This window comes from Calypte anna, chromosome 2 (assembly GCF_003957555.1).
Source record: "Calypte anna isolate BGI_N300 chromosome 2, bCalAnn1_v1.p, whole genome shotgun sequence".
In the NCBI taxonomy this organism is placed as follows: domain Eukaryota; kingdom Metazoa; phylum Chordata; class Aves; order Apodiformes; family Trochilidae; genus Calypte; species Calypte anna.
In genome coordinates, this window is record NC_044245.1 from 103,171,476 (window position 1) to 103,298,312 (window position 126,837).

Here is a 126,837-nt window from a genome sequence, read left to right on the forward strand (position 1 = left end):
CTGGAAGTAGGCCAAGGGGTTTTGAGGGGACAGCTGACCTAAGCCAGCCAGAGATATTCCACACCACATAATATCATGCTCAGCAATAAAAAAGAAATTCCTTTTTTTTGTTTTTCCAAAGTAGCTGCTGCTTGGAGACTGGATGGGCATTGGTCTGATGGTGGGTGGTGATGAGTGATTGCATTTGCATCTGCTGGGATTTTTTTCTGGTTTTATTTCCCTTCTCTTATTAAAATTTCTTCATCTCAACCAGTGAGTTTTTCTTCACTTTTGCCATTCCAACTCTCTCCCCTCTCTGTTTGGGGTGAATTGAATGAGAAACTGAGCAGGGACTGAGCTGCTGTTGGTTGGGCTCAACCCACCCCACCAACTCACCAACACCCAACTCACGCTAATTTATCACTACCACTGTTTTTCTCAGCTGTCCTCTTAGCAACCCTATGGTATCATTTGCAGAAAGGCTGAGTACTCACTCTTGCTATGGAAGTCACAGAATCACACAGAATCACAGAATGTTAGGGGCTGGAAGGGACATAAAGAGATCATCGAGTCCAACCCTTTAAGCATGTAAAATACTGTGAGTGACTGTAGCTGGGTCACAGGGTTGTGCTGTCAGCAGCACAACTGATGTCCTGATCTCTCGGTCATCCACACACGGGACCTGGCTCTGAGTATGTCAGGGTTGCTCTTTGCAGGTTCCATACATGTGGAAAGCAGAGAGGCGAAGGGCAGAGGCAGCACTGGGGGCAGCTGAGTCTTGTGAGGCTGTGACTAGGATTTCTAAGCAGGTTTGCTAAGTGGAAAATCAAGGTGTTTTTGGGTGTACAGTGTAAACATGGACTTTAACACTGGCTACCCTGAGAAATCACAGCACTTCAAGTGATTATGAGAGGATGACTTTAAACTTTAACCTTACTATGGCTCAGCCCTACAAAATGGAGGCATTAATACTCCTTATGGCTTGCAAAGTTTAATTAAGATTTTTGAATTATGTAAATGCTACCCTGATGACAGATATGGAAGAAATCAATAATTTTATTTTCAGAGTGGAGCATGAATGTTGCACTGAATGGCACCTAAAGGAACAATGAAGAGAAGATAAAATATTAAATGGGTGCTTACTAAATTAGGTCAATCCATTTCTGCACTAAAGAAATGGAGTTACTGGGAAAAAACCATACACTAGTATAAACTAACATCCATATCAATACTATTTACCAGTAGGAATAAATATGCTTTTTCAATAATTCCAAAGTATCCAGATTAGTCAAGGTCCTGTGGGAAATCTTTCTCCTGGCATTTCCTAACTTGTGGGTGCTTCAATGCACCACCTCAGTAATGTTCTTTGACAACAATTATTCTTGTGTGGTATTTGTAAAGTCTGACAAAATGAATAAGACATGGTGTCTCTCTAATGTTTTCATTAGTATTTTCAGTGAATATCCAGTGCCCTGTAATCTAGCTGAAAGAAGCCAGAAGTACTGCATCAAAAGCAATTGCAAATATGATCTCAGGAGCAATGTACAAAGAACAATTTATCACTACCTATCTTTTGGTTAGTTTGTTCCTTTTGAAGTCTCTTTACTCTAAAAAGGAAGACTAGTGTAAGCCTGGTAATGACAACTACAAAGACTTAAAAGAGTGGCTATCTTTTATTATCATTATGCCCCAACAAGCAAGACTATGAAGGTTCAACATTCTTCATAAACAATAATTTACATAAATCACAAATGTGTTCTGCATAGTGAGCAAAATACTTTACAGTTGCAATCATGATGTTCCCTGAATTTCAAAGTTTTTTTTCTGTACTTTCTGGGCCAAATTCAGAGTTGCAATTTAATATTCCCCTGGACCCTACTTACACCCACTTGTTGAAGCACCAGGGAGTCCTGGCGGGTGTAACTCACAGGCTGAACAGCCAAAATGCATTGCAATAATGTTAACTTAATGTAGGAGGTATTCACTGCCTTTTCATTTGCTTTACTTGCTGTACTCTTCTCCTGTGGCCAAGCAGTATACAAGCCACACTTACTTATCCTCTGTTCGATTCAGGTCTTCACTGCAAGGCAAGTCTTCAGGCAGACTATGATACATCTGGATTTGCCATTAGGGCTATTGCTATACTGCTACATTATAGGGCTATTTTGCTATAACCAGCAAATCTAAGGAGCAGTCACACCTAAACTCCTGTGTTGGTGTCTGTAAGCATATTATAGCAGTTTTCACTCCCTCTGGTGCCAGATGGCCTTATGGAGACATCTCTGTGCATCACCTCACCTCTGGGAGAAGCAGCTCAGCCCAGCAGGAGTGTGCTAGAACATGCCCAGCTGTCCCTGAACTGGTGGTGAAATGTGTGGCATGTAACAACAGCTGGAGGATGCTCCTCTGGGCTGTCAGAGCCTGATTCTGAATTCCTGATTGCCAGTTCTCACTGAGAATAGCTGGAAATTGTGCATCATTGGCATTTGGACAGTCTCAAAGCATGGCAAGATCTTTACCTCCTTCCATCAACATGAACCAAACTCTGGCCAGTATCATTCTGCTATACTCCAGCTGAAGAGCTGACCCAGTTAGACATCAGGCAGTTCCTCAGGAAATCAGTATTATTTCACTGTATGTGTTGAAAGAAACACACACTGTGAACAAATGAAATGTTATTACTAATGTATAAAAATCTACTTCTGCAAACATCCTAATAGAATTTGGCACTAACTATTTGGTCTTGGTTTCACTGGCTTCAAAATTTAAGCACTGTAGCAGTAAAGGATTACTTTTCATCATGAGAAATTTTGGAGAAAAAAAAAAAATTATTGGTTTAAACATTCAACAGACACAACAGCTACAATTGTTTTAAGCAATTTTGACAAAATACTGTGCAAGGAAATTGGTCTATAAGTTGCCAGAACAAAATTTCCCCAATTTTTCTTAACCAGAAACAATTAAAAGTATGAATAGAACCCATAAGTATGTGCTGCACCAAATGCTAAAAATATACAACAGTGGTCCCTAAATATCATCTGCAGGTAATCATAATAGCCATGCTTTTAATTGCATTCCAGAATTTTGTGTTTCTTTAATTTAGGGCAATATGACTCTATAGCCTGTTCCAGAGCTTTCTTGCCTTATGCTTCCAAGAAATCCAGTTTCAAAAAGAAAAAAGGTCACAGCCATTGAAAGACAAGAACTGGAGCATGGGCTTTTGCATGATCAGCATCCAAACCATATCTAGAACACGTCTGTATCCCTGAGTAACTCTGGCATACTGAAAAGATAGCCAGGTGTTTTGCTGCTTTCAAAATCTCCTTCAGTTTCCCAGTTAATCAAAAATAGAAAGGGGAAAACAAACATCAACCTCACTTGTCAGAGACAAATCTAGATAACTAAATACTTTTAAATTATGATGCTAATTACTCAGATTAAGAAAAGGCTCATCTGTGGATTTAATAAAATTATTAGTAAATAACTTCACCATTTGTTCAGGATCAGTTACAAACTCATTACCCAGATCCAAGGATAATGTCTTCACTCTGGGCACGGGTCCAAAATAGTCATTAACAACAATATGAAATTGTTGTGGAGAAAAAGATTTATCATTAAAATATGTTATAATACTCAACTCTTACTTTTCAAATGCACATTTTGTATTGAACCCAAATGGTACTTCCTTCAGACAAATGATCTTCCACATATGGTTCTCGTGTCACATGCAGTTCTCCTCAATGATGCATGCAATTCTTTTTTCAGGTTTTTTTTTTTCTTTTAATTATTGCCCTTTGTATTGCTCCTGGGTTCAATAAGGCTGCCAATCATAAGAGAATGCCACACACATATGTACCTCCACGGGTGTCCACCAAGGCCTTTTCTAGCATCACTCAGCAGCTTGTGGTTGAGAAGGAAAGAATGATGCTGACAAAAAATTGTAGGTTAGGCTGTGGGAAAGAGCCAGGTGAGGGTAATGGGCCATTGTGAAGTGCAAAGTGAACAGGAACTGTGCACATTACCTCTGGTTTTAGATCACTTCAACAAAGTCAGCACAATTTATTCTTAAGTGCACACAGGGAGATTAAATTTGACTCTTTTTCTTTTGGGTGACTGCCAAATTTAAACACGTTTTGCAGAGCACAAGTGAGTGTAAAACCATTATAAATGCGCTTACTTGATATGCAAGCGAAAAATGTTGCAAGGAATAAAATCAACAACACACACATGGCTGGGAAGTGCTTAAAGTCACACTATGGCACAGCAACTGCAGAGCACTTGCTTGAGTACCTTATTTCAGCATTCGATGGATAAATTGTAATAGTTCCATATAAACAAGCTGCATTCAGCCAATATGTAAACATTTCTCAGCAAGGATGATTTGTTTATATCTTCTAGCCCTTCTCTGAGTCTGAATCTGGCTGCAACATGGGATCACCTTGTGACAGACAGCCACAAAATGAAGTATTTCCATGAAATTAGATTTCCCTAGGAAACAGTCTAAATTTTCCTAAAAATAAAAGAATGGGAAAATACGCTTGAAATTTTTTCTAAGATCTGTGGTTTTGACCAAGAAGAGGGTTAGTAAATTCAACCATAGCTTGAAATGAAGCTTGAAAAATATAAAAGAGCATATAAAAATTACAAGCTTGTGAAGGTCCAGGACTGGGAAATTCTAGTTACATACTGCACCCCGTATCATGTACTGTACTGCACCCTAAATGCGTTCATATTCTGTGGTTTACCCAGCTGGTAGGAATCTCTCTTGATCCCCAAGTAGTTAAGAAGTGGAGATAAAGTTTAAGGTCTGAGAGGTCCAACTTCACAGGGAGCTTGCACTTAAGAAGAAATAAGAGTGAGAGTCTGAAAGCAGCATCTAACTCAGTTGCTCAGGGTCAGCATCTGTCTGAAGCCCAGGAGACAGAGGGAAGCTGGAGAGTGTCTGCACTTGTTACCTGAAATCAAGTATTCTGGGGTATCTGTAGAGACAGAACTTAGGAATTAATTGAGCTTAATTACTTTTCAGGCCACAGGTTGTCTCTGTGTGATAGCCAGTGCCCTTGTGCCAGTGTCCTTTTGGGACAGAGCATGGACATAGAAAAGAAGAGCTGCCCAAACCTCAAGACACCACCACTGTCTAGCTCTAAGCAGGCATGGTAAAATGATATGGTTTAACCCAGAACAATAAATAGTTAAAACTCTGGGGCTTGTGATGTTACTGCCAAAAAAATATTCCCATCAGATTAGCTGGAAAAGTGCTATGGGGATTGCCACGTCTGTCGGCATTGCCCACTACAGATCCATCTGTCCATACCTTCACTGTAGCCTGCCTGCAGGACACCAGCAGCCCTGAAAAAGGCTGCATTCCACAATCCACCTCCTGTAGGTAGGATGGGGTGTTGGAAGCCAAGCTAAGTGTAAAATAAATGTCTCAGAAGACACTTCAAGGACATACTGACTCAGTTAACAATTTTCAGAATGCTCATTGAACAAGAACTGGAAATCTGGGGAGATCTTTGTCATAACCCAATTACTTCAAGTGGGTATGTGTTGGTAAAGGTTCAGGTTGTCAAGGCTGGGCTTTATTCTGATGAAGAGATTATAATACCAGAACAATACCCACAACCAGTTTTGTTTAGGCTGCCAAGTTGGTATTCTCCTCCAGTACCACACTAATTCTACCCAACTGTTTAATGTGGGTACTCATACAACACCAAACTACTATCCACAAAACAACATTTGAAAGTAGGAGATTAAAAAAAAGTACCCACTGGGGTCCTGTAGAAAGAGAATTAAACCTATCAAACACCCAAGTTACCAATGTATGCGCAATGAATTTATTAAGCATCTAAATGGTCATTAATAATTGCTATGTTAGATCTAACTTTCTTAATGTCACTCGGATATTCTCTGATATAATAGTGACAGAGATGAAAATTACACAGATAACACCCATGATTGCAATTCACTGCAATTTGCAGAGTCCTACAGTCAGGCAGCTCTGGCTGGGAGAATGTCACACCATTAGTGAGATCATTGACTGGTTCTGCTCTTAAGATCAGCTTTTACAGAGGAATGTTGCTTTACCTACCTACGTGCAGTTACTTGCAGCTGTGATCTCAAATCAAACCACAAACCACAGACCAACTGAGAGCTTCTAGATTTCCGTGCAGGCGCCGTGTGTGTGGTAAGTACTTTTGTGGGTTTTTTGTGTTAACAATGTTCACTTGCATGTTCCTATGGTCTGCAGGCCAGTAGGCATCCTTCATCCTGTTTATGCATGCTCTTCAGTTGAGGGAGGGATGCTGACAAGGGGAGAGGTCACCACGCTGGTCACATAGGCATTTGGAACAGCGACAATGGAAGGGGAGACTGGAGAGATGACCCCATTTACAGGTGGAAAGGGACATGCTTTCATTAATTTTTAAAACCAGTTTTACCTCATCTCCATGAAGTATTAATAATCTGCCTTCCCCTTCACTAATGCCAGGGTTGATAATTGGTGGTGATGGTGTCTATCTGCTATACCTTCTGCTGGTGGATGGAGGTGAGTCAGGGGGAAGAAGAAGGACCACAGTTCAGAAATTGAAACAAAAAATACGCAGGTTTAGAAGAAATATTTGACACATGAAATAGTTAATGAGTTTCCTCAATTTCTTTACTAATATTAGATTTTAAAAACAGTATTAGTAGAAGCTCTGCAGCCATTTACATATATAATACATTTACAAGAAATTCATTGCAGAATACAACTTACACAATTAAAAGAGAATATAGAAGCTTACTTCTAAATATGAAATATTTACTGTGAATATGAATATGTACTGTATTCCCACAGTAATAAATATTTTAAAATCATGAGAACGGAGGGAAATCTCAGGCCTTATGAATCAATCATAAACTCTATAAGAATTCAAAATAGTCATTGTTTTTCTCTGAACTAGTAAGGAAGATGTTTTCCCTCAGACACAGCACTTCACTCATCAGTCTCTGCAATTTTTGGTTGATGCCATTCAGTTCACTAAATTTACTGTCTGAAGCATTAGAAAAGTGTTATTGGTCACTGCTTTTGAGGAATTTTATAAATTCTGGTACAGTCCTGCTCCTTGACATTCCATGATGACACAGGTTTAAAGTCATGTTCTTTTTTTTAAACATTTCTTCTGCACTACGGTTTCAAACATAAGTAATTTTTCTTTGGAGAAATGGAGCTTCACAAACGGTTTCATCCAGTCTATGAGAATTAATGGAAATATTTCTTCTTGGAAACATACTCATGGGCCTTTGTTCAGGATTTAGATACATTTTTTAGTTTGGGAAACTGAATAATATTGATTCTTCCAAACAAAAATTGTGAGTTTACTTAGGATCCAGACTAAATCACACAGCTAAGCAAGCATTAATTTGTCTTACAAATACTGGAAAAGCTGTGTCCTAATCCAACCCAGTATTACAGGACATCCATAATTACCTCATGACTGCATTCAAACTTAAGTATTTCTACAAAAAATCAATATTCCAGTCAACTACCAGAGTGTGAAGTAAAAGCTGAGTCAAGTCTCTTTGATATCTGAGCCCTGCTTTAATGCAGCAAATGGCTACTGCAGCTGGTGTCCAAGTATTTCCAGCAATCCTCGAACTCAGTGAAAAGCTCTCAAGTAGATGTCAACTCAAGCCATCAGACCAACTAGTGGAATTCAGATTTCTAAATCTGTTCTTTCTTTTTTGCACTACAGTGTCTACTTTCTATGGATTGAATCCTTCTTTCTTCTCTTGGGTGAGATCACACTTGATATGTTTATATTTTGTTGTTTGGTTGGGTTTTTCTTTTTGTTCTAGTGTTAAACTACTGCTGTGATACTGCCCCATGTCCTTTCTTGTACATTATGATCCTTACTGGGGCCAAAGACCAACTTAGAAGTCCTCAGAGTATAATAATTTCTTTGGGCAACCCCACAATTCAACAGACTGATACACCAATAATTGATAAGGCAAAATTATGTGTTTCTTCTCTCTGCGCTGGTGAAGACTCCCTTATGCTTTTGCTACTTTGCCCCCCCAAAATGGTGAACATTGCACTAGCTCTGCTCCATCAGCCATTAATAGCCCAAGTTAGATCACAAACCATCTTGAAGTTATCCCTGTCTTCAGTAACCTCAAAATGGGTAAATTTGCAGAAAACCACAGTGTGCCTTTCATGAAAACGGGAGCCTGGAAACAATCCATTATTCCTGGCAACATCCAGACCTAGAGAAATAAAAGACGAATGGCCTTTACATCCCTAATCCCACAGATATTTACACACATTCTTCAGCTTGTGCGCCACGCACAATCCTCTTCAATCCAATGGGACTACTCGTGGTGCCTCGTCCAGCACCAGGGTGAACTCGGTTCACCCTGCAGCCTCCTCCCAGCTGAGTGCCCCCCCTGAGCTCCGGCACCTCCGGTCCAGCGTGCCACGGCGTGGGGAACGCTGGGGTGCTCAACCCGGGCGCTGTGACACTCGAGGACAGCCGTCGCCTAACACCACGCGGGTGCCTAACATGTGCGTGGGGAGAGCAGGGCAGAAGTCCGTTCTACCTCTCCTTAACACCACATCCCACCCAAGCTCCCCGGTCACCGATGGGTACCCCCGTGAGTCTCTTCCAAGGGGCAGACCCTGCTGCTCCACGGCTCCGCACCCCCGGCAAACCCCACGACCCCGCAGGGGGTGTCACACCCCCAACCCCAGCCACCGGCGGGGCCCCGATCCCGCCCCCGCAGCCCGGCCCCGGCCCCGGCCGCGGCCCCTTCCCAGGGGCGGAGGGAGGGAGGCGGGGCCGGGCCGCTGCTCCGCGGGGCCGGGCCGGGCCGTCGCGGAGCTGGAGGCGAGAGCGCGGTACCGCCGGCGGCCGAAGAGCGACGGCGAGCGGCGGAGGCAGCGGCAGGGGCCGGGACAGGGACAGGGTCAGGGACACGGGTAGCGGCCGGGGCTGCGCAGCAGGGCCGGCGGCGGGGGCACGCCCGGCCCCCCGGCATGGCCTGGCAGTAGGCAGGGAGCACCGCCCGCCCCCCGCCCGCCGCTCCCGGCGGCAGCCCCCGCCGCGCCCCGTCCGTCCTATGTGACCCGCCCCGGCGCCAAGATGAAAGGTAGGGACGGCAGCGGGGACGCAGCTCCGCCGCCCGCACACGTGCGCCGTCGGCACCGGGCACCGGCAGGGCTGGGCAGGGCGCGGGCAAGGATGGGTGATGGAGGGGACGGCAGGATGAGCAAAGTGCGGGCAGAGTGTAGGGATGCGTGTGCCGGCGGGGTGCGGGAAAGGAGCAGGCAGCGGGCAGGGTGCAGGCAGGATCGGTAGGGTGCGGGCAGGGTCCAGGTAGAGCATCGTGCGGACAGGCTGGAGCTAAGAGTTCGGGCAGGGTACAGGCAGAATCGTTAAGGTTCGAACAGGGTGCAGCCAGGGCACCACGCGGAGAGGCTGGAGCCGGAGGAGTTTTTTCTGGCAGTGTGCAGGCAGGGTACCACGCGGAGAGGCTGGATCTAGGGGAGATTTGGGGCAGGGTGCAGGCAGGGTAAGCCGGCTGGAAGCAGGGTGCTGGCAGGACGCCGTGCGGGCAGGTTGCAGGCAGGGCAAGCCGGGTTCAGGGAGAACAGGGGCAGAGCAGGGGCAGCGGGTGCCGGGAGAGGCGGAGCGGGGGTCTCACCGCGACCCCGGGGAGCGCATGGTGAGCAGAGCCCCGGCCCCGGGGGTCTGCGCCGCCGGTTCGGTTTGGCTCGCGTTGGTCAGTGCCGGTCCGGAGAGCGGCGTGTCCTTGTCGCCCCCTCTCCCCTCTACCCCCTCATGTGTGCTCTCCCCAGCACGTTTTCTCTCGGCACCCAGTTTTCATCTCCCCTCTCCCCGGCGTCCCGAGAAGGCGGCTTTTATTTCTCCCTAATTTATTTGTTGTTTTTTTTTTTGCCAGCGTTTTGCGATGTTCTTGGTGTTGCTTCTAAACATCTGGCAGTGATTAGGTGCCAGTAGAGGCTTAACTAGCTTGTGAAATGTATTTGGCATATTTTTTCTCAACATCCACCGACTGGAAAATATTTGGTCTTTGCTTTGCATCTGTAAAAACTGAACCTTAGGTTGTTTTTTGTTTTTTTTTCCTTTTCTCTTTCCCCGCCTCCCCCCCATATCTTGTTGGTTTAAATGGGTGAAACATGCCGCTTCCACTGGTTGACCCCGTCCTACGGAGTTGTGACTGAGAGAGGTATTAGATAGTAATACCTTTTACATCGGATAAAGAAGCACGTTGTCACATTGCTGCACTGAAACTTAATAAAGATGTATTAGAGGGGTTGCAAGAAAGCCTTCTGTATATGAAAGCTGATAGGCTTACAGCAAAAAGCAGAGACTTTACATGCTGAGGAATAGTTACACTGAAAACATCAAAGGACATTTTGGAAAGTTTAGGAAGTAGTTGGGAGTTAGTGAGAGTTGAATCTAGTTGAAGGGTGGAAGGAAAAAACTCTACATATAAGAAAATTGCCTTTGGGCACCAGTATGCCTGTGGCTGGATTGCAGAGTTTGAAAATTCCAGATGCCAGGAGACCAGTAAACATCATGATAGTTAGTTACACTTAGTTTCCAGAGTCCTGGACACCAAATGATGTGATTATTTATTCACTTCCCAGAGGAGCTGCCTGAAGGGAGGAGAAACTTTTTAGGGGGTTTTATTTTTGCAAGCCCACACACACTATTTAAGCTACTCCTGGCACTGTGACATGGTGTCTCCACAGGGCCATGTCACATCTTAAAAATAATTTATTTGTAGTGTTCTTTATTTGTTGGATAGTCATGCCAAAAGTTTTGTCATCAGCTTGTCATTATCAGCATAAGTGTAATGGCAGGAACAAACCAAAGCAATAGGGATCCAGTAATACAAACCCATGCAAGTTACCACTGAAAGCCTTATGCTGTATTATTGCTGGGAATGAGACTGTGCCATTTCTGAGGGGAGGAGGGACACAAAGGACCAAGGATGGAAATAATATGTAATACTACTTGTGTATCCTTCCCTTCTGCATCCATTGCTCTTTGCAAAGTGGAAAAGTGGCATTTGGAGGAAAGATGTTACTTCTGGGATCACATATTGATGCCCTGCACTCCAGCAAGAGGGAGGTGGTTCACTCTGGTTGCTAATCCTTGCCATTCATTTTCCCTAGGAGTGGTCACTGCCATCTTGTTTCTTTCTCCCTCAGAGTTAGGGAAATCAGTAATAGAACATGCAAAGAAGTATGCTTAAATTACTGTGCTAGCAGCAAGAGAAAAGAGAAACTTCAAACAAACCATCACATCAAGTGCCATTGCCAGGGTTATGGCAGTCAGAGAACCAAACCAAATTTTTACTCTCTGATTTCCTTTTCTGGGTACAGACTTTATTTATTTATTTATTTATTTATTTATTATCTCTTCAAACTTGATGGTGGTGATAATTGTAGGACTTAAGAAGCCAGTGTAGTTACATATTTTTTCTCAATAACAACAAAACGAGCTGTTGATTGCAGCTGTCTCTGTATCTGCCCTCTCTGGAGAACGGAGGAATATCTAAATAGTTACATCACTAAGAATCTGTAAGGAATAAATTACAGTTTCCATTGCTAGTATTTGTAATGTGTTATGTTTTAAATCAGTAAAACAAGTTGAAGTATATGTTTAATATTCTAGCAGTTTTATTTCCAGCAAACTACACTGAGCTCACGAAGTTTGTGATACTTTTAAGTAATAATTCATGTGATTTATAAAGGGACTTGACTGCTTTAGGGTCAGATGTATCTTTATCAAATGATACTTCTAAGTTGTAGTTATTTATTGGGGTATGAAGGAGTAGTTGCTGCCTAGGAAACAAATGAAAACAGCTTCCTCATAGTTGAACACCACCACATGTTCAAAAACATTGGCCCTAATTTAGGACAGGGACAAGAGCTGTTAAAACTGAGAACTTCATTTTATGTATATGTGATGTGCTTGTAACTGTGTCTTTAAACTGTGTCTGTAGACACTACTGTTGTGGTGGTTCTGGTGATAAGTATTTTCACCTGAAAAGTGGGTATCATTAGGATAATGTAATACCCAAAATCAGGCTGTGACAAAGCCATGGTGGTCACTTAGGGGCTGTTGCTCCAGGATGAGAGAGGAGCTCTGCATCAGAGCACCAAGGCTGGCCAACTGCTGATCCTCCTCCTTCCTTTCTGCCACCACAGGGACCTTCCTATGTACTGCTTGTATAGCAAAGGTGCTGGAGGATGAAACATCTGGTGTCTTGTGCTTGAGAACTGGAATGTGACCAAACACCCCGTCCTGTGCACTTCTGTGCACTTCCTCTCATTTAAAAAAAAAAAATAAAAAATTCACCGAGTGAAACAACAGGAGAGATTCTCTCTCCCTTAGTTTTGTTGGGAGACATTGAAGCTGACCCTGCCTCCAGATTGGTCTCATTTGTATGCCCAGCTTTTTTAGGCTGGACCAGTTTGCCTCCAAGGCAGCTCCAGGTACCTTGTGCACAGAGCTGTGGGTACACAGAGTACATTTAGCTGTCATGGGATATGCCAGTTCAGCTTGCCTTAGGTTTCTCTTATACAGTGCAGACTTTAAAAGGCAATTAATGATGAATTGGCTCATACTGCTGAAATAATCCCTTCTGTGTTTTAACTTGGATCCTGGATGTAATCTGCAGATAATACTTCCATTTGCAAAAGCTGAGTGTGCATGCAAATTCAGTTGCTTGCTCTTGGCTCCCTTGAAAAGTCTTTTAAAATGGTTTATTTATATGATGTCTACCTTCTTGACAGATTTTGGTTTTCTAACTGTTTTGATGCCCTCACTATTTTTTAAGAGTAAAAGGAATAAAGATCCTAATTTTCTAACACTGGAGAAAAGAGTATCTATCTCTGTCTCCAATCTTCATGAGTAGAAAATCAAATTGATAGTCATCTGCAAATAGATCTTTCCTGGATAGAAACTTCAAACTACACATTTTTTAAAAATCCAGTCTGGAGCATTTTGTGGAAACCAGAATGTGTCTGATAACCACTGATTAGAAGTGGAGTGATCCAGTAACCATTACTCAGTCCAGTATAACAGAGTTTGTATGAATATATTGACATAAACATGAAACATATGCAGGATCTCTGAGTGGTGTGTGTTGGACATGTCACAGGACCCTACCACAGAAGTTCAAAGGCATGAGCAGTTATAATAAATGTGTGATACAACACAGAACAAATCCTGAGCAATGCTACTATGCAGTCAGTGTGGATACTGAATTTATTGGTAGCACACAGGATTTTAAATGTCTGGATGAGAAAGATGATCAAGCATGTGCCAAAGGATATTCTTTTTAACAACATAGAGAAAAGCAGCGTGTTAGAAGCTGTGAAAATACAAGAGAAATCTGTTATTACACAGCTAGAAATATTACTGTACAGCTTCAGTGGATATTGAGCAGAATTAGTATATAAGCTGTTTATGACAGGAGTATTTTTGGTAAGAAGTTGTAGTTGTTCATCTTAGCTTTCAATATTTTACTTTTCCCAGCCATGTAGAACTAAGAATAGCACTGGTGAGCCTATCCCTGTGATGAAGGGAGTTGTTTAAAATCTCTTGGTTCTCCTGCTACTTTGAATAGCATAAATATATTCTAGACTGATCTTGCTACATAACTGAACAGCCCTTTTTTTTTGTCACAACTGCTGAACAGTTTGTTTAGATCAACATTCAAAGGCCATTGTGCCCAAGTGTTCAAACACTTTGGCCTGCTAGGATAAAAAGGGAAAGGTAGTCTTGCAGAGAGATGGAGCTGGTCAGGCCTTGCAGAGCAACACCAAAGGAAAATAAAGAGAACTGGAAGAAATGTCAAGGATGAAAGCAGTTCAGTGCTGTGAAGGATGTGTGTCCAGTTATCTGCAGCCTCACAAAACGTTCCTTATCCTTAGGTACTGTGTCAGGACAGATATTCCCCCCTGCCAGCCCTCCTCCTTGGAAAGCAAAATAAAGACAGTTTTTACCAGGCACTGAAAGTGAACCTGATCCTCCTAATGTGAGTGTGGTCTGTACAAGTGAGAGAGCAACCTAAGATGAATTGTCTTCAGAGTTTGCCTTCTTCCACCTAAAACTAAAGTCCCTTCTGGTGCATAAATTTGAGGTGAAGACTGGAACGTCACTGGGGAACAAAGTGGATGAGTTATGGGAGGTAATAGAGACGTGTGTTTTTAAGGAATGTAAATGCCTTTTAAATGCTGGTTTTAATTGCCTTTTCTAACATACAAACAGGGAGGCACTATTTTTCAGTGGACTAATGAGAACAGATCTGTTTGCTCTTAAATCATGACACTGAAATATGATATGATTTAAACTTTTAACATCTAAGGTTGACCCTCTCTGCACCATGCAGCAGGTCCTGACCCCAGTGCTGCAGCAAGGCTCTGTAGTGCTTATGGGCTGACACGTTTTGTTCAAGAAACACCCCTATTTACTGTCTTAATTTTGTGCCTAAAAAACAAAACTTACACATCTGTTTTTTTTTAATCTCCCATCTTTTTTTGCCTTGTTAATGTTAGCTCTTAGGTTTTTCAGGCATAGGAGTTGGGGGGGCTACATTGAAACTGGAGTGTTAAAAGGCACCCATTTGTCATTATTCTTTTGGGTTATTTTTTGTTTGTGTTAGGTGATGAGAAAAACAATCTGAGTCCTGGGTTACAAGTGCCAAGAGAGGGTCTCTGGTCTGGGACCTTTCCTCTTGTTTTCTTAGGATGCTGAAAGTGGATAAATTCTGACATTGGTGGCTTAAGAACAGAGGTGAGGAAAAGCCTCAGTCTCATTGCCAGAATCCAGGCTCAAACAATATCCAGAAAGATTGGGATGTGGGGATGTGAGCTCTGAACATCAAGACTGAACCTCTGCCACAACTGCCCTAAAGACCAGGTAGTCTGCAGCCACAGAATCTGTGTAATTCCTGTCCGAAGGAGCTCACAGTGGGTCAAGTCAGGCAAAGGAGCAGGTGGGAAAGATGTGCATGACATGCAGAGCTGACAGCCATGCTATTGAGAATGGAATGTCTCAGTTTGGGACCTCATCAGTAGGAAAGGATTTCAAATATGGGGTAGGTGTTTATGAGGGAGGGCTTACCAAAAGAGGAGAGAAAGACTTGAACATGAAAAAAGGGCTGGAGGGAAAAATAAGAGGAGAAAGGAAGAAGAGGACAAGTGAAAAGAAGCATCTGTGATGAGAGAAGGGTATGTGCAGCCCATTAGCACAAGCAGGAGGCTGTCCAGAATAAAAGCTATGAAACCCAGTGGAACCCAATTAAACTGATGAAATCATCAACATCTGAAGGCTGCAGCTGCTTGCTATGCTTCTGCTGGCTCAGTTTCAGCTCTAGGTCAGCACTTTGAATGTAGACCTGGTTAATAGTGACCAGAAATGCATAGAAATCTGGTGGCAGCTCAAAAAACTTCTGAAATGTGATATGAGAAAGAAATTGGTGATCACTGTTCTCATCTATCTGAGCAGCTGTTAATATTACAGAAACCTCACAAGTGGACAAGTTTTGCCTTCCCATGAGACTACTGAGACCGAGGGCACATAAAAGTAGCTTTTTGACACTCTAAGCAGTTCCTCATGATGGAGATGCACTTGTTACCTGGTTCTGAGCTGGGTTCTACATTCGTGCCAGTTTACAGGTTAAAGAGAGGAATATGATAATTTTCAACTAACAGGCACAGCATCTTTCCAAATGGTACTAAAAGAATCTGTTCTTGATAATATTAAAATAAATCTTACAGAGTTTCACTGGGGTGTAATTGTGTTGTTCCTATTAAATCAGTGGGAAAGGCAGGGTCCTAACTGATAAAGTTCTTTGAGAGACAGATGTATTTTAAAGGAAATTCTTATACTGGATGTTATTGTTGCTACAAATTATTCTTATAGTCTTAGTTCCCAGCATGGTACTTGGGACATGGTTCTCATGTATTGTAAATCCAGTTTGCAGGGGGACTATAAAGTAGCTTCTAAAATCTGAGTTGAAACTCAGCATGACCATTTTCAGCCCAGATGCCTCATTTTCTCCTGCAGTATATTTCCCTGGATTTTTGACATGCAGTGCAGAATATTGGTGTCTTTTCTTAAGTCTTCAAGCAAAGTCATGAAACAAAGACTATAAACCCGTATTTAGTGCACACAAAAGTTTTAGAAATTATTGAATACCTCATGTCTGCAGCAACCATATGACCTAACATCTGTAAGGGTTCTGAGGTCTAGTTTGCTTCATTAGTTAATTATGTGTAAATGGCTGAGCAGGCTGTATTGTTGTTAAAAGGTCACAGATGACCATGTACATTAGCAGCTTTCTGTATCACCTTCTGTATGCCAATAAAATGACCCCCACAAAAGGAAAGGAATAACGTGACCTAATATCACCTTGCCCCAAAGGCTCATCAGAGCTCAGCAGCAAAGGGACCAATCAGTGCAGTGCTTATAGGCCCTATGTAGTCCTAGGCCAGACTTGGCATCCTCATTGGCTCTAGGCCAGCTCTGTCTTACTTGACCCCAGAGTGACTCCTAAGTGGTCCATGATTAATTTAAGATTTAAGAACAAGAGCTAGAAATTACACAGTTCTACTCCACAGATTTTTGCTTTGCCTCTAGCAAATTAATCAAACGAGAGTCTAATTTGTTTTAGATGAAATGAATTCCCTCTGTTCACTATGTTAATCCCCAGCTGAACTGCCTTTTTACAATTTCCATTCCCTTGAAGCACTGTACTGTAACTTATTTAACTCTACAACTGTATTTATTAGACGCATTGCAGTAATAATTTATAACTGGAGGGCAGGCAGAATTTGGCATTGCTATTCAGTGAGGTGTGGATACTGCCAAACTATCTCAAAGCCTTTTATTTTTCAACCAGAATTCTTGCTTTGTACTGACTCCCTAAAATATTTGATGTACTGCTGCCCAGCTACATCAAGCCACTCATTTTTGGGGGTTTGCTGGAAGCTCTATGTGACAATCTGTTGTAGCCTCCAAGGAGACTCTTGTAAATCTGATGAAACAGGAGATCTCTGGTGGTCCTTTCCCGACACAGTTAAATGCAGTTGGTTGCTCACATGCATTTCCATTCTGTCCAAAGTTATGTTATGGATTCCCTCTCCTTTAGCTCACAGCTGAGAGCTTGTTAGGTAGTTTATAACTAAATTATGACTGGTCTTGCCAGCACAAAAATGTTAATTCTTCTGGTTGGGATGTAATGTCAGGTTCTGCTCTATTATCCACTTCAAGAAGAAGGCTGCCCTTCATATTTTTCAGTCAGGAAAATAAGCCTTGCCTCTGTATAGATTTATATGTATGTCAAAAATACTGCATTCATCCCAGTCCTCTTTGCAAACAAGAAGGGTTGTACTTATATTAAACTAAATATCTCTAACTCACAGGTTTCACAATGTAAAACAAAACCCTCTTCTATGAGTTTCAGCCCCTCTCAAGTGTATGAGCTCCACTGATGTAAAATTTCCTTTTTTTAATATCAATTGCCAGTGCTCAAACCCCCTGAATTTCTTCCACAATGATTTCTGATACTGCCTTGAAAAGCATTAGGCACAAAAGCATGCTGAAGATTTTCTTGCTATCTGCTTTCCTACTTGGTGTGTATTTTCTTACCTTTGTAATTCATCATAGATTACAATTTCACAGCTTTCTCTAGAAAAGCTGTTCCCTTTTCAATGAAAACTTATTTTTTCCTTTATTTTCCCGATTCAAATGTATCATAAAGCTTTAACATTCTTGTAAAACTTGTGACAAGACTTTAATATTTTCAGCACCAGAACAAGGAGCTGAGGGCAAAGTTTCTGGCACCTCCAGTGAGCTCAGCACTGCTTGAAAGGCACAGGAGGAACAAACTGGAACATGAGGGGTTGCCTCAGGATTTGAATTTAAAAGCTTGTTTGTCAACTTCATTTTTAATATTTCAATCACAGATCTCTTTTAAAGCTGGACTTTCAACCCATCCTAGTCTCTTTTTCCAAAGGATGCAGTGCTGTTAATTTCTGAGCATTTAGTCTTACCCTATTTGATTGATTTCTTCTTTCCATCTTTATTTTTCTTAAATTTGGTACACTGTGGTTAATACTGTAAAATACTATATCTGCATGTGATTTGAGCTGCACATGATTATATCTGCATGAGTGGCAGTTGTGACTGAAAGAGTGCTGAGATCAGTCCTATAAACAATTTTAATAGACTTCCCCTAAAATACATTGCTGCTTATTGCTTTATCAACTCACAGAGGTTAAAAAATATTTTACCTGCTGTTTTAGATTTAAATGAGCATGGAGCCATGTCACTTGTTGACAAAACTCTCCTTGGCTGTCTCTGCTTCTTTGTTTCAAATGCCTCAAGCACTCTTCAGGATTAGGAGAATAATTACAAGTTACTAAAGGCTTAAAAAAATAATTCATCCCTAGCAAACACACCATGCAGTGTTGCAAATATAAAAAGTATATGTATGTATTCTAAAACTACATACATGTGTGTATAAATATGTATTATATACATATACGCACAATATGTGTATAAAACATACATATATGATAAATTTTTAAAAGTCCACAGGAAAAAAAAAATATTATAAATTTGTGGCCAGAGGGCAATGCTGTTGGGCTAAGCATGAAACACCAAACAATTGGGATAGAGGCTGGAAGCCTGGCAGGAAAGTGTTTGAGATGAGCTGTAGGCTGAAGCCACAGGGTTTAAACACTGTGCTGCACACAGCAGATACGGGTGGGATAAGCCAGGTTACACTCCTGAGAAACAAAGAAGGCAATTGTGTTATGGCCCTGATAGCAGGAGAGGGCAGGAAGCTAGGGTTTCTGGGGCTGATACTCTTTCTTTGTGAAGCATTTTATCTTTGGAGCAAGAGGGGAAGATTTTTCCTGAGTAGTTCACTTGGTCGTGGAGTGTTAATGGTTTATTAGTATGTGCCACGTTTTGCAGGGTGACCTTGTCTTCAGATAATGTGGTACAATTTTGAGGGTTTGTTGGGTTGGGGTTTTAGAGGTGTTTTTTCTTCCTTCAAAACCAGGATGTGTTTATTTTGCCTAAGGACTGTCCACTTGTTGCTCCATTTCTTAAATGCACCTCCGAAATGTTGGTCTTGCTTCAGGTAGAGACAGGAGTGTGTCTGGCAGTGAGCAAAATGTGTGTTACCTGGTGAATAATATGAGTTTTAACAGCTGTTTAGTCAAAAGTGCTGCCTGAGTAAAGGGTTGATGTTCTGCAAAATGATGAATTTCATAGACTCCTTGCTGCTTCAGGCAATGCCTTCTTCCCTCAGTGCATGGCACCTTGCAGGTGGGAAAGAAGCACAGGTCACATTTGTTGCTGGTTGTACACTAAAACAACACAGGCTTTGTTGATGTGAGGACCATATCTTTTCTTCACCTTTAAATTTGTCCCCTCAAGGCTCTGTTGTGACCTGAGTTGGCTGAAGCACCAGTTAGCCCAGTTGCATTATGCAGAGCAGCTAAGGCTGTGGACAGCAAAGGTCTAGGCAAGCACAGACCTCTCCATCACATCTGCTCATCTGTGTTGAGCGTGCATTTCCACTGCAGCTCGTTATATGTTCCCCTCTGCTGAACCCCTTGACTGGCCTTTCAGCTTCTGTTTCCTTCTCCTCTCAAGTCTGGGAAGGGTCTGAGTGGAGAGGTTGCAAGTCAGGGAGCTTCCTCAGCTGAAAGGGTGGCCCATGGTGGCGAGCAGTTGCTTGGGTGCTGTGTCTGCCTCTACATCACAGTAAGGCAAACAAAACCCCAGGAGTTTTGAAGAGGGGAGGTTGCTGTCAGTCCCCAGCAATGTTTTTCACAGCATGGAGACAGGCTTGCTCAGGAACACAGCAGAGATGATGTGGTTCCTCAGCACTGTGATGGGATGCGCATCACCAGCTGCTGCTTGGGGAGCCATGTCCGAGGTCCTCTTCAAAGGGGGAACCTCGTGGAGGCTTCCTCATCATGTGTATTGGTGCTTATGGGTATGGGAATGGGATTACTCTGCTCCCGCCAGGAAGAGGGAGATGAGCAGCTGGGGCTATGCTGCTGTCCCCAGCAGTGGGTTGACTGATGCAGAGGCTGGTGCTGGTGATAAGGCAGGACTCCCAAGTTCCTGACTCAGCAGAAAGAGAGGTTGTCTTGGTATAAGGAGGCTGAATACACAAGCACAAACATATCCGTTTTTTGGGCTTTTTTAAAGAAGTTGTGGGTGTATTTCTTCTGCTGATGCCAGCCTTTTCTTTTCCTACTGGAAGGAAGTGGGGGGAAATTAAGCTTCTGACAAAATAGAACTGTGATTATGAGCATTTTACTGCTTACTAGATGGTGAAGTTGAGAATGGAAGGACTTAAAGGGCTTTTATTTCTCTCATTTCTCTGAGTTTGTGTGTTCTGTTTTCTATCAGATCTTGCCCCTTCAGGCCAAGCTAGTGCCCGTGGGAAGTGGTGGATGGATGGACAGCCATCCCCTCTATCTCTTTTCTCGTTATTCAGCAGAGCTACATGGGACACTGTGCAAACTGCCCAGCTGGTGGGTGTATAACCTGAGCCTGTCTGGATGATGCAGGCAGCTGGCTGTGCTCAGGGTGTCATGTTGGTGCCAGTTGTGTCCATCATCATGATGAGGGGCATGTCTGCTCTGGTCTATGCTTCGGTGGCCAAGCAGGCTTCAGGATAGATGCCAAGTGATAAACCATTTGTGATGTGGATTTCTGCCAGAGATACTGGTGTAGAGGAAAGTCTTCAAGCTGCCTTTTCTTCCCAGGGACAGAAGTGGAATATGGGCAACAGAGTGGAAGATCAGCACCAGACCTTACAAATCAATTAAACTTCCAAGTAGATTAATTTATAAATGTGCACCTGTAGAACTTTTCCCTGTCTATTTCCAGTGTCAGAAGTCATAATCTGTTTCTGTCTCTTTCTTTCTTTCTCCAGACGATTTTGCAGAGGAGGAGGAGGTTCAGTCCTTCGGCTACAAGAGGTTTGGTAAGTGACACGAGGTCTTTCTGCTTGCTTCTGCTTAGGTTAAGTCAAACACTTGCTATGAAAATCTCCCTTGCTGGCAGCATAAAACACACAGGTACAGTCCCATTACCCACTGCACTCTAATATCTGCCCAGAGGAAGGTGTCATTCTTAGGCTTGATTTATTTTCTTGGCAAAGATAAGGCTTTAGAAATAGCTCTGATTGAAAAACAAGAAGTGGTTGATTTCGTTGTTTGATCATTAGTATTACAAAAATGAAGCCCACACCTGAACAAAAATGAATGTGCTGGCTGTAAGAAAAGGTCCACGCCTTTTACATGCCCTATGCCCAGCTGGGCTCTCCTTTGGCCCACAGACTGATGTGTGGCTGGGTTTGAAGTTGTTCCCAGGAGCAGCGGTGTGAGACCTCCTGTAGACTCACAGAAGTTGTAGCCAGAACATATGCTGTGTGCTTCTCTCAAAAAAGATTTTGAAGTGTATGATATGAATGTCCTCTCTTGTAAAAAAATTATTAAAACACTTGGTCACTTCCTTTCCTTTTTTCCATGTTTGTTCACTGAAAATGACCTTCTTGTGTGAAGCAGGTTGGGCCATGCATCTCTGCCCAGAGGACAACAGCCTTCAAGGCTCCCCTTGTCCAGGCTTTTGTGCTCTCTTTCCCTCTGGGAAATATTTCAGCCTATGCAGCCAACAGCTTTCACTTGGGGTAGGCTGACTCCTCTGAACATGGGGAGGTGATATGGTGTCTCTCTGAGTTTCTGCAGCACCAACTCTGTCTCATCATCCAAGCTGCTAGCTGCCTTTTCAACTCTAAGCCATCAGGATGAAAATTCACCCCTGGGGAAGTGACTGCAACAAGAGTCACTTTCAGCATCTCCACTTGGCAGAATGGGTACGAAAGGCAGGCTGAAAATAAAAAGTAAGTCAACAACTCTTTCTGTCCCAAAAGGAGCCAGGGGTGGCAGTATAAGGAGATGCGGTGTTTGGGAGGTGGGGATCACATTCGCATGACCTCCTCTACCCCCTGAACTACTCCACTGCTCCCTGCTGTTCTGCTTTATTTTGGATAGGTCAGCCAACCACAGAGCCAGCATCTGTGGCTTGGAAAGTCCTGCCATAAGGCTGCACACAGGGCTTTTTCCAAGTCTTCTCCTTTTTTTGTTGTTTTGTTGTTTTTGTTTTTTGTTGTTTTGTTGTTTGTTTGGTTTTTTGGTTTATTTCTTTTGTTTTTTGTTTGGGTTTTTGTGCTGGTTTTTTTTTTTTGCCCTTGAATTAAGCCCTGGAATAGCAAAAAAAAGAAAAAATATCTTCAGAAATGGGAAGAAATGTTAACTGTTCATTTCTGTCACCTCTAGCTGAGTAAAAATTATTAGGATTCAATAACATTTATAAAAATATCCCTCAGTTGCTGCCCCTGGTCAGCATACTCTCTTATGAACTGTGAAAGGCTTTAGCAAGGATCAGGTACCTCGCTATCCTTAGTGTCTCAATAGTGAGTGAGTTGTAATGCCATGATGGGATTTTTGTGTGTTAACTTGCTTTAATTTCTTCCGTTCTCCCAGGTAATGTGGTGCCACTCATGGGATCTATTTCTCCCCTTAGAAATGCAAAGTTTATCTGAGCAGTTCCAGGAGTGTTTGGTGGAGCAGTAGGGAGGGAGTAGGGGCCAGCAGTCTGGTGGTGGCAAGAGGAGGAGATTTAGCCACAAAAAGAGGAGGCAGGGTAGTTCCATCCTTAGGAAACAACCATAACCCTCTTCTTCATGAAAACAGCATTGCTGTGGTTAGGGGGGTTGTCCCAGATGTCTGCTATAAAGAAAAAGAGCCTGGACTAAAGGGCAAACGGGGTCAAGAAGCCATAGCATTGGCAGTTGTGAGAGTTCTGTAATTCAGCAGTGTCCTGATCCAAGAAGCTGCCTTTGTCCATGCTATTTTTGAGCTCAAGCTTCCTCCCATACCCTCTTCCTCATCTTTTCCAGCATTGTGGGGCAGAACAGGGAGGTGCTGGGCTGACCTGGTTTCCATATGTCCCCGCACCATCATTTGTGCTGTGTGCCTGCAAGTGCTCATGCTTTTTATGGCCCCTAAAGTGATTGTTTCCAGTCCCCCAGACAACCTGACTCAGTGTGTTCCCATTTCTACGGTTCCTGCTGCATTTCCAGGCAGCTTTTGAGCAGTGGTGAGAGTGGGAGCCATGTGCCCTCAGCAGCCCTTGCTGCTTCACCTGGCACCAGGCTCCTCTGTTCAGAAAGGTGACGTGCACCTCTTTTAAAAACTCCAAAATCACTGGCCAGCTGGGTCAGCATTCCCAGCAAAGCACCAGAGGTAGCCCTTGGGGCTGAAATGCAGCTGAGCAGTTCAAGCTCCTGCCTGACCTGTATGAAAAGTTCTGGTGTTCCTTCGTGGCCCTGTGTCCACACTGGGTAAGAGAAGGCGATATGGGAGAAGCCTGAGTCAATAACCAAGTTTTGTTATACAAACCCTTAATAAAAGGTCATTTTGAAAGGAGTCCTATCCTGTCTGCTTGGCTGGCACTGTAGAAATTCCAGCACTATTCATGTAGAGCCTGTTGGAGTGGGAAGGGATAACAGCAGCAGTAAATTTATTTTTTCAGGAGCCACGGTTAAAGAGCAGTTGTGTTAATATACTGTGTCTGGAATAGGGCCTGTATGCCCCGTTGACATGAGACATGGTAGGAGGACCATGACTCAAGTGCCTTTGACTCCATAGTCTGGAAGCAGGAGGCCTGTTTGGAATAAAACGTGCTCCGAGGGGGAGATGGCTGAAGCACGACTGCTTCATAAAAAACATGGCTTGTGGTGAGTCACTGCTGGCAGCTGGGAACATGTGTTGGTCAGCACTTGGCAGGCAAAGCCTTAACCAAACTGCTTTCCTAGAGTTCAGCTGAAGAGTTTATTATTAGCTGCCTTGTTGCTGGAGTCTGTAGTTTGGTTCAAGGAAGGAAGAGATCTGCGGAGGGAAGGAGGCATCCTCCAGCAATTCTCATTTTGGGGAAGAAGCTTTTAAGAAGAGGACTGAATACATGCTGTCCTGTGCTGCTTCTCCTTTTTCTGAACTTTTCTGTCCATCCTCCTCAGATAACTTAATTTCAGATAATTTATCATGCTACTTTATTTTGAAGTCAGAAGAACACAAGCCAGACATAGTAAATATGACACATCAACATATTAAATCACAATGGAAACAGATGCAGACAACTCCAAGATGCTAGAAAAATACACACCAGCGACTTTTCTCTTTTGAGCTTGGGACAGATTTGCTGCAGGGGGTCAGGGATGTTGAGAAAAGGCTTTTTCCAGTTGACTGATGCTGTTTATTTCTTCTCAATGGATGCTACAGATGTGCAGGGATGCTGCCAGAAGTGCAGTGCTCAGCTGCAATTCTTCCAGATTGCTGTGGTGAGAAAGCACGTGAGGAAGCATGTTTCTTATCACTGTTACTTCATCGTCAGTCACTGCTCATGCTAGTTTGAAGTTATCTGCTCCAGATAGCAAGCTACGCTTCTCCACTGGTTTTGCCACTGATGTTAACTCTTTGGCCAATCAATGTCATTGGTTGCACCCCACCATCCTACTTTGGGAAAAAAATTAAAAGGAAGGGACAAAACTTGATTTTCAGTATTCACCACTTTTCAATGCTAAATCTTAGGCTTGAGAGCTCAGACTGGTTTCTAGATGTTTCTGTTTGCAGCAAGGTTTTGACTCCTGCCTCTGAGATTTGGACTCAAGGCATAGCTGCAGGCAAGATAAATGAATGGGACTAATGGACATCAAGGTAGCAGATGTCATCTTCCTAACTTGTGGTATTCCCAGGTAATAGATACAGAGGTCCCTGTGAATTTTGTTTCTTTGATTAAATGTTTTATAGCTTAAAACCTGCACTTTACTGAACAGAGTACTCAATGTAGAAATTTCAACATGAAGTTATTCATTGCACAGTTTGAAGCTAAAGTACAATATAGAACAGCTGAAAGCAAACTATGGTCTTTGAACTATCAAGAGAGGATGGTCTTTGAACTGTTGTGAAGCACACTTGTAAAGTTTTGGGAGACAGGCTTTGAAGAAATGAGCTGAAAGCTCTGCTGATGAAGAGAAGCCTCCCAAGGAAGCCAAAGATAGGGCCAGTACACTATAGATAAGTAGAAGACTAAACAGCTTAAGATAATCACCCTTTGCCCTTGGCAAACACAGCCAGAACTGCAGTCTGTAAGCCTGTCCTCCATAGTAGGACCCATCTCAGTCACCCCCAGTGCTCTGGACCACATGAGTCAGAATCCTTCCTGCCTTCATCTTCCTGACCCCCCTGCCATGGCAGTGGACAGTCCCTCATCTCCCTGAGTATCTTCAGTGCACAGCAAAGCCATGGTCCTCCCACCTTCCCCACATTGTGTAGGTCAGCAGCTGACAGGAAAGAAGGGATAAAAATTACTTTAGGCCCCCTCTCAGGTGAACTAAGTACTTTTTTAGGTACTTTTCATGGGATATGCAAGAGATGACTGGGTTGTGATGTCACTCTGTAAGCTTATGATGATCTAGCACCTGAGCATCATTCAGGTACCAGAGTTAAATCTAGGATCTTCTGGACTAGAAATGAATGAATCTGTATCATGCTGTCACACTAATGAAATCTGCTACACTAGAAGAGGTGAGGGGGAAAAAAAAACTGGTTTAAAAACATATTTGGAAACTACGATTTTGGTCCCTGATGAGTGCCTTGAGAGCAGCTTAACTAGATCCATTAATAATTGTTTTCTCACTATATATTGTTTATAGCATTTTGTACAGCAGGAAGCTATATATGGAGTCTCCTTCTCTGGAGACTTTCCAAACCCACCTGGATGCATTCCTGGGTGACCCTGCTGGAACAGGGGTGCTGGACTTGATGGTCTCCAGAGGTCCCTTCCAGCCCCTGATGTTCTGTGATTCTAAGATTATTTCTCCACCTTTTTTAAAATACAACCAGAGAGTTTTAGGAATATAACAATTGAGAAAAGCCTAATGAATAGTTTACAGTGAAAAAAATTAAAACTTTGAGATAGAAAACTTTTTCAGAGAAGAGTTTTAAAAAATACATTTTTTTTTTCTACCTTTAAGTAGCAGGTCATGCATAGTGGTGGTAAGCAGAACTTATGGCTTGGAATTTTGTGATAATTCAGGAATAGCATTTATTCATTAATACTGCACAGACACTGTAATTTTAGTATTGACCTCTGGATAAATCCAGGCCATTGCTCGCTTCTATCATAACAGGCACCAAAAAAATGTCTGGTATCATGTCTGGTCGTATGCTATATCCATGCAAACCTTAAGCCCCTAACAAAAAAAAATAATTCTAAGCTTTAGGAATTTGTCAACTTTTTTTTATGGTTTGTAAATGGCCAGTGAGGGATTTCAGGTGCCACAAGCCACATCCCTCTCAGAGCATTCTTTCAGATGTATGCCTGCAGCATGTAATCATATGGCTTAATAAAAAGTTGCAGGGTCACCAGTACTCACAAGGCCAGAGGAAAGTCAGGCACATTGCTTCTGGTTCACTGCTCTGGCCATATTTATCAAATGAGGATTTTGTGTGCCTGCATCCTGGGGTAATTAAATCCCCACTAAATTATGGCGCCCGTGTGGCTGTTCATTTTAGGCTGAGAAATTTCATTTGGAGCAACCCTTTTATTTGCCATGACCAGTAAGGTGGAAGGGGGCTGAGCCTGGGCTCTCCTGGGGTGAGCCCTGGGTGAGGGAGAGAGCCCAGCACCCTCTGGTTTCCTGGGTTTGCCCTAGGCTTTCAGTCCTGTGCATCAAGAGCTGTATTCAGAGGGACCCCCTGTGTAAGGGGTTCTTTGTCTTTTTTGTCTTTTCTAGTACATGTTAAGGGTACTGGACAATTAGCAGGGAATTTGAGCCTCAGTAAATAACCAAAGGCTGGCGTGTGTGCAGTACTGCCATTGCAGAGGAACACCAAGGTGCTCATGAGCTGTCTAGGTGCCTGCTTCTGGTGACATAAAACACGTGAATGATAAATAAGATTATTGCTGATATGTCCAAACCATGAATTTAAAACAGCCAGTCTTCTTAAAGACAGAAAATAGTTGGTTCACGCTGATAAATACATCAGTGTCAAGCAGTAAAAGCGAGATCCAAAAAGTTATTGGACCTGTATATCCTGTGCTAACTTACTTAGGAACTGTAAGAGCCATCCAGGTCCATGGGTTTGGAGCTGCCCCTCTCCAACCTATCCTGCTGTGCTTGGCTCAAGGCACTTCTCATTCTAATCCAAACCCATAAAGAGGCCTCCTGGCTGTGCCATGAGGACTAAAGTCATTCCAGCTGTGTGCTCTTATGTAGGCAATTTATTTTCTCTTCGTCATGGGGTTTTTCTATCTAGTAAAATTAAAATTCTTGACATGTTTCTTCATACATTGCATTTGCACTCTTGGAGAAATACCTGCTTGACCAATCTGTCTTTTACAGAGCTGCCTTGAAAGGTGATATGGTCACCTTTATGTGGGAATTTTGCTCGTTTTCATTAGAGCTGTAACACAAGTGTGTGGGCTGAACAGAGGATTGTATTTACAAATGGGATGAAAAATACTAGCCACACTGTAAGCCACACCCAGGGATTTTATATTTACTCACTGTAAACTAATTGGGCAAATAATGATGTTTGTTAACATCAAGTTGCTGCCAAAACACCTAGGCTGTATAATGGGCTGTTCATAACAAAATCACCTGTGAAATTACTGCCTTGGAACCTAACTAAGAACTGTATTTTCAGCACTTGATACCGTTAGTTCCCATGCAAAGGAGTAATGCAGGAAAAGTGTGAAAGAGATGAAAATTTCAGATAAGGAGCCATTGGAAAAAGGAAAGGAAAGACATAATAGTTGGAAATATCTGCTAGTGGACTTTCCAGCACTGCAGTGGGGTTTTACTACACCCCAGCCTTACTCCTGAGCTCCTCTTAAATTTTATTCAAAATACAAGTCTGCATCTGTAGCAAGCTGCTCTTAAATTCTGCTCTTTACTGCATGTTATTAACCACAAGGTTGTAAGAGCCCAAATGTTCCTAATTGGTCTCTGGCTTCTCTGTACCTATTTCAGAGTCATTTCCCATCAGAAGCTTGCCATGGTGTGCTGACTGCTGGCAACAGAGTTTTGAAGGACACACACTGGTGTCTTACGAGAGAGATGCTATGTTCCCATGGGAGTGTGTTGTGAGCTATAACTCACAGCACTCAAAAATAAACCACATGCCTGTTGGATGCTGTTTACGTTGGTATCCTAGATTCCTGCTATTCCTTGGAGATTGCCTCAAGATATTCTGGAGCTCTAACACTGATGTAAAGTGAAATTCCAGAGGTGACATCCCTGCATTCTGCAGGGCACTGAGCTCTTTACAGACACTGCTCAGCACCCATTGAGCCAGACCCCCAAGTGGGCAACCAGGACCAACCAGGTGCTGCTGCCATTACTTTTGTCAAAGATTTCTAAGCAGCAAGTCTGCTGACAGCAAAGAGCTGTGTGTTTTAATCAGCAGCGACCAAGACAAATAGTTGATACAAGTTACCCTGACAGAGGTGTTGATAGACAAACTCACTGTCTGCAAGCCCCCAGCTCTCAGATTCGGAAACATCTCTGCCTTTGGCCACCTTGCTCAGGAGCCCCCATAGCCGGTTAAAGGAGCAGTTGTGTCTTCTGACATCCATTTCAGCAGCATCCCAAGGGAGGGAATAGATCAGATTAAGTTGTTAGTACAACATTTTGTCCAATGAACTCTCAGAAGTGTTAGAAAAAAAATGCCACAATGTTTTGATGTAAGATGTCATTTAATATTACAGTCAAACTTCCCATCCATCTGCATGGATGGTGCCTGGGTTCCCACACTCCCAGGGGAGCTGCTGCAAGGGAAGTGTGAAACCTCACTAGCTTAACCTGAACCTGAACTCAGATTTGGACCCAGACCCACGTCCAAACCCAGTGGTCTCTCCTGTCCCCTACCATCACACTTAGCAGCCCTGAGCCTGGCCAGTGTCCTGGGACGGGTGACACCACAAATGCAGTACATCACATACTTGGCTAATTTCTTGATGGTTTTCAGAGAGAAAATTTCACATTTGAAGATTGACTTCCATGTGAAATCTGAATATATGACTTAAGGTGGGAGTCATTTCACCTACTTTTAAGGGAGCCTAGACATCCTTAGAATGGCAGTAGCAAGAAGAGACTAATTCTGAACAAAGACACTTCCATGCTTAGTGAGAGCTTTGCTCATGGTCTATTGAGTTAGGTGTTACTTGAGTTACTTTGACTCCAGAGCTGTGTATTAGATCCTATATAAATGCTGGGGAAAGCACATAAATGCCTAAATAAGCCTGTGAGAGACAACAGTAATGGAGACAGCACAAACAAAGAATCTATAAGTATCTTAGGCTGGTTCTGCCTGTTGCACAGTAACAAGCAACATTCTGTTGTTCTGCTATGTCAAAACCAATCCAAACTCCATTGTGCTGCAGTATAACTGATTAACCAAAGAAGAGCTGGAATAAAATGTTATCCAGCCTCGATTAACCTTCTTGTATGGGTAAACTCACATGAAACAGCTGCAGAGCTGAGAAGTTTCTGTTTGTCCTGTTTCAGCCTGGGTTAAGAGAGTGGGCTGAGATTCTGGAAAGTGAAGCAGGGGTGAGGGGGAGGTGTGAGCAGGAAGGAATCTTGCTCAGTGCCCAGAGCCATCACAGACAAACGTTATGCAATGGATGCATGGAGAGGTTTTTGTCCTGCAGATACTGTTCAGCTTGGTCAGGAATGCATCTGGAAAAATCTACCCAGCCAGAGAGAGAGATTGATGCCTTAAATAAATAAAAAATTAATGTGGGGATTTTTTGTGGTTTAGCTTGTGACTCTTGGAAGCTGAAGGTTTTGTAGGAGGCAAAAGTGCAAGACTGGGATCTGCCTCTCTTCAGCCAGGCTAAAGCTCACTAGGATATTTTTGTGTTAAAAGTCTGGTGCAGACACTCAGCCTACCTTAAGCAGGCCTTTTGTAGCTTCTTCTCTGGCACCTATTTTGTAATACTATAAAGGTGAAGTGTCAATAGGATCATAGAATGATAAAATGGTTTGAGTTGGAAGGGATCTTTAAAGGTCATGTAGTTTCAACCCCCCTGCAGTGAGCTGGGACATCTTCAACTAGATCAGGTTGCTTGAGTGTTTCCAGGGATGGAGCTCTGTGGGGAACCTGTTTCAGTGTTTCACCACCCTCACTGTAAAAAATGTCTTCCCTATATCCCTATACCCAGTCTAAAACTACCCTCCTTTAGCTTAAACCCATTGCATCTGGTCTTATCACTGTATTGCTAATGAAGAGACTGTTCTCATCTTTCTTACAAGCCCCTTTTAAGTTTTGAAAGGCCACGATGAGGTCTCCCCAGAATGTTCTCTTCTCCAGGCTGAACAACCCACACTTTCTCAGCCTGCCTCTGTAGGATTGGTGTCCCATCCCACTGACCATTTTCATGACCCTCCTCTGGACCCACTTCAGCAGCTCCATGTTTTCCTGTGTTGGGGGCTCCAGAACTGGGTACAGTATTGCAGGCGGGGTCTCTTAGAGGGGGAGAATCCCCTCCCTCAGCTTGATGGCCACACTTCCTTTGATGCAGCCCAGATTATGATAGGTTCTCTTTTAAGGATGTGTGGAAACTAGGATCTTCATAACAGGGTTTCACTGCATATCTTTCCAAACTTGAAATTTTTAAAGTAGAGAAAATGCTTATTGATATTCTTTATGCGATATGTTTCTGTTTGCTTGTTACCAGGTCTTGTCTGGGAACATAGAAAATTCTACCAGATTTTATATTTTGAACTATCCCAGAAGTGGGCATAGATACTCTTACTTGACAGACTTTCTAGGGTCAATATACCCTACATTTGGAATGGCAGAAAAAATACTTGCCTTTTGTATTTTGCTGAGGTTAATATATGATTTCAGACCATCTGTGTATGTAGTGACAAGTGGTAGCTGAAAGATTCCTTAAATACATTTCTGGTTTATCATATAATGGAGGACAATCTGGTTTCAAAAAATAATAATACATTGAGCCAAGGGATATTTTTCTTCCTTCCTTCCTTCTCCCTAAAAGTTAATTGCTTCAGGTGGAAATACCACAAATAATGCCTCATGTAACTGATTATTTCATTTTAAATCTGACCTGCAAGACTCAAGTTTGCAGTGGGGGAGTTCTTGTCTTTAATTAACATTTTTAGCAGTCAGAAGCCAGAATAATCCAAACAGTCACTGTCCAGGTTTCAACACAGCATCTGTGAGCAGATAAATTCACTTGTCTCAGAAAGTTATTGCATGCCACTGCTTGTGTGCACAGATGTTTATATTTAAACCTACATTCTTGATTTCATACAAGTATATCTTAATTAGATTTGGGTCACTGTGTTGGACTGCCTAACATCATGACTCCAAATATACAATAACCAGACCCCCGGACATTTAGATTGCATGTCGGTTCCATCTAGAAATTTGTGTTCCAAATGTGTTCCTGGGCATATTGTTCCCCAGGTCTGGAAAGCCAAAATTCTGAGCAGTAGTTTTTGTCTTCACCTTGTTCCAAATCCTTAGTCTCAAGTCATATTGCTACCCTGAACAATGACACTTTCCTAAAACTAAGGAAGTTAGACATTGCTGCATAACTTACTTGTCTCCTTAGGAAAACAGATCTCTGCTTGATTAATTATAGTACATATTTAACCTCTTTTACAAATTTATAAAAATGGCTATATGCATTTTTCAGTGTGAGGCAAAGTTTCTTTTACTAGGTGCCTTGCAGAAAGCAGCACAGATGAGGACTGGGGACTACACAGTGTGACTCCATTCTAAGGAGAAGCAAAAAAATCAACATCTGGTTCTACTGCTCAATGGAGCGGAGCTGAAAAAGCTTTCCCAAGTATTTAAAAGTTTAAAACTGCTGCCTTTTCTAAATAGTTAGGGTTAGCTAAAAATAGAGAAAACTTCAAGGTGGCAAAGTAGTAAGTTTGGGGTGTGTGAGGAGCTGAACCAATTGAAATGCTGAGGGAAGATGAGGAGCATTACATGTCTTTGTTGTCTTTCTCTTGGGTCATCCACCAGAACCCACGTATGAATTATTTTTCAGAAATCTGTAATTCAGCCCTCTTTGCTCCATCCCTGCTGGGCACAATCAGACACATGCTTTCTGCAGGGTCCAAAACTGCATGAAGCTCCATCCATGAAAGATGTCTCTAAACCACATCTCAGGCTCAGTGCTGAACCCACCAAGGGAACACAGCAGGGAAATTTGGTAGCTGCAGGAAGTACCTGCCATTGTCAGAGGGTGAACAGCACCCTATAAACCCCATAAACTTCACAGCTTGCCTCTTGCTTCAGCAAGCCTTGGCTCTGGCTCAGGAGCAGATGCAGAGACAGCATGAGTTTTAACCCCTTTGCCAAGCACATTCCTGCTGTGCACACTGACACGAGGGATGAGAAGGTGTTAGCTGGGGCCCATCTTTGCAGCAAAACCCACATCTGCTCCTCTGCTGCAGCTCTACATCCCCACTCCTGAGAAACTCCTATTCTTGGCAAGCTGCTTTGTGAAATGTGGCATGGTGGGGCTGTTTTTATTCTCAGTCTTCTATGGAAGAGGTTATGTGAGTAGTTCTGTGCTTTAATACAGAGAAATGGAGCTGTATTCTCTAAAACAAGACCTTTTTTATTACCCTGGGTTTGAATAGCAACTGAGCCTCCAGTCATGTCTCCAGTGGAAAGAAGACTCCTTGTGAAAGCCTTTAATTTACAGCAGAGGATTAATGTTCACATGTGTGAAACCAGATTACCAAAAAAAAACCCCACAAAACAACCAAAAGAGATACTAAGAATATGTGTGAATCCAGTGGGTGCTCAGGGTGGCCCAGAAGAGATTAAGTGGAAGTGTCTTTGTAAAAAGGAAGCAGAAGAGCTGACTCTGAAATTAAAATGCATCTTACCTCAAAGGCATACTTATGTCACTGTAGTCCTCTTCATTTTGAGTTTACTGGTTGTGCTGATGTGGCAGTGTAGTGATTTCACAGCAGTATTTTAGAAAGAAAAATGAATAATCTCTAATGTCTTTTCAGTTGTTCTTCTGGGAAGAGTTGTGGTGAGTTAAAAGAAAATATTGAGTGAAGCTGTGAATGGTAGACATTTCCATGGTGGGTGTGTTTTGAGGTTTGTTTGGGTTTTTATAATACATTACTCCTATGTCTTTTTTTTTTTTTTTTTTTTTTTTTTTTTTATGGTTTTCATATGGTTTTAATACAGTAGCCACTGAATTAAGAAACTCCTCCAAATTCTACCAGTTATGGAAGCTTTGTAGAGTGATATGTTATAGGACTATCACCACCTTTGCAGATGTGCCCTTACGATAGTTCTAGAAGGAAGCTGTGGTTCCACTCTAGTCTTGAAGGCTTCATTTGAGCAAGTTCACAGCAAGGATTTTTTGGCAGGCACTCATCTCCCCTTTTGCTGTCAGATTTGCATACAAAAGGGATTCATAACCTATAAGTGGTGACATTTCACCTTTTGAGATTGCTCTTTCCAGGATGTCAGAGTTCCCAGATGGAACCAAGAACAGTGCTCTGCCCTTTACGGTCTTGTGAGGGATTCCTCTTTTCCCCAAACACCTTCAGTTTTGAGATCCCCTATCTTAGTCCCCTTCTCCCTCACCCTGAGAAACACCACTTCAGGTCACAGGCAGGACTTGCTCCTCTGATGCAAAGTGAAAAGCCAACATCTTGGTTTTAGAGGCAAATCAGTACTTGGAGGAGCTGATGATGTGTTTGCACTACTTCCCTTGAGATGTTTTAAAGAATTTACTCCCAGCCCTGCAGAGCTGGGAGTTATTCTATGAATGACTGCCTGTCCCCTGTCTGATGGATACACTGCATTAACTCAGCCTCCAAAACTAAGCAGTCGAGGGCACAACTGGCTTTTGGAACCAAAGTCAATAAAGGTCAATGAGGTCAGCGAGGGTTTTCCTCCTGTCCTGTGCTGGAAGTGTAGTGCTGAGAGCAGCAAAAACAGAGAGCCAGGCTGCAAGGCAATGAAAAGGCTCTGTGGATGGAAGGAAGCTCAGTCCCTGGCTGCAGCCTGGTGAAAACACGCAGAGGCACCAGGGAGCAATGGGGGATCCTAAAGCTCATCCCAGAGACACCTCATGAGAGTTTGGCTACTATTACTTGGATGCTGTTCATCAGGGTTCATATTTCCAGGCCCATTCATAGAAAGCAGTGTAGAACCCGTTGGACCAGCATCTGTCAGAGCCATTCCCATGCTGCCTTGAATTACTTTTATTTTATGTACCAGGCTTAACTTCATCAGAGCAGAGCATGCGACGCAGGCGCGTTTCAGGACAGGGTTAAAACCATCTGCAGTCTGGAAAGCAGCAGGTCCCCGGAGAGGGTGTTAAACCCAAGGAGTGCTGATCTGTTTCCTGCCTTTGTTATGATTTCTGCCCTGTAACCCAATCTCGCAGCCATCCAGTCCCGGCCTGGCCCAGCTGTGTCAGCAGGGCACCAACCCACTGCTGCTGCCACCCCTTACATCAGCACGCCCGACCTCCAAAATCCTGGTAATTTGCAGGTTATTCCATACTGGGTCTGCCCAAAAATTGGTGGGAACTCACTGCCTTCGCCTGCCTGCTCAGAAGAGAGGAGAGTGAAGGGGGTGCTGGGGTTGCATGCCTCTCTGGAAGGGATATAGAGGGCTATAAACTTAGCTCATTGCTTTTTACATATGTCCCTGCACGGCCCTTTTGGAAAATCCCATAGGAACTGAGTATGGCATTTAAGACTCTGGGCGGGGGCTCGTTTTCCCATGCTGACCTCCAAGGCTTTTAAAAGGCTTCATGTTCTTAAAGGAAAAAGAACATTCTCCACATGTTTTCACACGTTTTTAGCAGAGCATGGGCTGTGCAGGCTGGCAAACATGAACAAATAAAATGTCAGGTGGTGCAGGGAGGGCCAGGAGGGAGAGGTGCTTCACCTCTTGCCCTTGGAGGCTGCCGGGTCTCACGTGTATACATCAGTTACCTACCTCCAGGAGAGGCCTGAATCCTCTCACTGATAGTCAAAGTAAGCCATCGACCAGGCTTGCTTCCCTAACCCAGAAGCAGCATCTCAGCAAGAAGGGTCATTGTGAGGGAAGCCAGAATAAAGTCCAGTGAACTGGTTTGGGGAGAGGGATGAGGGAGAGCTGGATGGAGCGATCCTCCTTGGGCTGTGGATCCAGGCCCTGTAGCAGAGACACTGCATTGCACCCTGGAGCCTCACCTGCAGGTGGGCAGCATGGGATGATGCATGGCAAAGAAAAAATTATATTTTCATTTTGTGTATTTTCTCCTCTGGCCCCGCCATCTGATCCCCTTTTGATCTTTTTCTAGCATGGCTTGTCTGGTTTTTAAAGTGTTTTGCTGCCAGGGCTGACCACTACTGAGAGGGAGAAAAAGCAGTCAGCAATCTTCCTCGTTTAAAAATCTGCTGGTTTAAAGCTTTGCAGATTACATTGCTTGTTTTTCAACCAACTCATAAGAATGTTGCCAGGAGATTTCCAGTAAATGAGAAATTTAAGTCAAAGCGGCTTCTTTGAAATATTTGAGCAGTGGCATGGGGAAGGTTTTGGTGAATGATGGGAGGGAGGATGATCTGTAATTTATCTTCAGCTCTGCCTGGTGCAGATGAGATATCCACAGCAGACCATCGTTCTCTTTAGGTTACAGTTTGTTACAAGGATTTGGGATTTTCCATGCTGATTTCCCAGGCCTTAAAATACTGATTACTCATTTCAGCTGTAGTGCAGTAGGTAGAGAAATGTATTCTTTTTCTGGGGTTTCTTGCTCTAGGCTCCTTTTGAAGCTTATGGGAGCTGTCTATAACATCCTTTTCTCATAATAATTTTAAATGGCTTTTAGAAATCTGAGAACAGTGGAAATTTTTCTGCCCATTTCTCAAAAATTACAATCCTAGGTCGTAGACAAATCTGCTGTAAATAGGTACAACTCCACTGATTAAAGCAGTGTTGTCCCTGGCAGTGTTGAAGTGTGAAATGACTCAATTACATTTGTGTCATCCTACTGTGGGCAGACAGGTTAAATGGTGCTTGTGCAGCCAGATGAAAGGCTTAAATAAGTATATTGCTTTAAGTCACAGTAAGTTTCATCATCAATTTTCACTGTATTTAGTGAATTAGAGTCTGTCTGCCAGCGAAGCTTTCCTCTGCAATCACACCCATCATGCAGTCTGTTAGTTCATTAGTTTACGTTGCTGTGATATAATATCTATTTTAAAGTCACATAGGGTCCTCTTTCCCTATCCTCTAGTTCAAGACCTTGATATAAATGCGTAAGCAAGATTTTGCTAAAACCCGAATAGCAGCAAAGTATTATTGCATCTCCCTGTGAATGTTTTAAAGTTTTGCATTAGTACAGTTAATCCTATCCCAGAATTTTGCATCAGGTCAGTATGGGATTTATAAAAATAAATAATATTTTGTTCAATACCGGATCCTCTTAACGAGCAATAGTGTTGAGAGTCAGTTTCCCATTATTTACTTCATAAGCTGGCATATACTGCAAGCTGATTTGAGAGGGATGTTCATACATTCTGTATATTGGATTATTAATTTTTAATGAAAAAAAGGGAGTTGAATGTGGTCTTAGATGACGAGGTGATAAAAGGACTAACGGTTAAACTTGGTTTTATGCTATTTTATGTTTCAAAACTATATTCGTCTCCATCTATATTTGATAATCTATATTGCCCCATTCTGTATGTTCCTGGTATTTTCTTAGCTTTTATTGAGGACAAGGTTATAAAAAGCCAGCCAGATAACTCAAGAGTTTGGCGCCTTGCTGCTCTGGTCTCCAAATCTTTATTTCTTGCTCTGTATCAAGGAACTATGCTAGTTACTTCTCGTTATTCCCCAGCTGACTTGCAAATACATACCAAAGGAGAAATAGCAAGGATCAAGCTTATCTTACTTCCTGAATTTTGCTCAAAACAGCATCGATATTCACTCAGCTCCCTTGAGGCAGTCCTCTGTCTTCATCTCAATTTTAGAAAAATGCTCATTGCTGCTTTAAGTAACCATCCCGCCAGGCCATCCACATGTCCCTGCTTGGTAGATGAGCTGCTGCAGCTGCATCTGTGCTCCCAGCAGAGCTCTAGCACCCCTCTCACCCTGCCAGGGTGGGCTGCCAGAAGACCTGGGCTTGCTTTTGTAAGGCTACTTGAACCGCCGCCCAAAATGCGCAAGCAAAAAATGGGGACTTGAGCAAAACAGGAAGGCTAAGCCTTGCTTCTAGCAAGAAATGTCTTCACGAGTGTCTCCAGCCTCTGTGAATCGTGAGCTCATACCCATTCCCTTGATGGCATTTCCATTGCTGTGGAGAGAGCGGAGCACCTGCCTTGTCCCCTGTGCTGCTCGTTGCAGGATCACTGCAGTCTGGGCTAATCAGAACTGACAGCAATTAAGAATAATTGAGGTAGTCTTTCTAACTCAGTGATTTCCCTGTAGCTTTTAATAAGGAGAAATCAGAAGGAAAAACAAATGCTGTTGTTCACTAAGCTCTCACGAGCCGTTCCTGAGTGTCTTGGGATTCAACATCTCATTAGATGGGGAATTGGCAGTGCTTGGTTAGAGTAACACCAGTTTTCTGCATGTCTGTATGATGACATTTTTGTCTACATTCTTTTAACATATGGAATGTTAATTTTTCTATTTTTTGTGTGTGTGTGTGTGTCTTGGTATAGGATTCTAGGGTTATTTTGAGCCCAACTTTGTTTTCCTCTATTATGTAAGAAGTCAAGATAATAGGAAGTGTGATGTACTTTCCTCACGTGATGCTGCAATTAAAGGAACTGCAAAGACAGGCCTGGCCAAACAGGATCCGTGTTACAGACTTCTGGTCACAATAAATTGCTGGCTTTGAAAAACATACAAGAATACGGGGGTTTTTTTGATTGTTTTATTATATTGTTTGTGTTTAGCATAATGAGAACAAATAAATGACAAATAGATTGCAAAGGTGAAACATATTTGTGGTAGTAGCAGCCTTGGCTAGGCAGCTGCCTCACCTGCAGCCTGTGTGCTGGGCGGTCTCTCCTGTGACAGTGTCAGACATACCAAACTTGTGAGCAGTGTCCAGTGTCTGCCAATGAAAATTAAAAATGTCCAGAGAAATATTTCTCTTATCCCCCTGTCCCAAAATGTGTATTTTTTTTTTCCTCCCAATTTGTTTTGGCTTTAATTCAGGACCCCAGAGCAAAGACTGTAAATGGCTGGTGAGGCAAAGAAGGATCTGTGGAGCTCTTCATGCCCTCTGGCCAGAGGATCCCCTTGCCACACCATATCTGTGGGCAGATATTTAATATTAATATTATTAATATTAATATTATTAATATTAATATTAATGCATACCTACAAACTGGGATTATCAATAGCCTCTCTTCATAAAGTGCAACTGAAACAGTGAATCCTCTACCCTGTCCTCCTTTTTATTTTACAGTCAAGTCATTCTAACCTAGCTTGAGGTCACTGATGAGCTGTGGTAGAGAGTAATATAATAAAGGGGAAAATTGTTTGGAAAATTGTGGTAGTCAGTGCATAAATTTTTCATGTAGAAGGGGGAAGCAGCTGCTGTTAAATTCTTAGAGTTACCACATTAGAAGATTCTCATTTTCTTGACATCAAGACTTCACAAATAAATGCTCATAGACTGATACCTTCATCAGATACCCATCAGGCAACTCAGATGCTATTTTGGAGGGTCCATATACTATCTGTAAACCAAATACTCACATCTCCTAGAGGAAGCAAACATAATCTAAGATCTTTACCTCTGATTAGCTGACTTTGAAAATATTTTGTCAAAATGCAGTTTTCATGTTTAGATAATAAACTGCCATGTTCTTCCTGCTTATGCACCACCTGTCTCACCCAGGTATTGATGTGCATTATTATTGCCCTTGGTGAAGGCATGTTGGCTGTCTCTGATCATATCCCTGTCTTCCATACATTTCAACGTAACTCCCAGGAAAGTTCCATGGTGTTATCAGGCATGGAGGTGATGCTGACTGGTTGGTAGTTCCCAGAGTCTTTCTGGTTACCTTCTTTAAAAATGGATGCAATATTTCCTTTTTACAGTCACTGGGGACTTGACCTGATTGCCATGATTTTAAAAATATGACAAAAAATGGCTCAAGCACTACATCAGACAATTCCCTCAGGACCCTGGAATGCATCATGTTCAGGTTCCTCAGGTGGTCTTGAACCTGATCTTCTTTTACGAGAGAGACTTCATTTGCCCAGGCCCTTCCTTGAAGTTTAGGAACTTGAGAGATGTGGAAAGATTAATTACCACTGAAAAATGAGGCAAAATAGTTGTTGAATACCTCATCCTTATCCATCCTTGTCACTAGTTGTCCTGTCTTACATACCTGGGGAGGATATGTTTTCTTCTACACTTCTGTCACATCAGTGCTCAAGGTACTGACACGTGGGCTTCACTCCATGGGTCCTGTTCCCCTCATCCATCTCAGTGCAGAAGTTGCCAAAGCAGATGAAAGCCTTTCTATCTAGGGCAGCATCCTTTTGCTGAGTGCCCCTGTCACCAAGTGATCAAATGTGACAAGGAGCAAGATATCCTGCATCAGCAAAACATGAAGTAACTTGCCTCTTCTTTGGGCTGCTGTGACATAGATATTGGCCTCAATGCAGAAGGATGAAAGTCCAGAATTTCACACTGATGTTTCACCTGTAGACTTTTAGCAGGACCTTGGAGCAAGACTGAGTGGAAAAAGGTATTTTTTCCAGTCTATTTGCACCATGATTTGTGATATGGAAGTTTTGAGGACAAAACTGGTATCGTTCAAATCTCATTTTGGGGTTTACATACTACAAATACGACTGCATTGCACATCATTGAATTTCAACTGAAATTCCAAGTGTGCTATTTTGTTTTTCTATGCAAATACCTATGTTCAAAGAGAATGCAATGCTGAAATATTGCTCTAATATTAGACCTTGTTAAAAATTGTTGACTGTTTTGTCCCAGAGAAAACTCTGGTATTTTAACTTTTTTCTTGTTGCCCTGAAGAGAGACTGCATACGATTTGGCTCACACTTCCCTCACCACAAAGGGGCAGTTGTAGAAAGCATCACCTCAGAAAAGCCTAGACTGCTTTATTTTGACATCTTCATTTGAAGTGCAATTTCAGAATTCCTGAATGACTGAGTTATTCCACTTTTTTCTGGTCTGATTTTAAATTTTGTCTCATGGGAAAAAGCAAATTAGATAAATTATATCTTAGTTTTCACCTAGAGGTTGGGCTCCCTAGCCAGAGATGCATGTATCACAGTGATTTGTGTAGAAATGCTGTCCAGTTGTTTCCTCTTTTTGTTACTTCAAAATAAACACATAGCAATTGTGTAATCTAATTTTGCAGTTTTACAGAATGTCTTGATGTTTGTTCATTATAATTACTTTGTCCAGAATCTAAGCATAACCTACAGCTTATTTTAGCTTTTCTAAAAGAAAAAATTGAAAATGTTTGTAAAATTAAATCTTTCAAAGGGGAATGCTTTGTTCCATCGACACAGTGCTTAAGTGGTAACATCCCAGGGTTTTATTTCTCTCCCCCAAAAGTGTCACATTCTTCACTATTGTTTAATCAAGAGCACCCTGCTCTAAAAAAATACTACTGACTATGGTTTCATTTATAGAAACCATATATTTCATATGTACAGAAGGATCTGAGAAGTGACTGTTCATGCTTGTAGTGAACACCTGTTCCTTTTCCAGCATCTAAATGATGGGCTGTAGTTGTTACTCATGGTGCCTATTTCATTAACAGCTGTTGCTAACCAAAATTCATTCTAGGGACCAGGCAGGTACCAAAAAACTTGTGGTCTCAGGAGCTAAGGAAAACAAAAAGTGGGCAATAACCAGTAAACCAAAGGAATGTGGTAGCAGCAATCGGTACAGGCACTCTGCTGGCTTCTAGGACAGAGATCTGAACAGAGTGGAAATAAAGGGCAGCAGAGTCTAGTGGATGTTGAGGTAGAATTTTGGGGGCATCCAGAATGCCAGGAAAGCCTCCCCACAGAGTGACTGAGTCTGCAAGCCTTTACGAGCAATAAATAAATTAGTCCTCCTGCTAGCTGTCATGAAAAAACATATTTTAGTCTATATTGCTTTCCACAAAAATTACTGTGAACAACCAATTGCTTCTAGATCTGTTTGTAAACAGCTTGCAAACAGGAGGCTGAAATATTATCCAAGCAAATTACTTTTTTTTTTTTTTTACTTGTTTGGGTTGTTTCATCTAATGCGTCATGATCTGTTAGTACAGGTCAAAAAGGGTCTTTATGTATGAATCATTGTCATCTCATTTAAACTTCATAATTTGGAACCAACACAGGGACATTTTACTAAGAGGTTTCCAGTTACTTTTTTTTTTTTTTCAGCTTGAGTATCAGAATACAGTGTGAGTTTGTCATGCACAGTCAAAAAGCCACCATGAGAATATTCAGTGGAGCTCAAAATATGGTTTCTAGATGCACCCAAAATAGGCCTTGGAGAAAAAAAAATCTCTGAAATTTAAGGAACGGAGATGGAGGATAGGGAGGGATCTTGTATTCCTGTTTCTTCTAATCAGTTCAGCAAAGGTTTTTTTATCACTCAAATGATGTGGCTGTGACTACAAAACTGTTCAGCTTCCCAGACAGGTCAAGGGTGTATTTGCCCCCAGTGTTCTGTTCTGCAAGAGAACTTGTTGACAGACTCCTTGGTGCAGCAGCATCACAGAAGGTATTACACCTAATTCAGTGTCTCTGGCAGGGGTTAGGCAAGTTTGAGGCTTCTGTGGTATCACTGTGCTTCCACGTCAGCATTTGTGAGAGCAAGCTTGGCCTTTTTTTGAGCAAATATAAACAAACCAGCTCAGGTTGTACAAATTCCAGGGGCAGTACCAGCTCTCACAGCTGAGGCAAAGCAGACCTGTCCAGAACAGAAAGGCTCTAAAAGCAGACAAGATGGAACCTGCTGAAAAAACATTTTTACCCTGATGGAAAAACATCCATCAAATTACTGCATTTTTTGATATTTAACTTATCATCTGAAATGATGTTATGTCACCTTCTGTAACTGTGTCAAAGAACCAAGTTTCATGTGGGAAGACAATTTTCAGCAGAAATAAAGAAACTTAATTTTATTGTGAATTAAGAGAGCAGCAGGTGAGATCTGACCCTCACACAGTCCTTCTTGGCAGAAATCCATGATATTCAGTTATATCTTTGTTCTGGGACTGTGGTGTCTGCTGAACCTGATGAAAGTCTTCCTTTGGATTATTCGTGCAGATGAGTCCAACAGCTCTGCCTTTTGTTTTTATTTGAATTAGGTTGAATGTGATATAGCCAGGTATAGTAAAGCAAGCTGGATAGATCAAGCTTCTTTACGATGCATAATCTATTTTGGAGAGTTTCTTTTTTTGAAGACTTGCAGCCCATCCTGCTGGTTGTTTGTAGGTGTATGCTGACTGTCTTTGCTTTCTTGGAGAGGCTGCTGTGAGATCTTCAGCTCCATAGAAGGAAGTCAAGCATCAAGGGCTCCCAAGGCATGTCATGGAGTGGTTTGGGAATTGTCTGCAGCATTATGGCTGAGGTTTTGAGTGCCCCAGCTCCCAAAATGTGTAATGTGGCCAGGATGAGTATTTTGCTTTTTCTAGTGAAGTCTGAAAGGACTCTGGCTGCATGTTCCTCTCCAAAAGCTTTTGGACAACTTAGAGGAGCTACAGAATGGAGGATTAGGGATTAAAATGTGCAAAAGGTTTTTAGAGTCATTTTAGGGTGTGCTCACTGCTGAGGGCTAATAAAGAGTATCTGTCAATGGCTAAGCATGTGGTGGTAAAGTAGAGGGCTTATTATCCCTCAAATAACTCAGGGGGATGGAGCTCTTCAGGGAAGAAGATCTACCATGGGGGGACCAGACTGCTCGAGCCTTTGCACCCTGGTTCTGCCAACAAACGTGCTATGGGCTTGTGCCAGTGGGTAAGTAACCTCCCTACCCAGCAGGAGCACTCACAGCTTGCTCTGGCTTCAGGGCTTGCTTCTCTCACCCCCTTCAGCTCAGGACTTCTTCATGCACAGTCAGTTTCTGGCTCCTATGCCTGGCAGTGGGCCCTTCGAGTGACCCTGTTCCTGTGATGGCTGACTCTTTTTTTTGAAAGATAATACCAAGTTATTTAGCCTATGGGCCAATTCCATGTAAATTAAATCCTCGTTGCCTTCCCATGGGTGGGGGTGGGGGGGCAGGGAGCATTTAATTTAATTTTCTATTCAGAGCACTTTTGGGGTTGTCAGAAAAGTTCTGAAACTTGCACAGAGTATAACCCAGGCAGTGTTCAGTGCATAGACCCCTCCTTCACTTCTCTGTCCCCAGCTCCAGACAATGTGGTGACAGGGTGGGTGGCAGAATGGCCAGCTCCAGCTCACCCCCTCCCCACACCTGTGGTCAGCAGAAGGGGTCCTGGAGCCACACTCTGGGTCTGCCCCTGAATTTGACCCCTAACCCTGTCAAACTGGGTAATTTTCTCTTGATCCATCTCACTGATCTAACACTTGTCTCCAGTGCCAGGCTCTTATGCCTATGAATTTTATTATGGCCAGCTGAATTTAAGAGGTGTTGATGACAGAGAATTTTGTGTCCTAGATCCTCCATTAACTATTATTTAAGGATGACTGTGAGCTGCAGGCTTTTTCTACTTTTCCCTAGTTTTCACAAGGGTATCTCCGTGATGAGATTTAAGTAACCTTCCTCAGGATCTGGGAAATGGGGTGGAGGAAGCAATGATTTGGAAGAAGGATAAAGCAGCCTGGAAAGATATGTAAATCTGGGCACTGAAAGAAACTCAGGATTCTTTAAAATGTTTTTCAGGGGCCATCCCAAAGCCCATGTAGCTTCAGTAATCCATGATCTCTTCCAGCTGTTAGCATGAGCACCACAATATAATAATCACCTCAGTGCACATTACTCATTCTCCATTTTATGGTATGGCTCTTTACTTATTAGATCATTGACAGAGGGAACAAGCCATTCCTTGAAGGAGACCTGGATGTAATTATGCATAGTTCAACTGGATCCTATTAGTGCTAAACAGCAAAAGATGTTACATGTTATCTGAGTTAGTAAGCTAACACTGAGGAGTACAGCAGAGTCAGGAAGACAGGGACTGATGCTTGTCAGAGACTGCTGCATGTGGAGACAGTCCTGATGACATATGAGCCATGATGCATGTTTGCCATGGGTCATCAATTTTGGCTTGACATTCTCTCCAGGTATGAGACAGAAACACTGAGATTACTCAGGAGGAGCTGACTAACAATGACAAAACCTGGGCTGGCACAGAAGATCAAGCCAGACTTAACCCAGCCTGTAATAAGCGCATGCTCAAAATATGAGAAGACAGAAAATATTTCAGGCGGGTGCCTCTGCTTTGCCACAGGAGTGGACATGAAGGTCCTGGGGAATCCTCTGGCCCTGGGTAATGAGCAGTAAGATCCAGCCACGTGGCTATCAGCAGACCCCCAGAGGTGCTGTGCATCATGCAAGGTGACCAGCTCAGCATTCACAAGGCTGCTATGTAACTCCAGAGCTGCACAGGGACACACAAACTCGTATTAAATAGTGCCAATTGCACTGGGGCTGGCACTGCTTGGTTCCTGCAGGAGTCTCCAAGGCAGACTGGTTAATCCCCAGCCCTCCCAAGCACAGAACTTCTTTTCTGACTTTCATCCCATGTGCAGTTCGCACCCAGGCTTAGACTTCTGATAAATTCAACCCGCTGAGGTGCTCTTAGGGATCAGTTTTAGGCTCTGGTTAGATGCAATTATTGCCAGGGTATCTGTGCTTAAAGACTTAATGTTGAACAGATTTCCTCTTAGCACTTGGAGACCTGTAAGTGTTTAAGTTGAAAGGTTAGAGGAGAAAATCCTTCAAAAGCCAAGCACTTGGTTTGCCACTTAATATTCTTGATAACAAGTGCAATACTGTTGGCCAAAAGTATCAGTTATATTCCACCATAAAAACGATAAAAAAGGATACAATGTTCCATCACTTGTACAGTCTTTCCTTCTCTATATGGTTGTTAAAAGAAGCTTCCTGATCCTTCAATAAGCAGAAACAAAATAGCTGTGGAGTTCAGTTTATATCTCATGTGTTCCAGCACAGTGAAACAAGGTGGGAATTAGGACCAAGAGTTACAAGTGCTGCAGGCAGTGATGGTGAATATAATACCACTGGAAATATGGAGTTATCCTGATTATTATTAGTTTTGTTATTACTGTTTCATTAAAGGCCATTATCCTACAATTTTTCAAACAAGATTTCAAAATTGATTAAGGGATTTTCTTTATCTAGGCATATTTTAGAAAATGCCATTCCTACAGCGTGTACTTAGAGACGAAGATGCTCAGTCACAGTTCGCAAATCCGTTTGACCTATTAAAGACACCTGAAGCCAAAGAAGATATTTTATTAGCCACTCATCTTTTTATCATATAAAAAAAAAGAAATCTGTCTCCAGAATGAATCTTTCAGTTTCTCTTGTCATTGATAAACTCCATATTCATCAGTAAGGTGAGGAGAGATGAAGAGGTTTTACTGAAATATTTTCGTCAGCAACAGTAGGAATTCACTGGTCATTTCATGGTGATGAGTGATCTTTTCAACAAGGGAAATAAGTGTCATCATCCTTTTGGTACAGGAGGGGACAATGAAGCTGAGGCAAGGAATTTGCTCACAGTCACAGCAGGTCAGTATCCCTGCTGTGGAACCAGTGGAGCAATTAGAAATTAATTTGAGCTCAGATACGGGTCAGGAAGAGAGTCAGGACATCCTGATGGTCTTCTAGCCCTAGTGAGAATTCCTGTGTCATGTTGGGAAATTCATTTAATGTCTGCCTTAAAAGGTAAAGAGGCAAAAAGGCACTTCACAGCATTTGTGTGGTTCTCCACCTCTGAGAACAGCAGACCACAGAGCTCAGAAAAAAACGAGGGAGCTGGAGAAAAAGCAAGGCTGGTGAAGGGCCATTTGAAATAGGTGATCATATTTTTTTGCATCCAAATAATTTATTTGTCAATGTGCCAACTTTTTTTTTAATGACACTGAAGAACAACTACATATTCTGTACTAACTAAACAAGTCTGTATTGAAATCATCTGATAGGGGTTTGCTGCTGTTTTCAGAAAATCCATAGTGCTGTTTTAAGATAAGAAGTTAGACTGTAGGAAATAAACTCAACCCTCCCAAGTCCTGTGTTTGAGAAGTATCATCTAGACTGTAGGCCAGTATGTTAAAAGATAATGTGGTCTGCCAGGTAGACTGTGCTATGTAGGCACACAGGCTTGGTCCTGTACTTCTGTGTTACTTTACTTGTGGCTTGAGAAAGCTGGTGGTCCATGAACAGCTCTTGCTTTGTTTCCAACCATATAGTAGTAGGCAAGTGATGTGCAGACCGAGTTAAGAGCAGCTTTCAGCTAATGTTAGTATCTGCTGAGAGGCAGAAAATTGCATTCACACATGTTTTATCAACAATATTGTATGCAGAACTTTTTGCAATTATAACAATAATGTATCCTCTTGTTTACCGAGTTGTTGATACATTGCTTTCTTATCTAACCATTACAGGATGTTGGGATTTGGTGAGGTGTTCAGTGAGGTCAGGAAGGTTTTTTTGAAACATGAACCTCCTATCAGTGAGGCAGAAATAATGTCTGGTAACCCACCTCCCAGGTAATAAGTTTGTGCTGTTCCCCCAGCCCCTCTCTGGGATTACTGAAGCTGCCATATCCATATGATGGGAGTAGTCTAATGCATGTCTCCAGATCACTGGAACTCCATATCAGCCCCCATCCAAGTTTATATGGGACCTAGGATAGAAAAGCAGGCACTTGAGGCAGCAAGGAATGTGCAACTCTTGTGCTGCTTGTTGCTGAGAGATTAAAGACTAAAATCTGGTTTTAGAGTAGCAAGGATGAGATCCAAGCTCTTTGGTTCCCCTTTGTCAAGGATATTCCCTCTGGTTGTTAGTGTTCGTGACTCTCCTCAACCTTTTAGAAGCAAAGAGAAAATGTGGAGGAGTGTTTCATCTGGTGAAATGTTTGCTTGCTGAGCTGGCTGAACAACATTTCTTGCTTGTTTAGCTCAAACTCTTAGCACTTCACGAGCTGTTGAAAAAAATACCTTACTGACGCTCAGCCAAGGTGGCCATGGAAAAGCAGCATGGCTTGAAGGGCTGTCATAATTCCTGAAATTGTCTTAAACACCCTATGCTACTGTGGGAGAAGTAACTTTTGAAACAATGTGAGTCCTTCGTGGTCATGTAACCTGGGCAGTCAGTGCTCCAAGATGTTTTGCAGGCTGCTGGAAAGAAGGACCCCATGGTCTGCCAAGGCTTGGCAGTGCTGTTAGCTGAAGGGGAATGTCACTGCCTGTGGTACCAACAGTGACCCCAAGGGCTCTGTTTCCCTCTTTCAGCCAAGGACCCCAGAGCAGATTTTCTTGGTTACACAATAAAATAATAAGACTGCAAGTTTAAATTTTGAATTAGTAAAGGACTATTTTTGGCGTTCTCAGAGACAGCATCTGTAAATAATCAGGCAGAAGCCTTTCCATAAAACAACACAGAAAAACCTCAAAGAGCATTTAGATTCTGCAACATTTAAACAAGATTTTTAACTCATGGGGAAGCCAAAATCAACACAATGCTTCCTGCACATAAAAGCATGGAATTTCTTAGCAGTGTGGGGGCAATAAATGACTATCACATTTCCCTCCGTTCTAAAACTAAATATTTTTCAATGGAAATAGTAATATTGATGGAAAAAGAAAAGAGGGCCTTAAGTTATGTAAGAATTGATTTAAGTTCTGAACCCCCATACGTTGCAAACTGGAGCTTAAGCTGTTCGGTTTTGCTCTAATTGTTCTCCAGGCTCAAGAGATCAAATACTCTAGCTGAGATCCTTCTTGAAATCATCCACATTCATGACCCAGGTTTCAGGTTCATTCCCGCTGCTCTCAGCCAGGTCCATCCATAATGCAAATAAAAGAGGTGAATTATATACTCTTAATTATGTCCTCTACAAAGACAAGAGAAGATGATGACTAACAGCTACACATATATATGCTCCTAGCAACCTATAACCACAGTGTTTGCCCACAGTGTGTGTGAAATCAGAAATCTGTCCATAATGAAGTACATATGGATGGGTTATTTACTAAGGAAAAATGTAAACCTCGTCCAAAGGTTATTATTATTTAAAAAAAATAATACTAAAAAAAATAATAATACTTTATTCAAGATGCTGTTACCTTGGTTTCTTTGCTCTTGCAGAAGGAGTGCTGTTGGTTTAAGGGACTGTCAAATCAGTCTGTCGTGCATTTCAGTGGAAAATTGTTTATGAACCGCCAGCTTCGTTTATTATCATTAGGTTGACCTGATTGAAACCTATAAAACTCCAAGCTGTGGATGAACCAGTAAATACCAAATTTGAGGGGCTATGACCAGTGCAGGAAAACAGAACTGAAAAATGTTACAATTTAATATGGCTCTGTGAGCAAGCTGTGTGGTTTCATGATCCACCCCTGGTTTGTGAGCCACTGCTAGAGAAGGGCTGAATTAAGCATTTATTTAATCTGTGTGAAACTCTGGGTAAAAAACACTCACAGTATTGCAATTCCTGTTTACCAGTCTGGTTCATTTTTAGCATTAGTTCCGAAGTTGTTGTTTAGAGTGACTAATTATCTAGCTTCCCGCAAGTGATGAATTTGTGTCTTTTCCCAGATGAGGCACAGTTATTAGAAGTTCTATAGTAAAGGAGTCAAAATCATGGCACGCCAAACTGTGCCTGAATTTGTTTTTCTCTGCTCAATTATTTACTCATTTTGATGTTGAGAGATGCCAAAGCAATTTCCCACCCCAAAATAATGTTTGCTTGGTCAGTAGCTTTCAGAGGAAACAAAATGCTGTGGTTCAGACATAGGAAAAGATTGTCACAGATACTGAGCTTACCAAAGTGCTTCCAGTGTAATTAGCTCCCAGAACCCGCGGGAACAGATCAGTGAGGGTTGATGGAACCTGGGAGCCTGGCACAGTTGTAACTCTTGGATGAAGGAGGCCACATCCTGCTTCCTGGCTCCCCTGGGCAGGTAGCGCTGGGTGCAGGTGCACAGAGCTCTACCCCTTCCCAGCTCATGTGTGGTCTCTCTGGAGCTCATTGCTGATGTTTCCAAAGGGACAAAGGACATCCAAGCTGTTTTGCACCTTTGAAAATCCTGCTTGGGTCTACCACCACACAAAAATGCTTTGACGAAAGTAAAACATGAATGAAGAGAAACTCTGTCTTCTGGAAAATTTTTACTCTGTCCCACAGTAACGATTTCTTCTTCTTTTTTTTTTTTTTTTTAACTTTGTCAAGTTTGAGAGCACAATAAATCAGTGCACTTTGATCACAGCACCATGTGGAAACCAAAAGTTTGTGCTGTAATTACCTTCTCAGTATAGCTTTCTTTTCAAACCAATGTAAGATGCCATCAGAAGGACAAAAAGCTGGTGTGGAGTGTTTGTTATTAGGAGACTGACAGACCTGCAGTGATCAAAGTGTGTGTCATTTCTCGATGTGTTGTCTGCATATCATTTACATGTTAATATTGTGTAGTTTTTAACACTATAGCACTTAAAATTTGAGAAAAATACACTGTCAGGGTGTTTTAAGAAAGTGACACTTGGGAACTGTTCCCCTGTAAGCAGCAAGGATGCTGAGCAGAGGAACTCACACGGGAGATAACTGCTTAAGTAGGAAAATCCTGCAGTTCCTCAAATTATTAGAGTAAGAAAGTGTTACTTAGCTACAATGCAGTAAATGAAAGGTTTGTTAACTTGGTTAACATATATATCTTCAATATAGAATTTCTCCATATGACAGTGACAGTAGATTTTTGTTGCTTAAACTGAAGACATGAAAAGCAATGACATTTCCCTAAGTTATTTGACCACACCTGTCTGACACTGCTTCATTTTCCTAGAGGTATTCCAACTTTTCACATTAAATGCAGTGGCCATGCAAGTCAATTTCTCATAGTATGTTTCATGAGTACAGAAAGTTAGGGTAGGACAGGGTTGATGTAATCTGATAGTTCACATAACAATGAGTGAGATTATTTTGCTCAGGTATTACAAAACATTTTCCATCATCTTAAATCAATACGTAATAAGGTCAACACAGAAGAAACAGTATACAATATGGTTTTGTATTTTATGTTCATATCTTACCCATTCACACTCTTCATTCCATGTGGGTAGCAAACAGATGTATTACATTATACTACATTAAGTCCTGTGGAGGCAATAGTCTTAAGTACTGTGTCAAATATTTATAATGTGGAATTATTTTAGGGCAGGAGCCAAATGCAATATGGCATCTTTCACAGTGTCTCTCTTGTTTTTGTAAGAAGCAGAAGCTCAGCTACCGCCTTACAAATATCCTTCTTCTCTAACTTTCAGCATCCCTTTTCATTCGTCTCCATCTGAATATGTTTTAATTACTATCATGTATTAGAGTATCTATTGCTTCCTTTATTGGTTCTCTTATTTATGCTGGGAAGAACCAAGTTTCCAAGAGCCCCTTTCTAGCCCTGCTGCTGCTCACCTGGCTGAGCCAAGACCTCGCTCTCCCATGTCCATGAGGCACAGGATGGGTGCAGGAAGCGTTTGCACCCACCCTGTGCCTCCCAGCAAGCCCACTCTTATGGACCAGTTGCTGGGAGCCTCTAAATCACCAGAGCAGGCTGGGTATGGGTGGTGCCATAGCCCTGGCCACAACAGGGGTTCTGGGACTGAGCTTATTGATGCTCCTGGCCCATGGGTGAGGGGGGGAGGGGGTGGGAGGGTCCAGGGGAGATGGGACAAGGCAGCATCCTGCCAGCTGCTGTACACTGTGTGCAGTGCAGGGAGGTTATTCTGCTGAAGACTAGGTTCTCTTTGATGCATAAGACACTAATAATTTCATTAGCAAGAGGAATTTCCACTTTGAAATCTGCTCTGTCTGCATAATGCTGTGTTTCTAGACAATGTCCTGCTTTTCTTTTATTTTGCAAATATGAAGACCCAAGCGATAGCAGCCTGTCCGGGAAACATTCAAAATATCTGCAACTATTTTCTCTTCAGAAAACTGGAATGTTAAAGGAGTTTGTTGTTCAGACACGTGTCTTCTATTTATGAGTCTGTTTAAATGCCAAACTTTTGCATGCTTCTTGTTCTTCTTTTGACTTCTAAGTTTATCCAAATCACTTTTTTTATGGAATTAATTCACAGGTCAAGTTATTCAATAGAAATTCTTTCCTCAGAAATATTGGTAATGTTTTTTACTCTTTATTCAGAAATACTTCTGTCTCAACACATTTCTTACTCAACCAGCTGTATGATTAACTTCATAATTGAATTTTTCATTTCTTTTGATTGTTGTAATAATTCACCCACACATGTAGAGTCCCAGTTTCACAGTTAGACATTCAACAGAAGAACATCCTTTTGTTTGTAGATGGTTTTCTGAAGACAGGCATAAAATATTGTTTTTTTCATGTAGATGAAAGTTTTGAAGCATCATCCTTTGCCTACAGTAATTCACAATGTCTCAGTCTGGTAGAGGATGGAGTCTGTTGCAGTGTCTCAGTCTGTGGAACCAGCAAGATGCTGACCAACACGCTCCAACATACAAGCAACCCACAGACTGCCCATGTGGCATCCAGTGCAGCCTGCCCTGTTCATTCCCATTTGTCTTTGCTGTAAAGATGTGGCCTTGCGTAACTTAGGTGTTGGTTTTCTTTCTCCTTCCTCCTCTTTTGTGGTTATGTACTTGAACATCTAATGTGGTGGCAGATGCATGAGTCAGAGCTGCCAGAACAGGAACATTTCTCTTCATCTCTTCATAGTGTGCTTCCCTGAGCCTGATGAAGAGGCTGATCTTTGCCTGTGTGTGTGGCTGGCGAAGCACAGAGGATGCCCAGGCTTTTACACAGGGTTGTAGTGGACCAGCTTAGTCTCATGTAGCAACATATAAACAGGGATGTTGGCTATCACTTGAATTAAGACTTTTCACTGATCAGCACTGGCACAGCTGCAGCTGAAATACAAGGTGAGATAGATGAAATGAGATGAAGAGAGCACAGAGCTGAGTGATGAAATATGGCTTTGTTCTGTACAACAAATGTGTCCTCTGCCAGATATTTTCTGAGCAGTGGCCATTCTTACCTCTGCAGAAGAGGGCATACGTTCACTTCAGTGAAATCAGTGTCTTGGAAATTTTTTTCCACAATTTGGAGAAGGTGTTCATGCACATCTTGGTATTTTATCAATATTTGCTTGCCTTAGAGCTGATTTCCAATCTAGAATCAAGGACTTTTTTGGTCTAATTATTACTGTAGTATGAAAGGGGATGGAACTAGGAGCCGAGTATAGCAGGTAAAACGAGGACAGCCTCCAAGCTTCTCTATAAAGAAGAGAAACATTCAATCCCAAATCCTAAAGTGAAAGTACGATAACTTTTATCACAGTATTTTGACAATATTAATCCTTTCTGCTGGCATAGGTACTCTTCAGACCCTTTCTCCTGTTTGAAAGAGGCTTCAGGGAACATGGAGACTCCTATCCGCTGTTACTTTAAAAAGGCAACTGAAGCCTAAATATCTTGGAATAGTAGTCCAAGTCAAGCTAATTTTTGGTTTCTCAAATTCAGTGCAGCATTTTCTCATTCCGTAAGAAAGGAACGCTGTCTGAGGTTTCCAACTCCTCTGGGTGGGCTCATGAGCCAGTAAACCAGAGGGGTGGTTTCTACCAAACTTGGCTTGGGTCTTGTGTAGCAGCTCATAAACACTGAGATTTGCATAAACTCTCCAGCATCTGGGGAAAAGAGACTGTCATTCAACACTTCTGGCATGTCAGGGTCATTCTTAACACATTTGATCTGGAAGGGCACCAATAGGGTGAACTTCATCTCCTTCCACTGATATGACCCACATACCATCTGAGAGAGGGAATGATGTTTTCAATCAAGTCAAAATGAAGCTGACTACAAGTTGAAACTATTCAGTCTCTGAGCCTTTTATCGCTCAGACTTCGTATGTGATATTCTTGAAGCTATCTAAATTTGCAGGTCTCATTGAGACATAAAATACCCAGACTGTCAGTCTGGTTCTCATTTACACTTCTTCCAGCTCTGCTGTAATTGAGAGCAGGCCTCATACAGTCGATCTGTAGCTTCCATACACAGCTCTTAGACCTCTTTGCTTCCTGGTTTCACACAGGGTCCATTAGAACAGCAATGAGAAACAATTTCAGGGAAAAACAAAATTTAAAAAACCACAAAGCAAACAAACAAACAAAACAGAAGCTGTGCAGAATATATTTTGCATTCACAGTCTATTTGACTAGGTGATCCTGAATAAATTTTGCATTTTTAGTTCATGCCTGCTTTCAATCTCACAAGATGACATTTTTCACTTGTGTTTTAATGCTTCTTTGATTTCAGCAGGATTTAGTTGTTAAGGCACTTTTTAAAGTCACAGAAGGTTTGTATCAGTATTTTTAGATGATAGAAAACTTTGAAGAAGCTGTGCCTGCATGGCTTGCTCTGAGCCCCAGTAGAAACCTGTGGAAGGATGTTGTCCATACCAAGCCAACATCCTGGGTCCTTGGCTGGTTTTCATTGGCTGTACCAAGCAAATAGGTACAAGAGAGCAATGGGTATAATTCAAATTAAACTATTTACCAAAAGAATTAGCAAGGCAAATTGCTTTGGCATATTTGTCACATCAGGGTCTCAATCTTTCCTTAATCTGGTTGTCACTTCATAGGGCACTTAAGAGGCATTGCAGTCCCTGACTAACTGGAACTCCTGCTTTCATGCTTTCATGAACTTGTTGTTAAGTGCTATCCCTCTACTCTTCCCAGCAGACTCTTCCCAGAAGAGGGAATTCTTTTAGTCAATCCTTTTGAGGGTTTATCCACTGCCCTATTCAATGCCTGTTATGGCAAACAGATCAGCTTCATTCCTGACAATATTTCCATTTGCCAGTTGTTCTTTAGGGTTTTCTTTCTGGTTCACTTTAGGCATAAAGAGCTGTTGGATGCTCTGGTATAACATATTTTATATGATATGGTATATGATATCCCTGAAGTCCATTTTGTGCCTAGTATTACTATAAAGTGTTTATTTTCAAAAGCACTCCCTATCTATGTCTTTGATAGATTTCCATCCTTCCCATCCACAACTGAAATAAAAAATATCTGTGTTGGAGGTTTGTGCTTTGGTCTTTCAGCAATAATTACTTGCTGAACCATCTATTGTTTAAAGTGGCAAATTCAGCTGTTGGTGTGCCAGTTTGTGGCCTCATCTCCTTTTCTCCTTCTCCAGGAGGACAACATGTTGTTCCCAAAGTATGAAAAGTATTTAACTTCTATTATTAATTCCTATTTCCAAGTTATATTTCTACTAAGATATCACCTAGGTTCTCATTAGATTATTTTTTAAATATAAAACTATAAATACTTTAGTTTTGTGATGCTGCACACTACTTAGATATTTCCATGTTGGCTGGGCTGTTACTTAGAGGAGCAGGGCTATCAGCAAAACCAAGGCTATTGTTGATAAACGTTCTGAGAACTGTGTTATAGACCCACACATTTATTTTTCCTGAAGAGCAAAGTTCAAGTCAACTACCAAAGGTGCATACAGGGATGCTGCTCGGGATAGTCCCATGCTGCTGGGCTTGGGAAGGATGTGCGTGCCCAGGGATGTGACCTGCACAAGTTTGTCATGGCTTTTTTGGGGAAACACTGTTACCCCAAAACATTTAATATAATTAATAAACAAGTTTGAATTGGATGTACAGAGAAGAATCTGCTTGTAAAATTAAAGCCAGATCCAACTTTAGATCAGTGTATGACAATGCTGTTTGAAGATCTGATTGAATTAATCAGTTTAAAAAGAGACTGAAATGCCAATATGATGAACATCATTTGTAAAGAAAAAGTTAAAGCAGAAAGGAGTTCAAATGCACATCCTTTTTCTTCATTTTGAAGAACTTATTTTGAATGAGGTCCAAATGACAGAATCAGATTAGTTTTCTGGTGCTTTTTGTCAATTGATTTTAGCTCCTTTTGACAGCTGCATCCTTGTGCAAATGTAAAATCTGAGCTCCCCACTGAGCCCTGAGTTTGGAATAATTCAAACCTCATCTGAAACTTCTTTTCTAAGCTTCAGTACTGCCATTCTTTGTATATATATGAAGTGCAAGCCTTTTTGTTACATGAAAATGACTGAAAGAAAATTTTCTTAACTGAAGACTGGTTGAGTCATGTTTAATGTATTTCATTCCAAACAATCAGTTCCATGTGTGATTATAAAACGCTTTGCTTTGCAAAAAAGTGGGCATCTCTTTATTACAACTTTATAATGCCAACACATCTTTCTCTCCCCCAAGTCTTGAAGACTAAATGCAGCTAGAAAGAGTACTAAAAAAGGTCCATGTATATATGTGTGTACATACACATAAAACATACATGAGTGTTACACTTATCTATGTTAAGCAGTATCCTGTAGAGTTCTAGGTGCATCGTTTGCCACAGCTATGTTGTTTAAGGTGATGGTGGGTTTCCAGTCATTCTGAGTGTGTCACACTGAGCAACAATGAGAGCTTTCCAAAATAGTTTAGATGCTACATAATTATTTTAGCAGCTGTGGTTTCAGTTACCTTTAATCAGTTTCCCCTGCGGCTCTAAATAAAGAACATCTTCTGTTAGATGCAGTTATTTTCTTCTGCAGATGGCAGGATAAAGCGTGGCTACTCAGAAAAGGAGGCTACTATGCAATGCACAGCAAATTTGGGGCTCTAAAGAAACATGACTGTGGATTAAGGACAGTTTCTACATGGATTATTCATGATTTCCAGTCATCATGGTTTTAGGTCAGAATGGTCAGCCCTAGATTTTGTGCCATCTGGCATTTCTAAAACAGCTTAGATGCTTATGAGCTGGTGAAATAACCCTCCACCATGAAAGCAAATGGTGTTTTGCCATTGCCCTGACATTTTCCTAAATAATTTACTTGGTTGAGTAACCCTGGCACTTCTAGAGAGAGTGGCTTTAAGTTCTCTGAACATGTGTTAAGCAGACAAAAAAGTCTCCTACAGAGTATTTCTTTTCTCTTACTTATAGGACAAATTCTCAGACCCCATTCAGGCCAATATGGTTTTAAAACATTTTGGATGGAAAATATAGGACTACAATCTGCCTCCATGGGACTCAGTGTGTGCCTACCTGCATCCATAGAACCAAACATAGGCACAACTTCTTTCTAGTGAAGATTTCATATCATCATTTCTTACAGAATCCTTCACGTATTTCAAGTCTATCAACTTGGTGATTTTTCAGTCTTTAAGGCCACAGAAGGCAAAGCAAGGGGTCACAGCAACACAACTTGAATTTTAAGGGCTAATTTTTTTTTTTAATTTTTGAAGGTAAAATTACTGCTACTGATGGACAAGGAAGGATGGTAACAGAATCGTGCCTTTATTCCCTAAGAGTAAGTTTCAGCCTGGAAGGCACTTTAAGATGGAGTGGATTTAGTGCAGTAGGTCTCAGTGGGCAGGAAAGCTCTGCTGGCTAGGTTCTGCAATTTCTGGATTGCTTAATTAATTAAAGAATTGTTTCTGTTGCAACCACAAATGTTCCAGTTTGCACTGTTACCCAAGGTCAGAGCTCGCCTGACCTCCCTGGCAGAGGAAGAGTAAGGAAATAGGGAAAAAAAACCAGAGAGTAAGCAAATCACTTCAAGGAAGCCTTGTTTCCTTTACCCCCAAACCAAGCAGAGAAGAAAAAGCTGAATTGAAAGAGAAAAGAGCTAAGACTGAGATTGATTAAGAGAGGTCCAGGCTGAAGAAAAGAGGAAGAATGAAACAAGTAAGACAGAGAAAAATAAACTACATTAAGAGTGAGCTCAGATGAGAGAGTCGGCTGCTGGCCAGGAGAGAGCAGCTGCAGCAGGAAGGTCCGGATCCCATTGAAACAGAAAAGGGGCCATCTATCTGTTGGAATGAAAGGGAAACAAAAAGATAATTCACCTTTAAAGGCATAGAAATGGGATTCAAGGCTAGGGGAAGGGCAGAGCGGAATGGGAATTTGTGAATGAGATGAGTTATGTTTTTCTGAGAGCAATGCAATGGTTGTTAAATCCTCCCAAAGAGTTGCGTGATGGAGCAGATAAATCAGAGTGGCCAGAGAGGGTAAGCTCAAAGCAGCTTCATGTTGTGTTAGGATTCTTGAATGAATGCTGAGCATCAAGCAAATTTCCTCATTTTTACCAGGGGAGATGAGGCAGATGACATACCATACTGATGACATCATGCCTAGGTCCAGATGTGAACAAAAGGGAAGAAAGTGTAAGATGAATATTTCACCACAAAGCAGAGCAGTCCTCAATACTGAGGGGGAACATGAGCTTGCAAATCTCAGCACACTAAGGATCAACAAAAAGAAGGACAAGAGAAAGCAAAGCAAAACCTTGGGTGGTTCTGAGCAGAAATCTCAGGTTCAGGCAACAGAGAATGGACCTCTTGAATTGAATACTTGTGCCTTCTGGAAAAAAACCCAACCCAACCCAAACCAACAACAAAAAAAACCCCAACATGCACAATAAGTGAAGGTCATAACAAAAAGTTATAGTGCACTGTGTAGATTTGGCTATTTAGGCCTAGGCTGGAGGAGAAGCAAAGTGCGTGGAGACATCATTTCCCCTGAAAGTGTCCACAAGGAGCTTAGTTAGAAAGCTACAGTGGTTTTGGATATGTCAGAGCACTTAACTGGTGTTAAGAGAAAGAAGACTGTTGATGTCCCACAAAAAGAACTGTTTCAGCCTTGTGGTACCAGAACTGTATGTTTTAGCTCCCTGTATTGGAAGGCAAGGAAAACTTTGAAGTCTATGTATCCAGTGAATGTAGAAGCAAAATATGTTCTTTAAAAGTCTGCTGGGTTGCAGCTCCTATCTCAGAGCTCTTCAAATCCCTCCTTCCTAAATTGTTCCATTGATTCCTGCTAAATAAGATACTGGACCTTTGCTTCTTCAGGTGAACTGTGCTATCTCTAACTAGACTATGATAAGGTTGAGACTCTTTAGCTTGATATATCAGAAAGATGAACAAATCCTGGGAAAAGGGTCAATTTTTGAACATATATACTGAAGTATGGGAAATGTATCACGTAAACTTGGCTCAGGACATCTTCAGAAAGGCCATTTGAGTCTAGGAGAAAAGGAAGTCAGTAACACTGCTGTAAATCCTGCAGTAATGCAAATTCTGTGTGGAGGTGTTAGCTGTAGGGTACCACCACCTTTTCTTTTTCTTGATTTCAAAGCTTCTTATACTCTTTTTTCCCACAATGGTAGAAACTAATTAACAGCTACCTTGTTTGAATCTCTTGGTAGTGTTTCTATAATCTTTTAATATCCTGTGTGCCCTAATACTGCAAGAGCTCACAATTGGATCAGAAATAGTTGTTTCTCAGTGCTGCATAAATTGTCCTCAGATTTATGCTGACAATCTACACGAAGGCATTCTGGAGTTTTGCAGTATTGCAATGAATGTTAAAGCCCTCCTATAAACTATTAAACCTTAGGTAAAGAATGGCCACCATTTTTGCAGTTTGCATCTTTTGCAACATTTTCCCAAAATCCCAAGTACTGTTGTAAACAAACAAACAAAGCCACAGGAATGACTACAATTAGGCAGTATAAACAGGCTGCCTCCAGATCAAAACAAGGGCTAGCTAAATTCAAACATTTATGGTTGCATACTTATGCAAAAGAGGTTGGTTGCAGTATGAAGGATCTTATCATTGCTAAATTATGCCAGGCTGTTTACTTCTAGAAGCTGTAGTTGGGTGAACTAGAGGTTAGAGTACAGCCCTGAGAGCTTGTGCCTCAGCTTTGACTCTCTGATATCTGGCACGTGCTTAGGGATATGGTTTAGTGATGGAGTTGGCTATGCTATGTTAATGGTTGGACTTAATGATCTTAAAGATCTTTTCCAACCAAAGTGATTCTACGATTCTCTGATACCTCCCCAATAACCACAGCCTGGTACAGACCTTCCACCTTTCAAGGTGGTAACCTTATACAGCATCCCTGCTCAACCTGGTGCCTCCTCTGAGCCCTATCCTGGTTTCCCAAGGAACATAGACACAACCTGAGTTACAGACCATCAGTTTCTGCTCAGTCCAGTGAGGCTCAGCAGCAAGCAGAGAGCTGTGGAAGTAGCAGCTCTGTGGGGACTCCAGCTTGCGTTTCATCCTTGTGTGACAGGACCCCAGCAAGAAGGGACAGGAGGAAGGCAGAGGAGCCTGCAAATGAGGTCTGTGCAGAAGGAGGCACCAGGATGATCCTGAGATAAGGAAGGAGCACAGCAGAGGGCTGAAGCAGTGAGGTCCACCTTTACAAGTCTTGGGATTTCATTGCACCCTAAAGTGGGATGGTGCTTAAGCTTTGTGTGGATCAAGCCCTCGGTTTTCCAACTTTGGCAGGCTCCTGCAAGGATGCCAGCTTCCTTGTGTCTCAGATAGTCTAGAATAATGCAACTTTGAACATGAGAGATGCAAATCTGTACAGTGTGTTGAAAGAGTTGTTGTGACATGTTGCCTGTGGTGAGCAATTCCTAGCAAGTGGGAAGCCACAGTCTGTGGCAGATGTGGCCTCTGAGTGATCTTCAGGAGTAGCTCTGAGCTCGAGTGCATTGCAGTGATTACATCTTGAGGAAAAATTAAGCAGAAGTAGAAAGCTTCTCTTTACTATGGCAGGACCAGAACCTGAAGTAAAGGTTATAAAGCCTTCAGTGAATTAAAGCCTTCAGTGAAACAAATATGTGGGTACTTTACCAGGAGGCTAGATCCTATTTCTAAATCATGAGCTGCTTCTGTGAGAACAGCACCAGAAACAACCCCTTCCAGTCCCTAACTATCTTTCCCTCCTGTGTGTCAGTCATGTACACCTCCAGCATTCCATCCATTGTCAAGATTCAGGAAAAAGAATTAAGTCTGGTCCAAGTTCCACTGTGAGCCAGAAACTGGAGAGGAAATGTGTACTGCACTTCAATCTAGGAAGACTTAAAGTACACACTTGACCTCTGGGTACTGTGGCAGCCCCCTAGCACTTATTGAACTGGACCAGTGGCACTAAGGTGTACAAAATCAATTCTGTACACATTTTTAATATCTCATTTCATTTCTTCAAAGCCTATTTTGTTAAAATACTGTGGAGTGTTCATTAACTTTTCATGTCGATTTGCATGACAGAATAGATATTTTGTATATACTTATTGCCTCTAGATATTTTTTCCAGTGTCACATTGCAGTGCAGTTGAAGCATTTTTAATTCAACCCCAAGTTTCCATCATTTTCTCAAGATAGAGCCAGAAATTTTAATTGCAGTCAAATTTCATGCCAGTTTGCTAATAGGAATAAGAGAATTGAAGCAGAGTTAAGTTAGACTTAACTTTAGTTTTGACCTATCTTTACCCAAGGGCTTTCTCCTTAAGCTTTTCCAGATCTCTATATCATGTTATTAAGGAACATAATGCTTGTGAGTGGCTATATAAACATCCCCCCCCTCCCCAGTGTGAAACGAGGTGGCGTGCAGAACGTGTGGTTGAAGTTGTCAGCTAGAGATACTTCTCCACATGAAGAAATGGAAATCTTGGTGACATTCAGCTGTTTTCAATCTGCTGAAGCATTTTGGTTTGGGTTTACTGTTGTGGTTTTATTTGTTTTTTGTTTTTTTGGGTTTCGTTTTAATTCTTTTGGGGTTTTGGTTAAATTAAAAAGATGACAGACACCTTATAACTTCTCTATAGAATTTATAGTAGATGTTTGTGTCTGTAATTGATACATCACACAGCTATGCTACAGTAAGTAGCTTAAGATGAGTTTTTGTGTGCATGCTCTAAGACTTGGAGTCTGGCATTGCAGGTCCCTTCTCTGTATGTCCCCTCACTGAGACATTCTGTGAATGCAGTGAAAGCTGCAGCACCCCCATTGGATGCTGTCACCCTTTCAAAATATTCTTGAGCAAAATGAGGCAAGGAGGCAGTCTTGGGATTCTTGATGTTTCTTGACATCTCACTGAGACTTTAAAAGAACTTTTTAATTTGTTGAAACTCTTTAGTTTAAAAAAAAAAAAAAGTTAGAGATGAATCACTGCTGAAATTATTCACTGAAAAGAAAAAAAAAACACGGGGCTCTGTTTTGGCTCAAAATAGTGAAAATTATATGCACAGATTTTCAAGAGGGTTAAGAATAATATGAAGCTATTTCCCCTTTTGCACAAAGAAAAACCAATATACCTTAGCCTTTGCTCCAGAATGGCAAAGGTCTTGATTTGATACTGAGAATTTTCTCTTTGGTAGGGTAAGGAGGAGCAGTTGTGAGCTGGCTAGTGGCTGTAGAATCAGACTTTTAAATGGCTTTCCTGAACACTGAAAATATTGAGCATAGCTGCTATCTCAGCATAGTTGTCGCATGGCATGAGCTGCATCTGAGGCTCAGAATGTGAGTGGAAGCTTAGTCCTGCATCTGACAGCTTCATGTCCCACAAAAAGCAGGCTTACTTTGAGCATCCTGTAGTGATGCTCATTGCAGGATGAGTGAGGAGGAGTGTATTATAGCATAAAAATGCTATAATACAATGCTCCTCTGGTCATTTAAGTGGAAAGACCCCGGAGGACTTTCTCTGCACAGTAATATTTGAAAAGCAGGCTTTGGTCTCAGGAGGATATCATCCTTCCACGTTACCAATCAATCAGCATGTTTCATTTTCAGATGCAAAGGCATTTGCCCAAGACCACTGCCATCTCTTCCTGACCCTTCATTTCTTTTCACAACGCATTACAATTGTAAAAGGATGCACCTTTGAAGTTGTCTACACAGGAAAGTGAAAGCCTTTTTATTCCCCTGAATAAGAGTAACCACATGAGGACTTAACATGCTTTAATTCACATGCAACATGCTTCATGTGTCTAATTGATTTATCTTAGCTTTCCCACGTGCCCTCACAGAGACATGCCTCAGTGCAGCTTAAAAGGAGGGAGTGCAGCCTTATGGCTGAAAAGCTGATGGTAAGTAATTAAACCTAGCAGCAGCAAGAACCCCTGAGACAAAATCTTTGGCAGTTTTCTACACCATGTAGTGAGCTTGGGTCACCAAGGGCCTGTAAATAGCATCATAATGACTGGTTCCTCAGCAGGGATAAACATGTGCTTTGAGTTTTCTAAATGATTCAGAGACGTGCTGTGAGATAACTACTGATAACAAGCAGATGTGAAGTTTGCTTTTCAAGACAGGGAGGCCGGGGGGGGGGGAAGTCGATTTTGGCTTATGGTGCCCTCAGAAAGCCTGATACTGGAAGATAATTGAAGCTGTGAGCTTTTTGCAGGGGAGGAACTCAGCTGTGTCCAATGAAGGTAATGCTGTTTTAAACCAGTTCTTGTGAGGGCTAGGGAGATGCTATAGGCAAAGCTTTTTGTGAGTTTGAACCTGAAGGCAAAAGTGAAACATTATTTTGCAAGATTAGGCTTATTCTATAATTTTAAAATCCATTTTACCTTATGGCAGTATCTTTCCAAAAGCTCTCTCAAAGCTTGCATCTGTGTAAGACTTTTTCAATTTAAATAGTGCCTAAGTGTTGAAGGATGCATTTCATCACACCAGACAGCAGGATGCAAAACAAAGGTGCTGAGTTCATGTGTCCATGCTACTGCAGCAGTGCTGCTTAGCACCATAGTTGCTGTAATTCTGGGGTGATGTGAGCCCAGCCAGGGACAGAGTCAGTGTTAACTTGGGGCTCTCAGCACTGTTGCACGTTAGCAGGACAGATAGACAGGCAGTCCTGTAGGATGATGCATTTGCAAGATCTCAAAGGAAATCTGTTAACCTCCCGAGTCAAAGGTTCTTACCAACAGGTCTTCTTTCTCAGCGAGGTTTGGAGTTTTGCTAGTGTTGTACAAGTGGAGTAAAATAAATTATTTAAAAAGCCCAACATATCAGTATTTTTCTCTATTACAAGAGTTCCCAGCAAACTGAAAGGTGAGGTGAAAGGTCATTCTGTGCTCAAGCAGACTGTGAATCATCTAACTAAATGTTAAAAATGTCACAGAAAAGTGACTGTAGACCTCACCTATCCACAATGACTCCTATGCAGTATGGAAGCTCTGATGCTGGAATAGTTGTGGGGATGTTGTGGGTTTGGTTTTTGTTTTTTTTTTGAAAAAGCAATTCTGTGTACTGTTTAGGAGTTTCCTTTTAAATGTCATACTCTAATGCCTCACAATACTATGAAAAAACCTTTCTCCTAAAACAGCAAAGGAAAAGGAAAAGTTTCCTCCTGTTCGTTTTTGAGGGGCCAGAGAGGGAAAGAAATGAAAAGACATCACCAACCATATGGGGGTTCAATTGCTATATGTGTCTGGTGCCTCTCTGAGTTCCTGCTTTGGCCCTGATTTCCCAGCAGAAATGCAGTGATTCCTCCTGAGCAATGCCCATCAGTCTGTACTGTGGTGGTAGCACTCTGTTTTTATGTCTGAACCTCCAAGTGCCCTGGTGGGGGCAGGTACACACTACCCATATAGGAGCTTGCTTTTGGTGTGAGGGTGGAAGGAGCCAATGAGTTTTACAGGCTTGGAGACTCCAGCACAGTGGGGCTCTGGCAACATCTGAATCCTGCATGCCCAGTCTGAATGTGACCAGCCTGACCCACCTGGCTTTGCAAATATAAGTCCCAGCTCAAGGCCAATTACTAAATGTGAGGGAGAGGTATCCAGGGAGGCTGCTGGTGCAACAGGAAAACTGGATTAACATCTCTTCAAATGAACAAAGGGAACAAGCACAACATATTATTAATATTTTCATTTCTGATCGCTTTGAACCCAAGGAATCCAGCATGGCTTAGGCAGCCTCTGTGCCCTTAGGGAGTCTTTTTTCACAGACATCCATGTGGTATCTATATGTTTGCTTTTGCAGATGAGTCTGTGTGCTATAAGCGCAGCTGTTGCAAGATCCCCTCTTCGGCCTCTCCATCTGAACAGTTATTCATTTTTATAACCATACAGTTTGGTGCAATTACCTGTTTTCAAGAGCTTAGGGTGCTTAAGAAATGCATAGGCTTGTAACTTTGCAACTAAAGGGGGCCATTATGGTCATGCTGCTTGACCTTTTGCATAATAGAAGAAAGTAATTGCTGAATGATGCACATAGCTTTTTTTTTTTTTTTTTTTTTTTTTTTGGATCTAAGGCATATCTTTTACAAAGACATCCAGTCTTGGTTTTAAAACTACATGTGACAGAGAGAATCCATTAAGTGGGTTTTTTCCACTGTTTCCCGTTGTTAATCATCTTCTCTGATAAAAATCATCAACATGTCTTCTAGTAATATGCTTAGCTTCACTGTCAACTACACTGGCTCTTATCATGACTGTTTACTAGAAAGCCCTGTGTTATCAGAAAGAGTCTTATTTATGAATAAAACATGAAGGAGTCATCTTAGCTTTGTCATTGATAAACTCAGTAAAACGAGGTTCTTTAGCCCCTCATTTTAACGCAGGTTTTTATCAACCTTTCATCTGTACTGTCCAAGTCAGTGCTGCATTTCAGTTTTTAGATGAGTGGATGGAAAAATTACACACATTATTACAGTAGCCTCACCAGATGCAGTTATACTACATCTCTGATCTTGCTTATTCTTACAACTATTGCATTTACTCTCTCCTCAGTTACAAGGTTTCCTATTGTAAAGCTCTGGAAGTCACCCACACTGCCTTCACCCACTTTCTGAAACACAGAAGTGACTGGGCTCTTGGGTTTTATATTTAGTTGACAATATTTAGGAAAAACAATGCTGGCTGAGTGAAATCGGTTGCCCCATAGTCCAGTTGTTTTGTAGATCTGACTCATCCATACTTAAAAAGTTCAAATCCTCGGGTGGGGTTTTCAGCCATGACCACAGCTCACCAGGCTGTGGTGAGCCCTGTGAGGCATCCACCACAACTGCCAGATATTTTGAGCTACACAGACAGATCCTCTCTATCCTCACACATCTCTTTGGAGATTTCAAAATCATCCATTTGAAAGGATGTGGTGCTAAACAGGGGGTTCCCATCAGGCTGTTTCTGGCTGGGCGCCTCTTTGATGTGTTCTCTTTCAATGGCCAGGTGGGCTGGAGGTCAGTACAAAAGCTCTTCTGACAACTGCAGCCTTCAGATAATGAGTTTATCAGTGCAGTGATAACTGTCTTTTGGTATACCCTCAACATCTGTTTCTGTCACAGCCTCTTTACATGACATGATGTGATTTGGGGAAAGCAGATATTCTTCTGAGCCTTTGTTGGAAGTGGTATTGCCATGGAAATGGGTGGATTTCTTTGCCTCCTGCTGTTCTGGGAACTGGGGGTAGAGGGGTGTTGGGGGACTCAGGAGTTATTTTTAACAAATTCTGTTCTGTAGTGTTTCAAAAGACTGTCAAGACTCCAGTCAGTGCAGCTATAATATTATATTCACCAAGTCATTTATAATACACTTTAGCCTGCATTGTTCAAACTGTAACATATTCAGTTATTCCCTGCCCAGAATTGCTTCCAGGTTAGGGACAGGAATATGAGCAAATCCAGAATGTGTCCAGAAGCTGATGCCTGTACAACCACTGGATCTCAAGGACAATGCAGACTTCTGAAGAGGAGTGGGGAGGAAGGAGAAGGTGGTGGAACAGGGCTGGAGCTCTGTGAGTCTCACAGGAGGAGAGAAGACCCAACTTCCTGCGGTGTGTCAGACGTTTTACAAGTGAAAGATGGGGAGAAAAAGGCCAGAGTGTGAGAAGAAACATATAAGGAGAGGGAGGATGGCAGAGAACAAACCTCTGGGGCTACTGGCAGGCCCATGTGTGTGTTCCTGAGATGGGGAAGTTGGGACATAGCAGAGGGATGCAGAAAATATGATGAAGTTGGATGAAGTAGAGGAAGTTAGCAGCTGCCATGGAGCTCTTCTGAAGGAAGTCAGAAAGAAATACAAGGAATTTGGTGTTGAGGGGATTTTAATTGATGAGTCAAGAGGTGGCCAACCTGGGGGGCAAAATTCTAGCAGAAAGACCATGGGGAAAGCCTGTTGTTGAAACTTAAAAAAATGAACCTGTAAGATTCAATGACAGCTTCAGCCTGAGTTAAAAATCTGAGATTTATCCATAAAGCAACAGGGAATGAACCACTGACATGCTCTCTTTTCAAACAACTCCGCTGGCCCAGCTTCCATCCATTTCCTCTGGTCCTATCAGAGTTCCCTAAGGAGCAGAGGCTGTTTCCCTCCTCTTTCCAGCCTCCCTTGAGGCAGCTGAAGAGAGCCATGAGGTCTCCTCTCACTTCCTCTTCTCCAGACTGAACACCTCCAGCTCCCTCAGCCTCTCCTCACAGGACTTGAGCTCCAGGCCCTTCAGGAGCTTCCTTGCCTTTCTCTGGACATGCTCCAGCACTTCTCTGTCCCCCTTACAGGGAGGGGCCCAGAACTGAACACAGGACTCAAGATGTGGCCTCACCAGAGCTGAGTACAGAGGGACCATCACCTCCCTATTCCTGCTGGCCACTGAGTTCCTAACACAAGCCAGGATGCCATTGGCCTTCTTGGCCACCTGTGCACACTGCTGACTCGTATTGTCGACTGCCAACCAATACCCCCAGGTCCCTTTCCACCTTACAGCTCTCTAACCACTCTTCCCCAAGTTTGTAGCTCACCATGGGGTTGTTCTGACCCAGGTGCAAGACCTGGCATTTGGCCTTGTTAATCTCATGCAGTTAACCTTGGCCCATTGGTCCAACCTGTAAGACTGAAGATAACTGAATCATGGGTTATTGCACCACGTGTGAATTAGTCAATTTTTACCTCATCTGGATAAAACTCAAAGTCTGTTTTCAGAGGGGTCATTTAGCCCAGCCTAGTTCCCATCTCTCTGGTGTCTACTGAACTAAGTAAATTAAAAGAAGGGCCTGGGACTGGCATAGCAGGGAAGCTGGATCAAGATGGAGGCACGTGAGCTGGTATTACATGATTCTTCTAAGTCTCACTTTCGTAAGTATTCACTTAGCTAAATGATGTGCTATTAATTATGAGGCATTCTCAATGCAGATAACTTGCTCAAGCTGTTAGGCTTCATATTTTTCTCACATAAAAGGCACATAAAAGAGGAGGATAGTGTAGATACAGGAGGCTTTACAACAGTGCATGATGATCTTGTAGAGAGACTCTATTTTGCATTAATTTCTCCTAGGAACATTGTTCCCTACAGCCCAGACTTTATATTTCAGGTTTTCAGAGTCCCTGAAGATGTTCCTAGAAGAAGTACCTTGACAGGGAACCAGGAAGGACTATATAAAGATTGGGTCCTGGGAAGATAGGAGATGATTTTGAACGTAATTGTTGTTCTGTACTGTTGACCTATTTTTTAAGTCCTTTTAGATATACCACGCCAAAGCCAGAGCTTTGGGACGTGGTTTCTACAGTTCATTTCAACAAGAATACTTTAAATGCTTCAGGTGCTGTTCCGTTTTCTCTTCTGCCAATCTAGATCTAGAGTTACTGCCCTGGTTTTGCATTGATGTAAGACCTGAGAATACAGGAAAGCATAGTAAAAAATTCTCAGAAAATGTGTCAGAATACTGTAGATCTGGTGAATTTGACATGTTATAGGGTTGAAAATTAGGTTATGCCAAAAAACAATTTTGAGGCAAAATATTTGTTAGTAGAGAATTTTCTGTTGGAGAAATGTCAACATTATAGACAAAAAAAATTTTAAAAGTCTGTTTTCTGTTCTGTGGTTGCTGAATCACAGCTTTTTTTCCTCATTGAATTCAGTGTTTGTCCCAAACACATTGGTTTCTTTTCCCAGAGCTTTTTTTCATTGTCTGTTCCACCAAAATCATGAATTCCAGTCACTGTGATTGACAAAAATAAGTAAGAAATTGGGGTTAATCTGCAGTCTTCAAAACAGGGGCCTTGTCTACGAAGGCTCTTGCTAAATAGCAATGATAGACCAAATTTCAAAAGAGCTGAACCACCAGAAACTTCAATTAACCTCATCTTCATGTATTTAATGTTAAACTGTGTCTTTGATGAATGGTCCCAGTTTCAATGAGTTGCCAGGTAATGTTGTAATGTAGGCTGTTTATTTAGTAACTCCCCTGAACCTGGAAGTGCTTTACATTCTTGTGGGGCAAGAGCATCTCTTTCATATTCCACACAGAGTCAAACAGTGTGTCAATACTGAGGAAATGTTTGCTTTGCTGACCAGCATGTCAGAGGAAGACACATTTGAAAAACTGTAGTGAGGGCAGAACCAGAAAAACCCACTAATTTACACATGCTTCGTATTTTTACCAGCAGTGGTGTTTTGAGTTAGATATCCTGAAACTGTGTAATAAAACATATCTAAATAATCTGTTCACTTGAAAGTCACAATACATTAATTGTGTCACCAAACAATTGCAGATTTAGGGACAAATTCTGCTAATTTTCAAGTGCCTTCAGCTGCAAGTAAGTCAGTGCATCTGCATGGCCATGTGAATACCACACTTGATTTTTGAGGTGTATTTACACTACAGAAAGTGATCTTAAATCACAGTAATAATATTTCAAAGCTGAGTTCCAGTCTGTAATAGCTGCTAAGCAAATTCAATGTTATTTAATCTTGATTAAACAAAATAAAAATATGGATTTTAGAAGCAGTGCCTTTAGTAGTTGTCCTGTAGAACTGAAGGATGGGCTGTCCTCCTCTATTTTAAAAAGAGGTGAAAAGATAGGAATGAGCAGCAATCAACACAACAAATTTTCATACAAGGTTTATCTGTGTGATGACATTAGCTCTGTAAGTTTCCACTGAAGCACGTGCAAATATAATGTGGCTTTGCTACTGAAAGAAAGTAAAATAGATTCATCTGCAACTTCTCTTGAAGATCGAGTGAGCCAATGGGAACTGGCACTGAATCCAAGCACTGAGCCTTGCTGCAAATCCAAGACAATGTTTTTCACTTTGTAAAATTGCCAGGTACTATTCAGATAAGTTAAGAAGACACAGGCCCTCAGTCTTCCTTTTTGCAACACATTAAGCATCCTCATTGAAATGCAGCACTGTTAATTTTCGAGACACCCGCAGTACTACAGTGGCATTTTGTCTGCTAATAAGTGTCACGCTGGATAATATAGTATGTCTGGCCACTCAGACTTTCACATTTTGCTACCTACTAGATGAAAAATATGGAAAAACACCCCAACAAAACAGTAATAGACCTGCAGCCTGCAGAAGAACTCTGCATGAGTGTGAGCATCCCTGGAGCACGTGGCCCTGAAGCAGAGGTGGCCACACGCTCTCTGCAGTGACTCCCCCCTTCAGTGACAGAGTCGCTGCCATGCTGCAGATTCCCAAAAGTGCCCTTACCCCTTCTGCTGGCACAGCAGAGTCATGGCTGGAAGCAGAGCACAGCCACCCCCAGCTGTGACTAACGTGGGGAATGAGTCAAGTTACAGCTCAGAGGGAGGCAGGTTTCTTGGCTGTAAAAGACTGATGTGTTGATTATTCCTTATGCCAAGAGAAACTGGCAAAAAAAAACCCAAACCTTTTTGTCTCTGTTCTCTTGTGAGTTGCAGGAGCCATCCCAACAGATGCAATGAAAGAAATGCTTGTGAGAAAATAGGCTATGATGTGTGAGCCTTCGTGCACAGTTTTCCTGTACTTATAGCAAATCTCCAATATTTGGTTTATTATACAGAATCACAGAATTGTGGAATGGTTTGGGTTGGAGGTAACCTTAAAGTTCATCTAGTTCTAAGCCCCTCTGTCATGTGCAAGGACATCTCCACCAGACCAGGTTGCTCAAAGTGCCATCCAACCTGGCCTTGAACACTTTCAGGGGTGGGGCAACCATAGTTGTCTTACCATCTCACAGGAAAGCAGTTCTTCAGAATATTGTCTTATCACTGCACACCCTTGTGAAAAGTCCCACCCCAGCTTTCCGGTAGACTGGAAGGCTGCTAGAAGGTCACCATGAAGCCTTCTCTTCTCCAGGCTAACAACCCCAACTCTCTCAGCCTGTCCTCACAGGAGAGGTGCTCCAGCCCTCTGATCATCTTCATGGCCTTCCTCTGGACTTGCTTCAACAAGTCTGTATCTTTCTTGTCTTGGGAGCTCCAGAACTGGACACAGTACTCTGGTTGGGGTCTCACAAGAGCACAGCAGAGGGGCAGCATCACCTCCCTTGAACTGCTGGCCACACTTCTTTTGATGCAGCCCAGGATATGGTTGGCTTTCTGGGCTGCAAGCATACATAGCATGCTCATGTTGAGCTTCTCATCAACAAAAAAACCCAAGTCCTTTTCCTTGGCACTGTCCTCAATCCATTCTCCTCCCGATGGCGGTGAAGATTGATTGGGATTGGCTCTATTCATGTGCAGGACCTTGCACTTAGCCTTGTTAACTTCAGCAGTTTGCATATCATATAATTCATTACACATATTTGGTTGTAATCAAATCATCCTGAAGTGCAGCATTTAATTATTGCCATAACAGGTGCAAATACAACAGAAAGTGTGCTCAGAGTAGGGACTATAGGAACTGGTTGGATCTCAGTAGTTTTTTGTGAAAATCCAGTGAGCTCCATCCTAAAAAGGTGCTTCAGTAAAATGCTTCTACAAGCCTGTCTAAGTTAGCAATTTCCAGTGACCTAGAGATTGCTCCTGTTTCACATCCTGATCTGAAATCTTTACTTTCAATACTGTCTTTTAGTAGTCACTAGCATTGCCATCAAATGTTCATTGATTTGTGTAGTCATGGTACATGGGGTTTAGTACTATTGCATCTTTCTAATCTGATTTGGCTGAAATGTCATACTTTCCTACAATTTGACAGAAAGAGCTTGCCTCTAGAGTTTGGTGAGTAGCTCTGAAGAAGGTCCTGTAGACCTTCTTCAGGACTGTGATTTAAAGAAAAAGAAGGACCAAGATAAGAAATGTATCCTTTCACCCTTAGGAGAGAGACATGTACTTGCCTTGGTGTTGTCTCTCCAGGTGGATACCCAAATGGCAAGAGACCCTGGCTGAGGACAGCCAAGTTGCACTCTGGAGATGGTGCTCACTTTTAGGGAAAGCAACAGAGTAGAACAGAGTTCTCAGTAGCAGTGCTTAGCAGACAGGACTGAAAATAAGTCACCAAAGTTTTTAGCATTTTTCTGGCAGTATTACAGGGCCATGATTCAACATAATGGACTTGTCCCTGAGCAGTTTCTCCCATTGTGGTAATAGAAACAATATTTTAATTGTCCTCCAGCCTTTATTTCTTTCTATTCACTTTATTTCATTTCTTGAACAAGCAGGCTGACTGCATCCTTTATAAGAAAAAAAAAAAAATCTCTGGTTTTCCAGCATGCAGAGCTATGCTGACCCTTACCATCTGCTATCCCCATCCAGTGCTATAAAACATGTGGGAGGGTTATCTGCTCACCCCCTGCCTTAATTCTGAGCTTGGCTAGATCCAAAAGGCATGTCTCCCTCAGGGCAGTAAGACGCCTTGTCATCACCATTAATTTCCCCTACAGACATATATTTTCTGTGCAGCAGGCCAGAGCAGAGACACACCTATTTCCATTTGTAGGGAACAGAGCCAAAAACACTTAACTACCCTGACCTCTTGTGTATGATAGGCCATACAATTATATCCAGTTACTTCTGTCCAGAGTCCAATGACTTTTTTTTTTGGCTAAAGCATATCTTTTAAATGAGGAGTCAGGCTTGATCTAAAGACATTAAAATACGGGGAATCCCCTGTGATGGTAATTTCTTCCAGTTGTAATCACTCCCCCCCTGCCTGAATTTTTGCTTCATTTCCAAGAGGCATCTCTCTACCTCTGACTTGGGCTGTATGTTACTCCTTCTCCCTCATAATAGAAGTGCCCATTAGTGCCAGGGCTCCATTAAAGCACCTGGGGTCTACAGCCAAGTCTTCTGTTTTTCCTTTTTTTTTTTTTTTATGTTTTCCTCTGAGTAAGAAAAGCATTTATTTCAATTTAAGCTTCTTTCTGTAAGCCCCAGTCCCCTGGTAAGACTTAGCATTGGGGGGCAATGCCTGGTAAGACTGGCAGCCTCTCCCCCATACATCCATCAGGTGCTTCATAGCATCTTCCTTCTGTGTGTGCTGCTTTGCAGCCAGTGGTCCTCAAAGCTTCCGACTCCACCAGGAGACCTCCCCCAGGAGACCTTTTCTTTTCATGACCAGCCTGGCCCTGAGCTGCTGAGCATGTCCAGGGTTGTCCAGGTTCCAGGTGTGGTTTCCAGTACGAGAAGGCTGGCAAGACTCAAGAGTTGGCTGGACTTTTAAGGTCCCTGTGTGAAGTTGGGTGCCCATCCACTCTGCAGTGCCCAAGACCTGTCTAGCTGCCTCCTGACTCTGCCCTTTTTTCTCTAGTATTTACTCTGTGGTAGCTTTCTTGTCATCTCACCCCTGTTACCCTTTTTGGAGCCTCTGCTTTCAAAGCACAGCACACAGGGTTTAATCTTTTTGTTCCCAACATACTCTTAGCTGCTTTGAGGTTCACTTACTGTAAGTGGGCCCAGCTTAACCTGTGATTCATCTTTGCTTGAATGGCTGCCCTGTTCTCATCATTAGTTCTGCATTAAGTTTTGTGTTCCTTTGGAAACCTTACAGAATTTCTGTCTATGGTTGCGAGAGGCCAAAGAAGGATCTCCCACAAAGCTGGATGCCATTTTCAGTCAGTTCAAAATATTATGGAGCAGCTAAGCAGTTTAGTAACTAATGAAATAATGATTAAAAATTAAGTGCTCTTCTGTCCTCTGGCTTCTGTCCATGTAAAGCAAAATTTTGACCTGAATTTGTTCATGCACCTTGGCAGAACACTTACAGGAAATTTTCCTAAGTGCTTCTAACTTTTCTCTAACAAAGCTCTTAACAAAACAAGGGGTGGAAGAGAGAAGAACCTGCATAACAAATTAACAAATAACCCTTACAATTTCTACAGAAGTGTAACACTGTCACTGGGCATATCCTCTGTTGTCTTTTGATTAACAGCTACCAGGACATTTATCAAGTGGTTTAATCTAATTTGGGATTGCATTAGGATTGTGTGCAAAGCTGTGCAATGGCATCTTCTTGAACTTGTGTAGACATTGATCTTCCAATAAAAAATAGCATTCATGTAACAGGATGTGAAGGAGCTGAGTCCATTCATTCACCTTAAAAACATTTTTTTTAAAGTCTTTGTTTTCACAGCATTAAAGAAAGTCTTCTCTAAGCCATTTAAATAGAATAATACATACTTCAAATGAGCAAACAAGATGTGACTTTCTTGTGGATCAGACCAGAAGTGTAGAACAAAAAGAACATACAAAGTAGTGAAAACCATTAGTCTCTTATGTGAAAGAGCTACACCTTATGTGTCCAAATATCTCTTCTTTGTGGAGGCTTAAGATTCAGTCAGAGCACCAACATGTGATGTATGAAGTGTGCTTAGCTAACAAAATGCATCTTTCATTAAAGATGTTCTACTCCCAGTGAAAGCTCTGCTTTTTGTGGTCCTCTTTATGATCTATGCTTTTACTTTATGTTTTTCAGCATTTCCAGCTCTCCTTTCCTGGAGTATGTAGTTCAACCATGGAAAAATTCATACTGGGCTGAAATTTGGCGTACAAGGAATGAGCCAAGAAATAAATGTTCTAAGTAAAATAAAACTGCTGAGAAACAGACATATGTAGAAAATATTTTTACTTTTAATGCATGAAAATTATTTGTCAGCCTGTTATACTTAGAGTCGTACAGAGACACAGTGCCTGTGGACTCTGAAGACATGAGGAAGAATTAATTTGAAGTTTATTGGATTTCTCCTAAGTAGGTTATAGTGCTATGTGTTAATTTTTTTTCATCCAGAGTCTCTACCAGACTGCCAGTTTGGCTGCTTCACCTGCTCTTCTGTTCTGTGCTTTTAGCTTGACGTGGAAGGAAAGAGATTTTCCAGTTCCCTGGGTGAGGGATACACCTGCACTAATACAAATTGCGTGTAGCTCTCTGGAAGCTGGAAAGGTTACACTTGTGGAACTGAAACTGTGATAAGGAACAAGAGTGTTTAGTGCAGTTTAGTGCTGAAAACATTTGACGTTTGCATTGGGCAAATAAATTACGGTGTCTCCACACTTAGGTTGAAAGACTGTGGGTCAAGGGTGTGATGTATGTCTCTGCTGGAGTTCAAAAGAGCAGCTGCAGAGTATGCCATAAATAACAGCCAATATTGACTTCTTTGGGAGTGAAAAAGCAAGATGTGTTGACCCTGAAGTTAAATATTGACCCCAGGTTTGCTTCAGTCATTTTTTTGCTCTGAGGACTAATCTTGGTATTTGGCAAAAAAAAAAAGGGTTGGAAAACAAAATCAGGCTTAACACAAATGTGTGTAGTTCTATTAACTTTCTAAGTGTTTTCCAGTTTTTTACAGAAAGTACAGAAAAGCACCATTTTTCTTGTTTTTTCTGTGGTGTGTTATATCAAATTAGGGTAACCTGATTTTTACAGCCATTATTTGAGACTTCAGCATTCTTCAAATAGTTAAAGATATGATAAAGTTAAAAGTCTAGAACACTGGAAACCAGTGAAGAAGTTATAAGAAAGCTATTTAGGTTTGCAGTCTGAAACTTCTTGGCATGAGCTTCAGGAAGAATCATTTTTCAAAAATAAAAATTTGCACATCTTGCCTGTCTGTGTTCATTCCATTTCCTTCTCCTTTTTTTCCTGAACTGTTCCTCTCCAAAGAAACAAACATTCTTTTCAGTTGCCTTGGGACTGGTTTTACTGAAACACAAGCTAAGATTTTGGTTTTGTATTTTTAAGTATGTTTTTTTTTGTATAGGATTGTACCTTTCTCATGTCTTTTAATAACATTTTTACTCATCAATCAAGGAAAAAAAATGAGGTCTCTCATAAGTTCTAGTCTAAGATAAATCTTTTCAAATTCCCACTCGTAGCTGCAGATTATTGTTATGCCTTCTGCCTCTTAATGAAAATGTCCTTTAGTACATGGGGTTTTCTCTCCATTAAAGCACATAAAGTTTACAGTGAAAACTTCTAATTTTTAAAATTCATTCTTCTGGGTAAGAAAAGCATGTAGCTTTTCTAAGCTAGTAAAGCATTATTCCCCTGATAAGACACATATCAATGAACCCAAAATGCATGGGAAATCTTGAGTCCTCTGTCTGCAGATGTAGAATCATAGGAGCTCCTATGGCCTCAAGGCAGCCCCCTCTCCTACCTTGCTACTCTGCAGCCAGAAACTCTGACTCCATCAAAAAATATTTTGCAAATACTTAGTTTTCTATAATTTCATAATCTCTCAAGCCAATAATTATAGATGCTCTTTTTAGCAAAATCAGCAAGGGGTATATGTTACCAGAAGATGATGATGATGATGATGATTGTTGTTGTTACTATTATTGCAGGTATTTTTATTATGATTATTGCAAGTATTTTTATTATTATTGTGGCTGTAGCAACATGTTTTATGCTTTGTTAGGAGGTGGTCTAATAAATTTCCCAAGATATGAAAAAATGGCAAATTTTACAAAAACTTAAAATTAAAAAAAAAAAATCACAAAAAATTTACAAGATATATGTACATCTTACAGATTTAGAAGGTGAAAGCTTTTAATGGATTTGTCAACTTCTTTATTTCCATGATTGCAGTAGAGTTTTCAACTACTTAACACCGTGATTAAACTGGCATTAGGAAGGCAGTGGGTAGGTGCTGTGTTGGTAGATGATGTGTTTTTTGTTGTACTCCTGGCTTGCTATCTTGTCTGTGACTACAGTGCTCTGGAGGCCCTTCTGCATAGCTTTTCCTCACTTGTAATTCAGCAGTTTCCAATGTTTGTCAAGACAGCATAAATTTGTACATTGGAAGGGAGGGAAAACATGAATTGCTCTCATCAGTCACACTTCTGCCTCTGAACAGAAAATTTCTTGTAGTAATATAAGGAATAAAAATTTCCTCTCTAGATACGGGTGAATATTAATAGGGAAAAATCACAGAAATTATAATGGTATTAGATGGAGAAAATCCATTTATCAGGACTGTTTGCTTCTGAGGTTGTATGGCCACTGCACATTGACACAACTGAGTGTGAAAAATGTTCTGATTGCCTGAGGAATTAATTCTAAGTCTGCTTTTCATCCAGAAAATTGGATGCTAGAGAGGTGTGTAGGAGTCAGGATGTAGGGAGAGCTCTGGAGGCAGAGATATTGCAGGACACAGATAAGACAAGAGAGAGGGGGAAAGGGAGAACAGAATGAGAGAACCAAAGGATGGCAGCTGCTTTGGGTCACAGTTCTTCCTCTCAGCTTAGAGAGTATCCAGCTTCACAGAGTAAAATACCTATTTTGGAAAAAGTAATATTCGGGAAATGGAGGCAGAGACTGAGGTTGGCTGGGTTGGAGGATAGAAACAAGATTTATTGTCTCTGCCATCATGCCTGCAATAATTCTGAAGAATTAGCCCTACCTTTAGAAAGTGGTTTTAGAAGGGCAGTGAGGTGAAAAATAAATCCTAGCCCTGCTATCCCCTCTCCTTTGGAGCTGATTTAATGCTGTGTCTCGATTCAGCCAAGAGTAAGCCAGCACACTTCCAGTGTTTATACCTGGATGTAATTTCTCTCCTGCACTTGATCATGGAGCCTCGGGAGATTAGGAGTGAATTTACTGCCAGTGGATTTGTGCCCGTGAGCTGCGTTCAGTGCAGTGCCTGCAGGGACCCTTTCTTCTCCTCAGCCAGGCAGTCTTGATGCCATCATGGAAGTGCCTGGGCAGAAGTGGCAATTTGCACTCACAGATGTAATTAAGGGAGTAGAGCAGGCTTCCATAGACTTAGTGTTTTCTTCATTCACTTTCTTCTGTGAGGTCTTACTGTGTTCTTCCTCATGGTCCTTTTCATTTTGGAGGTGTTAAGTCCAGTCACGTGGCCCCACTCCAAATAAGATGCCTGTTGTTAAGTATCTAATGGAAACACCTTCACCTGTTCTTTTATGTGTACATAAGTCTTTTAAATTCCAAGTAATGCCCTCAGGTAGGCTTTTCAGTTAATGAAAAAGTGGCTTTTTTTTTTTTTATTAGAATGCTTCTTAATAAAGGCAACAGAAGCCTTAATACTAAGTCCAGTGAAGGGTAGATAAAGCTTTGTGTATTAATTTGAGACATCAAATCTCAATTAACTTTATTCAGTTCTGTCAATGTTAGCTTTTCACTGCAACATTCCAGCTGGAACATGTAACAAAACCTGTAGATGAAGAGGAATCTGCATTTTAATGCTAAAAAATCACAGTCTTTAATAACTTTCTCAAACTTGCTTTTTTGCATGAAGTTGAACCTTCGTAGCCTACAGGCAGTTATTTTTTTCATGCTGAAAGTCTCATCAAAAGCAACTCTGTATTTTGGAAGAAGAGGAATACAGTTTTTATGCCATCAGACATGATTGAAACTTGATTTTATTCCACTGCCGCAGATATGGGAGAAAAGGGGAAAAAAAATCACAAACAAGAGAGGCATCCAGTGTGTTTATGACTATATAGTGAAAATCAGTTTATATTTATGAGTTAGAAGAGTTTACAAGCACACTGTGCAGTGACACATGGGACTTTATAATCCCCTCAAATGAACAAGCTGCCTCAGCCCTGATAGAGGTACACGTGTGTGTGTGTGTGTGTGTATGTGTGTACCTGCACAGAAACTGCCAGGGAACAGATGGTCTCTGAGTGTTCCTGCTTGACTTGTGCAGGCACATGAAAAAAGTTTAATTTCTGTGGGTAGCTGGAGCAGCATTTGTGGCAGCATCTGTGAAGAGAGAAATGTTGCCCCGTTGCACGTGCCTGTAGTCTTCATTTGGCAAAGGCAAGCTTTTCTTTGGTCTGTAAAGCAGTAATCCCATGGTTTTAGCATTGTCCGTAGCAGAATGTTAAAAGTTGCAGAAAAAGTCAGTAAAACTGAGGGTGAAAGCTTCCTGTGAAGAGAAAGGCTTTGCAGCCTGTAGTCTGGGTGACTCCACCACGTCCCCAGTGAGTCACTCCACAGTACAGGTGTCACTGCTGGTGGTATGGGCACCTTCCATCCTCACAGCCCTGGATGAGATCATGGTAATGAAATGTACCTCAAGAGCCAGAAAGCACAGAGTTGTTATTTTTTCTATCTGCCAGTTAATGTAACAGTTATTAAGGCCACTAGCACCTAACTGTGTGTTGTAAAAATGGACAATTCTAGGGGAAATAGACACTTTGAGTGTGTTACCATTTTTCTTCCTTTCAGTCTAATATAGTTTTAAAATAAGATTTAAAATAATGTATATCATTAATCAAATTATACCACTTTAATTAGTGGCTAGGTTTCATTAGGAAGGTTGTTTATTTAAGAATGGAGTGCCTGGACTTAGACAGTAATGGTATTACTTTGCCATGTGGCTAAATGCCATAGCTCTGAAGGATGGATCTCATCTGTGACTTTGCTAATGCTTTGTTCACTCTAGCTTTAATTAAATTATTGGATGGAGTATCCTCAGGTTGTCTTAGGAGGCTGTTGCACAAACCAAAGATCTGTCTTTGATCTACCTGTAGATCTGGTTATGCATCTTCTTGTGTGTCAGTCTCAGATCTTCTCTGCTGGGATACGATTGGAGAGGTTCTCTTTGCTGTGATGTATCGTGGCTGTCTTGCCTGTCATTGAACAAGACTTTAATTCATACATGATTTTTAGCTTCTTGTGAGTGTTCTAGTTTTTCTCTCATCTTCTGAACAGCCTAATTAGATTTTTGAGTTTAGTTCCAGATACATGCACTGAGTGATCCCTTGCTTGATTTTGAGTAACTGAGGTCAGACACATCTCTCTTATTCCAGACAGTTATTTAAAAGCACCAGCACTTACTGTTTTTTCATTCTGGTTTGAGTTAAGCCCTAGACATGTATTTAATCTACTAGTTTATGGGTTGTTGGACCCTCTGGTGGTGTGATATTCTTATCACAGTGCTATGGCTGGACCTTAATCTGTTGTAAATTCATAATTTTTCTTAAAATGTCCCATGCTAGTCCTTCAGCTCTGCTCAGAATATACGCCTGACATACAGTTCAGATATTCACCAGTCTTTGTTTAGCCTGTGTTGTGGCTGGGATTTTTGTATCCTTTCAATTAGGATATTTAGTGTTTAATCACAGTGGGACATTGTTTGGTAATACTATATCATTAAATGGTGATGGTTGGTGAAGTGTATAATCAGGATTTCTGACAATTCATTGTGAATCTCTGGTCTACTGTGAAGAACAAAGCCAGAGAGAAAATGCTGGCTGGGTTATATAAATAAGTGAGAGATGATGGTCAGGCTGAAAATGAGGGTTCTCCTTTCCTTTAATGAAAGGTTTTGTGTACATTACATAGAATAAAGTATTTCTTAGCCTGAAAGCTTTCCAGAGATAACAGTGTTGGCCCTCTGAGGCTCTCTGTTATGTCAGATGTGGGATGTGGATTTATGGGAGAGGCTGCTGCCTTTGACAAACTCAGCCTTGTGGAGGGGGATTTGCCCAGCCTGTCCTGTCGGCAGAGCTTTGGGCTGCAACCTGTAGATTATCAAGGGTGGGGGTTTCCTGGGAGTCCCAGAGAGGGAAAGCACCCAGTTTCACTTAAATACCCTGGGCTCTCAGGAGAAAGTACCCATCTTGTGTCTCTCTTCAAGGGGACAAGGGACATGGCCTCAGCCCCACCACTGCCCCCTGCAGTGTTGAGGGTAGCTCTTTAGGGGCAGGATTATAAAAAATCCTGTAAGTGATGGATCCCTCTACTGTATTTTGACCTTCCGCCTGAAGGAACATCTCCTTAACACTGTTTTTTAACAGTCAAGGGATATGCTGTTCTCCTGGAATGCAACCTGAAAGTCTCTTGTAATGATACAGCTGCAGGAGAAGGGGGGGCAGGGTATAAAAAAATCCTGTGGTGTGAAGCTCAGGATAAAATCACAGGCACTGGCACCACTCACCCCAGCAGGAGTCATGCAGCTCTTTTGAGGCATAAATTCTCAGAACAGGCTTTTGAGGGGTATTTTTTCCTCTCCAGAGGTTATTTGTACAAGCCGATGTCCGTGTAGCAGGGTGATTGGGTTAGGTGGTACACTGGAGAAACCTGTGAGGATAGAGTGGTTTGAGGTTGGTCCATTTATTTATTAATTTCTGAAGAAAGAGGCACTGTGTCTTGCAGCTTGAAATACAGAGTGGCTGTTTCAGCCACTGTCTTGCTGCCATGTTCCATGATTTTCCACCTGGCATAGGAAAACTGGCATGAGTTACAGGAGTACAAAGCCACTGCTCAGATTTCCATTTTTGCTCCTTTAATTGCTTCCTAGTAAATAACCAGAAACCTTTCCAAAATGAGTGCAACTTGCACTTATCCCTCTTTGATTACAAAACCAGAAGCAAAACTAGTAAACTCTGGAACAAATGTCAACAGTTTTGTACCCTTTTTTTTTTTTTTTCCAATGGCAATGTAAAAATCTGACATAAAGTGAAGAAGGCTGTTGCAATCCTCCTACCCACAAGCCAGCGTGACACTACCTGGGTGAAGAGGACCATTGCCACTCGAGAGGCAGGGCTTGCAAAGATTGTGGGTGTGAGAGGAAGGCTGGCACACACATTCCCCCGAGGGCTGAACAGAGAAGAAATCGTGGCAGGAGAATGAGAGAGGAGTGAAGAATGGGGTGGCAGCAGACACAATAATGATGCCCTGAGCCCAGAGCAGGATCACAGCTGAGCAGGAGAACACTTGAAATGCAGGAGAATAGCATCCCAGTCAGTAAAACAGCTTCAGTGGGGAGCCTGGTTTAAATACCTCTATGCAAATGCATGTAGCATGAGGATCAACCAAGAGGAGGTAGAGATGTGCAAGGCTGCAGGGCTGTGGGCATGGTGGCATGGTGGGATGACTCCTACGACTGGAGCATGGGAATGGATGGGTACAAGCTCTTCAGGAAGGACAGTCAGGGGAGAAGAGGAGGATGTGTCACCCTCTCCATCAGTGGCCAGCTGGAGCCCACAGAGCCCAGCCTGGGGATGGATGAGGAGCTGACTGAGAGCTAGTGGGTCAGGGCTAAAGGAAAGATGATATCTCGGGTGATACCATAGTGAGGATCTGCTCCGGGCCACCTGACCAGGAAGACCAAAAAGATGTGTCCCTGTATAGTTCACAGGCCCTGGTCCTCATGGGGCATTTCAGCCACCTTAATATCTGTTGGAAGGGCAATGCAGCAAAGTACCAGCAATCCAGGAGGTTCTTGAAATGCATTGATGAAAATTTCCTTCTCCAATTGGTAGAGGAATCAATGAGAAAAGGTGCAATGCTGGACCCTCTTCTCACCAACACGGACAGGCTGGCGGATAGCATGAATAATGACATCCTTAACTGCAGTGACCACAAAGTTATGGAATTCAGGATCATTAGGGAAACAAGGAGAGTGTGAAGCAATCTTACTGCCCTGGACCTCTCTACCTTCTTTGGGCTTGCTTCAATAGCTTCATGTCCTTCTTGTGTTGGGGGCTCTAGAACTAGACACTGTACTCCAGGTGGAGTCCCCCAAGAGCAGAATTAGAGGGGCAGAATCACCTCCCTTGACCTGCTGGCCATGCTTTGTTTGATGCAGCCCAGGACACAGTTGTCCTTCTGGGCTGCAAGTGTTTATTGACAGCTCATGTTGAGCTTCTCATCAGCCAACACTCTTGAGTCCTTTTCCTCAGGGACTTTTCAATCCATTCTCTGCCCAGCCTGTAATTGTGCTTACGATTGCTCTGACCCAGCTGCAGAACCTTGCACTTGACCTTACTGAACTTCATGAGGTTGCCATGGGCCCACCTCTGAAGCCTGTCAGGGTCGCTCTGGATGGCCTCCCTTCCCTCCAGTGTCAACCTCACTGCACAGCTTGGTGTCACCAGCAGACTTGCTGAAGGTGCACTCATTTACACAATCCATGTCTACAACAAATATGTTAAACAGCATCAGTCCCAGTACCAACCATTGAGGAACACCACTTGTCACTGGTCTCCATCTGGACACTGAGCCATTGACCACTGCTCCTTGAGTGTGACCTTATCAACTCCTTATCCAACAACCGGTCCATCCATTGAATTCATATATTTCCACTTCAGAGATCAGGATGTCGTGCAGGATAGCCTCAAGCACTTTGCACGAGTCCAGGCACATTACATCAGTTGTGCTCCCCTTGTCCACTGACACAGTGGCCCCACTGTAAAAAGCCAGCAGATTTGTCAGGTACAATTCACCTTCACAATCCATGCTGATTGCCACTGACCACCTCCACATTTTCCATGTGCCTTAGGAGACCTTCAGCAGGATCTGCTCCATGAGCTTGCTGGGGCTGGGGTACTGTGCAGCAGGTGGAGGGGAATTCCTGCTCAGAGAAAGCCCAGTAGGTGCTGTGCTTACTGTGGCAGCAGCATCATGCTAAATGCCAATGCAGTACCTTGGGGATGGCCATGGGCCATTAGCAAGGAAAGATGTAGGGCATCAATTTACACCCAGCTTAAGTTACAGCCTTTATAGTGTAATAACACACTCTAAATTGAAGGAAAGAGATTTACTTCAAAAACCAGTATTTTAAAAACCTTAAACCAGTATCAGTTTTTGCAATTTATAATCACAATAAAGAACGATTGGTTTCTGAGGTAGGTTAGACATATGGAGTTCTCAAATCATCAGTTTTGCTGACAGCAGCAAAACCACTCAGGATGACTCACAGGAATTGTTTTTGTGAAGGGGAGGTTAATAATCTGTAACACCACACAGAAGACAGAAATCTAACTTTGAATTTTGTGGTTGAATAGGTCCAGTAATCCCATAGCTATGTATTTTTTTTTGTTGTTGGCAAAGATGTCTGCTTTCAGTTTGAACGTAATATGCTGGGTTTATGTCAGTACAAAAGCTTCTCTGTAAAAAACATACACACCCATATATTTTTCAGTATATTTGAACATATATGTGTGTGTGTGTGTATATATACACACCTACATGCCAGAATTTAAAATTCTCTCTGTCCTAAGAGACAATCTTATTTTCCTAATGGCTAGTCATGCATATTAGTAAAAACCTACTGTTTTACACTTGGGTGCAGAATTTAGGCATCTACAGTCGGGTTTTTCAAGGCATTTTAGTTATTTAAACCTGGAGATGCATTCCTCATGGGTTTGTCATTTGTTAATGAGACAGGCACCCACTGGGAGCTTGTTGCAACTCTGTATGATTAAATACCTCTAATAATTTGACTCCTACCTACATGTTGAATCATGGGATCACAGAATGGTTCCGGTTACAAGGGACCAAAAAGATCATCTTGTTCAAAGCCCTGTGCCATGGGAAGGGAGATTTTCCCATGTTAGGGGTGTTGGAACTAGATGTACACAGTTTGCTCAGGCCCCTGTACATACAACTATTTGATCTAGTGCTCATCAGGTTTGAAAACGTGAGCTTTGAGGAATTTATCATTGGAAGGCTGCAAACTATGCTTGCAGTCTTCCTTCTGAAATTCAAGGGTAGTTATCTCTTTCTAATGAATCACACTGAGGAAAACCCCTGCTAACTAATTTAGATATTTTCATTTCCTATACCACATTTCTTCAGTCATCTGTACATTTTTTGTCAAGAGTTACAAAGGGAACCTTGCATCTCTGTCAAAACTGAGCTGCTAGCAAAAATGCTATGAGGCTACCTCCAATTCTGCAGCAATAGCCAAGAAAAGGAAGCAGAGGCAAATACTTCTAAAAGAATTATTCAGGAAAAAAGCATGTGTGCAAATCATATTTGAGTGTTCAAAGATGTGCTTCTGCAGCCTAATAAAGTTGAAGAGTCAGACATTTTGTAAGGTGGTTACTTTATGTCAAAGAGCAAAGTTATTAAAAAACACAGAACAACAACAACAAAAACTACTGAAAAATCCAGCTTCTCCCCCAGCAAAATCTCTGCTTATCTGGAGCCCAAAAGGAATCTGCAGATGTATACCCCCTGCATGAGAACAAAGTCTTCAGTCACTGGAATGCAATGCTATAAAAACAAATACTACAAAGCCTGGTAACAGGGGGATGTCTCACTTGCATATTTTTTTGTGACCATCTTAGTTTGCAGAGAAGGGGGTCCCCAAAGCATGTGAGCCAGCAGGATCCCTTTGTACTAGGTCGCTGTCTGTTTGGCCAGATGTCTTCCCAACAGTGAGATAGAAAAACCAGAGCTCTTATTAAAATAAGTTGGGGAAAGGAATGGAAAAAACCATGTGTCCAGCAAAACGAGGCACATTGTGTCCCATCTGATATTTATTAAACATTGATCAAATCAGCAGTGAGAAATGCACATCATGTGGAAGTGACCTTGGCTCCCTTGGTTTGGAAGTTAGTGACAAATGTCTGGGAGCAGACCAACATTGAAAACACATGGACAGGACACAGAGAGGAGTGTGCTGCACTAGGAGCAACAATAACAGACAGAGAAGAGCTGATTTTGTCCAAGTACCCCCTTTTGCAGGTTTGACATCTCTTGTGTCAGCAGAATGGGGGTATAAAGTTTTTCCCCCTGTACTTACTCTACAGCTCTCTAGAGAGGTTACATGGCTCCTGGAAGAACACTGCATTTTAAGTGAGCTATGAAAGCAAGAAGCTGAACAGAGAAAAGTGGAGAACTTTTATCAAATTAAAGCCTAAGCATGGACTCCTTTGAGTCTTGATTCAGCTTTTGTGATAGATGTATATAGTTTTGTATCAACCTGCTGAGGTTTGTGCAGTCACAATGAGCATTTGAAATATATCCCACCTCTTGTTGCCCAAAGTCCTGGCTATTGCATCTTTTCAGAGCAACCCTTCAATAACAATAACTATGGAGTAAATACATCTCTTGTATCATCAGAACAGCTTATTTGGGTTTGGTCCTTAAACAGGGTAGTGAGGAAGAGCAACAGGCAAGCTGAAGCCAGGCTCTGCACATTGGGAGGTTGTGGAGCCCTGATCACACTGCTGTAACCATGCACAAAGTGTTGCATTCCTAGCTTTTTACCTTACTCATAACCTGGTTTATTTAGCTTCACAGAAGGAGATCAGATTGAATCTTGCGAAGTTTTTCTTCAAGATACCTCTACCCTTAGTATTTTTTGTATGTTTAGTAAACTAGAAAGCCAGCTATTAACTAACAGCAGAGTTAAGAGCTATGTATGTGCACTAAACAGTAAATTAAATAGCTCTAAAAGATGTTATGGTGTCCATCTTTAGGCAAAGGAAAATAAAGGAGCCTGTTAAAGTTCCCTGGTTTTTCACTCCAGCCCTGGGCATGGGACATGTTAGATGGAAATATCAGGGGCCCGATGGCAGTCATATGCAATTTTACACTGATGGGCAGAATGTGCCAGCAGGCAATACAATACTATACACAGTTCCAGCCCAGCTAAGTTAATGGAATCTCTCCTGCCTGTATGATCACTTTCAGTACTTTGTGTTTATGTTATTGATACCAACAGTGCTGGACTGTTAAAGGATGGAAAGGTCTGGCTTTTGTTGGGGTGCTGTTCTGATGTCAGTTTGAAATATGCTGAAAGTAAAAGTTCTGAAAAGCCAAAGTGCTGTTTTATTGAACCAGGGACAGGGAGGACTCGGAGAAGTGAAACAAGATCCTTAGGAAGCACTGGAACATACATGATGCTAAATGCTGAACTGCAATACATCCCGTGACATCAGTGAAGTTTCAGCTCATTATGCTACACAGGAAGCCAGAGTACAGTGACAGAAAGCAGGTCATGTCATAAAATGAGTAATCTTAATATGAGACTATAATCAAGTGAAACTTTTCTCTGTGCAGTTGCTGTCAAAGGCTTTGTTTTTGTTTCTGCCACTCTCTGTGCTTTGTACCTCTGCAGTCTATCAGTCTTCCCAGTTATGGGTCTGGTCCTGCTTCCATTAACAGTAAAATATGGAGGAACAAGCTTTTTTCTTCTCTGTGTATTTAGAAGGTGAAAATGATGTGCTTTGTTCCCCAAGGTTCTTCTGGTTTTTGATATGTGTGTTATTCACAGACTTATGATTGGAATATAAGTTTTAAACCCTTCAGAGAAGGAACCTTGCATTCAGCACACAGAGGCTCAATGAGTCCCTTTTTACCAGCTAACAGCAGCAAAAGGGTGCTCTGGACACCACAAGTTCCCACTGTGAAATAGTTTCTGATTGCAAACCCTTAGAAAACTGTGCTTTGCCTCTCCAGCTTTTTCAGCAAGAAGAGCTTTCCCACTAGCAAAATCCTTGAGACTATAAACCAAACAAAGAAAAACAGCCCACACATCAGGATCCACAAGCAAACTTGGCTACTGAATTATGTATGGACCCTTCACCTTTTCTTTTGTGGTACAGGAGCTAACAGCCTTCCAAGTCCCAGTCACCAACAAATGGGCTATTGGACTGTCCATCTCTTTGCCAGCACCCTTCCTTCCCACCTGCACAAGCAGGAAAGAAGCCTTTCCCTCTGGAGTTTCTGTTCTTGGGTGCATGGTTACAAGTTTTTGTCTTATTATAATATTCCTATTCCTGAAAAAAGAACCAGGTTTCCACCACCTGATCTTATGCTTAAGCCCCGAGGAACTCCATCTATGACACTGCTTTTGTCACATGGCAATGAAATATGATGTCACAGATGAAAAGTTTAGAAAAAACATATGATGACATAATGTGGGAACTGGGCTAACCTGTGAGAGATGTGTTTCTGCCTTAGCCACGCCTCATATATATGCAGAGGGAATTGAGAAAAATGCAAATAAACACTGTATAAATCCTCTTCCTGTGTTGCTCCAATATGGTAATCCCTCCTTCAAGTACCCCAGGCTTAAGGAAGTCTCTGGAAAATGCTGTTCTTTGTGAGAGAAATACAGTTGACTTGATATGTTGGTCACCCATCCTCCATGAACCCGGGGGAAGTGGCTTGTGCTTTTCTCTTAAAAATTAAAAATAAAAGACCACTCTGCAGAAGGTCATGATTTGGGAAAAGTAAAATCAGCTGTGGGTTAGGCCTAGGGAGAAATATAAGCTACTCATAAAAAGCTACAGAGGAAGCTTTGATTAGTTAAGTTATCTGGTACATAGAATTTATTAGAGCTTGAAGTTTTCCTGTGGGACTTCCCTAATAGTTCACAAATAGAGTAAAATATCAAAGAAATGCATTTTCTGACAGACACGTAAGGCTACCCTCATGCTCTCCTGCTTAAAGCCTGTCAGAAGGAGGGATAAATCTAGCCCATTTGTTCCAGCAGAGTGGTCAGGTTTTCATGTTTTTACATGTTTGTTTTTCTGATTAATTTCTTGGTAACTTATTCAACGCTTCCAACTCTCCTGAGTTCTTCCTGAGGACCACATAGAGATAAGAGGAATATCTTTTCCCTAATAGACTCAAAGATATCAAACCATTCTGCAAAAGGGTATAAAATAGTAAAGGCCTGTTTTTTTCTCATCAACTTGAGGCCTTTTTTCTTAAACTTGTCCACAAGGGAAAATTCAGCAGCATTTTTCTGTTGGTATAGATGCACCACTAGCTTCACCAGTAAAGCACCCCTTCTCCAGACCCCTCAAAACCAAGAAAAACATTCTCTCTCCTTATGGAGAGAAAGTATTCACACAATAAAAATTGGTGGTAGGTAATGCCTACAATGCAGGACCAGTGCCCCCTCCCAGGTTTTCACAGTGCTATTTGATTTCTGTATTTTTCTTTAGCTGGAGCACTTACTGTCTCCTGTTGGCCCTGTAAGGTGACTGAATGCTGAGAAGGAGCTGCTGCATCTTGATGCCTGACAGAGGAGATGCTAATAAACATTTGACTTCCAAAGCTCCCCACAGTCTTGTTAGTACAACTTGAAAACAGTCCTGTCTCTCAGGAAAGCCACAAGTTTTCCAGTGAGGCTGAACCTACTTCTCTTCCACACACCAAAACCCCCAAAGTGATTGTAACACTAAGCTGATGCTTTAACCACCATGAAGATTAGCAGAATAGGCAGATAGACATCCATATATCATCTGCTTACATACATAATTTGGGTTTTAGAAAAGGCAGGAGAGTAAGTGGGGTGATAAAACCAGCAATGTGTTCTTTTCCATTATTTTAAAATTCTTAAAATCTTCTTTTGCAGGTATTCAAGAGGGGACACAGTGTACCAAGTGTAAAAACAACTGGGCACTGAAATTTTCCATCATCTTATTATATATTTTATGTGCCCTGTTAACAATCACAGTAGCCATTCTGGGATACAAAGGTATGTATGCATTGAGTGCTATGTTTCACTTTCAGCCAAGCATCCAAGATACCTGCACTTACTAGATATGCAGGCAGTTTATCACATTTTCACCTTACGTATCAATACCTTGGTAATGTTTGTTGTACACACTTGGTCATTCTTCCACTACAAAGGAGAAATGTAGGAGTACTAACTGAAAGACTCAAAGCTCTGTAACATGTGCTATACCTTGATTTCCCTGGGTCTTTTGCATATGTTGCACCTTTCCAGAATAAACATCTTTCTTGATGGAAGAGCCAAGAATAGTCTTACCTATTCCTTCATCACAGGAACAAAGTGTAAGATCAGTATTTGAAATATCTGGAAGAAAGATTGAATGAGGAGGTGCCAGTGTATTGAGTTATCTACAGTTATTTTGATGAATATAGAGGCTTAGATGCTTTTGACAGTAACTTCAAAGGTTCTTGTAGCTGAGCAACTCAGAAAAGGAGAAAGTTTCACTTGTGCAAGTCATTGGTAGGGCACACTGGAAGGTACTGCTTAAAATTTCCATACATCCTTGGCACTATTTGGCTGTAGACACTTATGCATTCTTACAAATGGGTTGATGTAGCTGCCTGCTTGTTGTGCAGCCACAGCTACCATAACTTAAATAAATAAGAGGTGAGGTTCTAGCAAGGAAAAGGAAGTGAGTAACATTGTTGTGAGTATTACAAAAAAACATTGCAGCATGTTATGGAGAAAGCCAAGTTAGCTGCTTGAGTATGGCTCTGAGAGTAGCTTCAAAACCCCTCCAAGAAGCTGGGTGAATATTCCTCTGATTAGCATGCAGTGCATCCTGTGCTGCCAACAGCTGCGCTCATAGCAGAGCTGACATCACCTCTGGTCCTGTGCCAGTGAAAGAAAAGGAAATTGTAGAAATAGGAAGGGATAAATACTTATTTAAGAGGATTTGGTACAGTTTTAAGTGGGAAGACAATTAAAACTGTTTGGTTTATATGGAAGATTTAGGCAGGGCAATGAAAGAGTGTGAAGAACAGGTAGACACATATGGGTATTACTTTTTCATCATAAAGCAGACAGAATGTGACATTAAAATAAAATATAAATAAATGTAGTACAAATATCACTGATCAGATGTCCTCTTGAAGGATGTATAGCTTGTCTCTAGAAGTCAGACTCTGAGGAAAAAAAACTTTCTGAGATTCAAAAACCTGTTCTTGATCTATAAAGATAAGATCATGTGGTTATATGGACTAAGGTAGGAAAATCTTGGGCCTTTTGCAGCTACAAATCTGCAGAGCTCTATTCACAGCAGATGAGTATGGCATCCTTCTGGGCTGTAACACAGCCACTATACAGCTGGGATTTAGCAGAATTTTCCTCAATAGAGATTTATACACCACTGTCAGTTCTGGTGCTCACCAAAAGACTCGGGACTCATCTGAAATCACAAACAGCATATCAAGTTGGAGGGTCTATTGCCCAATATGTTACTTTGGCAAACATTCATTCATGTGTGTAGGAAGCAATAGCAACAAGGAAACTGTCCAAAGAATCTCTCTGGGAGAGGGAGTTTCTCTTCCTCATTTCAATGCACACTTTTCAAGCTTCTTTCTCTATGGGAGCCTCTAGCACTTTTCCCTTTGCTTTTGAGTCCCCATCTTTGCTACACTCATTTCTAAACCTCCTTCTTGAACTGAGAAGGGTGATTGACTAGGGAAAAGATTATAGAAATGTGGATAATGCTGATCTTGCTCACAGGCCTTAAGACATCTTGGTGACTACTGCTCACTCACTTGGTGACTGCTCCACTTGAACACCAAGGGAATGAGGCATATACTGGAAAAAAAGTCCTGTTCAGTCCAAGTTATCCCATCTGTAACACCAAACAACAAATGCTCATATGTCAGGCATTCATTTTGCCTTTGGACCTGCAGCTTCAGAGCTTCATCTCCACAGTGACTAAGGGCTAATTTGCAGGGGAAATATGAGTTGCATAAAAGCCAAGCTGATGGCATGTAGTCAAAGGAATTTTTGTAATATTTTTGATCACTGGGGAGGAATTAGGCCTTAGAGGAAGAGCAAAATTCAAAATTTTATATAGCCCTTGAACTCTTCTCTCTGCATCGGAGTTTAGGTTGTCTTTTTTATTGCAATACTACACTGAAAGAAGGAATTCTGCTGGCATCAGGGATTCTTTTAGTTGCTTAGCTAGGTTTCCATGAAATTTGCCTCCCACACTTATATTTGTAAAGCCCAGAACTACTTTTAAAACTTTCATTTCCTATGTGGTATTTAGATATCCTTTGTGATTTCAAATGTTAAAACTACTAATCAGTGGATTAAATATGGCGAGCAAAAAAATAACTCAATGGGAGGCAAAGTCAACACAGAACAAACCTCCAAAGTGGTGATAAAAATTACATAGTAGTTTGGAGAAACCTGAAACCAAAACATGAATTAAACATCAAGGTCATGAAGGAATAGCAAGCTGAGTTTACTATTAGTTTGCTTTGAGGAGGCATATTATTGTTAAAAACATTAATAAGGTAGTATGTTATTTTGGGGGCGTGTTTTCTTAAATTAAAAGCAAAATACAGAGTTATAATTTTTCTGGCCCCAGCCAGTGTCTAATTAACCTATTGAAGGTGAATGATCTTCTGGTGATTTACTCCAGTGAGAGAAGCAAACCTGCAAACCCAGCTGGTAGTTTCTGGTAGTTCTCATTCTCTGGTCATTTGTTTTTAAGCTTCTTGACTAATTGCAACCATGACTTTCATCTACTTCTTTTGCCTGTCTCCAGGACAGAGTTTTCCTGCCATTACCAAGGGCCAACAATCCCTGGTAAGAAACCCCTGCTTCTGAAATAGGCATTCAGATGCAGGCAATCCTCACTATTCCTGTTAGCAGCTACTTGAAATTTTGGCTTCTTTTGGAGGGTCTTTACCACATTTTCCCCAGTCAGCCTGTTAGATGACAATGTAGACAGATCTGACCCAGCTGGGAAGGTGAAGCTACCCAAAAGCAAGATGAAGGCATAGACAGACTTTACATTTTTAAGAGCATCAGACTGTTAGGAGCAGCAGCGTGGTCTCCATAAGGGATATTATGACTAGTCTGCCTGTTTTGCTTTTGCTTTTTTTCTGAAGAAGATAAGAAGTGGTTGCTCAAGCCTGGGGTACTCCCCAGACGTTGACTTCCACTCCAGAAAGAGCTCCACATGCTCACCTACCACTGAAGACTTCACCCAAAGGTTGTGGTGGGAGCTACTGCCAGGGAAGGAAAGGCATTCCCAATAATAGGACATCCATCCATATGACCCCTTTTGACAGCAAGAGCAGTAACACCTACTTTGGCCACAGCTCTCTACCCATTCTATACAGAGTTCATCCTTTCCCCCTGCAGGGAAGTAGCAAGAAAGTAAATAAGCCACAGTTTGCTTGGGGAAGGAAGCAGAAGCTCACATCCCTTAGACCCATGATTTGTTTGACTATGGAAGCTAAGATCCTGCCCCTGTATAGAGCAAATACATGCATTGGTTTGTCTAAGGGGTGCCAAAATTCGGCTTAGCCTGGATCACTGGAAGTCCTTGAGCTAACCTTCCAGTTCACTTCTACTGTTTCTGCTGCTGGAGTTGGGTCGTTTGAACTTGGCTCTGGCCTCTCTCCTCTGCACTTCACACGACAGGACTATAACTGAATTAAAATAAAGGAAATAGTTTGCCTGATACAGCTAATTCTGCTCTTCACATCAGTTCATCTGGGTAAGTCATTGACAGCTTAGTGTCAAATAGACAAAAAATCAATACCTTGAGTATTTGAAAGCAGCCTTCTCTTCTTAGCCTCTCTAAACCAGCATCTTCCAGCTATGTATCCTGTGTGAGTCCCTCCTGATCCAGAGCTGCTGTCTGGCATCCAGTTACACACTAGAATGAAAAGCTTATGCTTTCTATAGGAGTCAAGCTCTTCAGGACAGAAATATCTTTTAATAATGCTCATTAGTGATCTTTCAGGCACTGTCCAGGCACAGTCTTCCCCACATATCATGGCCAATTGCCAACAATACCAGTAAGGCTTCTGATTAAAGTCCTGCTTCAACAAATTTTGGGGGTGTTCCACACAAAGAATGTCCATAGCTACACACCAGCTTCAGTCTTCTTAGTGCGTTGTGGGGCTTTTTTTACTTGGCGATGAAAACACTCTGAGCTGTTGTATCTTTAATTCTACCCACCCTCATCTAACAGCCAGCAGAGGCTACTGCATGTTGCAGTACTATTTTCATTTGCTTTGGACTCTTCAGGGGAATAGTTTAACAGAAGTTTCCAGTGTTAGATTTCATTCAACCGTTAAAACATTCCCGTTGTTTTAGGACAGCATAAAATCTCAGTTTTACAGACTTCAGATCTGAAGTACCAACTGGTTTTTATTTGAACAACAAAAGGAACTAACTACATTTCCTTTTCATTATTGATAATGTATGCATTTGCCAGCTCCGAGTGTATTGCATAACTGGAGGAAACAGGTGAATATTGCACTCAATCTGAACGAACAGGACCCATAGGTGACATTGCTAGTCAGGGCAGAGGCCCAGCAAAAACACTTTGAGTAGGCCTGTTTTTTAAATCCAGATGCTTTCACAAGGTCCTGTCTAAATGCCCAGAGCAAGCCATGTCTTTTACAGTGACTATCCAGAAACAAAGCAGAACACCAGAGGCTGAACAGAGAGCTGCCTCGAGCCAGCCAGAAGAAAAAGCCAAGTATGGTCCCCACACTCACTGCATGTGATGCAGAGGTGTATACATTGAATCCTTGGGGTCTGAGAAGTATCTGAAAACTTTTATTGATCTGGGCAGCAACCTGGAAGACAGCTGGGCAGAACACACAAGAGAATCAGCTTCATTCAGGAAAAATGAAAGCAATGAAAGCCTGATGCATAACCATGGTACCCAGAGTCAGAAAAGGAAGAACAAAAGTTTAAAAAGAAGGAGCACTCAGTGGGTAACACTTTAAAGATCTGGGATTCATGTCATTTCTCATGAGAGTCCTCTGATCCCCCCAGATTTCCACTTCTAGTATAAAATGAAGTCTTTACATAGCAACAACTTCTATGAGGCTACTTCCCAGCTGTAGATAATCTCATAGACACAGAATTAGCAATAGCCCTTACCCCACACAGATTTACAAAATTGGCTTCACTATCTTGGGACATGGGAAACTCCTTGTTTCTTTTCTTTGAAAGAGAGGGCTGGCACAGTAACTCATGTAGCATCTCCCAGGGTTGGTGCAGATCCTTTTGTTCCTGATGTAGCAAGAGAGCTAAATAACTTGCTGATGAGAAGAAAATTTTGCCCCAGTTTTGTTTTGGATGCAAAAGTGTATTAAATTAGGTTTGGCATGGAAGCTGAAGGCTGCCTCTCACCTTGCAGGCATTTCACATTTTTATCCCTGGGAGCCACTCTGGGCTCTTAATTGGTTGTTCTGCTTTTTCTGGTTCCATATCAATTCCATCAAATAATCAGCTTGTCTGAATGACAAGAAAATGACTCAGACATTACAAAATAAGGAGCACATCAGCCATAAATCTGCATTTGCTGAATAACCATCATTTCAATCTTAATGAGGCAGAATGGTTTCAAGACCATTTTGAGTGATCTGTACCGTTATCAAGATGTTTAAAAGTTGATCCACAAAACATATAGTAATTACAACTTTAAACTGCTCTCTCAGACCAAAGTTTGTGAGCCAGGTAGCAACTTTTGAAGATTAACAGGCACAGTGAAAAGAACAACCAACCAACCTGTTATTTTCAATGAGAAATGGCTGACAGCAAAATAAAAGGAAGTATTCTGAGCAGAGCTCAGCTCTGCTTGGAGTAGGGAAATATTGTTAAAAGAAAAAGACTTGGTTCATGAGGAAAACCCTCAAAAGGGGATTTTCTAAACTCAGGAGAGAGATTGCTCATGAGAAAAGAAATGTTTGGAAACTGTTGGCAGACTGAAGAACTGAAAGAATGCTGGGTCCCACCAGCAGATAGGAGCTCATCCTTCCAACAAGTCACAGAGCAGCAGCAAAGTGTAGTGGCAAGCAAGGTAACTTTAAGGTGGGGGGGGTTGTTTGTTTGGTTTGTTGGTTGGGGTTTTTTATTATAATGGTGAGATTTTTTTTTTTTTTTTGCTTTATTGTTTGTTAGACTTTTTTCATAATTATACTTTTCTTCTTTTCATAACATACTGTTCTTTTTCCCCTAGTTGTAGAAAAAATGGACAATGTGACAGGTGGCCTGGAAACATCCCACAGAAGATATACAGAGAAGCTCACAGAGGTGGAGAGTGACCTGAAGAAATTAGGTAATCTACACACAAGCAAAGCCCTTTTGTATTATGGTTTGGGATGTTCTCCAGGCAGGCAGCAGCAAATTTGTCTGAAAAATCTCTGGATATGACAAGACACGGCACTTCTATACCAATTTTTCAAGTACTTGGGAAAACTTTGTAAAATAGTTAAGATCAGCTCTACTTAGGGCAGCATTTTAACCATACTGTAGTATTTACAGATCCCACTGAAGTAATTTATACTACAATAAACAGACACTTAAAGGTTGTCCTCAGGAGAGAGTTTTCTCTGAGGCAGAGATGTAAAACAGCAGAAGCTGTTGCATGGAGCAAGATATTCTACATAGAATGAAAATCTGTCACCCAGCCTTCTTGATGCTGTTTTAGCAATCAGTTTTCAAAACTGAAGGTTAATTTAAGGACTGCACAAATAATCAGCTGCTCAAAACTCATGTGTGAGGCAAGCTGGTTACTTCCATAAAATGTTTTTTTAATCTTCTCAAGGAATACAAGACAAGGTTGTTGTGAGTTCAGGTCCCCCAGGTGATGTCACAGTTCTCTTTTTCTCAGGAAGATGAAAAAAGATCCTGGGTAAAGAGTCTACTCACTAAGTGTACATTTCTACATTCCTTCATTGTTCAGAAAGGAAGCAGAACTGTTTATTATCAATTTAAATTTACATAGGCTTACAGTCTTTATAGTTAGTTTTGACATCGCTATTGATATATACACGCATGCATTTGCTTCTTGAAATAAATTTTGTTTAGCTTAAGAAACCATGTATTGAGATATGTATTTCTAGATGAAAATTCTTGCTTGCTTGCAACTTGGTCATAATTTTTTTTTAATTTTTGCCCTCAAAAATTAGCTGCATTCTGAAGTATTTGCACACTGCATTTCATTCAAAGATACAAGATGATCCAGTGGAATTTACTTTTGATGATGCGTATAGAAAAGTAAATGTTAGACCTTAAAGCCATGAAAATGTTAGACCTTTTGGGTTATATTTGCATTATTGTATTATTTTGATTAAATTGTCACAACTTGGGGCACCTTTGATTCATTCACACTCACAATTTTTACACGCTGCTGGATGGATGGCCAGTGAGATGCTCAGGACCAACAGTTCCCATTTAAGTGGACTTGCCGTGGAGAAAGGTAAAAAAGTTATGGGGCAAAGTGTGTATGGGAAGCATAAAGGTAAGAGAAATGCCATAGGGCCAGTAGGGTAACAACATGTGGGGAATGAGAGACAGCCCTTCAGGGATTAGCTGAGTGTGGACCTGGCATTTGTTAGAACTGTGTGAGGAACACAATATAACCTGAACTGTAGATAACAGGTAAACATAGGGTCAGAACTTAGAAGATCCTGGAGTGAGGTAAGTGGCAGAGAGAGGAACTGTGCTTGGGAAGATGCCCATCCAAGGAAAGAGACCATAACCTGTTCAGACTGAAGTCTCACAAGTTGCCATCTGATGTTTGCCATCATGACTCACTGGAACACACCAGAAGAAAGCTCCATATGCAGCTGTATTCACTATAGTTTATGAAAACCATCCTAATCTCTCTTGGAGTTTTGTGACATGATGGACTTCAGACTGCCTAATTCCTAAATATAGTTGCACTTAGATGAAGACAAAAATATATGGAGTATGTGTAGGAGAGGGAAGTGATTGAGTTCAGGAAAGGGAATCTTCCCTGAAAGTGAGTGTTGATTGCTGATATCCTTGGTTTCTGTGTTCTGGCTATTGAGTTGTGCAGCCTTAAAAACTTAATCATACCAAGGCAAGCTTCCAGAAGTATTCTGTAGGATAGTGTAAGCAAGAACATAAATATTCTTCAAAGATTAAAGATTTTGGCATTGCTCAAACTCAGGACATGAGGAAATAATAACAACAAAATAAATATCATTAAAAGTAATAGTAATATGTCAGAGAGAAAACCAGAAATATGCTGTGATATCTGGAGTAGCCTGCTGGCAAATCTTTTTGTCTCTAACCCATATTGTTTTTAAATAAGTATTAGAACTTCTTAAAAACTAAGGCCAAGATTTTGAAAAAGTGAAACATATGTACATGCATATATATGTGTCTTGTCCCACTTATGTCACTCCAGAGTGTTCTCAGCTCTGATTCTATGTTTACCTGTTGTTTATAGCACACATTATATCATGTTCCTCTCACACATAGCAATGAAGAAATTCCACCTGCCAGGAAAAGGATGAAGAAAATACAAACAGCTAAAATTTACTTCTGCACTTTCAGCAAAATCCAGTTGTAACTTCAGAACATACACTTACTGATGCCACTTTAATATTCTAGATTCTATTTACCATTTAGAATACAAAACTCCTTGACAGCATATATTCATCAGTTTCTAATGACAGTTTTTCCTGTATATGATAATAGAATCACAATTCTGTTCTTCTCAGCAAAACAAAAGAACTTCATTGATTCCTCTTTGTTGTTTTTTTTCTCTGTGTAGTGGCATAACTTTGCCTAGTGGTTTCTCTTTTCTGGGAAAGACAGACATTCTACTAACAGAACATTATGACAAGCTGACTGTACTTAAAATACATTGTACTTTTTATACTGTGATTTAAAAAGCTTATCTTAAGGGCTTTCAATTTTTTCTTCCTGTACAACAGATGACCAAGCTGGACAAAAAGCCATGAATACTAACACTGAACTGTCTAGCTTCAGATCGGACATTCTGGCTCTTCGTCAGCAGCTTCATGACATTTCAGAGAAAACTTCCAGAAACAAAGATACACTGGAGAAGCTGCAAGAGTCTCGAAATGTGTTAGATGATAGACAGAGTCAAATGAGAAGTACCTTAGATAGTAACTCCTTCATGATCATCAGTGTCAATAAGACTCTTCAGGCATATACCGGCTATATCAACAATCTCCAGCAAGACACTAGTAACATCCAAACAAACTTGCAAAACCAAGTGCATTCTCACAATGTGGTCATCATGAACCTGAACAACTTAAACCTGACACAGATACAGCAAAGAAATCTTATTAGTGTCCTGCAGAAGTCAATGGAAGATACAAGCTTGGCTATTCTAAGAATCAAGAATGACTTTCAAAATCTGCAGCAGGTTGTCCTTCAAGCCCGGAAGGACACTGACTGGCTTAAGGAGAAAGTACAAAATTTACAGATTCTGGCTGCCAACAACTCAGCATTGGCAAAAGCTAACAATGATACACTTGAAGACATGAACAATCAGCTCAGCTCCTTCAGTGGGCAAATGGAGAACATCACCACAGTTGCCCAAGCCAACGAACAAAGTTTAAAGGATCTTCAGGAACAGCATAAAGAATATGAAAACCGAACTTCTGCCAAATTCAACCAGATAGAAGAGAGGTTCCAGGTCTTTGAAACCGATATAGTCAGTATCATTAGCAACATCAGCTACACTGCTCATCATCTACGGACACTGACCAGCAATCTCAATGAGGTCAGGACAACTTGTACAGACACCCTAAGTAAACATTCAGATGAACTGATTTTTATGAACAGCACACTAGCCAATATTCGCTTAGACTCTGCATCTCTCAAGGTGCAGCAGGATTTGATGAGGTCAAGGTTAGATGTTGAGGTTGCCAATTTGTCTGTAATCATGGAAGAAATGAAGCTGGTAGATTCCAAACATGGCCAGCTCATCAAGAACTTCACCATCCTACAAGGTATGAAGCTTCCCTAATGATGCCTATAATTGTTTATGCCTAATTCCTGCTTGCCTTACCTCTTTAGTTCTGTAGAAGTGAGTGCATGATGGTAAGGAGTCCTGGTGTTTTCCATTATTTAATCCTAAACTTTGGAAATGTAAATGTGGCTGGGATATTCTTTACTAATTGTCTTATGCCTTCTTTACATACCTAGAATAGGGATGTTATGAAAGAAGGTTCTGACTTAGCAAAATTTTATTCTGACTGACTGATTGGATCTGCTTTTGATTTAGGTTCTAAAATAAGCTAATGAAGGTGTGGAACCTCAAGAAACCAATCCCTTGTGAGGAGGAAATGGCTAAAAAATATACATTGGACCATTCCCAGAAAGGTCCACCCTCACTGAAAAACAAGTTGCTATTTCACTTTAAGCCAGTTGTTAGTCTGCCAGAAAACATCCTACTTTGCTTAGTTTTTAATGCTGAGATATTTTATTTTCTCCAGAAATAAATAGCATTAGGTTTAGGAGGTTTCTCCCAGCCAAGTATTATACCAAATTAAAAGAACACTCATATTTCAAACCTGATGTGAAGCAGTCAGGCCTAAAACTCTAATCACAAATATAAATCTGTTGCTCCAAATAAACTAAGGCTGAATTAGAGCCAAAATCATATGTCAGTAACTTTAACCTTTTTCATGTCAACCAGGCCTAAATGACTCCAGGTTAAGCACTGATCTCTGGAGGAGTCTAAATGATGTAGATTGGCAATTAAATTTGCTCATCCATGATCGGAATCCAAAATTATTTTGTGGTTTATTGCAGTCACAATACTGCCATTTACTGTCATATGTATTGTTCTCTTTCCTGTTACAGCCAGATAGTTAGCAAATAGTACTTCTGGTCTTTCCCACAGTTGGCCAATTGCTCGCTATCGTTTGTCGATATGAGTTCATCATTATATCTCTTCTTGACAACCTTTTCTTGACAGAGCAGGCAACAGGGTCATTGCAGGAGAAAAAGACTTGTGGTCTAAGAGCAAAGAGATGGGACTAGAAGGCAAAGGGAGGGCAGCAGAGTGAGAGAACAGGAGCATCAACATTCAGGTCTACGTGCATCAACAGCACAGAGTGTGTCTTGCAGGGAGCAGCTTCTTGGCTGGCCACCTGGGGCTGGTCACACTGGCCAGTTCACAGGACAAGGAGCATAAAATGATTTCCTAATGTGCATCAGAGGATTTTCATCCGTAGCCTATATTCCATGGATGTTCAGGAAAGAGCAATGGTTGGAGAAGCAGTACTTACTACAACCACTGCTTGCAGTAGCTGTTAGCCTGGTTTTCACAGTGCTGAATATCCAGTGGTGTTGTTCTGAGATACATTCACCAATGATCTGAGATACATTAACCAGAAAAGCCCCCATGTGGGCTTTTTGTTGTGAATTCTCTCTATATCTCCAATTTTAATGCTCACATTGTTTCAGGCCCTCCTGGTCCCAGGGGACCTAAAGGTGACAGAGGCCCTCAAGGTCCTCTTGGCCCAGCTGGCCTAAAAGGACAAAAAGGGGAGAAAGGAGAGCCCGGACCACCAGGACCTGCAGGTGAGAAGGGCCCACCTGGGCCAGCTGGGCCACCAGGAGAAAAAGGAGGGAAAGGTTCCAGAGGATCACCTGGCTCCAAAGGTCAGAGAGGTTCTCCTGGCAAGACGGGTTCACCTGGACCAAGCGGAGACCCAGGACCACCGGGTCCACAAGGCAAAGATGGCCCACCTGGGCCACAAGGCCCACCAGGATTTCAAGGTCTGCAAGGAACTGTGGGAGAGCCAGGGGTACCAGGACCTCGAGGACTACCTGGGCCACCTGGAGTCCCTGGGCTACCTGGTCCAAAGGGCCCACCTGGTCCACCAGGGCCACCAGGTCCAGGGATTCCAATGGCACTACAAAGTGAGCCTACATCAGAGCCCGAGGCTAATGGTAAGCTATCAACTCACCATGTTCATCTTTTAGTGAGATACAAATATACCTGGGGGAGGGTGGTCACCTTCAAATAACCTCTGCTCCCTTGTACTAAATATCTCGGATTTATCACAAAGAGCCCTCCCTGTTAAGTGAAGCCATACCTATTGGTCTTCCTTCTGATGAGCTTAAACTGATTTAAGTTAATGTTTACAGCTAGAGAAAAGGCAGGAGTAGTGAGAGTAATAAATAATGCCCTTGAGCACATGGTTCAGTCTTGATTTATGCAAGTCAGTAAACCCTTGTGTTTTAGATAGCAGCATACTGTAGATGGGTGTGGGATCCTCTACTTGTTACTATGCAGAAAGTTGTCACTGGCATGTAGATTTATCAGGGACTGGTTAAACATCCCAAAATTTGATATGGCAGGCTGTTCTCGTCATTGGAAGAACTACACGGAAAAGTGCTACTACTTTTCAGTTGAAAGAGAAATTTTTGAAGAGGCAAAGTTATTCTGTGAAGAGAAGGAATCCCGCTTGGTTATCATAAACAACAAAGAGGAGCAGGTAATTGCCTTCTCTTTCTGTTTTTCAAGGAGAGAGTTGGGGGTTATTTAACATGTTGAAGCCACAAGGCAACTGGGAAGCTGAGAGCATCGTGAATTCATACAGTGAAGTAGGGACAGTGATTGATTCCAGTGGCTCTCCGTGTGCAGAAGGGCAGAGTGAGCTCATGGTAACCCTCAAGGTGATGGACACAGAGCAGAGAGGAAGGTTGGCAAGAATTGTAGGAGCTTTTAACCTTTAAAGATGGAATCCATTAGGCCTTACATATAGTCAAAGTGTATTCTTTGCACTGATCAAAATAGTGTAATTTTAAATTGTTTGGTTTAATACATGCAGCCTAAGGCTACTGTGACTCAAAAATACATTTAATCTAACTTTAAATTCTAGCTATACTTTTGCTATTCTTCAACATAATTATTTGGTATAACAGTGGGGATGTTAGGATACTACTGCTTACACTTTGTGTTCTTTCATTTTGTAGCGATAAAATGTTGTCTGGCTTTATGTCAGCCTAGTTTTCACAACTGGGTCTCTTTACCTGACATGCAAACACTGCTATAGATTCTAGTGTGAGGAAGGGGTTGCAAGGCCAACTCTTGCAAAATGTCTTCAGCTTAGAAAAATGTCTCTGTCCCTTCCTATTCTGATAACGAAGTTGCTCATGAAACCCGAGTAACATACTGGCTCCAAAGACGGCTGTGTTTGTTTGTTATGGACTAAGATCTCTCTTCCACAGCAATGGATAAAAAGGCAGATTTCTGGAAAAGGCAGCTTCTGGATTGGACTAACAGATTCAGAGAAGGAAAATGAATGGAGATGGCTGGATGGGTCCTTACCAGTTTACACGTACGTAAATAAAAAGCAATGGTGTTTATTTTCTGCAGATGCTACCACTCTTGCTGACACTTCTAAGAGCAACATCTAGAACTTATCCAATGGATTCAGAGGGTTGTAGGTGCCAATGAATTAATTTGTAACTGAGGGTGCTATCGAACTATGTTTTTCTCTCTTCCTTCTCCATGCACAAAGCTTTCTTTCCCTGCCAGAGGGAAAACTGAATGTTGAATGAAAGCATCATAGAACTGCATAGCACAGTGTTTCTTGCCAAGACATTCTCTCCTGACTTTTATTACAAAGTTGAGATGGAAAGCACAGACAGTTTTGCTGTCTTGGTTTGAATTTTCCTCATTTGCATTACAACTGGCTATAAATAGAGTGCTTGTTCTGATAAAAAATGACCAGCCTTTAGATAAAGCCCATATCCAAGTGGAAAGAATGAAACATAAAGAAAATGTATGAAACTGGGGTCTCTAAGCTTGGGCCAGCTGAGAGCTGAATTGGCAGCTCTCCAGGAATTCTAGGGCTACACCTAATTTGTCCTAAATGGAACAGATTGTAGCCACCCAAATTTTTAATACTGAGGAGCGGACTACACACTTTATAGAGCTGAGCATGCTGTGCTGCAGAAAAACAGGCTACAGTCAGTCAGATGTTACGAAATGATTAGCTGTGATCTCACTGGTGTTCATTTTGATGAGAAACATGGAAAAAGTCAGATGTACTTCAAATGAGCCGTAATATTTTTCCCTTTTTCTTCCTCCCTGTTTTCGTTTTTCTTTTTGTTTATAGCAGTGCTGTGACTGATTCTCACTTCAGCCACTGCTTTCAATGGGTTTCCACTACTCTGTGGTTTTAGGTGCCCTGTCGTAACCTCAGAGCTGTCAGTTACTGATTTTCAAAGTATTTCCTTACTTCTGAAAAGCTGAGTGTCCTTCCAGGTGCCTGGTCAGACACTCTGTGTCAGACAGGCATGTTTTTTAGCTGAGCATGGACCGTGTCAGCCAGAAATCACGAGCTCCTGTCAACAACCTGTTTCTTCAGGAAAACGGAGCTTTTAAGTCCCAAGGTTGGAAGTGTTTCACACTTGTTAAACAAAAACAGGATGAGGAAATGCTTGCTGCAAGCTTTTTACATGCTGTGTTAAGTTTCACCATCAAAGCTAACAGTCTGAAAAGATAGGCGTATATATACTTCGTACATTCCTTGTAAGTCAAAAAATTCCCTTCCCATCCAAACACGGGTCTGTAAAACAGATAAATGTTTGCTGTGCCTCCCAAAAGGCCTTCCTGGGTTCAATCAGAGGGCTGAAGCCCCTTTGCAGTGAGTGATGGTGTCCCGGGCAGCACTCGTGATCCGTCCGGCTCCTCTCGGTCCCATCTGCCGGCAGGAACGCAGTGCACAAGCTTGCAACCTTGGAGCAATGCACATGGAGCACTCTCACTGTATGTGTGTGTACATTCAGAACCTAAAATAAAGCTCATTGCTCTAATTTTAGGTCTCTTGAGTTCTGGCAGCCCGAGGCCAAATAGATTCCCTTCTCTGTAATACATCTGTTTCCCATTTCCAGCAAGAGTCGCGTATTGTTTGTTTCAACGTGTATTTCCCGTTCAGAACAGATCTCATGATGTTTTCGTTAATTTCTTGTGGTGAAAAACTGTCACGTGTGCTGCGTTGTGCAATCATCTCTCTCCCTCTTTGATTGAAAGAAACTGGAAAAGCGGGCAACCTGATAACTGGAGCCATGGGCACGGGCCAGGGGAAGATTGCGCTGGGTTAATCTATGCTGGGCTCTGGAATGACTTTTACTGTGAAGATGTTAACAATTTCATTTGTGAAAAAGACATGGACAAAGGTAAGCAAGGTGCTGGGTTTCCTTATTTCACCCTACCTCAAATTCAAGTAAATTTGCCACAGCTAGGGGGGAGAAGATCCAGGCATAAGGCTAGATGCACTGGCAAGTGCCTTGTTGAGAAAGGACAACATTTGGAACACTTCTACTCAGATCCAGCCTAACATGGTCCTTTCTGACACTCTGAGTAATGCAAATTCTGGCTTTATTGCAATAAATCTGGTGTTCTTTTGCTGCAAAAGGGCAGCCTTCAAGCTGGTTATAGGCATACATAGCATGCTCTGCAGCTTGACCATCTCCTCTAGGCTTTAAACACGCCTAAATTTTCAAGTGGGATTTGGCACACGTGCCAGATCCCGGCCACCCTGAGAGCTGTTTTTATAGACTCAATGGCTATGTAGGAGGGAAATCTGGCTTTTGGGATGGCTCAGGGACAAACACTTCAAAAAACAAATAGATTCTATTTGGGGGTTTTGTGTAACAGGAGGCACTTGGTGACTGCTAAGGAGGTCTTAACATTCCCACCACTACCAGGAGACATCCCAGAGGGTTGAGAGGCTGGGTCTGGAGGCCATAAACAACTCATCTGTTGCAGCTGGAGTGAAGGACTCATAAACTGCCCATGTGGCCCAGCAGACACCCTGGTGATTGCCACAGGGCATCTCTTTCTGGTTACACAGGCATTGCTGCCAGAGCAGAGGGCAGGTGGTTTATGTGTCTGCTTTGAGCCCATCCCCATCATCACAGAGCTGGGTGGTATTTGTGTTGCTGGTGGGGCTCTGCCCAAAACAGTCTCTCCTTCATACAACCTATGTAAACATTGCTTTGCCAGGGGTGCAGACCATAGGCTTGAATTTCAGTGAAGGCAGATGGAAATGTCAACTAGAGCCAAAATTAAATCCCATCCATGAAAAATGCCCCCCTAAAACAAAACAAAGCAAAGTGCTGAATAAGCTTCAGGTGTGTTTAACTCTCAGAGTCCAGTGTGAAGGACTGTGTGTAAGTAACATAATTTGCCCTAGTTTTCCTACATACATTTGTTATTTTAGGAAAAATTCCTGGCTTACAAACATCCTCCAGGATTTGCAGGATCTGAATATGAGTCCACTTAAATTTTTAATATACCTTGACTGCTATAATTTTTCCTTTTGGGAATGCATTTAATCTTCACAGGGTTTTTACATTATGTTGGTTTTTTTTTTTTTCTTTTTCTGTTTTCTCTCATACCATAGGGCAAGTATTTGGAGTGTAATAGGCTGGGACTTTAAAGATACCTACATATCATGGAAATTTACTTAATGAAGAAGAAAATCCTGGGAGAGAGCAACATTGCCTACCAAAACTGAAAGGAAAAAACCCAACAAAATGACAAAAGCAAGTGCTAAAAACTGGTATAAATGCATAAAGGAATTCAGCAGCAACTCTTTTCCAGAATCCTGCAATCGTTTGAGGCCTTTCAACCCACAGCATCAGGAAATACCGTTGGACTAATCCTGTTATAGATTTTCTTCCCAACCAGTAACCACATACTTGTGTCTCCTGAGAAAAGACATTCTGTTAATTTGAGTAAAACTGTTGGTCACTCATATAGAAAAACATATAAAGCAACTGTGTAAACAGTATGTTTCATTTGCTAAAACCCCAAATGTAGGAAAATTATACTGATAAACAAATATATAGATTTTATATAAATATATATATATAGTCCAACTCTTATCAATAATATGGAATATACTTTTAAGAGCTTTTAAAACTTTGTATTTTTGTACAAAACATTTGCTTTTTACAATTGTTCTCTTTTTTACTGACTTTTTTTACAAAGATAGTGCACAGGGGCCAAAGAAAACAGTAAAGGTACTAATAACTCATTAAGTTTTGCTGTCAGGCCGAGCTCAGCTACAGAGAAATATTTTTCCCATTAGAAGTACTTGTACTTTCCCAGATGATTTGTTCTGGTTAAATAAATTTTAAAGCAGATTTTAGATAGTGTTTTCCTTATTATATGCAGTCTAGTCTATGTGTGTAACAATTAAGTTGAATAAGGACTAGATATTCATTACAGCTCTGTTCACAGCCAGTATACTATCAGGGTATTATTCAAAGATCATGCTAACAGAAGCTTTTCCTTCTTTTCTTCCTACCTACCTGCCCCCCTGCCTTCTTTCTTGCCTGCTTACCTACCTTCTCCCCAGCCTGCTGGCTTTCCTGCCTCCCAGCCTGCTTGTCTTCCTTCTACTCATGAGAAAATTGCCACAGAAGTAAAAGGCTGAGTTTTCAGAATGATTTTTGAAATGTTTTTCAATTCCTTTTCCCTTCTCTTGAGGAATTCTACCCCAGTAGGTGTGACCCAGGTTGCAAGTCTAGCCCGGGTGAAGGATTGTATGAAAACAGAAAGAAAGGAGGTGCACACATTGAAATATGTTTGGGTTTAAGGCAGATTTCTAAATTTGGTAAGAAAAAACATGCCATGCTCAGAAAAGTCTCATCAGCTTGCACTTCTCTTGCTTTGTAAATGGATCTCTCTGTTTTCTTGGACCGGTATGTCCCTCCTAAACAAACTAGAAAATAAAATATGCTGCAAAACAGAAAGTAGTATGGCTAATGAGATGATATCATCATCCAGCCAGTTTCCTCCACAGTCCCTTGAGCCGTTGTCTAGGCAGCAGTGTTGCTTATCAGGAATTAAAAAAATTAGCAACCAGTTCATTAGCAGAAACCCCTGGTTTCTGTTCCCAGTTTTTTACTCTTTGCACAGTCACCCCCTGTACCATGAAGGAAGTTGCTTTGGCTCTTGGGAAGGGGAGTTGTTTTTCCATTGCCTCCTGACCTGCCGTTTACCTTGGCTGAATGCAGATAAGTTTGCTGAAATACTGCAGCTCTGTTGGAAGGAGACAAGATTTTGTACTTGACATTTGCAAAAATTGCTCCTAAGACCAACCAATTAAAGCCTTTTGTTTTCCTACATCCCATATTCCCTCAAATGCTCGTTCAAGGGGGGAGTGGCTTTTTAATTTTAACTGTAATTTCGTTAAAGAAAAATACATAAAATGTACATATTAGATATAAGACAGGAATAATATGAAATTTGCATATGTTTAATTAAAAGTGAAAAGTCTGTGTATTAGAGCTGGAGAAACCATGTGTTGCTACCTTGGAGGCAAGGCTTTTCATTGGACAGCCTGAGGTCCCTGGGACTTTTCATTTGGCTTTTTCATCAGGTTTTGAATGCAACATGATTCTGCCATACACCTTGTCACGCTGTAACTAAGAGTTGTGTGTAGATACACTCTGTAGTGTTTACACAGCTATTTTGACAGTGTCTATGGAGATAATGTTAAAGTACTGGTTTCAGATAACGTGGTACAAAACTATTACTTTGTGCACCCAGAGAGCCTCACAAACCCTGGTGAGTGGAGCTTTGCTGAGCCACATTGAGTTAGGAGCCACTGCTACCTGTGTTTGAAATACTGGCTTATTTAGATTAAATAAGCCTATTCTGAGCATCTGCCATGTTAAGTGAAGATCTTGCTGTTTACTGATGTGATAGATTTCTGTCCACAGAAGAAGTTTATGAGAAACCTCTGTGTAAGCCCCAGCCGTAGTGCTTCTTTGCCCTGATTTCATCTTTCTCTCTCCTCCTTCAGCAATAGCAGTGCTGATACATATAAAGATTACACCCAGGAGTCATCTGGTGTCCTCCACTCCCTCTAACAAGGTCATCAACAGCTAAAGCTGCACTTATGTCTGAATGAGGTTACAGAAATAGCTTTCTATCAGCAATAGCTGCGTAGCTCTTTGAAAACTAGCACAGCAGCTGTGCTAAACTATGGGCAGTTGGGTGACTTTAGTATGAAAATTACCATTGAACTAAAACAGCTTAAAGATGCAACATGTTTATGAATTGCATACTTGTTTCCAAGTTAATTTCAGTGCTGGATTGTGATTATCTGTAATAATGCTTTCATTATCCACCTCAAACTGAAAAACCAAATGCAAAGCTGCCTGGAGAGGGATGCTGGAGTTGCATGCCTGGTGTGTTCATTAATCCTTAAAATATGGCCTTGAGCAGCCAGGTGGGCTGAGACAGACCATCCTTCTGACCCAGTATTCCTGCAGGAGGGAAATAGATGTGTCAAATGGCAACAAAGATTGAAATCATTGGGAGGACAGGAGAGTGTTAAGACTGCTCAGAAACCTGTCACAGAAAGGAGATACTGGCTGGGATGCAAGCAGGACACCAGAAAGGGCCAAGATATTGTCATGAAATGTACAGCTGCCACACAGAGTCTGGAAAACATCTAGGTGGAATCTGCTTTCTGTGCGGTTTGAGTGGTAACAAAGGTTCTGTGGAAAGTTTTAAGTGATCGGAAATAATTTTTTTCCAGCTTGAGTTTTGGCTTTCCTTCTTATGCTCAAAGATTGTAACTTGACATACGGAGTACACGTTTCCATCATCCTTTTTCGTGTTTTACATCATGCTAAATGCAAGTTCATGTACCCTGGCATGTACTGGGACTGTTGCAAGAAGGGGAGGGGAAGGCAGACTGTGGGCAATGCCACTTACATCCAGTGCTGGATTTCTTCATGTAATTTCTGACTCGTTTAATTAATTTATTTGGAAACACCTCCAGATGATTAGAGCGTATAAATCTCAAACACTCACCCCCTTTGATGTCTATAAATAATACCTGCAAATGTTCCAATAAAGGAAGCACTAAGTGGAGACATGGAAGTGAATGTTGTTTACTCTGTGCATGTTTGTGTAACCAAGAGAGATGTGAAGATTAGAGACATGGAGAGCCAGAATCATTCAAAAGTATTAAAAACCAAATTGATGAAAGCTATTTTAATTAAGGCCTTCCTTCTCACTTACACTATCCTAGTTCTACACAAGACAGTGGCTATTTTATCCCTTCATTGCAATTTTAGTGTGTTGTTCTTGCAGCACCTAGGTGCTAGAAACTTGCTTGAAAGGTCTGAGGTGGACAAGACCCTTAGGAAGGCCTTAAGAAGCAAGAATTACCTTTTACAGCTCACTGTCCTAGCACTCGAAGCACCCCTGAGTGAAGGATGTCTCAAGCAGAACATGAGCAGTCCCTGGATGAGCCATTATTGCATCCAGCTTAAACCAGCTGTTCATAATGGCTCATCTGATCTTGCTGTTTCTCTCTCTCTCTGATGGCTGACCACTTCTTTAAATTTTCTGTTCCTGACAAGCAGCTCCTCTGTTTTTAGCAAGTAGCAAGTATGGGTCTCTGATGACTGGCAAGGAAGGAGTTGCTCAGAGTGCAGCCGTGGGCTGTCCAAGGAAACTGCTCTGCAGCAAGGAGGGGAAAGGCAGCTGAGTTCATTCACACATGTCAGAAAACAACCCCCTTTTCCCCAGTGCAGCTTCCTTGACTAAAAGCACAGCAGCTCATGCAGATGTGGCATCCAAAAGGAACAAAATGGCTCCAGTCCCAGCCTCCAGATTTGCTTTTATTTTTTCCCCCTCACTTCTGCAGGTGTCTCTGTGCACCCAAGAGATGTTTTCTTCTCCGTGAACACCCCGCTGCCTTTGGAGCAGGCTCTGCTCTGCCCTGTGAGGGCACTGGGGCTCACATTGGTGAGGGACCAGCAGTAGGGACAGCCACCCATTCCTGGCATTCACCCTGGCTGGGACCCCTGCTCCTCCCAGGGCCTGGGCAGGACCCAGGGCAAGGGGGAGTCTCTGGGGCTCCCAGTGCTTACTCACACTCAGGCAGAGGTAGGCTGGGTATCTACTGATAGGAAAGCACAAAGAGAAAACCCTTGTTCCCCAGAAACAAGGCCTTCCTAAAACCAGAGCCTACTCATTCACCATCCCCCTCTCACTTTTTCCATGCTGTTTAGTGAAAAGTAAAAAGAAGAAGAAAAAAAACCAAAACCAAAACAAAACAAAAACTTGGCTAAAATTTTTTTTTTTAAGTTCTCATTTGTTTTCTTTCTTAGGGTGGAATACGGTTGGTTTTACTTTCCAGCTGGCTCAGAGATGGAAAAAAACATTCTTTGATTTCTTTTTCAAAATAAACTCAGTGTAACAGTCCAAAATCTGTGTAGAGATTTTTATTTTTTTCTTAATACCAGAACAATAAAAGCAAATCATTAGGCAAATAATTCTCTTTTTAGAGATGAGGCTTTTCTTACCCGAAGGACTTCACAGAGGCATGTAAGTATTGCCAGCCCCATTTTGTGACTGGAGAAAAAAGGAGATTTTGAAGAATATGATTCATTTTCATGTCAGTTTTGGGATTTTTGTTTTCCTTTGTTGGCGAGGTGATTTTAAGTAATTATTTTTTCCAATAAAACCAACATTGGCATAGAAGAAATTATTTTTAATAGACCTCAGTGAAGGGATTGAACTTTCCAACACTAAATTAAGCAGAATCTCCCACATCACCATGCCTGGCAGGGTTATGGAGCAGATCATCCTGGGGGCAGTCACACAGCACCTACAGGATGGACAGGGGATCAGACCCAGCCAGCACGGGGTTAGGAAGGGCAGGTCCTGTCTGACCAACCTGATCTCCTTTTATGCTCAGGTGACCCGCCTGGTGGATGAGGGGAAGGCTGTAGATGGAGTCTCCCTGGACTTCAGCAAAGCCTTTGACACCGTCTCCCACAGCATTCTCCTGAAAAAGCTGTCAGCCCACAGCTTGGACAGGGGCACTCTGTGCTGGGTTAGGAACTGCTGGAGGGCCAGGCCCAGAGAGTGGTGCTGAAGGGGGCTCCATCATGTTGGCAGCCGGTCACTAGTGGTGTCCCCCAGGGATCAGTGTTGGGCCCAGTTCTGTTTAATATCTTTATTGATGATTTAGATGAGGGGATTGAGTCCATCATCAGCAAATTTACAGAAGACACCAATCTGGGGGGGGGAGTGTCGATCAGCTGGAAGGCAGGAGGGCTCTGCAGAGGGACCTGGAGAGTTGGGCTAATTCCAATGGGATGAGGTTCAACACGGCCAAGTGCCGGGTCCTGCACTTTGGCCACAACAACCCCATGGGGAGCTCCAGGCTGGGCACAGAGTGGCTGAGAGCAGCCAGGCAGAAAGGGACCTGGGAGTCTGGATTGACAGGAAGCTGAACATGAGCCAGCAGTGTGCCCAGGTGGCCAAGAAGGCCAATGGCATCCTGGCCTGTATCAGGAACTGTGTGGCCAGCAGGTCCAGGGAAGTGATTCTGCCCCTGTACTCAGCGCTGGTGAGGCCACAGCTTGAGTCCTGTGTCCAGTTCTGGGCCCCTCAGTTCAGGAAGGAGATTGAGCTCCTGGAGCAGGTCCAAAGGAGGGGCAACCAGGCTGGTGAAGGGCTACAGCACAAGTCCTGTGAGGTGAGGCTGAAGGAGCTGGGGGTGTTCAGCCTGGAGAAGAGGAGGCTCAGGGGAGATCTCATCACTCTCTACAACTCCCTGAGAGGAGGTTGTAGCCAGGTGGGGGTTGGTCTCTTTTCCCTGGCAACTCTTAGCAAGACAAGAGGGCACAGTCTCAAGTTGTGCCAGGGGAGGTTTAGGTTGGACATTAGAAAGAAGTTCTTTACGGAGAGGGTGATCAAGCATTGGAATGGGCTGCCCAGGGAAGTAGTGGATTCTCCGTGTCTGGAGATATTTAAGAAGAGCCTGGATGTGGCACTCAGTGCCACGGTCTGGTAACTGCAGAGGTAGTGGATCAAGGGTTGGACATGATGATCTCAGAGGTCCCTTCCAACCCAGCCAATTCTATGATTCTATGATTCCATGTTATGTAAGGCAGACGTTTCTTCTTCTGTTTTAGAGAGTAGAGCTGAGTGCCATCACAGCAGAGCAACATGAGACCAGTAGAGAGTAAAATTTGTGTGGGTAAGAGTTAACAAATCACAATAAATTACCAAGGAACCCCTTGATCAGAGAGAAGAAGGTTAAAGGACTGCTGAAACCATTGGCTCCTCAGCATCCCAACTTTGATAAATCTTAAAAAAATTTACCACGTTCTACTTTAAAATAATTAGGGGCTTCTTTGCCCCTTTAATAATCCTGTCTGCTCTTCCAAAACTTCATTATTGTCTTTTAATAACCACCATGAATGCAATTCTGTCCAATTTAGGCACATTTGTTCTCATTCCAGTGTCATCCTTTAGCTTAAATAGCATCTCTCCTGGGATCATCAAGCAATTGTAGTGGTCAGTGTGGAGCCATTCATCTTGAGAAGCAGTAAGGGATGGTTGGAAACAAACACATCCCTCTGACCAGCTGGGGAGCCCTGACAACAGAATCTGGCCATGGTCCCACTGTCCAGCCCCACAAGGGATTATCTGAGGACACGTCTGGCTTCTGGATGAATGGCGGAAGTTTCTCTACTCATTTCTTGTTAGTTCTGCTAAAGAACAGGGAGCAAGAAAACCAGTATAGAGGATGGCTTCCTGCCAAATCAGACTAGAAGTGCTTGGTTTTTTATGAGATAGTGCCAGGTTTTATGAAGCTTTGGATAAATTAGTCTGTACGTCTGAATTCAAGCACACTTACTCTGGTGTTACACCAGAGCAGAATCTAAATGCAGGTCAGACATAGGACCTTTATCTTCAAGAGATTAAAATCTCTAAATCAGAGATTTACATGGGACTTGAACTTTTTCTGATCTGTCTTGCCAAGGCAAAATCTTCTGCTCAGACATCACTGTGGTTCCACTCTGAGAGCTGCTTCCAAGCTTCCTGCATTTACAGCCATGCTCCTGCCAACCTTGCCAGAGGTCCTGCTGGTGCTGCAAGTCTGAAATGTGACTTTGGAAGAAGTTTGTTTGGGAATCCCTCATTCAGAAATCTGGGAATATTGCAAAAAAGACATTTCCTTAATTCCAGCTCTATTATCCACACTCACATAAAACAGATGATGAATTATTTTTCTGAATGGTAACAATGTATTTTTGCCCACTTTTTAAAAAATGTCAAAATAAAAGCCTTGAGGTTGAAATTGGACAAACTATCCTTTGGCATTGAAGTGTCCCACTGTAGCAGGCAAACAGTGTTCTTGGATTGATGCCTGTGAGAACAGCATGCACTGATATTTGAACAGCAGACAGCTTAGTAGTATCTGCTCGTGGAAGCAAACAAAACTGCAGGTACAGCTTTGCTGCTGGTCCATCTTCTGATGGACAGGGGCAGCCCTGCAAGCCTGCAGTGTTTCAGAGAAACCGTGAGAGATAAGAGAGGAAAAAAGGTAAAGAGAAGATTTGAGAACAGAGGAAAAGAGAGAGGGACAGATAGGGAGAGGAAGAGACATAGATGGAGCATGACTGAGGAAGAAAACGAACCCTGATGTTCTTCTCATCGTGGTTTCGAGCAAGACCAACCACAGAGGAGCTCTCTTCTCAGAAACAATGTTACAGGGCTCCATGGTGGTTCTGGTAATTCCCATTCTGAATTGTGAAAAGAACACATCCTTGCCTTGTGAGAGAAGTATGACATTCACTACATGCCTGAAGTCATGTAGTACTTTCCCAGCACAAACAAAAATTCCTGGTGGCTCCCAGGTCTCCAGGGAGGTGGGCTGAAGCTTTTGTTTTGGTGGTGAGTTGTTTTTTCCTACATGTCCTTTTCCTCCTACACAAGTTTTGAAACACAGAGTATTCTCTAGTTTTCCAGCTGTATTAGAAGTACAGATCTCAATTTGGAAGAGAGATTAAAGCAAGAACATTCAGCAGGTCTCCAAGCAACAAAATGTCTGCAGTGGGAAATTGATCCACAGCAGTATTTGGACTTTTAACTCCAGTTTCCATGCTAAACTCTCATTGCTATCTGCATTTGAACAGGTGCACCTTATGAAAAGATAAACGTGCATCTTCAGTTATCATAAATAAAAAGCAGCAGAAATGCACAGGTGTTGAAAAAGATGAATTATTGAAATAAAAAGGGGATAGCTGGAAAAAAAATTTAAAATAGAATATTGTTGAATTTGAACATCAGAAATGGTTCGATTTAAATACCTAATTGGTTTTAAAGGTGTCATTTTTAAATGAGTGACCACTGGCTTTACCCACTTCTTAACTTTAAGGGGCAAAACCTGGAGCCTCAAGGAGACTCCCAGCAGTAACCAACTTGTGATTTCAAGCAAAAGTTAATTTCAAAGTCAGATCAGATCTCTGTGTCCTGTTTTATCCAGAACAGCCAAGTTACGAGTTGTAAGTTAGAAGGCAGTCTGGGTCAGGGTACTTCACTAGCTGAAACAAGCTCTCTCTTTCTGTGTATTTTGCAATGGTAGATAAGGAAGAAAACATTTTAAACATGTTTCACTCAAGTATCACTGAAAGCACTTCATTTATTTAGCAGACATCAACACGAGGTCTCCCTGTGTGCATCCATCTCCTGGCATTTTACATATGAGAAAAGTCTAAAAATAAAACAAACCAAGAAAAAAAAACAGGCAGAACAGCTGTTGTTCTGCCCAGACAAAGCTCTGAATGAAAGCCATTATGATGGAGCAGACTCTGCAATTGAAAATCCATTTACATTTTCAAGTCTGATTCCAACTGTAAATCTTAGGTTATATATATGACAGATTAAAAGACTCTGGCCCCTCTACACTTCTCCCTGAAAAGAGAAAAAACATCTGCACAGCATCACTCGTGGTTGCTTCAACTCTGTAGGTACACATTTTTAAATGACATGGTGGTTATATTTTTTTCTTTTCCCTCCCTTCATTTTCACATGCAGCAAAATCACGTCCACGGCATTTTTCCCAGCCCTGTGGTAGCTGGCACTCTGGCTGAGGAGACTGATGTGTATTTTGATTTGCTCTTTTCCCTCAATTTGAGGGGCTACTGCACTATTTCCTTTGTAATCACACTAGCCAGGGTAGAAACCCTCTACGAATATAAAATGGCTGTGAAACCAGACCGAAAAAAAAAAGCCAGAAATACTGCTCTCTTTCCAAGCACAGAAGAAAGTGAAAAAGAGGGTACACCATGTAACAGGCTGCACAAACCCATCTGGAACTGAATCCCAAATCACTCCAGTCTATCTCTGGGCCCTGTGCTCCTCATTCCATGGGTATCCCATTCCATGGGATGAAGGATGACAGTCCTTCCATGTGGCAAGCCAAGAACTTCCCAGAGCTCAAGCCAGCCTTTTTTTGACAATTCAACCACTGCCTGAGAAGTGTATGGTTCTTGCACCACAGCTCTTGGGGGGAGCTCCCCCACCACAGCTGATGCTCCAGCCAGAAGTGTTTCCACACTCAGAGAGAGCTGGGTCAGCTGCTTCCCAATGCACATGCAAGCAGCTTGCAAGGTTCAGCTCTACTTTTTAAACATATTAAAAGGAAGATGAAGAAACCAGGTGAAGGATCTGAATTTCTGCTGGGGAAAAAAAAAAAAAACAAATAAAAAAGAAACCAAAATTAGAATGACAAGTAGAACTTCAGGAAAATATTGTTTATTATTACTTATTGTAGGTGTGATAATGACTGAACAGGCACTGGAAAGGGATATACACCAGGGTCTTCTTCTCAACATCCCAGAGGTCAGAAAGTGTAAAATCTGTGTGATGGCAGAATCAGACCTGTTTTTTCTGTCAAAAGAGCTCACTGCCTGAAAAAACAAACCCAGAGGGCACAGAGTTTCTTTGGACACTTACTCACAGATGCACAGTGCTCGAGGCCCCTTCTGCTGCCAAGGGTATAGTCTCAGGCTATGTCGTATGTGCCACCCTTGTGTGAGCATCTCAGCTACTTTACACCACCCAGTCCCTGTGGTTACATGACATCAGAGAGTGCTCAGCAAACACACCACCAGTGCCACGTAGCACCACAGACAACCTTGTCCTAGTTTGGTTTGATTCACATAATAATAAGGGTATAATGGCATAAATAGATTGAATTCTAGAGCATGAAGAGTGCAGTTGAAAAAGCATTAATTAAAACATCAGCGAAAGGATTTTCAAGTTGGCTTCTAAGCCTGCAATTAATACAGCAGGCCAAATTATGTCATTGACATGCCAACCAGGGAGGTAAGAAAAAAACTTAGAGTGCTGTGATAAGTGTAACACTTCAGCTCTTGAATTTAATGGAGAAGCAGTAGTTCTGTTGGTTTAGTAGTGCTCATTCTGTGGTTATGTGTGACTCTGAATGTCATCATGCAGTGGCACAGGACAAATCACTGGTAAAATATGCTACAGACCCTTACAAGGTGCTATGGGGTGAGCAGGGAAAGCTTCTTTCTTTCTCTGGGGAAAAAGACAGAAGGGGGTGGATTTAGAATTGTATTAATTTCACTAGAAAATGGTGAGACCCCATTATCCTTGTAACTAGAGGAGTATACAAGGAAGGAAAACCACCCAGACTTACACTCAACAGACCTACTCCTAGAGCCACCATTTCTTGATGAACCATCTTAACAGCAAGGTCTGGGCTTCCTGAACAGGCAAGCTTCACATTCAAAAAGAAAAAGGCACTTTGATATTTAAGGGCATCATTAGAGGTAATTCAGGTTGAGCTATCTGAAGGCAGCCTGATCAGTCTGAGGCTTGCATTGCACTTTGTAGGGCAGACAGCACTGGCTGCCACAGGAAACAAAACGCACCAAGAATATTGCCTTCTTATGTCCTGTTCATTGACATTTACCCTTTTCTTTCTTCCAAACTAGTGTAGAAATGCCTTGCACTGGAACACATCCTTTAATGAAACAAAGTATTGATTTTAAAACAGACTGTACCATAACTGAAAGGGAATAACTGAATGCCAGTGCTGTTTAGGCAACAGAAGCTATCCTAGTATTTCACATTTCAGGAAATCAGGTTAAATTTGCATCTTATTATTAAAAATCTGTAGCCTGACAATAGAGAATTTACCCAGCAGACATCCACCCCTCTGCTCCACAGGTTCTCTGCAAATTCAGTCTCTAGGGTCCTTTCTGCAGGGGAGTCAAACAGATTGAGCTCCATCTTGTACTGCTGTCCCACAAGACTTCCATGTGCAGAAGTCTATCACAAAACCAGTTCATTTTTCTTCCCATCTTATTAGATTATTTTTTCATTAAATTTAAACAGACTTTGCTTAATAATTAAAGCCTGAGCCTGGCAGAGCTGTAGGACCTATGGGTCCATAAATTGTCTGGATGATATTTGGCAAAAATTTGAAGGCCCGGTGTGGTAAATCAATTACATTTGTGCTTGGCTTTAAACAGATCACTGGTGTCATTGATCACTGTCTAAATGACTCTTCACCCCAGTTTCTTTCACTGTTCACTACAGATGCTGTTGAAATTTGCCAACCAAAGAAGGTTTTGTGAGTATTCCCACAGAAAGACCTGCAAAATACTTTGAGAAAGTTGGCTGGAAGATGGACTAGAAATATAAGAATCCTGAAAACTCCACTAGTTCACCAGATATTTGTAATCAAGAAAGTCAAAACATCCTTTGCCTCATTTACCAAACAGACAGCAGCTGACTAAATCAATTACAGCTTCTTTTTAAATAAGGCAAGGGGTGAGGAGCCTGTCCTGAGCAGATTGACAGAAGTTACATATCTGCAGTTAGGAGAAGGACTTTTTAAGACAACCCCTACCCATCCTTTTGGAAAAGCAGCAAGGATGTTGTGATACCTATAGAGAAAACCATGAACTTTCATTATTGCCATGTATACTGCTGAAAAAAGCCTGAGTCTAGCAGCCTTTATCTGTGAAAATGGGGACACAAGAGCAGTGAGATATGACAAGACTGACTGGCTGACAATAGTGTTGTAGGTAAGTTGTATGTTTAAAAAAAAGTGATTGATAGAAAGTTGTAATCAGATTTTATTTTTTGTCATTTGTATATTTCATCTTCAGCTTGGAAACCACTCCATTATCGGAGCATCTCTCCTACTCTGAAGCACAGGGACACTTCAGATTACTAACCCCTCTTCAAAGAAATCAGGGGTACCATATTTCTATACCACTTTCTTTCAGTGGACTCACTTTGTTTGACAGTTCTTTGCATGTATTTCTTCACTTAATGAGTTCCCTATTTTCTTCTCCTACCCACTCTGAAGTGAGAGAAAACCAACTTGAAAACAAGGACAAAATGTGGCACAAAATCATTTCAGCCATTTAGTGTCAAGGGCAAGTAAAACAAGTGAAATTACTTCTAGTCCTCTCCAGATTTGTTCTTCCCCAGGAACCAGGGAAACATTTTCATGAATGCCTTCCTTCAGCTACTTACCCAAGTTCAGCAAAGCACAGGAACTTGTCTAGGAATTTTTCTTTGAAGCTACCTGCATGTTTCTGTTGCTACTTAAATGTTTGCTGGTTTGCTTCAGACTCTTAGCTGCAGACTTTAACTTTTCAGCTTCCTCAACCTACTTCTGAGCAAAGCAATAACCTAGCAGACTGTATTATTAACAGTGACCTAGTGAAACTTTGTTCCTGAATTTCTTTTATGAATCTGTTCCTATCACAGCCCTGAGCATGAGCTCAAGTGACTGGTTTAAAATACAAAACTATAGCTCTGTGGATCAAAGTTTCTTATGCTGCCACTCTCATTTTAATTACATAATTGTGAAATTCCTTAACAATAAAAAAAAAAAAATCCAGTGGCTAGTAGCTATGCCAAAATACTAGAATAGTCAGAGCGTTTAAGTCTCACTATGAAGAAAAATAAGGACCCAACACCAATGTTGTGAAGAAACTGAAGCTGTGATAATATGATCACAATTACATTAAGAATCCAGACTTGTGAGAGAGTCTGAGGAACCACGTAACCAAGGAGAGGAATTTGCTATCAGTTTTCACAAAGAAACTCTGCTTCAAGACCATGACCAGGACCCAGAAAAAGTGAGTAGGCTGATCAGACTTTTTCGTTAGTTTTGTAAGAAGCATCTAAAGCAAGAAGCCAGCTGTAAAAGAGCAGCAGATCTGAGATTATCTTGAGTAAATCAACTTAGCCATTACTCCCAGGCTGCAGCCTGAAGGAGGGGGAGGGGGGAGAATGAATGAAAATCATCCTGCCAGTATGCTGGTCTGCTCCTCTCACCAGCTAAGAGAGACAGGGGAGAGCACTAAGTTATTTCTGTCGTTCAGAGCCATCCCACCTAATTTATGGTACTTAACTGAGAGTAGCCTATTTTCCTTAGGCTCTCTGTAAGGACAAGGTACCACCACAGCAGCACTCATCCCACCTAAAACCTGAGTCACCCTTGTTTTTATCAGAAGAGGTGCTCAGAAAGCCTGTGCTCCTCACCTAGGCTCCACAGACAACTGGTATCTGGGCACCACTACAAGGACAGAGCTAGCTATAAGATGTCCAAGCAAATACAAATTGGTAGGTCTTCTTTTCCTCACCTTATTTGCTCTCAATGCATCTGAGCCTGCCATTCCCACATCTTCTGCAGAAGTGATGATCAAGAGCTTAAGGCTCTTCATCTAGGAAAAAACCCAGTGGAAAACAGCCTGCTTGCCTCTTCCCCAGTGATGACTGGGGAGACCTTTTGAGCAATTCCAGGGGCAGAGAGAAGTTTGCTATTTTTGCCATTTCTGGGTGCTAGCCTTCTCTTTGGTCATTAGTCATCGCTTATTCTGGTGCACCTGCTAGGAAACTGGGGAAGACTTTACATTACAGAGTTCCAGAAACCTGCTCACCACATGTCATGGTCTTACAGAACGTGAGGAGCCCTTGGAAAGGAGCTGGGTTGCTTCACTGCAGTGGATTGCAGCATGGCAATAACCCTTGTTCCTCTGGGCCTGTACTGTCTTTTAGTTGTACCTAAAGAAATGGCTTGCCTTGGTGAAGCTAGGGAAATAATGTGCATATGCATGTGAGAGTAAACAGCTTTAAGTTTTGCAGTGCTAAAGGATGGTGGGTCTCTTCATAAGTTTTTTCCAGTACTGTGTGACATACGAGGCTGCCTAGAAAAAGATGGCTTCTACCAGCAGATAGGGCTTGGAGATAACTGACAAAAATGTAAACACTGTGCTAATTCCAAGACTGTTCAGACATTTTGATTGGGCAAGCTATACTTCCAGATGCTTTTCCATACTTCAGTAGATGAACTGTGCCTTACTGGTTAGATAGATAGTTGCATTAAGAGAATTTCAAAACAAGAAATCATCTGGGGCATTTATTTCATGGGGAGGCATATTAATGTTGTAGGGATTTTAAAGCAATTGGATTCTCTAAAGCAATAAGAGTGACTAATTTCCCTTTCAATGAATCCACATATGCTCAGCTTTCATGTTTTGAAAGGCAGCCAAAGCGACATTCTTTCAGGCTTTAAGTTGATATAAATAAAGTATAACAGAGAGCCCTGATAGAAAAGTTTATCAATGACACATGCCTTAGTTAAAATTTACACATGGACACGGCTGGTTTTTCCACTCTGTCTCAAGCTAGCTCTTAAAGAATGTCATCAGTTGCTGTAAGCTGGCAGTTCCCAGCCACAATCCATCTGAGAAGGTGACATGAGGTCCCCACACAGACAATCTGCAATGACTTCAGGAGAGGAGCAGGATGAGGTGAAACACAGGTCCACAAAGTGGAAGGTACCTCACAAACCTCTATTTGGGCATGGAGACCTTACATTTTTTCCAATATATAAGAAAATCCAAAAAGATAAAGTAGAAAAGGACATGCTAGTAAAGTGAGCCAGGAGATGTGACACACACAATTTGCTAGTTGCCCTTCTGTACCTCCCTATGTTTTGTTTTCAGTTGTTTTTCGGAGTTTTTTTTAGTATCTTAATAAAATTCTTTGCTGTAGACCTTTCCTATCTTAACACATTTAACTGAATTCCACTACAGTTTTTTAAATCATTATTTTACAGTCCTTTCCTTCAGTCTTTGCTGGGGGACACCAACACACGAGCACAGCACGCAGTGATTATGCCCTCTCCTAAATTGGGTCCTGTGCTGAATCAGGGGAGAGAAGCAGCAACTGACAGAGAACCAACTTCTGATCTAAAGAATTTACCCAGGTAATTTGCCTTGGTTTGGGGAGCTTTTTGGATTAATTCCTGCTATGCAGCCTTAGCATGGCTTTTCCAGAATGTATTTCTGTACACTGAACTACAAGAGCTGATTCCTTCTTCTTCTCTTGCCTATGTGACAGTGAGAGGTTATTTGGAAAGGAGTAAACACAAAGGATAAACATTTGCAGTCAGGTGGATTTCATCCATTTCAGGGCAAAGCAGACAATGTTTGAGCTAAGATGGGTGCTTCCTCCCTGCCTTAAGCTTCTCTTTTATTTTTCCAAGGTTTTCCTCTCTCCCTCTCCACTGAGGCCAAGCTCATCCTCCAGATCTTCATGGCTCTGAGTCTGCCTCCCACTTACATCTTCCTAACTCCCACTCTCTTTGCCAATCTATTTCTTTGATTCTCATTTTCCTGTCTTCTTCCATAATGCCCCAAGCCTGGAGTGCTGAGCAGCTTTGTTCTCTCACTTCAAATTAACCCTCACAGAAAAGCTCATTTGCAAAGGCTTACAAGAGGCATTAGTTACATACCTCTGCCACTGGCTTTTTTTTATATTTTTATGTGTCTGGTTGAACCAGACTTCAAGTCCTTTAGGCAGAGCTGTTTTTTCCCTGAATATTGACGTGGAAGAAGATGACAAGGAAGAAGGAATGAACTTCAGTAGCAGACTCTGCAGGAATGATATAATTTTTAGCAGCATAATCACAAAACAACAGTGTACTTCAGAATTCCTACCAATGGCAGGTGTGAAAATAAAGAAGTAATCCCAGGCACTTGTGCTATAGACACATAGGTATATTGCCTAGAAAACGTGCTCCTGCATTTGTTAAGAATTAAACTTGACATTATGAAGCACCGTTGAACAGAATTAAAGGGGTTCCATGTCAGAGTATGCTCAAAATGAGAGGTGTGTTGAAAGCTAAAATATGTCCCACTAATCCAGTTCAGTTTCTGCTGAACTCACAATAGTGTTTTTAGGTTATAATAAAAACTGAGACAAGGACCTGTTGATAGCAACAGTAGTGCCAATAGCAGCCATATGTGTGACACTGTGCAAAAAGACAAAAAAAAACAAAAAAACCCCCACACAAAACCAAAACAAAAACCATCAACAAACAAACAAAACCAACCAACCAAACAAATAATATCCAACAACCAGATTTTTGTAGGCACAGAGATATGTATTTTACAAAAAAATTTTTTGCAACAAAAATGTCACATTTTCTCTGCACTGCGATAAAACAAACTATATGCAGTAACCACTTTCTCAAACTGATACTCAGGACACACAGATCTTGATGATATATTAGCCAATAGAAAAAATACATTTAAAGGCATCAAATAATACTATTTGAAAACATATGGGCCTTTATTTCTGTGGAATATTAATATTAAGAATTTTTCTATGATGATAATTATGATTACAATAATAAAACATAGAAATAGTGCGAAGTTTTATACACTGGCCAAAAAAATTAGTCCTTTTTTCCTAGCTCACAACATAAAATCAGTGATGAAAAAGGGAGTCATTCAGCTCCTGGGTTTGAGACTACTGCAGGTATTTTTGTTTTGCAGTGTGCTGCCTCTTGTTACAACAGTACAGTTTGTTTGGCTCAATGTAGATGGAGTTTGGGCAGAATCAGCCCAGAATGATCAGAATGGGATCATATTTATACAAGAAACCCAGACAAGATTGAATGCAGCAGAACATCATCATGAGATTCAACAAACAAAAGTTCAATGTTTGCTCTGGTAAAAAGTGTAATATACAAATATAAGGTAGTAAGATTCTCTCTTGCAAACTTTTTAAGAGGTAATTTAAATTTTCCCAAGGGGCTATTTTTTGGGTTAATCTAGCTTCTCCTTCATCAGCCCACACATTATTAATTGTACCTCCCATTCAGTCACAAACTAAAGTGGCTGGCAGGATGCCATCTAAAAATGAAGTGCCAAAGCTAGTACAGCTTGTATTCATAGTTGTTTAAAAGATTAAAGTGTCTTGTGCAACTTCCCATGACTGGTTTGGAAATAAGAGGTAAGCTACTTAAATTAAGCTAATATGGTAATTTATCCACCTTCCATGCCAACCTTTCACTGAACATTGTGCAACCTTCTCCCAGGAGGAAGAAGGTTAAATAGAAGAGCTCTTGAAAACAAGGGAGGGCAATGAAGGAGGGAGAACTAAGTACCAAGCACTAGAGACATCAGAGATGGAAGGCTTCAGAGACTCCAAGTATAGCCCTCTGTAGGGAAGATAGCAGAAATACAAATGGAAATTCAATTTGATCTTGAAACAGACTTTAATCCAAAAAAATTGCATCTGGTTTAGGTGAAGTTTTCTGTAATTCAAACTACAAAAACCTCTTGGTATAAGATTATATACTCTCTGTTCTATCAACCGACCTCTGAACACAGAGATGTTCTGGGATACTGTTGTTAATTCATAGAATCATAGAATGGTTTGGGTTGGAAGGAACTTAAAGATCATCTAGTTCCAACTCATCTGCTATGGGCAGGAACACCTTCCACTAAACCAGGTTGCTCAAAGACCCATCTGGCCTGGCCCTGAACACTTGCAGGGAGGTGGCAGCCACATAGTGAAGACTATCTCTGTAATATATAACCTAAATCTACACTTTTCTTTGTCTTACCACTATATGCCCTTGGGAAAAGTCCCTCTCCTCCTCCAGGTACTGGAGGGCAGCTATGAGGTCCCCCTGGAGCCTTCTCTTCTCTAGGCTGAACAACCCCAACTCTCTCAACCTATCCTCACAGGAGAGATGTTCCAGCCCTCTGATCAACTTCACTTGGTGATAGCATTTAAATCCGGGCTTAAAAATGATTTGGCTTACAATTTTTTTAAAGAAAGTAATAGTAACTCAGTCGTTCCCCCTTAGCTTCCCACTTATCACATACTAGAGCATATAGCCTAATTGATGCTATACCTTTCTATCATACTGCCAGCTAATTTAGTACACTGATTCCTCTTCACATCCCAAGCAGCTGTGTCATTTTAATTTATTAATGACTTTCAGATATGCAGCACTACTCCTCTGAGTTTCTCATCCCCAAAGCAAAGAGAAGTCCAGAGCACAGTTTGGCATCTCTATTGACAATTTGATTAAGATGACTTCAAGCAACATTGCCATATTTTGCACTGTGGCAACACCAAGTGGCAAGCAGAAGCCCCGTGCTGCTCACACTGCTGCGTGTGTGGGAACAGCAACCTCGGCCAGGGGTGCACAGCAGCTTCTGGGGTGGTAACATCTTCAGTCCCTGCAGCCAGCTGGGCAGACTCCTTTGTCGATATCCCAACAGGAGCGCCAATAGCTCGGCATTGACAACCCTTCTGCACGAGATCTGTAAGAAAGTAACAAACACTCTTTAAACAGAGGAGAAAATCAGTATCCAGCAAGAGGAAGCTAGAAATGCTATCAAACAACAGTGGTAACATTGTTCATCCTTTTTATCTGTTCTTACCCTAAGAAAAGGAGAGTCTTCATTCAATCTGGACTCGAATCTCTCCTACTGCTTTTCAGCATGCTGACAGTCACCTTTGTTCACCTACATCAGTCTTGGCTTAAGGAATATTTGCATTTTAAAAAATACTCCATTTACTTTGGCAACATCTCCTTAGGACTTTTGTAATTGGCTTTCTACTATCTTTGTTTAAAAGATTTTTTTTAACCCTATTCAGAGAGCTGTCAAATTATGTCATTATTTATTTTAAATGGCTCTTTACTCAGATGTTAATATTGTTTCATTTATCAAAATGAGAGATGAGAAATAACGAAGAAGCCTTGTGAAAAAAGCAAGCAAACTTTCTTCCAAGCCTGAATGAGTAATATTCAGCATGTCTCATGGTCTATGCAGGTGACTCACTCAAAATGATAAATCATGTGGAGCATACTTTCAATGTTATGAAGTCCCTTCCCCCGTGATTTGAAATTAATTGGCATGGCCCTGACATATCCCGCATTTTTTTAGGCAGCGTCAAACAATGGTTTCCACTATAAATGAAGTGACAAACTTAGGGTTGGCGCCGTGCCCCCAACTCCCCATTAGCGGTGCAGCATCGGCGCCAGCCGCCCAAGCCAGGGTAAGCTTGTCTCCTAGGCTGCACCCTCGTTTGCTGGGCAAACACTTCCCTCTCCCGGTACAAAAACTTACTACATCAAGGCCACACAAAAAAACTACTCCCCTCTACCCTTTCATATGTTAAGTTTCTATTTTTAATAATAACAACTCTTACTTTAAATTTAATATTTATTTACCTCTTCCCATAAGAACAGGATATTGGATGTTTGAGCTTTTTCTCACCTAACCAACAGGAACTGGGCAGTACCTGAGCTTTCTGGCTGGACACCAAGCCACATGCTTAGGAGATCTAGGAAACCACTTTGGGGATTGTTTTTCTCTCAGTTCTCTCAATTAAAATACAGGCTGAAGTCACAGCAATCCTTTACCTTACAAAAATAAACAAAAAAAACCCAACCAAACAAAAACCCAAACAAACAAATAAACAAAACAAAACCCAAACAAACACAAAAAAAAACCCAAACAAACAAAAAATTAAAACTTTGCAAAGGCAGACATTTTCTAATGCTCCCAACAGTTCTGGTCAGATCCTCCCTTCCCTTGCAGGCAACTTTGCTGACCAAGCAGCTTTCTGCTGCCTCCTACACGTACCTACCAAAATCCACATTTAACTCCATACTGCCTTAGCCCAGGCTGCTCTGCCACTGGAAAGGATCCTGGGAGCAATGTAGACAGGCAGAGCTTGCACAGCCCCTAGGCAGGGCTACATGAGCTAACCTGTTGACCCAGACAGCTCAACCCACAGCATATGCACCATCTCCTCTCCCACCAAGGCTTGTCCCAGCCTGCTGATGCACGGTGGAGAAAAGGTGGAGCCTCCAGTCCACAAAGCTGGATGCAGGAAAGGACTTCTGGTCCAGAAGAGGACTTCAGTGCTTAGTCTTTTAATTGGAATCAAAGCATATCTGGGAGCACTGCAAGCCCTAACTCAGGATTTCAAGGATTCAGATACAGCAGCAGAAGACAATGGCTGAAATCCTGAAGAGGGCTGCCTGAACATGCCTGAACATTCAGACATCAAAACTGACCAAAAACTTGAGTTTATTGTACTGGTAAAGACCAAGACCCACACCACGGGGTGCTTAGGGCTGCGTTGAATTCATCGCACTCCCCTGGTGATTCCAAAAATAGATGACCACTAAAGAAGGAGAAAATATCAATTGGCTGGCTAGCTATCTGCAGTGCAGATCAATTCAGCAACTTAAAAGAGTTATGAAAATGGCCAATGTTTCTCTCCCCTGAGACAAAAAAATTACTACTTGCAACTCATCTGAAAGCAATGTTCTTGCTCAAAAAAAACCCATCCATTTGTAGCTCACCTGAAAACAATGTTCCTGCACAAAAAGTGGACATTTTTAACTCAGAAACTCAGAAGCAATGTTCCCAGCCACACTGAGGGTGTCCTAAGTATTGTTAGGATAACATGTTGGTACTGTTTTCAGCGTGGTGCCATACCTGGGTGGGGAAATATATTGGTTAAGGTACCCTGGCCTCTGCAAGTTGTTGATGCACTACCGAGGGTAGTGAGGTCAATGGAAAGAAGAAGCATGTCCTCCAGCCTTCCCAAGGGACCATCATAGCTCTGTGACAAAAACAGATGACCCCTATGATTTAGCTATGGGGTGAGCTCATCTGTATCTGGAACAGAGCAGACTCAGCCTCTCCTGGCAGCTAAAGTGGGAAGGGGTGCAGGAGAACAAAAATATCTTCCATGCCATCCAGGCAAAACAATTTCCTGTGCATATTTCCTTTGTTTTGTACAGTGCCAACCCTGTGCTGTCTTCATGCACAGGTATCAACTAAAAAGGGAATAGAGAAGTGGTAGGACAACACAGGGTTTCCAGGCCGTTTTGAGATACCCTTGAGAGTCCTAGAAGGCTGATATGGAACGTGTTTGGGAAGGTTTTATGGATGGACACAGCACCACACACCTTCCTTCCCAACTCACGGATGCAAACTTAGGATATGGGAAGACAAGGCACCCCGAGCCTGGAAATGGGACTGTTAGCAGGGCAGCCTGGGAACCCCTGCTATTTGGGCTATCTGGGAAACGCGGTCGCCAAAGGA

General features: G+C 41.8%; 1 protein-coding gene across 1 annotated transcript; it reads left to right on the forward strand.

Moving 5' to 3' along the window:
• Positions 1-9,057: 9,057 nt before the first annotated feature.
• On the forward strand, positions 9,058-105,092 carry COLEC12 (collectin subfamily member 12). The gene is made up of 10 exons (XM_030444077.1): positions 9,058-9,108; positions 20,971-21,021; positions 88,429-88,551; positions 94,784-94,882; positions 97,515-98,561; positions 100,024-100,512; positions 100,924-101,060; positions 101,797-101,906; positions 103,607-103,752; positions 104,982-105,092. Exons 1-10 carry the CDS (start codon positions 9,102-9,104, stop codon positions 104,999-105,001), a joined length of 2,229 nt encoding a protein of 742 aa, XP_030299937.1. The 5' UTR covers positions 9,058-9,101; the 3' UTR covers positions 105,002-105,092.
• Positions 105,093-126,837: the final 21,745 nt, after the last annotated feature.

Bases quoted from the DNA above. Each gene is read 5' to 3' on its own strand.
- COLEC12 (XM_030444077.1), top strand. The intron at 101,061-101,796 runs GTAATTGCCTTC...TCTCTTCCACAG, and splicing joins TAAACAACAAAGAGGAGCAG to CAATGGATAAAAAGGCAGAT. The intron at 103,753-104,981 runs GTAAGCAAGGTG...CTCATACCATAG, and splicing joins TGAAAAAGACATGGACAAAG to GGCAAGTATTTGGAGTGTAA.